Source organism: Lynx rufus, unplaced genomic scaffold (assembly GCF_022079265.1).
Source record: "Lynx rufus isolate CCGP_SWC_20201006 ecotype Redwood Valley unplaced genomic scaffold, mLynRuf1.p SCAF_9, whole genome shotgun sequence".
Lineage (NCBI taxonomy): Eukaryota > Metazoa > Chordata > Mammalia > Carnivora > Felidae > Lynx > Lynx rufus.
The window spans coordinates 22,208,841-22,352,483 of NW_025814897.1; positions in this window are offsets into that span (position 1 = coordinate 22,208,841).

Genomic DNA, 143,643 nt, shown 5'->3' on the forward strand with positions numbered 1-143,643 from the left:
TGAGAGATAAACCTTTGTGTGGTGAGTGACTGAGATTCTGTGGTTGTTTATCCTGCAGCATAACTAGCACAAGCTGATGACTAGAGAGAGGATCACAGAGTAGCTGGAGAGACAGCTTATTTCCAACTGAATCACACGGGGTTGGATGCTTTGCTGGATGGAGACACAGATGATTCAGAAGTAGGCTGAAAGAGGGAACAAGTAACTCTTCAGAGAGGAGGCATCAGGAAGGACTTTCTAGGAGAGGTGATAGCTGAGAAGAGTTTTAGAGGTTGAAGAGAAGTTCACCTTGTTAGGGGCTTGGGAGGTTTGTTTCTTCTAATCAGAGAGACCAGCATGTCCAGACATGAAATATGATATGTTTGAGAATTGCCTGTAATGTCCACAACTGTGGGTCAGGATCGGAGTTCTTAATCTTTGAAGCCTATTGACCACTGGCCACTGTGTCAGGTCTCCATATATCCAAGGGATATATGCAGACACTGACATAAAAATGCTTCATTTATTTTGGTCAGAACTTTGGCCCCAGATTATCATCTGTTGTTATATCATGAGAAGCTACTAAGCTGGACTGTATGTGAGCCATAGAGACTCTTTTTCAAAAATTTAATTTTCATTTTAATCAAAGAATATATATGCATAGTTTGGAAATCAGCAGTTGCCTTGCTTCAGCCTTTCACATTCCCATGTTCCATTCTCCAAGGCAGTCAACCTCAACTCTTACAGCTCGTTTGTCATTTGTATATATTGCCGTGTTTTTAAATAATATGCTTATATTACTATTTCTTGATTTATTAATTTTAGAAATTATATATTTTATACATGTTTTTAAAAACATTTTTAATGTATATATATTTTTGAGAGAGAGAAACAGAGTGCAAGTGGGGTAGGGGCAGAGAAAGAGGGAGACACAGAATCTGAAGCAGTCTCCAGGCTCTGAACCATCAGCACAGAGCCCAAGGCAGGGCTTGAACCCATTAACCATAAGATCATGACATGAACTGAAGTCAGACGCTTAGCCGACTGAGCCACCCACACGCCCCTCGAAATTATATATTGACTCTCTGTCATGGTAGATGAGAACTTAGTTTCCCCCAATGCCATCCCTGCATGTCCCCTTCATTCTATCTCTCCCAACATAAACTTTTTTTTTGTTAAATTGATGTTTAGTGTTTATATACTAGTGATTATGCAAATATTATTTACTCCTGCATCAAGTAGCGCACTGTGATTATGTGTCCTCTTTTGTACAATTCTTTGTTTTTCCTGGAGTTAATAACTGCCTCCTTTTTTATTGATCTGATGTCCAAATGTGCTTATAATTATTTTTTTTCTAATGGTTCAACAACTCTACTACATACCTGGCAATACTATTTTGCATACACTCAAGCTCATCTGTTCAATTTTTCCCCTTACAGTTTTCTCTCTAAGAACCTTTTGTTTCTCTGTTCCAATCTGGATTGGCTGATTTTAGAATTAGAATACTACATAACTATTATTCTGAGGCTTCCCTTTACCATCATTTTGAATATTTCCTTTACTGCCTTCTTATGTTGGAGTCCCTATTTCCTAAATTCTCTGTCTTCTTTATTACATTATCACCTAACTAAATTGCTAACTTCCATTCTCCAATAATTTCTCTTTTTTAAAGATTTTATTTTTAAGTAATCTCTACACCTAATGTGGGGCTGAAACTTACAACCTTGAGATCAAGGGTCACATGTTCTACTGACTGAGCCAGCCTAGAGCCCCTCTCCAATAATTTCTTAAGAATGAGTACTTTAGATGTCATTGTCTTGGGGCTCCTGGGTGGCTCAGTTGGTTAAGCGTCTGACTTCAGCTCAGGTCATGATCTCGCAGTCTGTGAGTTCGAGCCCCGCATTGGGATCTGTGCTGACAGTTCAGAGCCTGGAGCCTGCTTCAGATTCTGTGTCTCCTTCTCTCTCTACCCCTCCCCTGCCCATGCTCTGTCTCTCTCTGTCTCAAAAATAAATAAAAACATTTTTAAAAATTAAAAAAAAAAGAAGTAATTGTCTTGAGTCATTGGCTATCTGGAAATATCTCCACACTACTCTGATGTGTGATTGATAATTTACTTGAATACAGAATTCTAGATTTAAAAATATTTTCTTTCAGAATTTAGAAGGCATTTCTCTGTTGTCTTTTAACACGTAATGCTACTTTTGAAGAAGTTTAATAGTCTTATTCTTGTTTCCTTTACCTGTTTCTTTTTCTCCTTAGAAGATTGTAGGAATTTTTACTTATCCCTCCTGATTTAAAATCAGAATAACTGGCTACCTAAGTTGAGTAGGCAGCATGTCAGTCTCATAAAATCACAATGATGATGGTGGTGGGCTTTGGTAGATATCTTTTTTTCATTCTTTGTGCTGGGATAATTAGATTAATGTATTTTCTTTCTCTCCTATTATTTAAGTCTCTCTTTTTTGTTTCCCTCTTTGGAAGTATTCCTCAACTTTGTCTTCTAAATCTTATGAGTTTTTGAAAAAAACTGTAGTTATATTTTTAATTTCAGAGAGGCTTTTTTCATTTAATTTTTTTTCTTTTTTATTGTAATCCCTTATTGTTTTTTGGATGCAACCTTTCCTATTGGTGTTATTGCCCTTTTTGAATTTTTTTTTTATTCCTCCTTGCAAAATCTCTATCACGTCAGATCTTTTTTTCTGGTTATATCTGTCTCCTTTTATCAAGTTTGAATCTTTCTTTAAGTATCTTCTGATTCTTGACTATTTACATTTAAGAAGGAGGCACTGAAAGTTGATTTTGGAAACTTATTATGTAAATGGTACAGTTTGTTAACTAGTGGACTTTACATAGGGTGATCAAGTGAAAAGTGAATCTTTTGGGGCACGTGGGTGATTCAGTCGGCAAGCGTCCGGCTCCAGCTCAGGTCACAATCTCACAGTTCATGGGTTTGAGCCATTGGGCTCTGTGCTGATGGCTCAGAGCCTTGAGCCTGCTTTGGATTCTGTGTCCCCCTCTTTTTCTGCCCCTCGCCTACTTGCACTCTGTTTCTCTCTCTCAAAAATAAGCATAAAAAAAAAAAAGTAAGTAAGTCTTTTTATTGAAGGAACTTCAAATATCAGTAACTGGAGTTCTCTCTGTAGCTTTTCAGTTGTTCAAAGAATCTTCCAATCCATTGGTTAGTGGTGTGGGGGAGTTGCTAGCAAGGCCAGAGAAAGGGCTAAAGGTCACACAGTTTAGCATGCAGATCTCCCTTAATTCATTCACCCTCCACCATACTTGGTGTTCCCAACTCCAATATTGTTCTTATTCAGTTCCTCCAAAGAAAAGTCTCATTTGCTGGAGGGTAAAGAAATATAGCTTACTGGCTGTGTGGGGAGAGTAGAAACCCCTTTTATAAACAGAGCTCCTACCAATGCCCCCTGTCTATCTGGGTGTCTGGCCTCAGGACCATGGTGCTTAGAGCCTCTGAGGGCTGAACCTTTCAGGGCTCTGCAGAGTGAATCAGTCCCCACTGTAGGCCCTTGGCTTGTGACTTTACTCTTTCTATGGATCCAACACCAATCTTCCCTCTTTGTTTTGTTTAAAAAACTAATTGTGGGGGCTCCTGGGTGGCTCAGTCGTTAAGTAACCTTCTCTTGATCTCAGCCCAGGTCATGATCTCACAGGTCCTGAATTTGAGTCCCATATAAGGCTCTATGCTGACAGTGCAGAGCCTGCTTGGGATTCTCTCCACCCCTCCACCGTCTCAAAATAAATAAATAAACTTTAAAAAAATAAAACAAAAGCTAAAACTAAAACTAATTGTGAAACTCTTTAGCCCACTGTTTTTTTTCTCTGTCATTCTTGTCCTTGGTTGATGCCTTTGTCATTTCTAGAAGTTGAATGGTGACCCACAGGCTTCTGTGGGGTGATAGCCACTAAGCTATAGAAGAATATGGGTGGGTGACTGGGTGTCATTTTGGGTCTCACAGCTCCCTGGGCTCTCCTCAGTTTCCCTTGTAGGCTCCTCAGCTTTGTGTTGTTCCTTAAATATTGGTGTTCCTCAGGCTTCTGCCCCACAAAGACCCATCCTGTTAGCATAAGCTGAAGATTAGGGGCAGGTCCAAGGTCAGTTCTGTGGCCCCCTTTCTCTGAGCCCACATCCTAGTTTTGGCTCCTGAACTAGAGAGGAGGAAGCAGGGAAGACAGAGAAGGCAGGGCCAGCCTCTGCCAACTGCTCGAGAACCCTGGGCCTCACTTCATCTCAATGCCTGTCTGGCCTTCAAATGGTTTCCCTGACCCCAAACAGACTCCTAGTCTGGCCCAATTATACCAGCCTCGTGGGAAGGCAGAGATGTAGAGAACACCCCCTTTTCCTGGTCCACTTCTGTCACTCATTCCAAAATGAAGCAGGCACCTCTGCTCAGATCTTCTTCTAGAAGTTGGAATTATACTTATGAGTAAAGCAGACTGGATCCTACCTGGATCTTATAATCTAGTCCCAGGAAAGATAACAACAATAACGGCAAAAGAAACATACTGCACTGCATAGTACAGATGTCCTGTTGGGTCACTGCTGAGCTCTTGTTCCTTAGGCCTGGAACTGGAGGGGTAGAGGAGGTCATGGATGCAGCAGGGAACTTTTGAATAGATGGCTAATGCACATGATGCTATTTCATGCCTCCATGTCATTTTACACATGTGGTTTCCACCTACATTGACTTTCATCTCTTGTCATTTTGGCCAATTCTACTTGTTCTACTTGTTATTCTATTTGTTCAGTAATCCCTTCCTCTGCAAAGTCTTCCTGACCCACCCACCCCACATTAGCCACACACTCCTCTCTACCCCTCCCTCCCTTGTATAATCAACAGCTTCCTGAGTTGGATACTGCTTCCGGAGCTAAAGGCACAAGACGAGTGAAACTCGGGGCAGTGTGTGGGAACATGCCAACTTGGGTTGAGTGCTGGCTCTCCCACATACTATCTTTGGCCTTGAGCAAGTGAATTAACCTTTCTAAGCCTCAATCTTCCTATCTGTAAAATGAGGATAATAAGATATGCCATGAAGTGTTATGGTGGATATAAAATGACTATAAAGTGCCTATTGGGAGCCTATAATTAGCACTTAAATATTGGTTCCTTCCCTTTCTCCTTTCAAGGAGCTTCCAGTCTAATGAGAGAATGACAGGCAAATCAGTAAGTGCAGCGATTTGTCATAGGTGCTGTGATAATGGACACTGAATTACATGCCACTGATTTATGAGACTGCCCCTCTGTCTCTCCCACTAGACTAGGAGCTCCTTGAGAGCAGGGCCACATGATTCTGTGCCCCCTGCTACCCAGCTCGATGTCTGATACACAGTAGCTGCTCCATTCAAGTTTCGGTAAATGAAATGGGAATGACTCCTCCCTCTATCTGATCCTGGTTTGATGCTGGTTAGAGCAATGCCCAGCATTGCCTTTTTTTTTTAACCCCCCCCTCACCCCCCACGCTGCTGTTCCTAGCTCAAAGAAGGGAAAATTATAGTTTCTCAGCCATCTGGGGTGAAAAATCTATCTTCACTAGAGACTAATTTTTCCAAACGTCATCAGAGTGTGGGACATGAGCATACCCCACCCCTCTTGAGTAGTGGAATGAGTGAACACCGAAACGAGGACTCATCCAGTGCCCTCCTGTGGGACCAGCCTCTCTCAGGCCCCTTCTCTCTGAGCATGCAGACAGGCAGACCTCCACCAGCTTATCCATCCTCTTCAAATGAGTCTGTCTCCCAAGAACCAAACATTTTCTCTCCCTGGCCCTGACTTGAAATGAAACGACTTAGCCCACAGACAGTTTTATGGTCCCTCGCTTTCCATTCCTCTTGCTGAGCCCTCACGCTGGTTAGAGCCCAGCCCAGGCTCTGATTTATACAGCTCTCCCAGGCCCCTGTTGGATTCGGAGTCTGGAACAATAAGACAAGGCTATCCATCACCCCTCTGCTCAGATCTCCCTGGACTCATTGGGAAGGAAGGAGGGGTGGGTGGCAGTGAAGACAGCCTCAGGGGTCCTGCCCAGAGAGCATTTGTCACGTTGATCGAAAGTGCAGGGCGGGAGTAGGGTGGGGGAGTGGAGGCTTTTTATCTCGCCCAAGCCTACCCTGTAGACAACAGGGATAAAGTAGAGCAGGGACAGGGGTGAGAACACACATGCGGGAGGAATGTAATGGAATTTGGCTCGGAAGTCTGATGGGGACCACGGATGCCACCCCCACCTGCTCCAACTCCTGAGCGCAGTAACCACTGGTCCAGCTATGTTTGGTCACCACCAGGTTCTCCTCTCTGTGCCACATTGTGCCCCAGCACCTGGCACAGTGCCTAGCGTGTAGTAGGCATGCAGAAAAGATATGTTTGCTGATCGACTAAGCCTCCCTCTCCTCCTTACTCACTTACCAGATCTCAGGGTCAAGGGCTATTCAAAGAAATCTTTACACACGTATGCATGCTGTCTCTGTGCTTCTGTGATGTGTGGATGTGCATCCTGCATGAACATCTGTACGTGTATGCTGCACACATGTTCACATGAGTCCGTGTATGAGTAAGAACTTTCTGAGAGTCTGGGTTCTGAAATTCTAGAGTGGGTGACCCAAAGAAAACTGTGGCTTTGGCTTCTGTGAAACACTTAATTATTATTATTATTATTATTTGATATAATTTATTGTCAAATTGGTTTCCATACAACACCCGGTGCTCATCCCAATAAGTGCTCTTACTCCTGGGACTGGAAGAGGTGCCACTCTGTCAGGAGAGAAGGGAATGAATGGGTTGGGTAACCTCCCTAAAGGCTTTCTGGGCTTTCTGATCCCTGGTCAGCCAAAGAAGAAAGGGAGCTATTACATAGTTATCATCCGTAAACAACTTGAAATAGTTCTTGGTCTCAGGAACCCTACCCTTTGGACTTGGGGATCACTTCCTAGGAAACAAATTGTGATGGGGCTAGGAGCCAGAGGTTTGAGGATGGTGACTCCCTCTGCTCCTATCTATGCGGAGGAAAGGCTACAAAGCCTTAGGGCAGTGTGCAAAGATCCTAGGGAGAGCATTTTGGTTATCAGCAAATTAGAGGCTTTGTTCAGAGCCAGGAAAAGAAAATCCGACGACTAAATCTAGGAGCTGATGAAAAGAGAATTCAAGGGCTATGGTGCTGTGGCACTGTGGCACGCCATTGTGGCTTTGTAGTGTCGCCATTGTGGCTTTGTAGTGTCTTTTGATTTTAGTGCTACTAAAGCAATAACATGTAATGGCCTGAGCATTGCTGCCTCCCAGTGCCTGGGAAGTTAGATGACCTGAGGAGAAGCCAAGGGTGGCTAATGAGTCATTAAGAGTCTTTATCAAATTAGGATTATAATCCATCTCAACATGCAGAGGAAAATGTTTCAAATTATCTACTTTCTTAATTGCAACTCAAAGATTTGGCAGGAAATTATCATGAGAGATAACGTCTGGAAATTGACGGATTGTGCTGATGTGTATCTAAGCTTCCATAACTGTAATAGCTGGAGAATTCATCCACACATACTTACACTGATACTTGTACTCATAAATACTTCTGCTGTACATATTGGTTCAGACAGACAGACACACACACACACACACACTCACACACACACACCATTATGTCTGTGTGCAGTGGATCAAGCCATCAGCATTCACACAGGCTGAGGTTCCTACCAAATGCTTGGAGATATAAGAAAATCATTTAATCCTTGCCTTTGAGAAGTTCAGAATCATGTTGGGGAGCTAATGTATACATATTTGAAATTTAAGAACATGTACAAAGCAGCATTCAAGTGTATGCTACAATAGTGGAAATGTGAGCCCACAAATCCAGAAGGATGTAGGACATGTGTGTCTAAATTAAGTAGAGTTTCTGGAATGGTTGAGTTTTGACTTGAGTGTTGACATTCCCACTGTGCATTACGAGAGCAGCCAATGGGGATCCAGGCAGAAGACATGCTGAGTCTGTCAAGAGCACCTGTGGCCAAGAAGTGACACAGCATGTTTGCAAAGTCTCCAGGGAAGGGTGGGGCTGGATGACAAACCCTGGTTTGGTTAGACAATGCAAGCGGACTCTTCACTTGCCCCATTAAGTCAGGAAAGATTTGAGGTTGACCTATCCTTCCCCTCCTGCCCGGTCTCAGTTTCTCTGCCTATAGAACAGTGTGATCTGAAGACAGAGTTAGGTTTTCCTACATCTCCCTTGGCTGCTGAAAACCTGAGATCTCTGAGTTCAGGGATTGTGCTTTACTCCTCTTTATAGCCCGAGGACCTAGCATGGGCCTGGCCAGCCTAGATGCTGGATGGGAGTCCACCTCCTGGTACATTTCTTAAAGGCTGTCAGTGTATGCACAGTGAATGAGTGAACCAGTGAATGAATGGGTGAATGAGAGCCTGAACGGTGATGCTTATGAGGAAGCAGTGCAGCATAGTGGTTCCAGGTATGGGTTGTGGAGGCAGCCTGCCTGAGTCCACACACCTGTCACTTGGTGACGAGTTACTCCCTTTATCTAAGCCCCATGGGGATGCCATGGGAATGTGATTAGGCAGTGCATGTTGAGCACTTAGCTTAGAGTGTGGCACTGAGCAAATCATCAATATATATTAGCTATTATTATTGTTGGTGCTTTGTTTTATCATTCCTTGCTAAGCGAACCATGCTTCCCGTGCTGGGTAAGTTGGGTATCTTGTTCCTTCATTTGATCACTCTTTCTCACCCCCCCCCCCCGTCCCGCATCGTGGTAAGACAGGACTGGCCTCTGCAGGCGATGTGGCCTCACCCCTTTCCAGTGCTGTTACTTGGTCCTCTGAGCCCTGCAGTCTGGCTGCTGTAGGTCCAGCTGCCAGAATAGAGTTGGGAACTTGGCCATGCAAAATCCTCAGCTCAGGGAAGCTTAGAGATTGGGTGCAGCATCAGAGGCAACAAATGCTGGTTGGGTTCATCCCTGGAGACAGGGAGATGGTCCAGTGCATAAGCAGAAGGACACAGGGCAGTTCCATGAGAGGAGGTGACGGTGAAGTGGTAAGAATGCAAATAGAGCCAAGGGAGAGCACGGTCATGGTCACAGCAGGGGCAACAGGTGTGAAGGTGATGAGGTAGCTGAAGGAGATGGGGATGAGGGGTCGGTACAGGTCTTCAAGGGGCAGTCTTTGTTTTGAAGAGAGTAGACATTTCAAGACTCCATGTAACTCTGCGGGTGGAGGAGGGGTGGTCCTAGCAACTTCAAGGGTCTGAGGGAGGAGCCACTGAATGTCCTGCTGGCCTTCCCCCACTCCAGCCCCCCTCAGCTGGTCCTGTGTGGTGCTGGTGGGAAGCAGAGTAGATTGGAGAGCTGGTGAGCCAGATGATACGTGATAAATGGTAAAGGTTTCAGCATCCAAACATAGTTTATACCGAGACAAAAACGAAGCCCAGAGGAGAGACTTCAATAACAATAGAATACAAGTCACAGAGTAATTTAAAAATTTTTGGCAGTCCCATTAAAATGGTAAAAGAAACAGGTGAAAATATCTTTAATAGCCTATTTTAATTCGATAAATCCAAACTAATCGATTCAATACATATAAAATGATTATTAATGAAATATTTTACATTTTTCATACGAAGTCTTCTAAATCCATGATTATACTTGTGGCACATCTCAATTTGGACCATTTGGACCATTGGAACATTTCAAGTACTCAGAAGCTACTTGTGGCTAGTGGCCACTGTGGGGGGGGGCGGACAGCAAAGGTTTATACCTTCCTTTCTCAAAGTTTTGTGGCCAAACTCTTGGGATGCCATTTCCCACAAGTGGCTCTTTTTAGAACTCATAGCATTTTACAATCTAAATATTCTCTTTCTCAGTTCTGTCAAACTGGCTGTGATACTGCCCATCCCTTGCTAGAAACTGGAAAGAGCTGCAGAATCACTTACAACTCTTCTCTTTCCTTTCCTGCTTCCCACGGAGCCTCTCATCTGGAGTTAGGGCTGGATAGCTTGAGACAGAGGGACAGAGATAGAGACGGACAGACAGACACACAGGGAGAAAGAGTTGGGGGGGCAGTGCCTGAAGAAACTTCCCATATGTACATCACTACCATAAGAAAGGTGGGGTTTCTGGAATGGCTTTAGGGACTATATTGTTCCTATATTAGAGAAGCCAGTTAGAGACATGACCCAATTAATTGCCTATTGTGTGCCCAGAGGACAGGTTGCATCCCTCATGCTCCAGAGGGTGGGAGTGAAATGGGGGAGTGGAGAGGCTTTTCCAGGGTCAGAAAAGTGAATCAGATATGGGCAAGGAGCCTAGACATCCCAACTTCCACCTCACAGCAGAATGCAGGAGCCCCACCTTTTGGGAGACATGTAGTGTCTGCATTTGCACATTGTACAGGTCCCCCAGCCCATCTCTAAGGGGTGTGCCCCCATGCATTTAATCAGGAGCAGAATCTTCTTGGCTTGGCCCTAGCCCCCCCGCCCCCAGTACCCCAGTCCCACCTGGTTCCAGGGTTAGGAAGGAGGCCTTACGAGAAGAGTAAGCACCCCTTCCTCCCTTTCTTTGCTCCCATTATCTGTGTTTACAGCCCTCGGAGCCTGTCACAGTATACTCAGTAAACAATATCTGCCTTCCTCAGGCCAATTAAATAAGCACTATAATAAAGGCACAGGCAAGTGCAGTGGAGGCCCTGGGTAAGGGCTATTAAATCTAATGGCTCCATTTGTTAGAGAGCCTCCCATGTGCCGGGGACTGTGCTGAGCTCTGCCTTCATTATTTTATCTAATCTCCATGGGCTCATGAGCTGGATACTGTTATCATCCTCATTTCACAAAGGCAGAAGCTGAGACTCGGACGATGTCCGTGACTTCCCAGATACGTGGCTGTTTCCTGATAGGGTGAAGATTCAAGCCAGGGCCATTTTGACTCCAAAGCTGCTGTTCTTTCCTGGGGGAGCCAAGGAAGTTTTGAAAAGAGGTGGTATTTCAGCTAACTCTCAACATCAGATGGGATTTTGGTGGGTAGGGAAAGGGGGAAGTAAAATTCAAGGCTGAGGGAAGAGTGTGAGCAGGTGCAGGGAGGGCCAAGAGGGCACTGGCTGTCTTGCCATCCATGAGCCCCCGGGCTGGCCAAAATGGAAGTGCCCAAACCTCTCAATTGCAGTGGGTTTTTTCTTTTTAATTAATAAGCTTTAGAGCAGTTTTTGGTTCACAGCAAAATTGAGCAGAGTACAGGATTTCTCACGTACTCCCTGTCCACCCCCCCAACCCCACCCACCATGTACAGCCTCCCCCATTAGCAACATCCCCCACCTGTATGGAATATTTGTTATAATTGATGAACCTGTATTGACACATCACTACCCATAGTTCATGTGGGTTCACTCTTGGAGCTGTACATCCTGTGGGTTTGGACAAATGTATGACATGTATCCACCATTATAGCATCATATAGAGTACTTGACTGAGCTAAAAATCCTCTGTGCTCTGCCTGTTTATCCCCACCTCCACCCCCAACCAACCCTGGCAACCACTGATCCTTTACGATCCCCATAGTTTTGCCTTTTATGGAATGCCACATAGCTGGAATCCTATATTATGTGGCCTTTTCAGATTGGCTTCTTTCACTGAGTGATACGCATTTAAAGTTCCACCATGTTTTCTCACGGCTTGATAGCTTATTTCCTTTATAGTGCTGAATAATATTCTATTGTCTGGACGTACCACAGTTTATTTATCCATTCACCTACCGAAGGACATCTTGGTTGTTTCCAAGATTTGGTAATTATGAATGAAGATGCTGTAAACATCTGCGTGCAGGTTTTTGTGTGGACGTAAGTTTTAAATTCATTTGAGTAAATACTAAGTGTCATTGCTGGATCATATGATAAGAGTGTGTTAAGTTTGGTAAGAAACTTACAGCATGTTCCAAAGTAGCTATATTGTCCTGTATTCCCACCAGCAGTGAAGGAGAGTTCCTGCTGCTCTACATCCTTGCCAACATTTGGTGTTGTCAGCGTTTTGGATTTTGGCCATTCTAATAGGTGTTAAGGATACCTTATTGTTTTAATTTACAATTCCCTAATGACAAATGATGTTGAGCCTCTTTTCATATGCTTACTTGCCATCTGTATATCTGTGCATCTGTTGTCTGTTCAGATCTTTTGCCCGTTTTTCATCTGGGTTGTTTGTTCACTTAATGTCGAATTTTAAGAGTTCTTTATATTTTGGGGGTAACAGGCCTTTATCAGATGTGTCTCTTGCAAATACTTTCTCCCATTCTGTGGCTTGTCTTTTCATTCTCTTCATGCAGCAGCTTTTAAAATATAGATTCCTAGGCCCTTATCCAGATCAACTGGCTCCAGGATTGGAAACCAGGAACCCAGAACTATAGAGAAGTTCCACAAAGATTCTTATGCAGGAAGTCCACGGGCCAGCACTGAGAACCATTGAAGGTGGTGATGGGGAGATGTAGGCAGGAATACAGGAGATTAGCCTGAAAAGTAGATCACAGCCAGATGAGGAGGTGGAACTTGAGTGCCATGCTAAGGAATGTGGCATTCAAGTCTCTACTTTTGATTATAAGGTCCAATAAACATTTTAGGCTAAATATTAGAGGCAGTGGTTTCTTGAGGGGAAACCAGGGTATGATCCAACCTTTGTTTTAGGAAGAACACCCTGGTGATAGTATATAGGAAGTGTTAGGGATGTTGGTGACATTAGGCCAATTAGGAAATCATCAAAATATTTGTATTCCAGGTGACTGGAATTCGCATTCCAGGTGATAAGGCCCTCAACTGGGATGGGGAAATGATGGAGAAAGAAGTTCCATTCAAGTCAACTCAGCAAGTAGTTCTTTAATATGTTTTGTGGACTAAGCACCGTACCAAGGTTCTAAGGATTCTAAGATGAAATAGGTATTGTCCCCAATCTCAAAGAACTCAAAGAAAAGAATTAAGTTGAGAATAGAGGGAACTGGTGTATGGACAGTGTTGTGGACTGAATTGTGTCTCCCCCTAAATTCACATGTTGATGCTCTAACTCCCAATGTGACTATAATTGGAGATAGGGGCTTTAAGGAGGTAATGAAAGTTAAAGGAAGTCATAAGGGTGGGTCTCTAATGCAATACAAATGGTGCACTTAGAAGAGAAAGACACCAGACATTGCTATCCCTCTGGTGCACACAGAGGAAAGGCCATGTAAGGACAAAGCAAGAAGGTGCCATCTGCAAGCCAGGAAGAGAGATCTCACCAGGAACCAATCCTGCTGGCACCTTGATCTTGGACTTCCAGTCTCCAGAAGTGCGAGAAAGTAGCTATCTGTTGTTTGGGCCACCTGCTCTGTAGCACTTTGTTATGGCAGCCTGAGCAGACTAACACAGACAAGTTTAAGTTTTATTCATGGGCTGATATTGACAGGACTCAGTTAGGCCATTGACGATACATGTCTACAGCTCAGAGGAGACAACGTGGGCCAGTATGAACTGCTTATCCTAAAGACAAATCACGTGCACACAGAGTGAGCAAAGGGCCCAGAACCAAGCCGTAGGAACTGCCAACATTTAAGAGTGATGACTAGGATTGGTAGGAACTCCTGTTTGGTCCTAATGCTGCTGTGTTGGTGACTTACATGACGTGTGCCTCTCTCCATCCTCCTTTTCATCCTCAGGAGGATTATGGGGGAGAGAGTGCACAGTATGTGAAATGAATTCTACAGACTTAGTTTTCACTCTGTCCCATCTCTACTCACTGACAGAGCCAACATTTAGATGTGGAACGCCTGGAATTTGACATATTGTTGATTTATTTGTTCTTTAAGTATTTACTGGCTTGTGTCATCTGTTGAATTCTTGTATGATTATTGTTTCCTGTTTTATGTACTGGTGCTTTGCCTGCTTCAACTGGAATGAACGCTCCTCGAGGACAGGGGCTGTGACTGGAACTTCTTTGCTTCTGCTCTTTATCCTTAGCCCTGGCACACAGCCGAGCTTCCGGTGGGCGAAGGACAAATATTTGCTTTGAATGATTGTGGGAAGGATGGTTACATTTAGGTAATCATTTTTTAAGCTTTTGCAAATTACAAATGTAGTTAAAGTGAGATACATTTATTTTAAATTACAACGTTCAGTTTAAAGCATCCAAAGGGTATTAGTAGAAATCACGGTATTTTTAAAAAGACTCCAAAAATTAACAGCTCATGGCAATGGATCTCCTGTTTTAAGAAAGAGTTGGGTGCAGAACTAGATTTCAGAAAATGAGGGGTGTGACAAGTGTGAATCAGTGATGCATGGCTGTTGCCTGCAGTACTATTTATGGCTCACTGACACCTCTCTGATGGGGTTAAGTATTTACATTCAGCCTGATTCTCCCCTCTGACTCCGCAAGCTTTGGCAACTCACTGTGAGCCCTGAGAAAGAGAGAAAACCCTCCCTCCAGGGGTCCCGGACAGGGGCAAATGGATCTCCCCTCCCCCTCCTGTGTCTGAAGAGGGCTTCCCTCTGAGAGTTTATGGCAGCCTGACCTCCAGCCTCTGGGTTGGAGAATCCGGCCGCTTCTGTACTACATAAAAAGGGCAAGTGCATTCATTATTATTATATTATTATACAATGTATAATATATAATAGCGATTATGCTGTCAGCAGCCAGAGTCTCTGACCACAGATCAGAGGCTGGGGTGACATAAATCCACCTAGTGAAGTCTTTGGAGGTTCTACGTGAAGGTGAGAGGATTCAACTCCATCTATAAAGGGGGCTCTCAGTGAAGACTGTCTTCCACAAGCAACTTTGGAGGTTGAATTTGAGGGGTACCGGGACGATCTGGACAAACAGTATTTAGTGTATCGGGGATGTGGCGCAGAAAAGGTCTCAACTGCCCCTTCGGAGCCATGGAATGCTAATAGCTCTCCTCCTTGCCCCTGATGGAGGCAAATGAGGAGTGGCCCAGAGGCCTGGAAAGAGGGAAGGGGCAGCCTTCAACTTCTTGGGTCAGATTCCTTACTGCAAACCTGGCCTGCTTGGGTTTCACTTTCTGCTTTCCTTGCTTCCATCAGTGTCTTTGTCTAGGCTTTATCCAGGCCCCCTGCCTGCTCTGGGGTCAGAGGATCAATCCCTGCCTGACTGGCTGAAATGGCTCCTCTATGGGGAGGGAGGAGCAAATTTCAGGGGGGAAGGGGTTCTCCTTTCCCTTTATGCAAAGGGCCATGTGCTGCACTGTAGAAGCAAGCGAGCCTGCATCTGTAGGTGGCTGGGTGCCCACCCCTGGCCCTTAGTGGCCCGGTAATCTTTGTGGAATGAAAAAAGCACACGTATGAGGCCGGGTGCTCGCACTGGCCTTCTCAGAAGGCGCCAATGTGTATTTTCTCCCTGCAGCCACCGTAGCAGGTCCAGACTCAAACAGCCCAGCTGGTCTCTCCCTTTATATTACACCACCCGACCCCCAGAACTCTGGGACTTTTTAGAATGAAAATAGCAGTGGCTTAGAATAGGTTTGCCTGGCATTTGCAAAGAGGTGATTTAGTGACAAAGCCTCTACACCCTTTTATCTCTCCCTCTGCCCCACCCCGTTACAGTCTCCCCCTCGGTGAGCCAAACGCCCCGGGAAGCCCACAGCAGAAAAAGCTCTTGAGAATAGGAATAACTAACCAGAGTGTCATCTGAGCACCTTTTCTGGGGCCAGGGTAATGAGAATTATTCAAATGCAATCATAAAAATGAGGCCATCAGGCAGGCACGGGGTGGGAGTGGTGGGGGGGAGGGGAGGAGTGGTGGTGGAGGGAAGGATTCCTCGCCAGCTTTAAGTTTCAAGACTTCGGGGGAGTTCTCTCGGGGTGCACGGAAAATTTCCCCTCCTCTCCATCCCTTGAGCCCAGGAAGCCGTGCAAGGCGGCCTCTGTGGCCCCCCTCTGTGGGGGCGGGGGCGGTGTCGCCAGTCGCGAGGGGGTCCGCCGCGTCCCTCGCTCAACGGCGGGCTCGCCGTCCTCGGCTTCCTCTCCGGCGCCTTTCTGCCTCCCGCCAGCAGGAGCGGGCCCGCGCCGACGTCTCAGAAAAGCCTCCAGTAGAGGGAGACACTCCAGCTGCGGCTCGGACTTGGAAGCGCCGGGCCGGGAGTGGGTGGGGGCGAGGGGGGTGGGGAGAGAGGGGGAGTGGGGCGAGGGGAGGTGTGTGGAGGGGGGGGGGGCTCCGGGGGGCGGGTCCCTGTGCCGCTGACGTCCCGAGCAGTGCTGGGAAGTATAGGCTGTGTTGTCACGCCGGTGTCAGTCTGATGAAGATTGGCATCAGGTAAGCTGTCATTCATTTCCATGTCAGAGACGCTTTTGCAGGCGGCGGCGGCGCGGCGGCGGCGGCTGCTGCTGCTGCGGGCGGCTGCCTCAGAGCGCGTGTGTTTTATTCCAGTCCCCAAGCCAGAGTATTATTCATTGCGACAGGGCAAGGAGGAGAGAGGGAGAGAGGGAGGCAGCAGGGAGGAGAGAGAGGGAGGCAGCAGGGAGGAGGGAGGCAGGGAGCAGAGAGGGACGGCGGGAGCGTGCAGAGAGAAGCTGGGGAAGCGCCGGGAGAGCGCGGAGCGAAGCAGCGCGAGTGGCGCCGAGGCCGGGGAAGGAGGCGGCCAGAGCCGCGCGGCCCGCCCGAGCCCCGGCCCGGCCCGCGCGCAGCCCCGCCGCCGCCGCCGCCGCCGTCGCCGCCGCGCCGCCGCCTCGCCCCGCTCGGGCCCGTGGCCGGGCGCGCATTGTCCGCGGGTGCGAGGAGCGGGGCTGCGGACCCGGACGGCCGCGGGCCCGAGACACCGGAGCGGGCGGGAGGGGAGCCGTGCGCCGGGAGAGCCTGGGGGCCCGAGAGTAGGGACCGGCGCGCGGGCCGGAGCCCCGGTGCAGGCAGCTCGGGGCTGAGCGCTCAGCGGGCGAGGCTGGGGACGGCGGGCCCGCTCCACGTTCGTCTGCTCCCGGCTTCGGGCGCCCTTCGGGCCGGCGCTTGCTCGGCGCCACCGGCCTGGAGCTGCCTCGGGGCGGCTACGAGCGGGAGCAGCCCCAGTCTCGGGCCGGGTGACCGGAGTCAAGGAGCCGCGGCCGCGTCCCGGCCGGCCTGGGGAGCCAGGGCGAGTGGGTTTTGCAGGCGGATCAGTGGGGACAGCGGAACGCGAGCTGTGGGTCAGGGCAGCCGGTCTCCCAGGGTCCGCGCTCGGGGACACTCGCCCTGGGAGGGGCGATTTGTAGGGTAACTGGCTTTCGGCGGATTGTTGGAAGTCTTTGGCGAGGTCGGGGAGGCGTAGGGGCCCATGGCGAGGTTTGGGAATAGGGAGCCCCCCTAGCCTGAGAACTAGGACACGAGTTCCTAAAAGGGGGGACGGAAAGCGCCCCAGAGCAGAGAGCTGAGGGGGATGGGGCAGGGTCCCGTGTCTGCCGCGCAAACTTTGCGTTTCCTTCGGGTTGGGTGAGCGGGGCTCTCCTGACTCACGAACCCGAGGAAGAAACGAGCGAAGCGGGCGGTCCTTTCCCCGGGGCTCTGGGCGAGAGTCCGAGGTTCCCGCGCGGTGGGGACACGGGCTAGGAACGGCAGAGGGGCGGGGGGTGGCTGGTGGTGGTGCAGCAGCCCTGAATTAAGGCTGAGCTTCAGGGCCACGCTAGAGTTTGGGTTGTAGGATTCAGGCTGTTTTCAGAAGCGGGACTGAAGGGCTGCTGAGTAGCTTAGGGATCGAATCTTCACCTCGGTCAAAGCAGGGGGCTGGAGGTAGGAATTGGGGGCCTGGGGTTACATCTGAGGCTGGACTCGGCGGAACGGGTGGCGTTTTTAGTATTTTGCCATGGGATCGCGGCTTTTTACTGGGATTGAGGCTATTGGAATTTGGGGAGGGTCGTGCCAGAGGGTCCCCACGCTCCGTGGGTGGAAAAACGTTTAGGCAGGCGATGAAAGTAGTTGATCCGAGCCACGGCAGGCGAGACCCGAATTTCTGCTGTTTCTCCCCAAAAGCGGCTCTGGAGCAGAGGACTTGAGGCGCGTAGACCCCGGTCCTAGGAGAAAGATTCCGGGAAGCGGACAGATCGAAGGGACGTTCTGGGTGAAGCGATAGGGCAGCCTCGCAGGGCTCGGAGCGGATCCGAGGACTGACCCTGGCGGCTCCTCAGGCTCTCGAAGCCACTTGGGGGCCGCGGGCGCAGCGCGGCGGGCGGGTGCGGGTGGCCCCGAGGGACCGCGGCCTGCGCCGGGGGCGCTAGCTGCGAGGTGCCGCATCGCGCCCGGGGAGTCCCGGCTGCGGCCGAGTGCAGGGCGGGCTCGAAGTCTGGCGTCCTTGCCGGAGCGCGGCCGGCTCAGTGTGCTCTTCCCTCAGGCCCGGCCGGAAAGCCGACAAGCCGGGCCGCCAGTGTGATGTTCAGCCTGGGAAACGGGGGCGCTCTGGGTCTTCTACCCTCACCCCACTTGTCCCAGGACTTCTCCAGCGTGTTGACTTTTAGGATTTCAAGGCTCTTCAACTGGTGGAAGCCAAAGGCTTCACATTTTAGGCAGATTTAGGCGACCCTCCTGTCCCCAAAGATGAGAAAATGATGGTGTTCACACACAAGATATAACGCAAAGCCCTAGTCCCTAGCCCTCTCGCTTACCCAGCCATTCCGGCCTTCCAGAGGCCTCAGGGCCTTAGGGAAAGAGAAGGGGGGGGGTCTCCTGTCTGGACTCGTGATCTCCCACTCGAGAGGCACCCCCCAACCCCACCCTCACCCCTATGGCTCAAGCCTAGCTTGAGCTGTGGGAGAGAAGTCCTGCCCAGGGAGGGAGGTTATCCCTTTGGCCAACTAGGGTAGAAAAGTGTGTAAAGGGGTTGTCAGGAATATTTGAAATTTCCTTTTTGTAATCTTGAGCCCATGGTCCCACTTTCCACACCCCTGGCTCCGGTAGCCACACGGCGCTTCTGGGACGTGGAAGACGCGGGACCCACGAGTGGCTGCGGCGGCCTAGGGCCTCACGACTGCCCCGGGGGGCAAAGCTCCAAGGCTGTTTTCTTGCAGGCTTGGAATTCGTGAGCTCTCCCGCCGGGAGCCGGAGGGCGGGAGGGAGCCGTGACCCCACGGAGACTCCCCAGTCACCGCCTCCCCTTTGTGAGCGCGAAAGGCATGAAAGCCCAGAGAAAGAGAAGCTGCTCAGAATAAGGGGCAGGGGGTTACTGGAGGGAGATGGGCCCGGCCACTGCTCACAGTAAAATGCCTCGTGCAAATTGCACTGAAGTGTACCCAACTTGAGACTGGCTGTTTTATGATCCTTTCTGGGAGTTTACTGCTCCATGCTTTTAAGTCTATAGATTGCTTTAAGTTAATGAAAGTGCTGCTTTCAAAAGGGGCTTTTATTGTGCGGCAGTGGCAAGTCGAGTCCCTCCCCTTTACTCTTCCAAAATGGGCCTGTTTAAAACGAGAGAGCCTCCTGGAGTTCCCACATGGACAGAGCTTGGGGAACGACGCCATGCAACAAGGGGGACTAATAAAAAACCAATGTCCAAGTAATTCAGAAAGATGAGTTTACCTCTTTTCCAGGCCAGTGTCATCTGTGCGTCCTGATATTGCCTTTTGGACTCTCACGGAGTCTGACTTTAAATGCCGCTTTGGTGCCTCCCCCTTACACCCTGTCTCACACTGCTTTATGTAGGCCTGACCCTGTTCAATTAAACCCAAACTGGATTTCAGGATTTCGACTGGCTGCCAATTCAGAGGGTAACTAAAATATTTACTTGGGCCCTGGGGGAGGGACTTTGCCTTGCATTTAGTAAGATAGATGTGTTAGAATGTCAGGTAGTGAGGCTGGGAACCTTCAGGAGAAACACGGAAGGGCTATTTTTCAGCGCTTTTTTCCTTTTTCAATCTATTTGGCACAAAAGGTGAGATGACAAGGTTTTTGACTAGGTCCTAACACAGAAACTGCAGTGGGGCTGGGCTGTGGCTTTGACCGCATGTCATAACCATTTAAACTGTGGTTAGTTGTTCAAAGCTCAAAGCTTCTCCAAGCTGGGTTTCATTAACTCTACACCAGTTGCCTGGAAGTTCAGTAGCAATAAATTGTATAAACACATTTGAAGTAAGTTAGTGATGAAATAGGGAGAATTACTGTCTTGTGAGTGGAGAATCCTGAATTCATGGAGTTTTAACTTAACTGGAAACATACCTCCTCTCCCTTGGCCTTGATGTTTATGGGTGCACCGGAGTGTGTGTTAAATTTCTTTCTGCCATGTCCATCTTCAACCTGGGACTGTAACTCATTAGGGACCAAGGCATGCCTAGAAAGCAAAAAGGCTGGGTTTTAAAGGGGTCTCTATTAGCCTGGTTTAGAAAGCAAACCAAACCCATCAACCTGACTTCCTTACCCTGCGTGAACGCACTATGCAACATAAACAGCAGCAGAGCAGGCCAAATTAGATTTTTAAATGTTAGCGGCTTAATAATACCGTGTTGTTAGCAATTGAATTTGTTTTTATTAAAGAAACTACCTATAAAATTTATAGGCTTCCAACATGTTGCAAGATTTCCTTGCTCTTTATTTAGCGTCCCCCCTCCCTGAAATTCTACCTCCGATTTCAGACTTTTGTTCCTGATTTATTTAATTTAAAGCACATTTTCTAAATTAGTTCGAGGAAGGTGAGAAATGCTGTTATAAGTTTTCCTTTTTCCTCTGCTGCGTGGCACAAGGACTGTGATGCTGTAAGATATATATAAATGTGCGATGCAATTGCTGGAGGGTGACGGCATGTGAAGCCAAGTGTCTGGATCAAACAAAATGCAGATGAGAGTATGGAGAGGGCGAAGTGATGCCACAGAGGAAAAGCAGAGGAAGTTATATGGAAAATGAAATCATCACGAGCCACCGTTAGCCTTGGTTCTGGCCAACACACCATGCTTTGTATAAAACACTTCACATGTGATCTGTGACTTATTGAAGATCGAATTATATTGAGAAGGAGAATTTAGAGGGAGTCGCTGCCCTGGCTGGGTTCCGGCCAGGCTGCATGGCCAGGCTTGTTGCGATGGGGATCTGCTAATTTAATTAAATCTAATACCTGGTGGGAAAGGGAGGAAGGAGATGATCAAGGTTGGCAGGTCAGCATGCTGAGTTAGTGTTTAAGCTGGAATTCGGGGGCCTAGCAGTCTTCTGCCCTGTTACTGTCTGGCTCCATGACTCCGGTGGGTCCCCTGGCTTCTGGATCTCGGTTTCCGCATCTGTAAAGCGGAATGTATGGCACGAATTCCTCATTAGGCTACGAGGGGTGAATCCGGCATGACTCCTGCCCTGGTGCGCTCTAAATAATAAAGGAAAAGGAGAGAAGTTTCTGAGCAGCAGAGTCACTTTCTTCCCCGCGATTTCTTTCCCTGCCTGGCTCCAGAGCCTTTCCTCACAACAGGTTCTGAGACTTGGGCGAAGGGGCTGAACGCCTGCCTTTCTTTACGTCCTAGAATTTGAAAGCCCCACTGTGATTCTAACATCCACCTGCACTTTATCAGGAGGGGCAGTTAAGTTGAGGGAACCAGCATGCTTCTCCCCAACAGGGCTACCTTGGAAGAGCTTTCAAGCATCAGATGAGCACAGAATCTGACTTATCAGAAATTCAGTCCCTTCTCTTTGTGCCAGCGGAAAGAAGAGGCCTGAGCCCGGACTGGTGTGTGACATCTGGTCGGCCTGGGGGGGATGGGCGCTGGTCCGGAGCTAGCCACAGCTTGAACCTCACTTAGCAGGCTCCATGCTGGCAGATCAAAGCAGATTCTGGGCCAGAAAGCCCAAGAAGTTACACCCAGCACTTATACAAAGCTGTATCCGCACTTCGAGTGTCGTCCTTTTCCCATGCCTGATATTTCAATGCTAGCTAGCTCTGATACTGGAGACGTGGCTCCAGTGGAATGCTTGCCTTTAATTCTCTCTCGTCCATGGGGACTTCCTGGGGTAATTTTTTCCTCTACATATCCTTCTCCAGCAGCCTTGAGCAACATCTTAGTCTCCGTTCTGATTGGGAGTGAGAACGGGGAGACACAGGATGGGGGTAGAAGAGGCAACAATTTTGCTAAGAGAACACATACGAGTTGGAAGGCACGGGCCTTTTACCAGAGCTCAAGCTTTTTCTCCTTCAAGATCCCCCAGAAGTATGGGAGAAGCAAGCCCTCGGGCAGCTCGGGAAGAGCTCCCTGCAAACGTGTTGTCTTCATGGGGATCTGCTGTTTGGCTTGGATGCCTCACCGCAGGCCCTGCCTGACCGGGTTTCTAATTACAAGAAGGCCGTTTCTGCTAAGACCTATCTCACTAAAAACACATCCCTGTGTGTAATAAGAAACCCTAAACCAGGCAGGATATTTTAAAACTGAAGCAATGAAGATTAGATTAAGTCTCCACCAAACAGCTTCGTTCTCGTATTATTTTTGGCTGGAATGTGGAGAAAAGCAGCTGGCCCTGGGGCCCAGAGCAGACTCTTTTGAGGGTTCGGATGGGGCCAGAGTGGGTGGTGTAACTGCTAGTTTCTCTGTTTAATAGGAATGTGGCCAGTTTCAGTATAGCTCAGTCAAGGCAGTGGGGATACCCAGTGGGGGATGAGGGAGCCCCGGGGTTGGGGAGAGAGGCGAGATCCACATGGGCCACAGAGTGGCCCCAGAATCAGCAGATCACAGAGCACCGAGAACGCTTTTAAATCCCCCACCTCATTAGGATCTCAGTCTTTTGTGTGCAGTTTATGCGTCCACTCCCAGTCCTAGGAAACCCACCCATCCTCCACGTGGCCTTTGGAGGAACTTTTATACACTGGGTACTTTTCTGGCTGGAGAGAGGGAACAAATAGTTGTCCAAGATTCCTGGAAATGGAGCCTAGGAGCCTGACATCACAAGCCCTTTTTCTGTCCTTCTGGGGAGAGGCAGCATGGTATTCATTCATTCCTTTGTTCCTTCATTCAGCACATATTTACGGGGTATCTCCCATGTGTATGCCTGGTGCAGTTCTAGGCACTGAGAATACAGGCAGCAAAAACAGACGGGACAAAACCACATAACCACGGAGTCCCTGTCCTCTGGGAGCTTGTCAGCTCTGAAATGGTGCAGAGTATGGGCTTAGCCTCAGATAAAGCCGCACTGAGAGTCTCACTCTACTAGTTTCTAGTTGTAAGAATTTAGACAAGTTGCTTAACACTTTCAATCTAGCTCTTCCACCTGTAAAGTGAGAAAGAAAAGTAATAAGCTCCAAGAATTGTGGAGAGAGCATTTGTAAAGTACCTGGCAGTGTGTGGCACACAGCAGAGGCTCGATCAGGTTCCTTTTCCTCCCCTTGTTACTCTGGACTGGAGATCCAGTTGGCGAATTACCCAGCTTCCCCCAGTCCCCTTCCTTTTGCTTCCCCAGGACATGGCCTGGGGCCTTTCACAGGTCACTGGCACCATCAACAAGTATTAAACAAACAACCAGTCGCCCTGTGGCCTGGTGCTGCCTGCTGCACAAGGACCCCAGTGAAGGCTCCTTAAGGCTCCTTAAGCAAAGGAGGCAACAGTGGGATGGGATGCTGCCAAGCGGAGGTGAGCTCTCTGCAGTGTCCGTGCAAGGGTGAGGGTGAGCGCTGGCCAAGCCGGGCTGGAGGAGGAGGGGTGCGACTTGAGACTCTCCAGGTCACAGGTCTCATAGGGATTGCTGGGGGACAACCTGAGCTAGAGTGAGGAGTTGGGCCCCTTCTGAGGATGTCTGGGGGTCAAGTGGGCCACCACTGTCCCAGGAGTACCTCCCAGGCCTCCCTGTGGTGGGGACTGAGGGGGTTCCGAGAGGACTTTTCCTGGTGACTTCTCAGGCTAATGACTCAGTGCATGAAGCGAACCGACTAATTCCATTCCTGACTACAACATAACTCTCTTACCCACCATCCCCGCCTTTCCTGAGCCAAGAGAGCAGACATTATAGGCCCACACCTGGGCCTCTCAGGGCCCATGAAGCTGGCCCCATAGCAGAGTGGTGTGGATGGTGGAGAGAACAGCAGTTTGACCCGGGAGTCAGAGGATGGTGGATTCTGCTCTAGACTCGGCCACCAACTGGACTGTGTGCCCTTTAACAAGTGGCTGGCCTCTGGGTGTCATTTCCCCACTTATCCAATGGGGAGCTTGAACTTGCTCCCCAAGGCTCCCCTTCAGCCCAAAGTTCCAGGACTCTCTGTTGCCTCCTGGCTGGACTGCTTCATGACGAGGCAATCCATGAAACCACTGCTTCTGCCACCAAGCAAGCATCGGGACACCGCACAGCCGCAAAGGCACCCACTGGGAAGGCTTGGCCCCTGGGTTGCCCTGGCGTTGTAGGGTCTCAAGACAGTAGGGGGGGGGGTTGGCTTTGAGCTTCCTGACGGCCTTCCTGGGGGCAGGTGGATGTGTCCTAGCAATAGTGTTTGCCTCCACGAAGGCAGTATTGTGAGTCTGAAGACTTACTAACCTCTTCGTCATCTTTTTTTTTTTTCAAAAAAGTTATTTTTTTAATATAATTTATTGTCAGATTGGCTTCCATATAACGCCCAGTGCTCATCCCAACAAGTGCCCTTCTCACTGCCCATCACCCACTTTCGCCTCTCCTCCACCCCCATCCACCCTCAGTTTGTTCTCTGTATTTAAAAGTCTCTTATGGTTTGCGTCCCTCCCTCTCTGTTTGTAACTTTTTTTCCGCCTTCCCTTCCCCCATGGAAGTTTCTCAAGATCCACATATGAGTGAAAACATATGGTATCTGTCTCCCTCTGACTGACTTATTTCACTTAGCATAATACCCTCCAGTTCCATCCATGTTGCTGCAAATGGCAGGATTTCATTCTTTCTCATTGCCAAGTAGTATTCCATTGTATATATAAACCACATCTTCTTTATCCATTCATCCGTTGATGGACATTTAGGCTCTTTCTGTAATTTACTAGCCTCTTCATCAAAAGCGACATTTACTGCTTTTGTTGAGACATTGCGGTGTTGAGAGAAGGCACATGAGCTTTGGCATCAGATTCTGGGTTCTGATCCTGGTTCTACTACTACTGAGCTGTGTGTCCTTGGGCACATCACTTAAGCTCTTTGAGCCTCAGTTTTCTTGGAGATATAGTTAGGATAATAATGGTACAGAGCACGTAGGAGTGTTATGGAAACTCTAGAACAGAATATCTAAGAGTGCTAGGCACATGGTAAGCTCATGGTGCATATTAATTTTCTTTTCTAATAAAGCCCATCCTTGGACACTCTCTCATTTAATCCTCTCCACTTTCTGAAGCAGGTGAAATGGGTATTGTTATGTCATTTTATAGATGAGAGAGGATGGTACTCAGAAAGTGGCTGCAGGGGCAAGTTCGGGACCGGACGGTGGATATCTCCGCCTGTTCACATTCAATAGGGTAGCCCAGCTCTACCTTTTACAACAACAGCCCTTTCTTTAGTCTTTTGGAGACAAAGCAAGCACCTTGCTGAGCTCTGAGCACTGCTTGGCCCCGAGCTCTACCTATTCTTCTCCTGAGAATCTCTTTAAAGGAACCAGCAGAACCCATCTTCTCTGTCACCCATACCTTTGCTTGGCAAACTGGAGACAGCCACCAGCTGTTATGGAAACCAACACCTAGAAGAAGATCTGTATTTCTCCTTCCACAAGCCTTCAGTGACAGGTGGGGCTGGGCTGGCCAGGCCGTAAGCCACCCCACACCACCCACCCCACCCACGATGGGAGGAGGCTGGGGCGAGGCGAATGGAGGCTCACACCCATGGGCCTCTGACTTGTGATCCTGACAGACACCAAAGGACATTGAGCCCATCCGTGGTAGTCCTGCTAACTCTGATTAGATGTGGGGTGGGCACAGTCTCCCTGATTCCAGGGTAGCACAGTGGGTCTGCGGTAGAACGGAGGGGAGTGAGCCCCACCCCCCAGAGGTTCCTCTGTCTTCCCTCTGGCAGCCCGCTGGCACTGAGTACTACTCTATCCCCAGATCTGTGTTAAGCCTTGGGAGTACAGGATTGTTCCTGCTGTTTCTCAGGTGAGACTGTGCTTGTGTGGACTGTGAGCTCTAGTTCCAGGTCAGAGGCAGAGAGAAGCCTAGAGAGGCCCCTGTGTGTGCCCAGGGCCCCGTGGTGACAGGTGCTTGTTCTCACTCCTGAGCTCTCCCTGGTGATTCATCTGTCCATCAACAAGCATGGCTTGAGCCCACTATTTCATGAATGCCCAGCAGTGTGCTGCATTGGACTCAAGGCCTTTTTCTCTAGGAGTTATATGATCTTCTTTTCTTTTTAAAAATTTTTTTTAACATTTATTCATTTTTGAGAGAGAGAGAGAGACAGAGAGAGACAGAGAGAGACAGAGCATGAGTGGGGAAGGGGCAGAGAGAGAGGGAGACACAGACTCCGAAGCAGGCTCCAGACTCTGAGCTGTCAGCACAGAGCCCGACATGGGGCTCGAACTCACAGACCGCGAGATCATGACCTGAGCCAAAGTTGGACTCCCAACCGACTGGGCCACCCAGGCGCCCCGAGGAGCTATACGATCTTACTGCAGAGCCCAGACAGATGCATGTCAAACTGAAGACAAGCTGTGTGACTTCTGACATGTCTCTTAACTTCTTTGGCTCTTAGCATCCTCATTTTACACAATGAGAAAGTTAGCTGAAATTGTCTTTGAGGCCTCTTCTGGACCTACTATTCTATGACCCTATGGGCTATAAATGCTACAATGTGTGGTCTGGACCCCTGAGCACCACATGCCTGGAGAAGGTGATGGGACACCAAGGGACATTTAGCCCATTATTGGTAGGACCTTTCTAACTCTGATTAGGTGAGGGGGATGGAAAGATATAGATAGAACCACAGTTGAGCCTCACCTATTTGGATGCAGGGGTTGGGAGAGCTTCTGCTGGTGGTCTGTCTGAGTTCTCAAGTCTCCAGGGGGACCACAGGGACAGAAATCAAGCAGGGGAGCCCAGTGATACGGGAGCTCAAATCTGCTGCTCTCCTGAGGCCTGTACAAGTGGTGGTCTTGTCCCACTGCCATGATGAGAGCCCCTTTCCCAGCTCTGGGAGAAGAGAGCCAGACTCACAGGGGGGCAGTAGTCCCCTGAGGCACTCCTCACTTGTGTTTGATCTGGAGGAAAGCCAAGGAGCTTGATGGGATTCCCCCAGCCTTCCCTGGAGGCTGTTCCGAGGGAAAGTGACTTGTTCCTTACACTGGCATACGCTCTCATTGGGAAGACACCCCAATTCATTAGAGCCTCTTAGTGGCAATGAGATGGGGACTGCTACCTCCTGCTGACTTCCAGATTGCTAGGAAGGCCCCTTTCCAAGCCGGACATCTGGTCTCCTGGAATACTTTTCAAAGTCTATTCCATTGGCTTTGGAAGGGGAAATGGAAGGAGAACTTCATTCCCAGGCTGTGCTCGATGGAGTGCTGTTGGCTGCTGGCACAGGAGAAGGGAACTTCCCTGGCATGCTTCTTGCACAGAGTTGTGGTGCCTTATCCCTGTGTGAGCACAGTGGAACTGGACTCTTCTGGGGAGGAAGGAGATGGGCTGCCACAGCTAGCTTGTAGATCAAGGGAAGAGAAGGATTTGTCCCGATCCCTGTGATTTCTGGGTAGCTGTGCAAGGCCGCACACTGGAGGCTCCTTCGCTGTGTACTGGGAGCTCTCACCTCTTTATTTTATCTGGACGTCACCAGGGACCTGAGAAAGAAAGTGAGGCTCCGAGCAGATAAGAGAGAGAATTCACTCAGCATCACAGAGCTGGTTCTGGGTCATTCTGGATCTGCAGGTCTAGAATTCTAGCCCAGCATGCTGCCTACTCTAGGGAGTTGCATGTTTCAGGGGAAGTGGCTGGATTCCTTGCGGCTTTCCTTCTCCGTCTCCCTCCTGCCCCAGCCCCCCTGCTCCAGTGCACGCATAGCTCAGCATGAGATCTAGGGCTCCAGCCTGGACGGGTCATGGGCAGTGCGACTGTAGTGTGGCAAGAAGGCTGACTGAGGCAGGACAGTGCAGGACAAGCCAAAGGCTGGGTTTAAGCCTTGACTCAGCCATGGTTACTGTGTGACCTTAAAAGCTGGCCCCATTTTCCTCATCAGTAAAGTGGTGGTGATAATGCATCCTGTCAGGGCTGGGGACCAAATGAGTTAATGCATGTGGATGTGTTATGCACGTTATATAAACATAAATGAAAGCACCCACACGGTTCCTCACATGTGATATGTGGGGGAGAAAAGTGGTTGGCAAAGATTTTGTATTTCTTATTAGTTTAAAGTGGAGCATTCACTCAAACACACAGCTCCTCTCATACAGAGTGATAACAACTGTGCTTAAGTAACGAAAAGCTGGCAGGATGGCCTTCCATGACCACCCCGTGGCTAGGGGATGAATGGTTCCCTCTGGGTGGCTTTCCAGGCTCTGGCAGAGAGTTGCCAGACCTGAATTCGTACCTACTGTGTGTCGTTGGGTTCTTCTCACTTATGCCTTCCCATCTAACCCGGTGCAGCGGCCGTCTAGTGCCTGGTGTGTGTGTGTGTGTGTTGGGGGGGGAGGGGTTTGACCTCTGCCAGGTCCCATCAGCCACCAGGTCTTCATCTGATAGATTTTTATTGAGCACCTTCTGTGTGTCAGACCCCACAGAGGTCCTGTGGATACGACTGTGAACCAGATGGATGGCTTCCTACCAGTAGAGTTCACAGTCCCTGGGGGGATGGGCATTCAAGTTCTGTAGGTAATTACTGAAACTTATAAAAACCATAGAGGGATGCTGGGGTGGGCTCAGTCGGTTAAGTGTCTGACTTTGGCTCAGGTCATGATCTCATGGTTCATGGGTTCGAGCCCCACATCAGGCTCCATGTTGACAGTGTGAAGCATACTTAGGATTCTCTCTCCGCCCCCCCCTCTGCCCCTCCCCTGCTTGTGCTTTCTCTCTCTCTCAAAATAAATAAACTTAAAAAAATTTTTTTTAAGCCGTAGAGAAGTCCAGGAAGCCACAAGAACATAAATAGGGAGTGTAACTTACTGTCAGGGTCTTGGAGGGCATTCTTGTGTTTTGTTCCTCACATGAGGCCCTTTCTAGGTGAAGAGATGGCCAACCTCTCCATCCCTGGGAACTCATTTTCCATCCCTAGCAAGGGCAGAATAAGGCGAGAGGAAGACAATGGGCACCAGAAAAGCCCTGCCAGGGAGTTTTGCTCCCATCTGAGTTTCCTGTCCAGCTGCTTCCCAGAGCAGAGTTGATGTGATTCTCACAGCACTCTCCCCCAGCCCCAACCTGCCATGATGCTCCTTAAGGGCATAGCATTCAGGAGAAGCCTTTAGAAAAAGCAGACATACCTTCCCTATTCTTCTTGAAGCCCTAGTATCTGGGAATACCTGTTGATGTTCATGTTGATGTCTTACCTGAATCTGATTTCTGGAAAGTCCTCGTGGGTAGCATCTGTGAGCTGGGGAGGAAAGGCTTACCCTTGTTTGTCAGCACTAGCTGGGTAGATTGTATTTATTGGAAGATCTGGTCCCCTTCCTCTACATGGGATGGAGTCAACTTCTTAACATTGCTTTTTTGGTGCATTAGTAAAAAGTCATGCCATCCTTTCAGAAATGCTGGGGACAACTGGCGACAATTTTGCAGTCTTATATTTTGGGTGGGGGGGGGGAGTGAGGAGAGGGAGGAGGGGGTGGCCAGAGAGATGAATGGACTCAAGTTGCTAGGGCTGTAAATCCAGTTGCATAAATATGAAGAGGAAAAATGCATTCCAGGGAATAGCTGATGGTTCGGAGTGGATCCTTGGGCAAGGTTTAGTCATCCCCGGGGGCTGCCAAAGGGTATCTGCCCCAGGGTTGGACAGGTAGTGGTTAAAGCCCAGCTTTTGCTACTTGCTGGATGTGTGATCTTGGGCAGTTTTCTAACCTCTTTGAGCCTTAGTTTCTCCCCTTTTGTGAAATGGGGATGACAATGGCTCTTTGCAGGGGATTAACCGAGATAACACAGCAAAGAGCCTGGTCTAGCCCCTGGCCTCTAGAAGGTGCTCAGTACATGTGAGTTCCTTTCTTGTCACTTCCTTCTCTCTCCCTCAGTGCTGGACATTGAGGAGACCAAAGTACCCTTTTAGGAAACAGGAGGAAGCGGGGTGCAGGAAGACCGTGGGCCTCTCTGGGGAGCACAGCTAGAATGGCCATCTGAGGACACCACAGGCTGGAAACATTGATATCAGAGCCTGGCGAGATGTCCCTGAAGGCCGGGGAAGCACGTTCTAGGTCTTCCGGAAGAACCCAGATAGCATAGGTGATCTCAAGGAGGGCTGTGAAGCAGAAGGTCTTTGAAATAGGGAACTGGAAGGATGGACGAAGTAAAGAAGGGAGGGAGGAACTAAACACTTATGAAATGTCTGCTATGTGCTTGGTGTTGAGCTGACTAGCACCCATTGTTTAATTTTTACAGAATTAGAAGCATAGAATCTTAAGTCATGAAATCTCCGAACTGGAAAGGGCATCTACTCTGGGTCTGGATTTTTTTTTTTTTTAATTTTTTTTTTCAACATTTATTTTTTTGGGACAGAGAGAGACAGAGCATGAACGGGGGAGGGGCAGAGAGAGAGGGAGACACAGAATCGGAAACAGGCTCCAGGCTCTGAGCCATCAGCCCAGAGCCCGACGCGGGGCTCGAACTCACGGACCGCGAGATCGTGACCTGGCTGAAGTCGGACGCTTAACCGACTGCGCCACCCAGGCGCCCCTGCGTCTGTATTTTATACACAGAAAATTGAAACTCAGAGAGGGGCAGAAACTTGCCTGAGGTCACACAGAAAATCAGTGGCAGAGCTGCCTTTGAAACTGCCCAGGCCAGGACAGTTGGAGCAGAGCAGAAAGAGCACAGACCTTGGAATCAGAAAGACTAGGCTTGACTACAGACATCTTTACAGAAGCTTATTTCCTGAGCCTCAGTTCTCTTAGCCATCAGATAGAATAGTAATCCTCAACCCTAGTGGTGGCCATGACAGTGAGGTGAGCTATAACCAATGTAAAGGGGCCTGTGTAGTATCAGGGGCTCTGCTGGCTCAGATCCTTTCTCTTCCAGCCTGGGCCCCTTTCCCAATAGCTTATGGTTCTGGCCACACCCAGAGGGCCCTCTAAAGAGCCCTGAGCTTGTCCCACTTTGTGCCCCCAGGAGGTTCAATAAACAGAAGGCCTGGGACATCAGTTATTCTTCAAGTGTTTATTGGGTACCTCGAGTGTGTACCAGGCACTGTTTTGGTTCCTGGAATAGAAAACTGAGCAAAAACAGACTCAGCCTCTATCCTGATAGAGTTTACAATTAGATGGAGTTAAGCAGTCTTAAAAAAAAAAAATCATACAAATAAACATGAGAATACAAGTGTAATTAGAGCTTTGAGGGGAAGAACATGAAACCCTGAGAGCATTTAACAGGAGGAGTTTGTTTAGAGAGAGTAGGAAAGTGTCTGTCTGAGAAGTGATGTTTGAGCTGAGGCCTGAAGGGACAGTAGGACATCAATGAAGAAAGATGTAAGGGAAGAGTGTCCCAGGGTGGTGGTGGGGTAACAGTAGGTGTAAAGGCCCTGGGGAGAGAAGAAGAGATTGAGAGATGGTAAGGGGGGCTGGGGCAGAGGGACAGGGTCAGGTGTGATCACAGAGCAACACCTTGGGAGGGTTGGGAAGGGATACAAAGAGTCTAACTCTGGAGCAGGTTGCAGCTTCAGGAGAGGTGGGAGAACCCAGTCTGAGATTCTGGAATGGAGACCAGGTTTAAGTTTGGCCATAGGCCTGGAGAGAGAAACATATCTCCAGGCCTCAGTTTTTCTGTCCCAAATGAAAGTAATAAAAATAAAATCATGGATAAGGTACTTGGCCTTCATCATGCAAATGTCAAATTCATTTATGTTAAAGCTTCAATGATTTGGATTCATAGTTGAATAAAAGCCAAAGTCCTTACCGTGGCTGAATCTCCACCTCCCCAATTCAACTCCTGTCACTGTCTTCCCCACTCATCTACTCTAGCCACACTGACCCCAGACTTCCCTGTGGTGACTGGAACAAGTCAGGCAGGCTTCTACCTCAGGACATTTACACTTGTTCCCACTGCCTGGAACACTCTTTCCCCACATATCTGCCTGACTTGCTCCCTTGGTTTTTCACTCTGATATCTGGTTTCCACTCTGATATCATCGTCTCAGTGAGGCCCTTCCTGAGAACCCTATATAAAATGAAATAAATCCCTTCTCTCCTATCCCTGGCTCTCCCTACCCTCTTATTTTTCTCCATTATTGATCAGATTTTGTCTCTTTTTTTTTTTTTTCACTCTCCTAATCCAGGGGAGTTGTTTCATATAATGAGAGCCCAGTCGGTATTTGGGGAAGGAATGATTGAATGAGGAAAACTAGTTGCTTGTGAAATGAATTGGTAGGTTCATACAAGGGTGCTTTTTCCCTTCCTCTGAAATGGAGACACGGGGTGTCAGAATTGGAAGGAACTAAGTAACTGGTCTTTGAACAACCGTCTCATTTAACAACTGAGGAAACAAGCCCAGAGAGGTTAAGGGGCTTATGAAAGGTCACACAGTACAGAGCTAGGATGGGAACTTAGGTCTCTGGGATTCACTCTAGAATCTCTACAAAATTTTGGTTTTTCTTCATGACATAGCTCATGGGGGAGGAGGGGTTTGTTCTGTGGATCCCTAACTTCTAGGGGGTGTCATGTCCAGAGGGCTCTGGCTTCCTTGAATTCTCTTCCTGGGGTCTCATTCCAAGATCTCTGTTGCTTCTGCTCATCTCACCATGAGGCACTTTGGGGCCATCCTGGGGGTATTTGTAAGGACAGCCACTGGCCACTGACAGGCAGACATATTTCTTTCCCCAGCTCTAGGAAGTAAAAGGAAGGAGCTGTCAGTCTCTGTAAAGGTCAATCCACAGGAAATGATTTTACAGGTCTTATTTGGTGGGAATCTGCCTAACATGGAGAATAATGCAAAGAAGTATCAGTTTTTGGTCCTGCATTCCACGACCTTCTAGTCTAGCAAGGGTGACAATACTTTATTAACATTGATATTATTATTAAAATAATAATAAGGCAAACACTTATTGAACACTGACTATGTACTAGGCATTGTTATAAGCACCTGATGCCTTGTAACTAATTTAATTCTCACAAAGACTCTTTGAACTGGGTGCCCTACATCTTTCACATTTTAGTAATCTGAGGCACAGAGAGGTTAAGCCACCTGTTTCAAGTTACCCAGCTAATATGTGGGAGAGCCAGGATTTGAACCCAGGCAGCCTCCCACCAGTGTTCCTCTTCTTATTCATTAAGTTAAATAATAGATAGTACAAGGTAAGAATGCAAGACACATCATGAAGAGGTGGGTGTGGGGTCAGGGGAGGAGGCTTCGCCGCAGGCTGAAGTAGTCCTTAATTACTATGGCTTCCTGGAGGAGATGCTGCCTGAATTAGAAGAGGTATATTTGGGTAGCTGGAGAAGGGCTTTGCCCTTTGGGTTTCCACTTTCATGTGGAAGAGAACAATGGTTAGGAGTGTCCGGTGAATGGAAGGAGTGTCGCGGGGTGAGTCCCCTTCTCCCTTGGCACGTGCATATATACGCTTGGAGAGGACAGACGTGAGTGAGGTTCTCTACCAGCTGCCCAATGAGGGCTGGGAGGAGGCCTGGCACAGCCTGACCTCTCTCCCCATGGGAACCGTTCCCCATGGGCTTGTGTTGTGGGTATTCTTCCTAGATTCCTGGTAAGGAGGGTCCTGAGCAAGACTCTCAGGATCCAGGCTTCTGAAATGTTTGGGGGACCCCTGAGAAGATCGTCTAAATGGTCTCCAAAATGGTGGCTGTTCTAGCTATAAAATGGGCCAGCAATCCCCTCGTATGGGTTGTTGTGAGCATTTGATGAAGGCAATGCCTCAAAAGAATCTGGCCCAATTGGCTTCAGTTACCAAGTACCTGATCTCTTCTATCCACTCCCGTCAAGCCCCAGCTCAGCCCAGACTGGCTTCTCTTGGCCTTAGCCTGGAACTGGGATGCAGAGAGGAAAGGAGGTTCCTCTGTATGACCTGGCCTTTTGGGGCTGCACTGGAGAACAGGCCTAAAGCTGTTCTCCTACTCAGAGTAGGAGTCATTGATAATTTCTCTCAATTACGTTTGCATCCTGAAAATGTATTTGCCTTCTTTGGAACCACAAAACACAAGGAAGCCTCAGTTATAGGATGACCAACCATCTCAGTTTGCCCAGGACTGTTTCAGTTTTAGTGTAAAAGTCTCATGTCCAGGGGAACCCCAGTCCTGGGCAACCCGGGGAAAGTGGTCACCCTCTGAGTCAGTTGGGAGGGAGAGGATGGGTACAGCTGAGACTCCCGTACCCACTAAAGGCTGCCCCACTGCACCCTCCATTTAGTTTCTGAATCTCCCAGTGGCAGACATAAATCAATGGATGGCTTCAGACAGACCAGAATTCAAATCCCACATCTGCTGTGTATCAGCTTGATTTTGGCCAAGTCGCAGGGTCCTCCTTGGTAAAAATGGGAACTGTAATAATTACCTTATGGTGCTGTGTTGGGACTCACATGGCCTAATGCACGGAGCAGCTGACATGTGATAGGTGTTCCGTATAACAGGCTAAACTATCTGAGCCTTTACTTTTATTCCCAGTCTTGGGGATGGGATAATAAGAAGTAACTGCTTCCTTTCACTAAGAGAGCCTGAGCCGGGGTAAGACCTCCCCAGCCTTCCCAAGTCATCTGCACCTGGCCTGCTCCATGGCAGTGTTCTGTCCTGGCCGCAGGCCCTGAGAGGGGCCTGTACAGGACCCTTGGGGGTGTTGTGGGGAGACAGATGGAGACAGGTGACCTGCTGTTGTCCCTGTTCTTGAGCCTGGGCTGATGGCCTGAGTCCAGGGCACTTTTGATGTGTCTCTTCCTCTTTCCCTGACTCATTTGACTTTCTGGAAAAAAAGAAGGCCCACTCAAATCAATAAAACTTGCAGGAGGACATTGGGGAGCCTCTAGTCTAATTTGGTCTCTTCTCGGATGAAGGCGTAGAGGCTGGGGTGGTCATAACTCATCTGAGATTTGACCGATGGTTAGCACCCAGAGGGCTTCCTGGCTGAATAGGCTGGGGAATCCTTGCAGCTCTAAGGGACGTGGGACATGAAGGCAGCAGGCAACACGTTGGTTTTCTGACAGTGGATTGTCTGCTTTGTGGGTTACTGGTGACACAGCTGGCCAGCCACCCTCTGCCATTGCAGCCTACTCCCGGGCCTCCTTTGTCTTAGTGGAGGGAGAGCTGTGCTTATGGGGCATTGACTCTTTTTTTTTTTTTTTTTTAATTAGTTTTTTTTTTTTTTTTTACATTTACTCTTTGTAATGGTCAAGTGAAACTAAGAGGATAGACACCATTTCCAAAGACATTCCAAAGTTCACAAAAAGAGGTGTTTCCTTCAGATTAACTATTTTCCTGATTAGCCACAGTAGCTGACCTTAATGGGCAGGGGGCATCAGCAGATTTCATTCATTCAATGAATGGAGTGTTCATTAAGTGCCAGTATGGGCAGGGAATAGTTTCATCCAGAGCAGAGTGTATGAATGGGCTATTACTTTGAGCTGAATGTGTTCTGTTTCCTGTGGGGTTTTCCTCTGTTGCCTGTGGACCCTCCATTTGCCTCAAATATATTTTCAATTTATTTAGTACCCACTGTGTGCCAGCCTCCATGGAGGAAGACAAAAGATGGTAAGATTTGGTCTCTCCATGAAGGAGCTTACAGTTTGAGTGAGGGACATAAGCGTGAAAACATGGAAAATTAGATTATTTTGGAGGAGTGACATAGCAGTGCACAAGAGTGGTTCATGGCAACGGTTGTTACAGGTCAGGAGGATTCATTACCAGATGAGAGATACTATTAAGAGTGAGGCTCTCAGAGGAAGGAGAGATCAAGTGGGCTGTGGGGATTGGAAGAGACCTCATGGAAGAGGTGGGTGTGTCAAACCCTTGATGGCAGGCTTGGAGTGTGGGTATGTATGACTGTCCCCATTTTCTGGCAAAGGCCCAAGCCACACAGATGACTGAGTTTGGATCAGAACTCATGTCCATCTGCATCTAAACTTTTTCCATTAGAAATCCTGTCTCCCATGAGCCAGGCCTCGAAGACTGGGTAGGATTGAATTGAGCAGAGAGAGGGAAGCCATAAGCAAGGGTGTGTGTGTGTAGGAAGACAAAAAGCAAAGACCCCAGGGCACGGATCCAGCCAGCACGGAGGGAGGAAAGGCTCCCGGTGGAGTAGAAACCTGGGCCTCTGGAACTTCGCATGTGCTGACTGCTCTTCCCTGCTTTCTCCTCAGAACCTCTCCTCCCCACACTCAGGAGCAACTGATTGCCTTCACTGGCCTTGAGTTGGACGCTGCATAGGCTGGCATCTTCCAAGGAGTCTTTCTAAATCCCTAGTCATCATAGTCATGATAACAACACCATCTCACACCCGTATGATGCTTTTCCATCTACACAGTACCCCCACTTGAAACCTGAAACAAACCACAAAGAAAGACATCCTAATGGTTGAGCACAGGCCAGGGCTCCCGGCCAATTCTGCTTAGACTTCAGAAGACAGGCCAAGTACAAGTTCCTCAGGCAGTTTACTCACTGTGAATCTTTGTGTGTGCACAGTACCTGACACATAATAGGTGCTCAATAAACGTTTGTAAAGTGGTTGCGCTTTAGGGGAGTCCCCCACTCCATTTGTGGGTACCTGATTCCAGCACCCCTGCAGAAACCAAGCAGCAGCCCTGGTCCTTCCTTCCTGGAGATTGTTCAGTGTCCTCTGTGCCCAGCGGCCTCATACCTTGGTCTGAGTAGACTCTGTTGCCAAGCCTTTGTGCATTTATAACTACTGAGTTCAAGGTTGAAAGAGATCTGGGCTTTTTCCTTTGGTTAGGCTCTTTGGCTTCAATTTAATTTTCTATGAGAAATTAAACATATCATGTATGTGATAAAATTTGTCATTTTAACCATTTTAAGTATACAATTCAGTGACATTAATTACACACACACACACACACACACACATAAAATTATATAAGATACATAAGAATTGCATTCCTTTTCATGGCTGAATAATAGTCCATTGTATATGTATACCACATTCTGTTTATCTGTTCCTCTGTTGATGGACACCTGGGTTATTTGGGGGAAAGAATAGTCTCTTTAACAACTATTGGGAATAATACTGCCATAAATACTGGCACAAGTATCTGTTTGAGTCCCTATTTGCAGTTTTTTTGGTTATATATCTAAGAATTGCTGGGTCATATGGTAATTCAATGTTTAACTCTCTGAGGAATTATCAAACTGTTTTCCACAGTAGCCACACCATTTTAAGTTCCAACCAACAAAGCACACAGGTTCCAATTTCTCCACATCCTTGCTAGCGTGTACCATTTTCTGTTTTGGTTTTTGTTTGCTTGTGGCCAATCCAGTAGGTAGAAAGTGGTATCTCAGTGTGGTTTTGATTTGCCTTTCCCTAATGACTAATGATACAACTTTTCATGTGCCTATTGGCCGTTTGTATATTTCCTTAGAGAAGTGTCTGTTCAAGTGCTCTGCTCATTTTTAAATTGATTTGTCTTTCTGTTGTTGAGTTTTAGGAGTTCTTTACATATCCTGCATATTACACCCTTATCAGACACATGATTTGCAAATATATTCTACCATTTTGTAGGTTGTCTTTTCATTTTGTTGATGATGTTCTTTTATGGACAAAATTTTGAAGCATTTAATTAATACCAATTTATGTGTTTTTCTTTTGTGACTTACAGTTTTCATGACATATCTAAGAATCATTGCCATATCCAAGGTTTTATCCCTGTGTTTTTTTTAAAGCTTTATGGTTTTAGCTATTATATTTAGGTTGTGATACTTTTGAATTAACTTTTGTATGTGGTGTGAATCAAGGGTCAAACTTCATTCTTTTGCCCATGGAAATCTAGTTCTCCCAGCACCCTTTGTTAAAGAGACTATTCTTTCCCTCATTGAACAGACTTGGCCCTCTGTTAAAATTAACCATACATGTACAGGGTTATTTCTGGACTCTTGATTCTGTATCATTGGTCTATATGATAGTCCTTATACCAGTAGCACATTGTTTTGATTCCTATAGACTTGTGGTAAATTTTGAACTTTGGAGGTATGAGATTTCCAATTGTGCTTCTTTTTTTTAAGGATTGTTTTTGGATATTCAGGGCCTTTTGCAATTCCATATGAATTTGAGGAAAAGGCTGTTGGAATTTTCATAGGATTAGCTTTGGGTGGCATAGGCCTCTTAATAATGTTAAGTCTTTCTATCCATGAACATGGAAAGTCTTTACTTTTTTTAGGTCTTCTTTAATTTCTTTCAGCAACATTTTTCAGTTTTCAGTCTACGAGTCTTTCACCTTTTTGATTATATATATTCCTAGCATTTTTTCTTTTAGATGCTATTTCTTTTTTTTTAAGTTTGTTTATTTATTTTTGAGAGAGAGAGAGAGAGAGCATGAGCAGGGGAGGGGCAGAGAGAGAGGGAGAGAGAATAAATCCCAAGCAGCTTCCACACTGTCAGCACAGAGCCCCACTCTGGGCTCAACCTCATGAACTGTGAGATCATCCCTTGAGCCGAAATCAAGAGTAGGATACCTAACCGACTGAGCCACTCAGATGCTATTTCTTCATGTCCTTTTCAGGTTGTTTATTGCTGCTGTATAGAAATACAACTGATTTTTGCATGTGACCATGTACCCCCCACCCAACTTTGCTGAACTTGTTTATTAGTTCTAGCAGCTTTCTTGTAAATTCTTTGGGATTTTCTATATATAGGATCATGTCATTTACAATTAGAAATTGTTTTACTTCTTCCTTCTAATGTGGATACTTTCCATTTCTTTTTCTTGGGTAATTTCTTTGACTAGAACTTCCAGTCGATGCTGAATAGCAGTGGTAAAAGTGGGCATCATGTCTTATTCCTGACCTTAGGGAGAAAGCTTTAAGCCTTTCATCATTGTGCGTGACGTTAGCTATCTGCTGCCCTTTTGAAGATGGGCCACTCCTAGGGCCCTGGGTTGGGTGAGGATGGGGGCAACCATCTGCTTTATTACCCAACAAATAGATTTCTCCTGAAGGAGAATGTCTTAGTCCGCTTGGGCTGCTGTAACAAATTACTGTGGAGTAGGTAGCCTATAAACAGCATAAACTTATTTCTCACAGCTCTGGAGATGGGGAACTCCAAGATCAAGGTGCAGGCAAATTCAGTGTCTGTTGAGGGACCACATCCTGGTTTACAGACAGTCAACTTCCTGCTAGAATCTCACACGGCAGAAGGGGCAAGGGAGCTCTCTGGTCTCTTTTATGATGGCACTAATCCCATTCGTGAGGGCTACACCTTCATGACCTAATCTCCTCCCAAAGGCCCGGCCTCCTGATACCATCACATTGGGGATTAGGGTTTCAACATGTGGATTTTGGGGACACACATTCAGTCTATAACAGAGCATCATATTTGGGGTCATGCTGAGAGAAAATACCCGCTAATTACAAAATATCAACTTCATGTCAGCACTAGCCACACTGTTAAAATGTCAGCCGATCTAAAACCCAAACATTTGTTAAGTTCCTACTAGGTGGCACACACTTTTATTACTTCATTTAATCTTGCAACAGCCTTTTGGAGACAGGCTCTCTATTATTACCACTCCCATTTTAGAGGTAAGAACATGAATGATAAAGGGGCGAGGTGGTTCATACAGCTGGTAGGTGTTCCGAGGACGTATGATAGAGTGGTAAGTTTCCTGATTTGTAGACTGGCTTCTTGTTTTCTGTCCAGTAATTCTCAAGGGGAGGCAGTGAGCACTACTCTTTTTCTGTGTGGTGTATCAGAACCTCCCTGTGGGTTGCAGGGCTGGGGAAGGCTTTCTCAAAGATACCGCCACCCCTCAGCCTATTCTGATAACTTATTCAGGGGTGCCCTGCCCCCAGTAGGGACCCACTGCCACAAGGATCCCCTGTGATGGTCAGGACCTTGCCGCAACCCACAGGTGTGTGCAGTGGACAAAAGGTTGAGAGCTGCTGCAAACCACAGCATCTTCTTTCCTCTGTGATGTTGGTGCTGCTAAATCAGCGAGAGAGACTTGTGGAGTTGCTGCCCTGAGAAGGTTCCAGGAGGGAGGTCTCTCTGAGGATTGATAGCAAATTCTCTGTAGCTCAAGGAGAAACGCTGGGCCAGGCAACCTTGCCTTACCCCAAAGCCCTGTGCTGTTAACAGCAGTAATCGACACTCTTGGGGAGATTAGCTTTATCAAGTAACTGCAGCCCCAGGTACCTGGATAATTCATAGCCGATGTTTAGTTTCTGCCTCAAATTTCTGGGTCAATGGAGCTCTGTAAGATCCTATTATGGACAGTGTTACAGGACCTAACCAGTGGGCCTGTAGGTCTGCCGCAGAAGTGCAGGAATGAGCCACGGAACAGAGTCCTGATTACAGGGAACTACGTCTGTAGGAAAGTTCTAGGTGTTCTGAGTCCTGGTGCTGGGCGCTAATCCTCAGCTTGGAATAAGACACAGCAGAAGTTGCTGTTGATGTTCTGACCAGGACTCCTGCCTACAAGAGTCCAAATCAGCCCAGGGTTGGGGAAGGCTGCATTTTTGCTCTCTTGATGTTTTAGCTTGAATTTCCTCTTTCTTCTGGCCTCATTTTCTGCATTTTAGCTGGGAAGAGAGGCATAGTTGAATTGAATTGCCTGCTCCTTGTCTCCTGCTTGGAGGAGGATTTGCTGAGAGTCCCCTTCGAGGGCTGGCCACTTCAGTGCCTATTTATGTTTTCAGCACACATTAGAATCGTCAGTTCACAAGATATCCCTGGGCTGCAGATGGCCATGGGGACAAACCTCCCAAGAGGTGGGTCTATCGAAACTCTAAAAACATACATGGCGACAAACAAAACCAGAGGAGAAAGGGTAGCCCTGCCTCTTCTTACCCCAACAATCAGCCCTCTTTGAATGAAATTCAGCGGGTCTTTACTGTCTCAGTTCAGTCTAGCAAACGTCTGTGTGATGATTCAGGTAAGACGCAGCTCTTGTCTGCGAAGAATTCAAGCTCGGCCCATCCCTCAGTTGCAAGGAACTCCTTTCATCCCTGATTTCTCTATGGCTCTATGCCCCTTCCTTCCACCAACCTTCCCCCTCCCCCTGTCATCACTCCTATTTTTTCCTGTCCCGCAGGCTTGAAACCTTGGTGTCCACCTCACCTTTCCCTCTGCTCTGGAGAGAAACTATACCTCCCAGTTTGCCCAGGACAGTCCTGGTTTAAGTCTGCTGTCCCCATGCAATTGTAATGACTCCTTTTCCCTCTCAAAAGTGTCCAAGTTTGGGCAGTAAATGAGTGATCCATCAGTCTATAACCTTTCAGAGACCAAGGCTGTCCTATCCTTCTCCACACCTGGCATGTCGCTGCCTGGTCACTGCCACCACCCCGGTCCGGACACTGACACCTCCTGCCTGGATTACTGCAACTGCCTTCTCCCCGGCTTCCTTACTTCCCATGCCTCACACTTGCCACCCATTCAGCAAATCATTGCCTGATGAATTCGCTCGAAACACAGTACTGTGCTGCTCACTTCATTGGTTCCTTGCTGCCTACAGGATGCAACTCAAACATCTTAGTCTGGCGCTTGAAACCCTTTGCCGTCCAGCCTCTGCTTTTGTCTACACAAATCTCCAAATCCCACACGTGCGTGTGTCCTTCCGGCCCAGCTACAATTCCCGCCTCTTAAGCACAGCGTTCTGAGACCAGCCCACCACTTAGCACCCTATCCTCCTCTGAACTCCTCGGCCTAGAGCAATTATTGCCTGCACAATCCATTTGGCGTCTAATCATGTACTGCCTCATGACTTTTCATGTATTGCTGTCTTGAGCTAGAGCTGAAGGTATTTGCTATAATTTCACTTTTTATTCTCAAATGCCTCTCTCCTCAATGAAATTGTGGGTTCCCGAGGACAGGGGCTATATCTATGCCTCATCCTTCTTTCTATTCCTTATGGCACCAAGTGCCTAGTGGGTGTAACATAAATACTTCTCAGAAAACCTCAACTGGTATTCATTTAGGAATGCTAGGCCTGGAAAGACCCTCATAATCATGTAGTTCAAACTCTTACTTTATAGATGAACCAAAAAAATGAAGACAAGAGAGGTCAGAAACTTGCTCAGGGAGACCAGCTAATGCAAATGGCAGGGCCGGACCTCAAATGCAAATCTTATCAAGGAGGTCCAGAATACTTTCCCCATCACCAGGCTACCTACCTCCTGTGTGTTCCTTTTATTTTGTGAATGGATCACAACCATTGTCAAGTTCAAGTAGGGGTTTAGAAAGCAGAGGGAAAGAAGGCAAGCAAACCAGGATGGCCTGGCCTCAGCAAAGTCCCGGACATGGAAACTCTCTTGGCATCATCTCGGAGAGGTGGGGGAGACAGCAGTTAGGCCAAGATAGTTCCTCTGTAACAGAGTCGTGCGGAGGGGTGGGTCAGGGAAGACCTCCAGTCCCGTGATTGGGGTTGTAAGATTTCTGTCACAGCCGAGCCACCTGCCCACACCTCAAATCAGTGTCTCATCTCTCTACCCACTGTTCAGAAGTTATGGTGTGTGCACGTGTGTGAGCGTGCATGTGTGTTTGTGTGTGTATGGCACGCAGGAGGTTTGGGGAGTGGGGAACAGCTCAGGGGGGCCAGAAGAAGACATGGGGAAGTGCCTGCTTGGTGACAGCTGGGTCACATTTACTTTGGGTGGTAAAGAAACCTGATCTCAGTGGCTCTGAAAAGGGTATTGAAAAGTGCCACCGGTAATGCTGTTATATATAGCTTTCAACTTTAATAAGGTGTTGCAAAAACTATGAAAATACATATAACTAAAAACACATTTCACTGGAAGCTTGATCTTGAATCCCTTTCTACTGCTCCTGTGTGGTGCTTCATGCTGTCAACAGAGCTGTTAAAACACAATGGAAAGTGGGTAATTGTGCATTATATGGCTTTTGTTTTCCGTTATGAAATATTGACATCCGGAAAGAATGTGGGATTATTGAGGTGGAGGGCACCGGGGAAGAGACGTGAGACAGAAGGCCAGGGGATGAGGACGGTGGGTGGGAGAGGAGGAATCTGGCGCTTCTGTTCAGCGGGTCTCTCCGGGTCTTTTCTAGTCACACACCTGGGCAAAGCTCACTGGCATGAAGAGGCTCTGGGTTGATAATCAGGGTTAGCAGAGGACTCTGGGGTCCTGACATGATGTGCAAGGCAAGAGCAGGGGCTACGACTGAAGAATGTGTCTGAGGCAGTCTGGGGAGATAAGTCAGGAAGGAGGCGCTGGAATTGTTTCACCGTGCCAGTGTCCATGCCCATGTGCTGCTGGAGATTTGTAAATGATGTCCTTTCACCTGATGCCAGAAGCCTGGCAGGGGCTGCGTATGGAGAAGGTGGAGACTTGTAAGGATGCCCTCGGCCTAGGGGACACTTGTTCCTCCCGCAAGTAACAATAGCCATAAAAGTATAATATTGACTCTTTATTGAGTGCTGTGTGGCAGGTGCTCCACAGACATCTCTTTACTTGATTCTGACAACAGTCCCACTTTCTGGATGGAACTGAGGCCAGGTTGGAGAACTCTCTGCCGTCGCTCCCAATTGTCCAGGCCTCCCAGTTTCCAAGGGCCACGGGGAGAGAAGGACACTGGGGAAGCACAGAGGAAGCCACAGCCAGCTGGTGTTGTTTGTTTGGGAGGAAGGAGTCAGCCCTGGCTGGCAGGGGAAGGAGCTGTGAGTGGTCAGTGGGTTGTGGGTTGTTCTGAGAGGCGAGCATTGCCCTGCGATACCTTGGTGGCAGCCCTGCCCCAGGGGAGCCTCAGTGGCACCGGGGTCATCTAGGACTGTCCGCTGTCTCCATACAGGTAACCCACTTGCTGCGGTGGGGCCTTCGGGGTAACTTCTCCGGGCGTTGCGTCATCTCAGGGCCTGCCGTTGGGTTTGAGGGACGACCTGTCTCTCTAGATAGATTACATTTGGTTTGCTCAGAAGGCATTTATGGCTTTATAAAGCTCTTAAATTGGCTCTTTTCCCCCCTCAAAACATTTCTTCAAGCTTACAAGGCCAGTTTTAGAATAGCAATTACCAGCTCCAATATCCCCCAGCAAACTCACGCTGTGCTGTTGTATATAAACTGCTTGGGACATTTGTAATGCTGCCACACAGCGTATGTGCACCGCAGAAAGCCCCTGTCTATACCCGGGAATGCTGCGGAGGCCCTTCCTCAGCTCTAATTTATGGGCCACATAAAACTCTGTGAAGTTGCCCTGCATCTTTCTGAGGCAAAGTTGAGGTTTTTTACTGTTTCAAGCTGCTAATTTTTACCATTTAAGGCCAGCCTTCTGCCCGTGCCAGTGTGCATGTGTGCATACAAGTTGGCCACTTTAATTTATGTGCCTCTTTCTCTCCCTGTGATGCTCGTAACTTATAAATGTGTACATAGTATACAGCCAGTTCTTCCTTCTTGTGAGAGGTTTGGCTGCTTTGTCCTGGGCTGTGATACCCCGGACACCCCTCCCCAAACGCCATTCAGTCCCGGGGGTTGCGGAGGGGTGGGGAAGCCTGGTGCAGAGACTGACACCGACCTGAGAACAGGAACTGGCAGGAATCTACCCAGCAAACCTGGCCCAGTGTCCTTGCCTGTGAGACGGGGGGCTTAATGAGGGCAGCACTGTGGGGTGTTAAGAGGAGGAAGTTCAGAGCAAGGGATGAGGATTTAAGGCTGCAATGAAGAACATTCCTGATGTGCTACCTTGGGCAAACCTGTAACCTTTCTGAGCCTCAGTTTCCTCATTTGCAGGATGGGGGTAGGATTATAAATTTCTCACCAGGGTGTTGTGAGTATCAGGCATGCTAATGACCATGAGCCCTTCATAAGCAAAGGCAATAACTGAGCGCTGGCTGGTAGCTATTCCAAGCCCTAAACTGCTGGCAGGGCCCCCAGGGAGGGGGACAGCCAAGAGCAATGTGATGTCTCAGGGCTTTCCAAAGTCAAGTAGAAGTGCCTCTGGATGTGCCTCCCTGGGCTCCACTGAGCCCAGAGCGGAGGGCCGCTGGGTAATGCAGGGCAGGAGGTGGGAGCTCTGCACACTCAGCTCCTCCTTTCCCTCCAGGGTCCTCTGACCCCTTGATAAGAGCACCTTGACCCCTTGGCCCCCCTCTTTCCCACCCCCAGGCTCCCACCCTTCACCTTTCTTGGGAGCAGTAATCCTCCCCTGGTCTTTGTGGATGCTTCACATCAGGAGGCAACACGGGCAGGTTCTTCGAGCAGTCTCCTGAGAAGACTGTTATTCAATAGGTTGTAGGGGTCTAGAGGCAGGGAGGTACCTGTCCTCACAGGAGGGTCCCTACTGTACAGCAGGGGAACTCGGCCCTCTTGTCCCCCCCCCCCCCCCCCCCCGCTGCCCAGCAACCTCTCTGGGTTGGGATTATACTGGCTGATAGAATGGGGATGTTCAGCTCCTCCTCGGGGTTTTGGTGGGTGCCAAATCAGAGGACCCCCAAATCCCACTCTTCCTTCAATGTCCCCCGAGGCCTCATTCCTCCTCCTAAGTGCTTCTGCTACAGTGCTCCCACTTGGATATTTTACTAATGAATGCAAACTCCGTGAGTTTAAAACAGGTTAATTCAACACATTTTTAGTGAAGGGAAAGATGCTGTCACCTACTGACCATCTCCTATATGCCAGGCAGTGGGCAAGGTGCTTTCTATGCCCCAGATCATTTATAAACTCTACTGGTAATAATAGCTAAAATACATTCAGCAAGCATTTACTACATGTTAGGCATTGTTCTGAGCTTTTCCTGTGAATTTAATCCCCAGCACTCATGTGAGATTGATACTATTGCTATCCTCTTTTATATTATAAATGACAAAACTGAAGCACAGAGAGGTTAAGAAACTTGCCCAAGGTCACACAGCTAGTAATTTGGGAAGATGGGATTAGCACCCAGAGAGTCTGGTTCTGAGCCTAAACTCTTAGCCACCGCACAAGAAATATTGCTATATTGCTTCATCAAGAAAGATGCTTATTTTTACCCCCTCTCATAGGTGTAAAAATTGATTTTCAGAGAGTTTGAATAACTTCGTCATTAATACAGAACTAGGAAGAGGCAGAGCCAGAATTTGAACCTGGGTTGGTCTGGCTCCAAAGCCTATGGTCTTTCTGCTGTCCCCCTCCTCCACCCTTACTGGTTTAAGGCACAGATTCAAGACACATGTCTTCCTACCCTCAAGTCATAATATTATAAGCACATAAGCAATAGTGTAAGATTGACGTTTTTATTTTTTATTTATTTTTTTATTTTTTTTTTAATTTTTTTTTTCAACGTTTATTTATTTTTGGGACAGAGAGAGACAGAGCATGAACGGGGGAGGGGCAGAGAGAGAGGGAGACACAGAATCGGAAACAGGCTCCAGGCTCTGAGCCATCAGCCCAGAGCCTGACGCGGGGCTCGAATTCACGGACCGCGAGATCGTGACCTGGCTGAAGTCGGACGCTTAACCGACTGCGCCACCCCGGCGCCCCAAGATTGACGTTTTTAAAGAAGGTGAGGACGGTTTGGAGCTGGGAGGGATGGGAAGCAGGAGGAAAGGGAGGGACTTTACAGAGGTGGCATGGCGATGGGAGAGTGGGAGAGGTCCAGGTTAGGGTAGAGGAAACAGAAAAGAGGATAGAAAAGAGAATGGGTCTAAGAGCTGTTCTGAAGGGCCGATGGAACCCAGTGATTGACCAGATATTGGAAGTCCACCTTAGGGTGGAATCTACAGCCTGAACACTCAGTGGATTGACGTCCTGTTCATAAAAATGAGAGCAATGTTCTTGTAGGACAGGAGTTCCATTTTTAATTTTTTTATGTTATTTATTTTGAGGAGGGGAGAGGCAGAGAGAGAGGGAGAGAGAGAGTCCCAAGCAGACTCTGCACTTGTCAGCACAGAGCCCGACACAGGGCTCGAACCCACGAACTGTGAGATCACGCTCTGAGCTGAAATCAAGAGTCAGATGCTCAACTGGCTGAGCCACCCACGTGCCCCAAGAGTCCCATTTTTAAAATGCACAGAGGCACACTTCATTGACGGTGTCCCAGACTAGAATCCCTAGGACATAAAGACTCCATGTTAAGAACCTTAGCTCCGTTTGGGCCTCATCCTGGCCGAGAGCATCCAGACTCTACCACCACTTGGATGGACCACTGGCTCTGGTTGGGAAGCTGGAGAACAGGCATTCGGAGTGCCTCAGCTCTATCTCGGGGTATTGGGTATTGGGCATGAGGATTCGTTCCACAATCCCTGGAGGGGGGTACTTTTCCCTTTCAAGGCAAGTACCTGGAAACAGTGTGGATGGGATTTCCTCCTCAGTCTCTGAGCCAACAGGAGGGAGGGCTTGTGTATGCCTGTGTATACCCTAAACTTGGCCTGGAGGTATGTTCCTTTCATTCATTCATTCATTCATTCGTTCCGCTGCCTGCTGAGTGTGCGTGCTGAGTGGGCACCAGGGGCTGGGCTGGTTACCTCCTTGCCCCCTGAGGACAGTGGCTCAGAAAAGGGCCTGAAGTAGGGCCTGAGCTGAGAAGACCCTCTTCTGTCCCCACACAGCAGACCCCTGGGCTCTCCCCACACCCTCACCAAGTGTTGTGTACTGCCCTCACTGAGAAGCTCCAGTCTGTACTTTGCTAGCCAGGCCCTTAGGGGACAAGGGTAGAAGGGTGGCTGTCAGGGAGGGTGCTGGTGTTCAGAGGTGGAGCAGGAAGAAGAAAGCCATGGGGCAGTGAAGTCAAACCTGGGTTTTGATGGCCCTGCTGTGATTTCTCCTGTGACTTTGGGCAAGCCATCTCTCCTCTCGGGGCCCGAATTCCTCCCTCAACAGAACAAAGGAGTTGGATCTGATCACGTCTATCCATGTTAATTTCCCATGACTCTAAGTGATGGTATAGAGCCACTGCTGATCACTGGGAAGGATACAAGATGGCCCTGTCCCCAAGCAGGGGCCCCTGTGCTGCAGTACTTAGAGAAAAGGCCCTTCTTTGTATTAGTGCTACATAGACATGAAGAAGGTACTTCCCGGAAAACACGGGCCTTTGCCCTGTTGTATAAGAATATGGTAGCCACTACTATGTGCTTGTTTAAATTTAAACTAAATAAAATGAGATCACATTAAAAACTCAGTCCCTCAGGCTCACTAGCCATGTTTCAAGTGTTCAGTCACCATATGTCCATCGCTGCAGAAGATTCTACTGGACAGCGCTATGGTGGAAGTGAGCCCCCGTCAGGCTCCCCATTTCTCTGGGGGAGATAGAGACCTTGCTTCATTGGGAAAGGCAGGTGTTTGGAGGAGTTCAGTAGTAACACCTGAGGAAACCTTGGTCTTTGTGTAATTCATTACATCTGAGATGGGAGGGAAATGAAATTTCTCGATTCACTATAGCCTCTTTGACCTTCAGAGTCATTTAGTTACTGCCCAGGCTCTGAGGGTAGGTGAACAGCAAACCCAGAGGTTGTTCCTGGTGCCCTGTGACTGCCTGCATGGATCCTTCCTGCCTGCCCACCAGGTCCTGGAAGGCACCCAGATCCCTGAGTGGGGATCTCTCTTTCAGAACCACCATTTGACTGGGGCCCAAGAGCAAATTTCTTCTTCTCTACCTCTGCCTGAGGGAGAAGCCCCAGTCTAGCCTTCCTTAGTCCTCAGCTTCCCTCAAGAGTCCAACAAGTCCTTAGGCTGGGGGAGTTCTCATGCTCAAGACTTCTTTCACACCCAGCGCAGAGCCCAACACAGGGCTTGATCTCACGACCCTGAGATCAAGACCTGAGCTGAGATCAAGAAGTGGGATGCTCAACCGACTGAGCCACCCAGGTGCCCATAATGCTAGGGACTTCTTCATAATAAATAACTCCACATCAGAGCCCCTTCCTGCCCAAAGCAGGATAGAAAGACCCAGGCCAAGGCTGTGATGGGGGCCACAGTCGGGGTGAACCAGGGAGTCACTGGGAGAGCGCACATCCCCAGGGGTTCTGAGGTGCCATACACTTGGAGTCCTTGGGAGAGCTAGGGGTGCCTGTGCACACAGAGCTGGAAAGGGGTGGCAATGATCTCAGGGTGGGTCATCCTCACCCCCACTGTGTGCTGCCCTGCACACAGACTCACCGCGGCCGTCTCCGTGGGCCACACCACGGCCACAGAGTACAGATTGGAGGCCCTGGGAAACCTGGCTGTTCCCTCTCTACAAAGCACATTAGCGGCTTGTTCCTTGGCCTTGCAGGACCAATGGAGGGCCCTCCAGAAAAGCAGCTGGCTCTTTGTTTAGACCTCAGAGACAGGCCCTTGGGTGGAGAGAAGTTTGGGAGAGACTGAGCTTTCCTGCCTGTGTCTGCCAGCCTCATGGTCAGGCTTAGGTGCCCATCTTCTTGAAGCTGGCTGGCAGTGGCTCTCAAGGCTACTGGCCAGAAAAGAGATAAGCAGAGAGATGAGTTGTGTCAGGGGCCCAGAGTGGAGTCCCCATAAGGAAGAGGTCACCTGTGCCACCATAATTTCTATAGCAGTGCTCTCTTCAAAGAGGACCAAGAATTTGGTGTCTGGAGGCCTATTTGCTCCCATCAGCTTTTTTGCTAGACAGGCCAGAAAGGCAAAGGTGGGGGTGGGGAGGATATGACACCACACACCATCAACCGGCCCTTTCGACCTTGGGTTCCCTCTTTGTTTGGCAGCACCCAAGGTGTAAGAAGGATGGGGAAGTGGCAGGGGAGAAGCCATGCTGATTCAAAGGGGCACAGGCACCCCAATGTTTATAGCAGTGCTATCAACAATAGCCAAATTATGGAAAGAGCCCAGATATCCATTAGGATGAATGGATAAAGAAAATGTGGTATATATATACAACGGAATATTACTTGGCAATCAAAAGGACTGAAATCTTGCCATTTGCAACAACGTGGATGGAACTAGAGTGTATTATGCTAAGTGAAATAAGTCAGGCAGAGAAAGACAAATATATGATTTCACTCATCTGTGGAATTTAAGAAACACAACAAATGAACATAGGGGAAAGGAAGGAAAAAGAAGATAAAAACAGAGAGGGAGGCAAACCATAAAAGAGTCTTAAATGTAGAGAACAAACTGTAGTTGCTGGAGGGGAGGTGGGTGGGGGGATGGGCTAGATGGGGGATGGGCATTAAGGAGGGCACTTGTTGGGATGAGCACTGGGTGTTAATGTAAGTGATGAATGACTGGGTTCTACTCCTGAAACCGATACTCCACTGTATGTTAACTTACTTGAATTTAAGTAAATAAATTTAAAATAAACAATGACGACAAACAACCTAACAACCCTCTTTTGGGCTCACCATCAATACACTCAGTCTTGCCCATAGTAGTCTGGTAATTTTAGTGCCCAGGTAAATTTTACTTGAGTACAGGTGAATTTGGGGGATGGGCTTCACTGTTGAGCAAATTCATCAGTGAAGGTCCATTTATCTCATCTCTTCTTCCTTTGAGTTTCTTTGATCTGTAACAGGCCGGCTGTCAGATGACCTTTAGTGCTAACTGTGTGGATCTGATTTCTGGGCTCCTCAGACTCATCCCCCCCCCATTTTCCCCCCTCCTCCCCTGCACTTTTCTGTTGTCCTCGAGGACTCAGTGTCTCTTTCTCCTCCTCCTCCCTCCCTCTTCTTTCCTTTCTTTCTCCTTCTCGCTGGTGGTTGTCAAAGTCCCCATCCCCACCCCATGCCCTGGGCCATCTCTCAGCTGCCCAGCCTAGCCCTGCTGGCCTTCATGACTCACCCATGCATTTCCAAGCAACCTCCCAGGCTTCCAGTCCACTCTACAGAAGCTGACCGGCCTCCGGCTGGGGGAATGCAGGCTGCTCCCACCTTTGTCCTGATACTCCCTTCTCCTTGCAGAACATTCCTTTGTTCTCACCTTCACTTGGGTCCAGGTGCCCCTGCCACCCCCACACACTCATTCAGTACACGTGGAATTTATTACCCACCCAAAAGAAACCAAATCAGCAAGTTAAGTAAGTTATTGCCAAAGAAAACAATGTGGTGTATTTCACTATCCCAGATCACTGATCTGGGGGCTCCTTGGCTCTTTAAGATTTCCTCTCCTTGCTGCTCTTATGTTCTAGATAAAACAGGAGCAACATCCACTCCTAGAGGGAACCCTGGGCGGCCTGAGCTGCAGCCCAGTTCTAGCACCCATTGCCGTGAGAGCTCAAGCAGGTGGCTTAGCCCCTGTGGCTCAGTCTTCCCATCTATGAAATGGTGACACAGCCCCTCAGGGCTGTATATGAGCAGTGCACCACCTTTATTGCCAGTCAGTGCACAGTGTCAGATCATGGCTGCTGGTCTCGCTGTCTCCCAGATGGCAACTGAGGCAGGGCCAGAGGGTCCCACTGCTGAGGCATTTTGCTCTCCACTGTCACAGTCATTAGTCACATGAGGAAATAAGGCAAAGGGATGAGCAGAGATGCTCTTCCAAGGTTTGGAGGCAGGGGAGGGAACAGAAAGGACCAGACTGACTCAATCTCTTTCGCTTCTCAACTTAGTCTGTGCCTCCCACCAAAGAGCCGTGGGTTCACCAAGCTGCTTGTCCAAAAACCAGGTATCATCCTTGACTTTGATCTTTTCCTTATGGCCACATAGCCCAATCATGTGTCCTGTCACTTCCACCTAGTACATAAGGTAAGTCTTGGCCCGACCACTTCTCTTCGGTCCCCATGCCGTGCCCTTGGCCCAGACCTCTGCTGTTGCTTGTCTGGCCCACTGCAGTACCTCCAGCTGGTTTCCCGCCCCCCCTCATGCCCCCATCTCTTTTCTACCCTAAAATCAGAGCCTGTGTTTCATAGCCTGTGTTGTCCTTCATCAAGACTGTCACAGTTTGTAGTCACATTATTTATTTGTGCGATTAGAGTTTAATATCTGACTTGCCCATCAGACATGGTCCAGGAGGTCAAGAACAGTGTCTGGGTTGATGGTCGCTGTGTCCTTAGTGCCCTTGGTATATAACTGTTGAGCAGTTGAATGAATGGATGGCCAGGCAGGCACCTGTCTCCTTGTTGTGTCTTCCAAAGGGACGCGTGCCCTGCTAGAGCATTGGACACCACACATCTAGGGACTCAGTAAAGCTTTGCCAAGTGAATTGGGGTCTCTGAAGTACAGGCCCTGACCAGGCTCATTTAATCCAGGCCACTGGCCTGGATTCAACCTGGGGTCCCCTCTGTGCCATCATCCCTCACTCTGTCTCCTTCTTTGTGGCCTCTCAGGCCTTGGTTTCCATGAGCACTTTCTGAGCTGAGAGATTAGGTTGGGGTAAACTCAGATTGCTGCTTGATCATGTCCCGGCTACCCCCCAGGAGGAAGCCAGGGTCTTCTTTGTCACTTCCTAGTTAGGTTTGGGAGATGGGGGAGGCATGCCGGGGGCATTTCCATTGGTCTGATGAACTCTTGAGAACAAACCTCAGTACCCCTTTGGAGCTATACCCAGTGCAGCTAAAATCCTTCTCAGATACTGTTTTCTTCCTCAGGAAAAAAAAAAAAAAAAAAATGCAGTCTCTCCTGCTGTCCCCACTCCCCCACCAACCCTGACTCCATACGAAGTTCTGGAGACTCCCTGAAAATTAGGGAAATGTCCAAAGAAGACAGGGCAAAGCCTTGGAGAGAAAGAGACAGTACAAGGACTCAGGTCAGGGTGGCTTGAGCAGTCATCCGTGGTGCTGTGTGGCTTGCCTATCTGGGTCCCTCTCTGAGCTGTAGTTTCCACCTGTGGTGAGGGAGCTGTGGTACCTGTGTGGCTGCGAAGCTAAAGAACATCTGAGAGATTCACTGGAAGAGGAAGTATGACAGCTGGAAAATGGTTATTTTTCATCTTATCCATCAGGAGAGCCCCAGACCTAGCCCCCTTCCCTCTCTCCCATTGTTAATGGCCCAGTGAATGAAATTCCTCCCTTGAAGGTTTTCTTCCAGAGCTTTCTCTTGGGCATGGTTGGCTCCCTTTTAGTTTCTCTCCTGCCATGTAGGCATTTTCCGCCAAGAGCCAGGCTAGCGCGGCTTTAGTTCCAGATTGGGGAAGAGTATGTGTTTGGCGGGTGGTGGGCTCAGCTGGGAGGCTGGGGGTCGTGAGCTGCCTTGTGGCTGCTCCGTGGGGTCTGGCGGAGCCCCAGCCCCTGGCTGTGACATACAGCCCCCTTCATGAAACCAGACAGAATTAAGCCTTTTGTTTCCTGTTTGCTAGGCCGGCTTAAAGAAAACACAGAGGGTCCCTGCGGCTGGGGCTCCCAACAAGACGGCCTTTGTATTCATTTAATTAATCAGTTAGCTGAGGGGAAGGAGAGGAGGGAAGTTCATGTTATAAATACATGTTTTTCTTTGGCTTTTTTTCCCCCAAAAGACAGGGCCTGAATGGCATCCCCGAGAGAGCCCCCCATCTCACCCCAGACATGCAGGGGGCCAGGGGCCTGCCAGGCTGCAGCTGTGACATTTCCCGCCCCCACTCCCTCAAGGGGCATTAGGCCTCATCTCTCTGGGTCCTGGGGAAATGTTAAATGCCAGTGGGAAGTGGGGGAGGTTAGCCACTAGGCTCTGAACCCCGTTTCCGCGCTTCTCACCTCTCCTCTCAGACCTCAAACCCCGCACCCTCCTACATTCTTCATGGATAAAGCATAAAACACCTGCACTGCCACACGGAGAAGTGTCTGTCCCCAAAGAGGCTTGGGCACGTTGCAGGTGCACCATGGGGGAGAAGTCCTCGCCTAGGTATACAGCGGGCTTGAAGCTCCCCGCTTCTTGCCCCCCTACCCCACCACTCTCAAGGGAGGGTTGGGGCCTGCACTCACCAGACTGTTCGGGCAGACGGAGCACTCAGTCACTCCCAGGGAACACCCTCCAGTGCCCTCCTTCCTTACTCTTTGGTTTGGGCCTTCTGAAGTGCAGGGGGAAGGGAAAACAAAATAGGGCTCTTGGACACACACCTTCAACCCACCTCCATCCCCATCGAGTGGGTTGTTTCTTTAAAGCTCCCTTCAATGATACTATTTAAACAAATTCCTTTTCTTTTCATTTTACAGATGGGCAACTTCACTCACTGCTCTCTCACCCCCACCCCCAGCTGCCAGGTGTTTTTAAAGTTTTTAAAACCTTTCATGATGAGGTAAAATAGTTGCAATCCCTAAATACATGGACCTCCTAATGGAATTTCGTGGTGGTAAATTTTTCCTTGCGAGCTCTTCGCTGCAAGTCTTATCCTCAAGGCTCTGGTATCTGGTAACCGTGACTGTAGGCCTTCTGGACACACTGCCCAGCAAATTCCCAGCTGCAGCTCAGAGGCGGAGGGTCCAGGACTCGGACCTCAAGTCTGGTCTCTAAACATTTATCTTATCTCGTCAGGCCATCAGGCCAGTTTCCAGCCAGGGTGCTGCCATGACAGGTGCCACGAGGCCCTGTTTCCTTGTCACACCTCTTCCATGCTTCCTTGGCCCTTCAGTGAAACCAGGAGACAGCAGAAGCCAGAAGGGCAGAGCCTGTAAAATGTCCTGAGAGGACAGGATGGCAAGGCCTTGGTTTTCTGTCTCCCCCAGCAGTGGATATCCTTCCGCTCACAACCACTGAGAGAGGACTACAGTTTCAAGCCACAAACCCAAATGCCCTCATTTGAGGGCTTTTTTTTTTTTTTAAATCACAAACAAGCCAGGCTGAGCTCCGAGTGGGGTGGTCTTTCATTAGCTAACTAGCAAAATGCCTGGAGTCTGGCATGACTTGAGTCAGCAAACTGTTCAATTTAACTTATTGTGTGGCTGACTGAGGTATGTGTCCATGTGTGCGCATGTTCCCTGAAGCAATGAATAAAACTCAGGACGCCAGAATTTCTGTGTCATCTCCAGGGTAATCTTGTGTCAGCCCTTTTTCCCAAGCTTCATTTCCCTAAGCCTTTATTCCCCAAATGCACCACCTCACCATCGAAGTAAGGAGAAGTACAACCCACTTGGGTTCCTCTGCCCAGAGGATGGGTCATAGGTTCAGGAAAGAGAAAAAAAAAATTCATGCTGCCCTTGCCTTGGGGCTCCTGGAACTGCCTTTTACTGGAGATCCATGAATTGAGGGTAGGCAGGGAGAGAGGTCAGACCCTGCAGAGTAAATCTCATTTTCACAGTTGTTTGAATCATAGAGACTCTGAGGCGGGAAAGAATTTGGGTGATCAGGTGGACAGGGGTAAAGCAAAGACCTGCTCCTTTCCCAGAAGAGGAAGTTCAGTTCATAATATGTCAGCGGGCGGGCTTTGCAGCAGTGGGGGCTGGGACTGGTTTTGGTCCCCAAGATGCAGCCAGCACGGCTGGCAGTTGGATCTCCAAAGAAAGGGCCACTAAAGCCATGTTTTTCAAACATTAATGTGTAAACCAGTCTTCTGGGCATCTTGTTAAAATGCAGATTCTAAATCAGTAGGTCTGAGTGCGGCTGAGAATCTGCATTTAACCAGCTCCCAGCTGATGTTGATGCCGCTGGTCCGTGGAGCACACTATGAGTAGCACGGGGCTAATGGACGTATCAGTGCTGTGCTTGCTAAGTAAAACGTTGCTGACCTGTGGTCCAGTCAGAGGGTGACCAGCCATCCCAGTTTGCCTGGAAATTTCCGTTTTATCAATGAAAGTTCCCAGGATGATTGACTACCCTGCTTCTAGACCTGCTTTCTAGACACGCACCCTGTCAGATTGCCCCCATTTAGAATGTGAATTAGCCCCATTTCTGGCTGGAGGGGGCCCTATGCAACACAGTGAGGCTTGCCTTCCAGTAAACCTCCTTGGGGTCTCCCACTGTTCTTCTCTGCACTCTGCTAATGGCTTTTCTTTATTTGTGATACTCTCCGCGACTCCTCCAGGCCTGGCTGAAGCTCCCTCTTTTCTGGAGCCTCTTCCTGCTCTGAGCTCTGGGGTCCACCCATGCTTAGTAGAGGCTCTCGTGTGACTGCTACTGTAGAGAATAATGGGAGCCACGTGAATATGCCACGTCTTGAACATAAAGAACCTGTCTCTGAAACCAGGCCGCAAACTAGGATGGGGACTGTGTCTGATCTTCCTTTGAGTGCTCACAGCGCCTTGCACATAGTGGCTGTTAATTCTTGGAAAGTTGGGGCTTGTCCTGTGTGCTACCATATTCCCAGAACTCAGCCATAGTGCCTGGCACAGAATCTGTACTTGCAGTATATGTTTATTACATGTTCATTGCGCGTTGCTCCTAGAAAGAAGATCCTCAATGCATGTTCTCACCGTGGATCCTTTTGGAGGTCTGGGTTCCGGGCACTTATTTTTGTATCCATTCTGCTTGGCATGTTATAGGGCTGGTAAAGCCGAATACTTTTCACTGTTGAAATGAAAGCATGTTGGCCACGGGGTTGCTTCCGGAGAGGACTAGGGGGTGAGCCCTTGTGAAAGGCATGCCTGAACCCCAGGCTCTGAGGTGGGTAGTCTCTCTTCCACCACCTGGCCCGCAGGAGTTCCAATGGTTCTTAGATCAGCAGAGGGACAATTAATGCAGTATGGGCTTTGGTGTCCAGCAAGCTAGAATGGCAGCTTCTTGATGGAGGGCAGGGAGTGATATTTTTGGTTCTTATGCATCCTTTGTGACTCCTTTGTTTCTGCATACAGAATTTTAATTCTGTGTTTTATTACATCCAAGTACAAATCCATTTCAAAGCCAGCAGGTGAGTCTCTGGCTTGTGGAGGAGGGGAGAGGGGCGCTGCAAACTGAGACTGGGTGATGCTCCTTTGAGTCCTAAATACTTTGCCTCTCCAAGCAGCTCCTACTGTAAAGTCAAGATCTCTTCCCTGTTCTCCCATTGCCTGCCCTACACCAAACGTGTGCTGTCGCCTAACCTCAGCTCCCTTAGATTGCACTACATTACATTAACATGCGTTTATTGGACACTTAAGATGTATAAGCCCTTTAGGAATAAAAAAATACAAGTGAAACCTAGCTTCTAACTTGCAGCCTCAAGGAGTTTATCCTCTAATTGGGAAAGTGGTCTGTGCAAAGAAAAGTTACAATACAAGAGTTAAATAATAATGAAGATTACAATGCAGGAGAGGTCACCAAAAAAAAAAAAAAAAAAAGGACAGGATTAATTAATTACTAAATGAGTGGCACAGATTCTATGTGCTGAGGGAATTCTGGGAAGAAAGAGACAGCTGTGCACTGGGGTGCTGTGCTCTGGAATGACTGGGGCCAGTGCCTTGGTTGAGGTGGGACGGAGTACTGTGGGGACGGCAGAGTTCAGTTCAGCTCAGCACTTAGGGGGCAACTGCCCCGTTCCAGGTGCTGTGCTGTGTACTCTGCAGATGCAGAGACAAATAAGACAGAGTCTCCACCCTTGAGAAGTATATAATCTAGAGGGGGAACTGAATAGGAAACTTAAGGGCAGGGGGCTGTGGGGGCACCATTAGAGGGACACACCTCAGGTTGATGGCTTTCAGGGAGGTTGGGAGAAACCAGACTTTGTGACATCTAAGCTGACTTGAGTAGAAAATAGTCCAAAATATGGCTAAATGTTGGGGAAGAGAGTGTTAAGCAAGAGATCATCTTGCACAAAGGCATGCGTGCATGAACCAGCATGGTGTGTATTTGCAAAGTAAGCAGTTCAGGACTTGTGGAGCATAAGGCATGGTCTGTGGAGTAGCAGGAGGTGAGTGGGGGAGCAAGAATGGCCAGGTTATGGAGAACCTTCTGTGTCATCTGTGGAGCTTAGAGTTTTCGTGCAGCCAACGGGGAGCCCTTGCAGAGGCAGTACGAAATAGTAGCTAAGAAGCAGATTCTGGAGCCAGAAGCCCTGCTCTGCCACTTGCTACCTATGTGAATTTGGGTGAATGACTTAATCTCTCAGTGCCTCAATTTCTTAATCTGTAAAAAGGGTGTAAAAGTAGTCCTTACCTTGTTGTGAGGACTGAGTGAGTTAATCAGCTTGAAGTGCTAAGAGCAGTCTTAGAACAAAGAGAGTGCTCAATAAATTGTAGCTATTGTTAGCCTTAAGGGATTTTAGGCTGGCGAGTGCCTTGGACAGATTTGCATTTTAGCAGGATCAGGCTGGCAGTACTGAGAAGGTGGATTAATGTGGGTAAGACCAGTGGGAGACCTATTGCAGCCCTCTAGGCAAGCGGTGATGAATGCTGGGCTGAAGCAGTGGTGCTGTGGATGGAGGCAAGGGGCCAGATTCAAGAACTTTGAAAGGGTGCTTTCCATGGAGACTTCCAGGTTTGTACCTTATGTCCTGGGTGGACGGTGGTTCCAGCAACTGCATCAGGAAAAACAGGAGAAGGAATAGGTCTTCTGGGGGGTGGGTTTATTCCTCCCTCCCTTCCTTCCTTCCTTCCTTCCTTCCTTCCTTCCTTCCTTCCTTCCTTCCTTCTTCCCTCTATCCCTCCCTCCCTCCTTCCTTCCTCCCTCCTTTCCTTCCTTTCTTCTTTCTTTCCTCCCTTCCTTCCTCCCTTCCAACACACTGATTTCCAATATGTACGGGGCACTTATTTGGAGATGTCTGTCAGGAAACTGAATATACACTGGAGGACATGGCTGGAGATAGGGATTAGCCCATGGATGGCAGTCAAAGCCATGAAAGTGAATGAGATCACCCAGAGAGAGGGTGCAGAAGGAGAAGAGAGTAGGCAAAGAGAATCCAGAGGAACACAACATTCAAGATAAAAGATGGTGATAGAAAAACCACAGACAAGCTACAGAGAGGAGGAGAGTGAGAAGAATCTGGAAAGGGTGACATCACCAAATTAGAAGACTAAAAAGTTTTGTGATGGAGAGTGAGACCACAGCATCAGATGCAGCAACAATGGCAAATCCAGCAAGAAAAGGACTAGCAAGTATTCACCGACTTTGTTGATGTGAGAGCCGTTGACACCCAGGTGTGCAGACGAGGGTGGAAGATTGGAGAGGAGTGAGGAGTGCATGGGAGGTGAGGAAGTAGTGAGATCACATGTGGATGAGGTGTGGCTGACCGTTAACCTGGCTTTGCCACAGGACTCTTGGATGGAGCAGGAGATGAGCTGGTTGCCTACAATCATCAAGCAAATCCTACCTGAGACCCTTGGATTAGAAACCACTGGAGAGACTTAATTTAGTCATTTATTATTTTTTTTATTCAGCAAGTATTTATTGCATAATTACTGTGGATTTAAAAGTATGCTAAATGTCATTCAGTAATGAACAAGTCTATTAGAAGAGTTAGGACAAAGATATAAATAGTTATAACACAAAGATGATAAGTATCATAGATGTTATACTGTGAGTTGGATTAGGAAATATATTTCCCCCTGGGGTTGCCAAGAAATACTTCATGGAAAGATGACTTTTGAGCTGGGCTTGACAGAGGAGTGGGGTTCTAATGGGCAGCAGTGGAAGAGAGGCATTTCAGTAGATAGATGGGATGTGCGAAGGCCCTGAGGTAGGTTACGTATGGAGCATAGTCAGGGAACAAGAAATCTTCTAATTAACTAAAACTGTAGGGTCAACCCAAAGTAGATTGTAAGTTAAGACTGAAAACAGGTTGGAGCCCTGGTGTGAATGCTTTCCATGCCAGGCTTTGGATTTGCACTTTGTTCTATAGGCTGCAAGGAGCCTTGCATTGCAGTTTTGTTTTTTTTTTTTTAATGTCTATTTATTCTCAAGGAGGTGAGGGGCAAGAGAGAGAGAGAGAGAGAAGGAGAGAGAGAGATTCCCAAGCAGGCTCTGTGCTGTAGGCCCAGAGCCTGACACAGGGCTTGATCTCATGAACCATGAGATCACAACCTGAGCCAAACAGGTTTTTTATATAAGGAGTAAAAACAGAAGACTTTGCCTTATAGGGGAGTTTTGCTGACTCTAATGTGTAACATAGATCAGAGCAGAGAGGAGCAAGTTTGGAGACTACTGTAATTGTCTGGGGATAAAAAGTCATGAAGGAACTAAGATGCAGGTCAGTCCTGGGTAAGGCGGAAGTGAACAAGAGAGATTATGTGGGAGTTGGACCAGTAGGACTGAAATTGCCCCTGTGGGGATGTGCTGGGGTAGGTTAGCTGAGGGGTTGAAGTCAAAGCTGGAGGGGGCAGGGTTTGGGTGGTGGCAAGGGAGAAATCAACAAGAATTCCAAGATTTCTACAGCTTGGTGATTCTATAGATCGGAAGAGACATGATACCATTAACAGCAATAGTAAAGACGAGAAAATGAGCCTGTGTGAGGGAGGGAGAAGGGACAAGTGTCACACTCTGAGTTGAGGAGGATTGTGATGAGAAATGGCCATTGCACGGGACGGGTGGGGGACGGGGGGTGGGGGAAGAGCCCTCTCGGCCACCTTCAGTGCAGCGTCACTGGAACTGTGGGTCAGCAGCCAGGTTTCAGGGGGTCGGGAGAGAAGAGGAAATGACAGCTGTGAGCACACATTAATCTTTCAAAAGTTTAGCAGTGGAAGGAAAGAGAGAGATGGGAGGGATATCATTCTTGAGGGTTAAGACAATAATTTGAAGGTTAAATAATTCTTACGTTCATATTACGATTTAAGAAATACGTCAAGTCCATCCTCTTGCTACTCTTCACAGTATTTAAGGGAATCAGGCAGGGGCTGTTACACCCACTTTACAGATGAAGGCACTGAGTCTCTGGAGGACACAGTGCCAGTTAGTGTCATGGGTGGAGTTCTGCCTTCTGGGGAGTGCTTTCTACCGCACTGTCGTGCCTGTGGGTCTGGGGAGAGTTTGTGTGTTTGCAGGTCGAGTAGGGTAGCCTGAGTGGAGGGAGAGACCGAAGATACACAAATACACGGCCCCAATTGATGGGCACTGTGGGATGGAGGGTCAGAGCCCAGGTGGGGACAGCCTAGGATAGGAAGAGGGGACTCTGCTTTTGAGGCAGGAGAAAAGGAGAGGGAGGTTACAGATACAGCATGTTGAGGAGGAGAGGAAGGACATTAGGTACAAAGCCAGGACACTGAAGATACCCGGATGAAAAATTTGAAGCAACAGGCCCACAGCACGGGAGTAAGCGGGGCCGGACTGGAGGGTGGAAGAGGAGGACAGGGGGGCTGTTGTCCGTGGCTGTGGGCTGCGAGATGCAGGTCAGAACCACCTGGGTTATGAAGGAACAGATGAACAAAGGGCCCCTTACTAAGACCCTGAAAGTAGAAATCTTGAAGGTGGGAGGGAGCGTGTCCTATGCAACCCCTACACCTCACCCTTTACCCCCACCCTCACCTTTACTTGGTCTCCACTGATATTCGAGGCTGCGATTGCTCTCATCTAGTCCTGGCCCCAGGAGAAGAATCGACCAGCCCCTCCCCCAGAGTCAAAGTGGTTCAGGATGGAGGCTGGCCCTCACTGGAGGTGAAGCAAGGTGGTGGAGGTGGGGCCTGGGGGGGACGGACCCTGGCTGGGTCTTCCCTCTGGAGGCGGGAGAATGAACAGAAGTGGTAAATGTTCTGCCAGAGCCTGGCCCGAGAATAGAGAGACAGCTTCTAGTACAGAAAGGGAACCCCGCAGAGATGACCTATCTTTCTGAATCTGTGCCTTTGATCTGGGAATCTGGGAGGGTCTCTCTCATGGGCCCTGTGTTACCTCTTGGTCACTTGCTGGCAGTCCTGAATTCTGCCTTTCCTGCCCAACCTTGCTGACTGGAATTCCAGGAATCTGCCCTCTTTGCTTTCAGGAGGTCATCTCGTCCTGGTGGTTGCAGTCCTTAAGGGAAGGAGTCCGTGCTGTTCTTGTTCTGAGGTGAAGTGCATGCAGGGAAAAGGAGAGCCGTGACACCTCACGGGTCCCTGCCTCTCCCTTCGTGCCAGTGTGGGCTCCAGCCTGTGTGTGGCGATTCAGATGCAGGTGCGGCACTGGGGGGCACACAGCCATGCGGCACAGACACGGACGGACCCTTGTATCCCTGCCAGCGGGACCTGTGAAGGATACGCTTTTTCTGAGGAAATCCCATGCTCTCTGGCCACAGTGTTCAGGGTCTCTGTGATCCTGAAGGCGATCAACTGTTCCGGGTCACCTGAGACTGAGGGATTTCCTGGGATACGGGATTTTCAGTGTGGAAGTCGGGAAAGTCTCAGGGAAACCGGGACCAGTTGGCCACCCTAACTCTCCCCACTTCTACTTTGGGAAGAGTGCAGAGTTCATGGATTTTCTTCTGGGATGACGCACCATACACACGTGTGAAAGGATAAACTGCAACAGGAGCCACCACGTTACATAGAAGTGGCTCTGGGATCTGCAGGCCCAGGTTGAAATTCCCTCTCTCACTTCCTAGATGCGCAAGTTTCGGTGAATTATATTTCTCAGACTCAGTTTTTGTATCTGTAAAATGGAGGTAATAATGTTAATCTCACAGGATTAAATTTGAGGATTAAAGGAGGCAATTGTCGTCAGTCATGTCCCTAGCATGGTATAAGGCACTTGTAAGAGAAGTCAATAAACATGAGTTCTCTCCGACTCCTCCCTGCCTGTCTTTCTTGCATTGGAATGATACCCATTCTACAGGTGGGGAGGGTAAGGCTGATGAACAGGAATAGGTGACTCGGGGTCAAAATGACAGAATCAGAAATCGGCAACAGATCCCTAGCTCTTGACTACCATCTTCCTACTGTGGGGTAGACAATGCTTTCTTTATCTGGAATGTTCCCTGGATGAGGGAGAAGGAACCATTTTATTTACTTACTTATCTGTCTCTCCATCCATCCGTCCATCCATCCATCCATCCATTCAACAAATATTCGTTGAGTAGGTACTATGCATCAGGTCCTGTTCTAGGTGCTGGAGATTCGATTGTCAACAAAACATACATTTTCTGCCCTCATGCAGCTTACATGCTGGTAGAGAAGACACATAATAAACATCTCTCTAATACAATGCGAAGTAGTAATAACTGCTCTGAAGGGGAAATAAAGAAGGTGAAGATGGTCGAGGGTGGCTGGGGCATGGGCATCATTCCGTGGGGTGGCTAGGCAAGGGAAGGGTCCTTTGAGGAGGTGACTTTCGAGCTGAGGCCTGAAAAAATGTAGTCTGGGCCTTGTGAGCCTGACTTCCCCTCCTTCTGGAGCTCCCTGCTCAGGCCCAGCTGCCCCAGGGTGGAGTCAGCTGCGGAGGAGAAACAGTCGGTCTCTGGACTGGGGCTGCAGTGCTAGGTAGGAGCGCAGCTGTTTTTATCAGCTGTCTGTCCCCAGTGCTGACCCCTTTGCTGGTCTGAGCTTTTGGGATGGAGGAGGGACCCAAGTTGGAAAATCAGTTACTGAGGGTCAGACTGCAGATGAAAAGGGTATGAATGGGCTGTGTTGCTCCACTTGGGGACACTACATTTGGGGACAAGTCACAGTGCATTTGGTTTCCTACATGGCTCTATTTCTTTGGCATTGCCTTTTCCTTTAAGAAAAAAAAAATAACACCTCTGTTTGGACTGCATGCTAAATGATTTATGAACATTATTCTTCTCTGTTAGTTCTACCTGTAGAAACTCCAGCCCTCACAATCCTTTTCATGTTGATTAAGTATATTGGAAAGCAAAAAGAGACTGTCTGCAGTCGCTTCACAGTACAGACTAGCGGCTTCCCTGGACTCAGGAGGGATTCCTCATCTTCCCTTTGCAAGAGTCCCTTTGCAGCTGGTTAAGCAGGAGATCAGTCCAGAAACATGTAGTCAGTCTTGTGTGTGCCCGAGGAGGCAGAGGGGTGGCGTTCTTTCTGGAGCTGGTAATTATGGATTTGAGATCCTGGAATCTCCGAATGGAATGTTCAGGAGTCAGCATTGTAGGCCAGGTGTGATTGCACCTGACTTGGCCCTGACAGGTTGACGCTGGTTGGGAGGAGAGGAAGGTGCTCTCTCTTTTTTTTTAATGTTTATTTTTTCGGGGGGGGGGGGGTGGAGGGAGACAGAGCACGAGTGGGGGAGGGGCAGAGAGAGAGGGAGACACAGAATCTGAAAACAGGCTCCAGGCTCTGAGCTGTCGGCACAGAGCCCAACACGGGGCTTGAACTCACAAACCATGAGATCATGACCTGAGCCGACGTCGGACACTTCACTGACTGAGCCACCCAGGTGCCCCAGGAAGCTGCTCTTAAAGGGTCTGTCAGAGCTTAGTGTTGTCAAGGGACCCCATTGAATAGGGTGGGGAGAGAGAAGAAAGGTCACAGCCCAACTCTGTGTATTCCTAGGTTAATGGAAGGTGCCCATGGAGAGGCAACATGATCCATGGAGCCAGCTCCTCCCAAGAGGGAGGGCCTCTTGGCTGGTTCTATAGTTAGGACAGGACCAATGCCCTTCCCTAGTTCCTCCCCACCCCTTGTTTCTTACTGTGTGATTGAGAACTTGGGCACACACTATGTGGGTAGGTGGGTCAATAAGGGTCTGACCTCAGCACTCACTTTGACTTGGAAAGTAAACTTCTGTAGATGCTGTTTCTACTACGTCTTCAGTCTCTCGCAGCCTGGTCTGGCCCAGGGCCACCTTCTGCTGGTCTTCAGCTTTCCCTGAACTCCTGAGTTGCCGCAGAAATTGTGTGACGCTGTCTTGTTTTCTCTGCCACCTTGCCTGACAGACATCCCTCTGAGCTGCCTTCAAGCTTCTGGACTTTCAAATCCAGACTCTAAAGGTTTATTTAGAACCCTCCATCTTCAAAAAGTCATCATCCTTTCTGGCTTCCCTTTGCATATGAGCCCCCAAATCCTTCATATCTGTTACCCCTCCCTGCCCCAGTCAGGGTGGAATTTCTTTGGACATGCCTGTGCCAGTCATGATGAGGCTTGGCCTCGTCTTTCTTGCTTACCTGATGAGTGACATTGGAAAAGTCACTTTGTATCCCTGACTTGTGACTCCTTCATTTATTAAATGGGAATGAGACCATTTGAGAAACAAATGAGGTGGTAGTTTTGAAAAATGCGTTGCAAATTGTCTTAATTGTCTCCTCATGACAAAAGTTCACATAGGCACTTAAAAATGTAAACATTAAAAATCTTCCCATCTAGCTACAGTCTGGGGCAAGGGTGAGAGGGTGTATGCAGAGGAAGACCCAGACCGTTTGTACGGAAACCTAAAGAGAAATACCGATGGTGCCACCATGACCTCAGGCCTCACAGAGGGAGAGTCCAGTTTCTCCTACAGGCTGGCCACCCTGCTTGGCTTTTTGGGTCTGTTGTCTGTTCCTTACACCATCCTTGATGGTGTCATCCCCATCTGAACAGAGGACGGAAACGAGACCCAAAGAGATTAAGTTGCCCAAGGTCATCAAGTTGGCAAGTTGTAGGGCTGAGAATCAGAATGAGCTCTGCCTGACCCTAATGTCCATGGCCGTGACAGCACATAAGAGGGCCCACCTCCTGAAGGGAGGCTTCGAGGACAGCTGGACCTCCGTCGGGGGCCTCGCCTTGCTGCCACCTCCAAATCCCACTGGACTCTTGAACCTGTAATTCTACCGTTAGCAATTTATCCCCCAGAGCTGAGCATTTACTCTTTGGATTCTCTTTTGCCCTCCCTCTCCCCCTCTCTCCCTCTCTCTTGAATGCACACACCGGGGAGACTTGCCCACGAAGCGTGGATTAATGTTAGCCCCTCTCTTTCTGGCTAAGAGAGACAGTCAGAGTAAAATCTCTAAATTGTGGACCTGGGAGGGCAGCTGATCCTGAAAAGGGCAAAAGGAAAGCCTTGTCTGTCTACAACAGATTTTATCCCCTTCCGAGTTGTGCTTGGGCTGGCCCTGCCTCTGTGCTAGCCGAGCCAAGCCCTGGGGACAGCCTGGGAGATGTGGGTCCTGCCGTGTGAGCCTCAGTTAACAGCCTCTCCGTTGTGGAACACAACCTCTGCCCGAGGGATCCAGGGAGGTAGTTAGGCACCCTCTTCCCCTTGCCAGTTCTCAGAGACACGTGCACGCAGGGCCCCCGTCCCTCGCCCTTTGATGTGGAGGGCTCATCCCAGTGAAGCCTCTTGTCCACTCCAAGAGCCCCTTTCTCTCCAGAATGGCTCAAAGGGCCTTTTGAGTGGGGGAGTGGGGGAGCAGGCAGCCTGCTGGCCTGGGAGGGGAGATAAAGGCGTGAGATCCCCCAAGGGCTCAGAGGGTCAGGGGCTGTGTATCTGGTGACTTCTGAATGCGAGTTCCAACAAAGAGAAATCTGTGGCGGGAGAGCCTCAGCGAAGGAAATAAAATCTCCATGAAAACAAACTTTTGTTGGAAGCTTTCTCCTCTTGTTTTGGCAGCGTGACCAAGTCCTGGAAGGGGAAGGCCATGTCTTCCGGAGCAGTTGGCTCTCAGACTGTCCAAATATCAGCTTGCTACCAGGGGACTCTTTTTCTCGCACCAGGAAGACGAGGGTTGGGAGCGAGTGCAGTAGTAATTGGTTTTCTAACCAAGGCTAGGACGAGTGAAAGAAAAGCTAGGGGGCAGCGCAGAGAGCTGTGGCCATGGTTAGGGCTTTGGTGGACACATGACTGTGAATGATGCTGCTCTGTGACTTGGGCAGACCCTGGGCCCCTCTGGGCCTCATTTTTCTCACCTGTACAATGGACATAACTTACCCAAGGTCTTTCAGTTCGGAAACCAGGGTGTGAGCCAGGATGTAAACTTGTGTTTTCCAGTACCTTGTGACTCACGAAAACCAGAGGATGGAGGTGAAAGGCTCTTTGCAGGCACCACAATACCACAGGAAGGTTGGACAATTATCATAATGCACATTATATGTGTGTATACCTATGTTTCTTCTTCTTTCTCCCCAGTCCTAGGCAGTCATACACCATGCTCAGTTGTTTGGTTTCTGCATCTTGTTTTGCAAAGAAGCAAAGGAGGGACTTTCCAGTTAGTCTTTGCTGCTAACTTGAATTGGTCAACTGTGTTTGGGGACACTGGGGGCTCCCAAGTTTTAGGGAACTGAGAGAATAAGGGTTTCCCCAGCCGCTGAGATGTTTTTATGTTAAGTAAGTATAAGGCTATGGTTGTTTATCTCTGGAGTCCAGGGAGAGGGTAAGAATTTGTACTGCATCCAGGCCCCATAAGATTCTTTTTTTGACTCCATAAGAGTCTTCTTTTGTCCTGCTAAAATCCTCTGTGGCGGCTGCCATCCAGCAGAGTTCAGAGGACTTCGGAGGGGCAGGTAGCCAGGGGGGATTAGGCAGGGATGGGGAGTGAGATGTGGTTTCAATTCTGCCTGTTCCCAGCAGGCGGCCATGACCCCACGGTGGGCCCCGTCCCTCTTCACCCATAGACGGCACCAGATGGAAGGAAAGGGAGGAAGAGAGAGAAACCCGGGACAGGGCTGGTGGAGGGTGAATCCTGATGGGTGCTGAGGCGGCCTGAGGAGCCTGGGAGCCAAGCCCGCTTCCTCTCCTTTCCCCTCCCTTTCCCACCCCTTCCCCAGCCGGAGGCCCAGGCTGCTGCTATGGATTGCTGGGTGGGGAAGGTGTGTGCGTCTCCCCTATGCTCTGAACATCTCGGAAAGCTGAGAGAGCTCTCTCTTTGATTGGGCGTCCGTGGTGTGTCCAGATGTGGGAAGGTCTGTCCAGGGAAGCCTGGCTGGATTAGAGAAGGCACCTCCGCCCTCCCCTTCCCCCTGTGCTGTCCCCTTAGGCAGCCTGGCCGGGTCAGTCCTGGTCTAATAACAACAGCGCCAGGAACACCGATGTCACCTGGCCGGTTGGAACTGCCTGCAACAGTTAATAGGCGAAGTCTCCCACTGCTGACTGCACATGGAGCTCACATGGGGGCACGTCTAGGCTTGATGCAGCCAGCGTGTGAGTGTGTTTGGAAGTGGGGGGGAGGCCGGTGTGTGCAAGCTGTCCTCCCCTCCCCCACACGCACACACGCGTACCCGTGTACATGCGTGCATGCACACGGAGCCATACACGTCACACATACACATGCACACACATGCGCGTGCACACACACAGAGCCAGACACACATGGAACACCGTCACACAGTTATACACACGCAAACACACACAGAGCCCTACACACAATCACAGGCACATGCGTATACTCACACAGAGTCATGGATACACGCACACATAGTCAAAGCTCCCCCCTCCCGCCCACCGCCTCCAGGGTCATGCTAGGGATATGAGCGAAATCTTTTCTAGGAGCTTCTCTCTTCACTCTCCTATTCCGCCCCTGTCATCACCCCTGAACCTCCCTCTTCCCTCTCCCTTCCCTGGTCACCTCCTCCAGTTTTATCAGCAGGAACACAAGTCCACGATGTGTCAGGCCAGCCTCATTCCATGTGGTCTGGAGGTAACACGAAGCAGTAAACAGAGCTCAGGGATGGGAGCCAGAGCCGAGTGGAGACCCCGACTCCTCCACTTAATTGGGTTCATGATGTGGACTCACCGGGCGAGTCGTTTAACCTCTGTCAGCCTCACTCTCTGCTCCTCTCTAGAAGTGGACTGAAAGTACTTCCTTGCAGGGCTGCCGTGACGCATGTGCATGGGGACAGGTGCACGCCGTGTAGCACAGGCTGGCACGCAGGAACCGCTTGCTGGATGCCAGCCCTCTCCCTTCCCTGTTGTTCCCATTAGTATAGTTCTGCCGTGTGGTCGCCATATTGGTGTCTGACCTATAAAGGAGGCCTGCCTTAGCCAAGTGTTTGGGGTGTGCTCTGTGTGGACTTTGTGTCCTTCTTCTAGGGGCTTGTTTCAGCTCAAAGAGAGGAAATAACATGGCTGTCATTTACTGGTCATCGTCTCTGAGACAATCACACTCTTCTCAACAACCTGCTCAGCCCTTTTACCTGAATAAGAAGGCTGAGGCACAGAGGGCTTCAGTAATTTCTCTGAGTTCACACAGCTGGTTAAGTGGCTGTGAACACACTTCCTAACCCTGGCTTTCTGTTGCAGTAGGTGATTTACTACAGCATCGGGGACACTGGCAGGGAGCCCATGCTTGGGCAAATGGCACTGTTTAATCTGGTGACTTAATAGGTCATCTGCTTCTTCTTAGAGCAAGCCCATTTGGATGGGACATTTCTTCCAGCTTCTCTATAGAGTGACACAGACGTGGGTGGCAAGGCCTTGGTTCCGAGGACTTGGGCTGGGAGAAGTCTGAGGGGGTGTCTGTGGGGACACAAGATGAGTATGGGGAGCTCCATTCAGGTTTGCAAACACTGCACATGTGTATCTACCACACACTGGGTCTCAAGCTAGGCATCAGGGCTGGAGAAATGAGCAAGCTATTGCCCCTGCTTCCAAGGAACTCATAAAGAAGTGGGAGGGTAGGGGCCCAGGCATGCAAAAAAGATGTATAGACAATGAGGTTAATGCAACCAGGGAGGAAAGCACTGGATGGGGTGGGAGTGGGGATGGGGACTTGGTCTGAAAGTTGCCTGGAGGAGATGATGGTGGAACAGACTGTCCTGGGAACAATACAGGAGAAGGAGGGAAAGAGCCTTCCCTCCAGGGAGCAGGGACAGGGTGAGCAACAACATGGAAGTGTGAAACGGTGAGAGCAAGGAGGGGGTTGGGCATGGCTAGACTGAGTGCTAAGGCTCTTGGATTATATTTTGCAGGTGATGGGGAGCTATGGAATGTATTGAAATGGGGGAGTGGTGTTGTCAGATTTATATTCTAGAACTTGGCCTCAGCACCAGTGGGGATGGATTGGAAGGGACCAGACTTTCACAAGCACATTCAAAATATGTTTCAGTTAGAACGCCTTTGCCTGCCAGTAGCAGCAAATCCAACCCAAAGTGGCTTAAACAGTGAGAATTTTTTTTTTTTAACATATTATGAAGCCCAGAACCAGGAGTGCTTGAGGGCTGGAAAAATTTGGTGGCTCAATGACATCAGCAAGCACTCAGATTCTTTCTCTGTCATCCTCTGGATATCAGCTCTGTTTTCAGACTAGCTTTCCTCTGGGTCATACAGTGATGGTAGCAGTTCCATGCATCACACCAATGTCTAGGCAATGAAAAACAGTAAAGCAAGTCATTTGAAAACTGAGGGGTGAGGGAGGTCGTGGCAAATGGGATTGTGAATGCTCCAGGCCTGTTGGAATTCACATTAAAAAATTTTTTTAAAGCACAGGCAAAATATTTTAAGCAAAGTCAAGAGACAAATGAAAAACTGAGAAAAACAATTGCAACTCGCATCACAAGGCTATTCTCCATAATATACAAAGAGTTCCTAAAAATCAACAATGACAAAATACAGCCCAATAGAAAAAAATGGGCAAAGAATTTGAACAGAGTATTCACAGAAAAGAAAATACAAATGGCTCTTACCATAGGAAAGATGTTCAATCTTACACATAAAAAGAAATGCAAATTAAAACTATCCTGAGACAACATTATCCATTCATCTTTTAAATGGGCAAAAATCCAAAAAGTCTATCACACTGTATTGGCAAAGCTCTGGGGAAACAGGCTGTCTTATTGTGTAAATCAGTACAACCCTTTATAGGACAGTTTGGCAATATCTATCAAAATTATAAATCCTGTGCCTTTTGACCCACCAATTTCTTTTTTTTTTTTTCTGTACACAATTTGTTCTTTTTTTTTTTTTATATATGAAATTTATTGACAAATTGGTTTCCATACAACACCCAGTGCTCATCCCAAAAGGTGCCCTCCTCAATACCCATCACCCACCCTCCCCTCCCTCCCACCCCCCGTCAACCCTCAGTTTGTTCTCAGTTTTTAACAGTCTCTTATGCTTTGGCTCTCTCCCACTCTAACCTCTTTTCTTTTTTTTTTTTTTTTTCCTTCCCCTCCCCCGTGGGTTCCTGTTAAGTTTCTCAGGATCCACATAAGAGTGAAACCATATGGTATCTGTCTTTCTCTGTATGGCTTATTTCACTTAGCATTACACTCTCCAGTTCCATCCACGTTGCTACAAAAGGCCATATTTCATTTTTTCTCATTGCCACATAGTATTCCATTGTGTATATATACCACAATTTCTTTATCCATTCATCAGTTGATGGACATTTAGGCTCTTTCCATAATTTGGCTATTGTTGAGAGTGCTGCTATGAACATTGGGGTACAAGTGCCCCTATGCATCAGTACTCCTGTATCCCTTGGATAAATTCCTAGCAGTGCTATTGCTGACCCACCAATTTCATACTCGGGAATTGATCCTGAAGACATACTTGATCATATGTGAAATAACATACATGAAAGTTTATCCTCTGTGACATTATTTGTAATAGCAAAAGATTGGAAAGAATCCAAACAGCCATCAGTTGGGGTTAGTTAAATTATGTAATATTCTGACAATGGAATACTACACATTTTTTTTTTAAGTTTATTTATTGTGAGGGAAAGAGAGACTGAGTGCAAGCAGGGGAGGGGCAGAGAGAGAGAGGGGAGAGAGCATCCCAAGCAGGCTCAGCACTACCAGTGCAAAGCCCAATCAGTTTTCAAATTCAGTGGCTCAATGACATCATGAGCGAACCATGAGATCATGACCTGAGCCGAAGTCAAGAGGTAGACATAAGCGACTGAGCCACCCAGGCGCCCTGGAATACTACACATTTAAAAAGAGAAAAGAGGGGCACCTGGGTGGTTCATTCAGTTAAGTGTTCGACTTTGGCTTAGGTGGTGATCTCACAGTTCATGAGTTCAAGCCCTGCATCAGGCTGTCTGTTATCAGTGCAGAGCCCGCTTCAGATCCTGTGTCTCCCTCTCTCTCTGGCCCTCCTCCCCTCTCAAAATAAATAAACATTTAAAAATAATTAAAAAAAAAAAAAGAGGAAGGAGAGGGGTGCCTGGCTAGCTCAGTTGGTAGAGCATGCAACACTTGATCTTGGGGTTGGGAGTTCAAGCCCCACACTGGGAGTAGAGCTTACTTAAAAAATAAAATAGGGTGCCTGGGTGGCTCATTGGTTTAAGTGTCTGACTTTTGATTTCAGCTCAGGTCATGACCTCACAGTCATAAGATCAAGCCCATGTCAGGCTCTTCCCTGGGCATAGAGTCTGCTTAGGATCCTCTCCCTCTCCGTTTGTCCCTCCTCCACTCACTCTCTCAAAATTAATTAATTAATTACAAATAAATAAATAAATAAATAAATAAATAAATAAATAAAAAGAGGAATGAGTACTCTGTCTTTGTACTGATATGGAAAGATCTCCAAAAATATTTTAAGGGTAAAAAGAAAAAATCCACCAAGGTGCAGAAAAGTGTGCATAAAAGGGGGATACCAAGAATCTATATTTGTGTTCACTTGGATAAGTGGGGGACAGGAATGGAGGGAGATATTTCATATACCTTTTGATTTTTGAACCATGTTATGTATTACCTTTTTAATTTTTTTATGTTTATTTATTTTTGAGAGAGACAGAGTGCAAGCAGGGGAGGAACAGAGAGAAAGGGAGACACAGAATCGGAAGCAGGCTCCTGGCTCTGAGCGGTCAGCACAGAGCCCAACGTGGGGCTTAAACCCACAAACCGTGAGATCGTGACCTGAGCCAAAAGCAGACGCTTAACCGACTGAGCCACCCAGGCACCCTACACATTACCTTTTTAAAGACAAAACAAAACAAAGGAACACCAGGAGCACCATGCAAATCCCACAAAACATCTAGAAAGAGCTGCTGATTTGCATCCTTGGGCTCTGAATTATACAGTGGCGGTGGAGATGGAAAGGGATAGATTTGAGAAATATTTTTTTATAGCGTTCATTTATTTTTGAAAGAGAGAGTGAGAGAGGGTGAGCATGGGAGGGGCAGAGAGAAAGGGAGACAGATTATCCCAAGCAATCTCCACACTGTCAGGGGAGAGCCTGATGTGGGGCCTAAACTCACAAACCATGAGATCATAGCTTGAACTGAAATCAAGAGTTGGACGCTTAACCAACTGAGCCATCCAGGCACCCTGATTTGAGAAGTGTTTTTTAAGAGTAAAATCCCCCTGGTTGGGTGTGGGAGTGAGAGAGAAGCAGAGGCAGAATCCAAGGTGGCCCCCAGATGGGGGTAGCTGGTGGAATATGGCATCGTTCTGAGATGAGAAGACTGGAAAGAAGCATGTTGGGGAATCAAGGAAGTGTGGAGAATCATTTCACCTCTGAACACAGACACTCAGTCCCTGGGACCCTTCCTGGTCCTACTTCTCCATCCATCCACAGGCCATATTTCTGGCGACAGATTTCTAGTTTACTGGTGATGTTCCCTCATACCAGACACAGGGTATGAATCCCAAGATAGGGTGGGGTCTATAGGCGGCTCTGGGCAACATCCTGAGCATCAAGTCTTCCAGGGAGAAGAGGCTAATGTCTGGAGCAGTAGGGAGGAGGCCCAGTGAGTGGGCATGGCAACCGAAATCCCACATTCCCTGCTGGGTCAGTGTGTCCTAGAGAAAGGGCAGGTCTCTGTGTTCCATTTCCCATCTCCGTTCTAATTCTCTTTGGCTCACCATCTGCTGCTGCTGGAGAGGAGTCTGGGGCTATGAGCCTGGCGCATCCCAGGAGACAACAGCCCGTTCTCCCAGGATTGATGTCTACCCAGGGGCACCGTGGTACTGATGGCAGTGGGAGAGGTACTGCCAGAGGAAGGGAACTCTAGGCAAAATGAGCATGTTTGATGTGACGTTCACGTGAGAAGTGCAGTGGGATGGGATGTGTTTGGGGTGCATCTACCCATTTGCTGACAATAGCAGTCCGCTCAGCTGTGGGCCCTCCTACAAGCCCGTCTGGGGAGTTGGGGGCCAGAATGAAAAACGGACTGAATAGCCAATGGCAGCCACGCTGTTTGGTGTTAGAGGCATTATGAACTGGTATGTGAAATATGGCCACACTCTTGGTTTTAGTTGGAGCTGGAAAGGATTAGAAGACAATTAATAAATCATTTAGTGCCTTGAGTTTAAGTAACTTATTATTATGGGCTGCATATATTTATTACGCTTCACTGAGCAACATTGGCAAATTTCCTTCAAATGTCACACAATTTGTATGCAATTTGTTTCAGAAGGGTTTTTTTTTTTTTAATGCATATATAAATTATTAACCTGAATTCTTCAGGACAGATTGCCAGAATCCTAGCCCCTCCCCCACCATCCCTTATGAGTCTCATAAAGACTTTCCCCAAAATGATGACGGTGCCCTGTTCCCCCCAGCCCGCCAGCTGAGGGGCTGGGAGAGGAGGCAGAGTGGCTTGCTGTCTCCTTGATCTGCGATGGGGCAGAGACCTAAATCCTGCCTTCCAAAGCTTTAGGGAAAAGGAGAGAAATCAGGCTGACAGGCTAGATCTGTCCTTAAGTAGGACTAGGGTCCTATTGACTCCGGAGCTGGAAGCATTTCAGACACTGACGGTTCCACACTGTTCATTTCATCACTGGACTGGACAATCTGGTCCACACTTTTTCAGGCCTGATTCTGTGGTGTCTTCATGTTTTTCTTGGTGGAGCGGTTTAAAGTTTTGATACGATGACATTTTTAATTGACTCCTGAATTATGACAGCCCCTCCCCCGGAAAGATTCTCATGTGAGTAGCTAGGGATTGGGTCAAAGGACAATCTGACTGGCTTGCCCCTCCCCTTTCCAGGTGCCTTTTCTAACATCTGTACAGTGTGCATCTATCGAGCACCTCGTGTGCAATAAATAGATGCTCTTGATGTGCATGTGTGCATGTGTGCGTGTGTGTGTGTGTGTGTGTTGTTATTAAACAAGGTCCCTGCCTTCCTCTTGCTTTATGCCCCAGTGTCCACAGGAGTCAATGCCTATTGAGCAAATGAATGAACGCAGGCAGCTTCTGAACAAGCTTCAAAACAACTTACAGGAAGCGTGGAAGCATCACGAGGGAGACTCATTTGGGATTTTCCAGATAGCCAAAGCTTTACTTCTTCACATCCTCTGAGGATGTTTTCGGCATCACCAGTGGGCATCCTCCCTATCTTCCTAAGTAAATGATCCTGAACACGGCTGAACCTGATGTGATGACTCACTAGGTTGCCCCTCAGTGCTCTCCTCGGTCAACCCTCCATTCCCTCCTCGCACCTCCTCTTTTATTGCCTCTGTCAGCGCAGGTCTAAGATGCCAGATGCCTGGTCCTGTTAGAAGCATGTACGAAATCAGTCAGAAGAAGCTCTGAGTAAGAGTCTGGGAGTTTCCCTTACAAGTAAGGTTCATAAACTTTAGTGGGAAGATTTTGTGACACGTACTTCGACTGCTCAGAGATTTTTAAAAAATTGTTTTCTTTCTCTAAAATTGTTGAGTTTATGAGCTTACCGACTAGCTTACTCACATGCTAGTGAGGGAGGCTTTTCTCGTCCTGGAAACTACGGCCTGTCTGCTAAGACGCTGTGAGGAGAGTGGTCGGGTTAGTAAAAGCATTTTATCTGCGGGTTTGCTTTCAAGAGGGTCACAGGGAAAGTTCTCTGACTCCGTTATTTTAAGCCACCAGAAGGCAATTGAACTATGAGAGGGGCCTCTTGTTTACTGGGGATTTTGCCCATCAGTCTTGAGAAAGCATCTGCTGTGGCCTGGCTCACCAGCTCCGTCACCCCCTTTGCCCCTGGAGAGTGCTAGCTCTTCCCTCTGCCAGAAACACAGCTGCTTTCATGTCTCCCCCTTGAGGGGTGGCCCGGCCTACCTTTCTGCAGCCCGACAGAGGGCCCTCTGAGCAAGTCCTGCCTGGAGACGGCCTTCACGGTCCTCTCCGCGTATGGGGAGAGTTGCCTACGCCAGCCTTTGCCACCCGTCAGCTCTTTGGCTGGCAGGTGCCAGGTGGAGACAGTCAGTTGCTCAGGAGAGAGATTGTTCTGGGTAGTTACTGCTAGCAAGGGATCCCATTTCATCTACCTGCCATCAGAGTAATCTGTCCTCTGCTGGAGGCACCTCAGAGGAGCAATGAGCAGGTGAGGCACGGCAGATGGCAGTGCAGCCGGGTGACTCTGGGCTGGAGAGGGAAGCGGCCAGCCTGGGCTCTGGAGGCCGCTGGGGCATGTGCAGTGAACTCAGGACTCCTCCCCCGCCCTCCCCTGTTTATGGTGATATTCGGCCTCCTTTAGGAAACGCACAGTTTTCCTACTCCGTTTGTTCTCAGATTGGTGTTATACCCTGGAGCCAAATTAGTGGCTAAGAACAATTGGAAACAAATGCTCTTTCGGTGTCCCCCTGCTGCGATCTGGGGATCCAGGTGGGGACACCAGCCGAGTGGTTGCCTTTTCCACTGAGCCACCCCTCCGCAGAGAATCAGCATCCCAGAACCATTCAGCACAGCCAAATTCCCTCATAATCAGCCTGTGCTGTGCACATCTGCCTAACCTCAGTTAAACAAGCTGGAGCCCTGTTAAGTTATTTATGAAACAATATTCAGGACCAGCCCCCCGAGGCGAGTTAGGAAGTAATGAATGGAAGTGCTGTTTGGAGAGGCCTGCTCACCAGGGCCTGTGGCTGGCCTGCTGGAGTGCGTGGCTTTCTTCCCCCGGGAGAGACGCGCAGACAGTCTTCTTTCGATGGCTGCCATGGTGGGCACTCTTTTCTGACATGTAGGTGTCTGTTGGCTTGGCTTGGACTCTACGGTGAATATTCCTACTGCCTCCAGGACTGGCCTGAGGGGAAGTGGCTGACCCTCCATCTTGCCATTGTCTGGATGTACCTGCCTGAAGTGGGGAGACCCTCATCTGTGGCCCCTACTTAACATGCTGGATGACACCTACCCCCTCAAGCAACCGGTGTCTGTTTCTCCCTTTAGACTATGGACTCCTTGAGGGGAGAGGGATAGATTTGTTGCTCGTTATTGATCTCCAACCTAGCAAAGGGTCTGACACTCAAAACACATTCTGTAAACGAATGAAGGGAGCTACTGGCTGGCTTTCAATCCTGGACTGGTGTGGATAAGTGTCACCCCTCTCTTAATCCATTTCTGCAGACATGAAATCAGGAGGATGGAATGGATAATGTCTAAGGTTCCATCCAGGTGCAACCGTGCGCAGTTCTGACAACCGGCCCTCCCACTGCCTCTGGGCCGGCTCCTTCCGGATAGGCGCTCCCCATTGTGGCTGAGGTCCCCTCTGCCCTGGTGACGCTAGCTTAGTCATTCCACAGGTTTCCAGTCTGCATCTGGCTCTCTGGTGGCCAGTCTGCCTGTGCTGTTTTCCCCTGACGCATCCATCCTCAGTCTGTCACTTTTCTCAGGCACACAATTGAAAGTTCCCTCCCAAGTAAAGCCAGACACAAAATGAGAGCTTCTTGGCCCAAAGAGATGCGTTTGTTCTGCCCTAGGCTGTCCCTCCTGGGTAGGCTGCATATATGCTTCCTTCTGGCCTGGACCCCTCTCCACAAGGGGAATTGAGGGCTCCTCATTTCTAACCAGAGGAGGGTCAGCCCATAGCACATCACGTCCCTTTATCATGCCCCCTTTATGCCTGCTGCAGAACTACTCTCCCTTCCTTCCTTCCTTCCTTCCTTCCTTCCTTCCTTCCTTCCTTCCTTCCCTTCTTTTTAATGTTTTTAATTCATTTTTGAGAGACAGAGAGACAGAGCATGAACGGGGGTGGGGCAGAGAGAGGGAGACACAGAATTAGAGCTACTCTTTCTTTCTGCAACACTCCAACAATAACGATCATCATAGTTACTTGCATGAGAGAAATAATTTTAACTTTTCAGAATATATAATTATTTCGCTTCGTTTTTACAATATCTCTGTGTTGCGGGCAAAGCAGGAATAAACATTTTGATTTACTTGAGGCCTAAGTATTTACTGGTGTCCAGTTCAAGATTTCTGGGAAGCTTAGAACTTTCTAGCTTAATGTGAGCCTAGTGAATATCTCTTCCACCAATTCTTAACCTTCCTGGGGACACGGACAGCCTTGAAATCTTGGTAAAAATGTATAAATCCCTCCATAGAAAAATGTACACACAAATGCCATTCTGGATAAATCGCAAGGGGTTTGTGGACCTCTAAAAATGTAAGATTCCTCTTGCCCTGTTCTAGACACTCAGTTCAGTAGATGAAGAAACTGAGGCCCAGACAAGGTCAAAGACCCCATAAGGTCAAAGGGGCACAAAGATAGGACTGTCTCCTGGGCCCTAAGATGCTTTCCAACACACCAAGCTGCCCACGGCTGCATCGGGTGAAGGGCCCAAAACCCCTCATCATGTTCTCAGCTTCTTATTCCCTTTCCCTTTTAGATCTCTTGCAGTGGATTCGTGGGACTGTCTTTCATCTCAAGCTAGAGAGTGGCCCAACTCTCTACCAGTTGCTTCCTACTTCCCACCAGTTTAAAAACATTTTTTTTCTTTTCTTTTTTACCCTAAATTGTGTCTCATTTATCCAGTACCGGCACTCTGGAATCGCCTTGGCTCAGACGTTTCCACAGGAAAGTTGCCTTTCCTGTCAGCAGACTGGCCTGGGAGCTTCTGTCCCTTTCTGCCTGGCAGCCTCCCCTCTACGTTCTCTCCCCTGGGCCTCAGAGACGGGGTTCCCTGCTCTCTCTGTCCGCCCTGGGCTCCCTTAGCCTCACCTTGGCTGTCAGCTGCTTCTCCTCCTGCCCTTTAACATCCCGGGCTCTTTTTTTTTTTCTGAGAAGTTAGTGGTGGTGTGTATTTTTTTTAATTGTGATAGGGGCGCCTGGGTGGTCCAGTTGGTTAAGCGCCTGACTTGAGCTCAGGTCGTGATCTCATGGCTCGTGAGTTCGAGCCCTGCATCAGGCTCTCTACTGTCAGCACAGAGCCTGCTTCAGATCCTCTGTCCCTGTCTCTCTCTGCCCCTCCTCCCCCACTTAAGTGGGTGCTATCTCTCTCTCTCCCCCCTCAATAAATAAACGTTGAAAATAATAAAATAAAATTGTGGTAAAATGCGTATCACATAAAATTTACCATCTTAACCACTTTTAAGTGCATAGTTCAGTGGCATTAAGTACTTTCATAGTCTTGTGCAATCATCACCACCATCTATGCACAGAACACTTTTTATCTTACAAAACTACAACCTGGTATCTGTTAAACCCTAACCCTGCCTCTCCCTTCCCTCCCGGCCTCTTGCAGCTACTATTCTACCCTCCATCGCTACAGATATGACTCCTCTGGGTACCTGACATGAGTAGAATCAGACAGTTTTTGTCCTTTGGTGACTGGATTGCTTCACTTAGCGTCGTATCGCTCCAGGTTTATCCACGTGGCTTTCCTTTGAAGGCTCAGTGATATGTCAGTATCCATATAATGCTTCTGTTCCTCCATTCATCTGTCCATGGACACTATGGTTGCTCCCACCTTCTGGCTCTTATGAGTAATGCTGCTAAGAACAGGGGTGTGCAAACATCTGGGTCCCCCCTTTCAGTTCTTTTGGGTGGAGGCATGTTTTTGAGGTGTCTTAATTATCCTCCACTCTCCCACCAGCCTATTTTTATTTTATTCTTAAATTAACACCTTTTTAAAGTTTATTTATTTATTTTTAAGAGAGAGAGAGAGAGGCAAGGGCAGAGATTGAGGGGGACAGGATCCGAAGCAGGTTCTGTGCTGACAGCAGAAAGCCTGACACGGGGCTTGAACTCATGAACTGTGAGATCATGACCTGAGTCAAAGGCGGATGCTTAACAGACTGAGCCACCCAGGCGCCCCTTAAACTAACATCTTTTGAATGCAACCACTGGCTTCACCAGGTCTGTGGCATGTGCCTCAAAGGACGCTTTCCCAGAGAGGTTCAGAGGCTCTTTCCTGTCCTCTCTCTCTAAAATGTCCCCGTCCCCTCCCCAGTCACTTCTGCTCCCTTGTCATGCTGCATTCTTCTTCCTAGTGCTTATCACCACTGGACTATATATGTGTGTATAAGTAGTTTGTTTCCTCCGTTAGCATGTGAGCTCCATGAAAGCAGAGACTTTTCTGTCTTCTTCATTGTTTTGTATCTTTGATGTCAGGCACAGTGCAGGTACACATGCCTAAGACATAATTTTTAAGTTATTAACTTGAATGATTGAATGAATGAATAAATAACCAAGGCACTATTCCTACCTGTAAAGATCTTACAGTCTGATAGACAGATAGACGCATTAAAATCGTTGTACCGTGGGGCATGGGAGGGTAAGGGGGTTCCTGGGTGCCTCCGTTGGTTGAGTGTCTGACTCTTGATTTCTGTTCAGGTCATGATCTCACAGTTGTGGGGTCCAGCCCCATGTCAGGCACATCTCTGAGCATGGAGCCTGCTTAGGATTCTATCTCCTTCTGCCCCTCCCCCACTTATGAGTGCTCTCACCTTCTCTCTGTCTCTCAAGATAAATAAACAAACAAACAAATAAATAAATAAATAGGGGCACCTGTGTGGCTCAGTTGGTTCAGCACCTGGCTCTTGATTTTGGCTGCGGTCATGATTTCACGGTTCATGATTCTCTCTCTCCCTCTCTCTCTACCCCCACCCCCCTCCGCTATCTCCTTCAAAATAAATAAATAAACTTTAATAAATAAATAACAAAAAATAAAAATAAATAGATGAAATGGTTGTATGGCAAAATATAGGGGCTCTGAGGGGTGTGTAGGGAGCCCTGGCCATGGCTCTCAGACCGCCCTGGAGAGGTGGCCCAGGAAGTCCCTCCATGTACTCGGCAGATTTTCCCCTCTGATAGAAAGGCCCCAATTGTCGAGCAGCTATAAACTCGTTTTCCCACCAGTCTCCCCACCACCTCATGACATGATACTATTATCATCAGTCTCTGGGCAAAGAAATCAAGATGGAGTGAGATTAAGGAAATTGCCAAGGCTGTGAAGCTAGTGAGTGAGGCAGGTTTGGAATCTGACTTCTCTTTTTTTTTCTTCTTTTGTCAAATATTTGTCTCTTCCTTTATTAAGTTTCTTCGCAAAAATTACAGAAGTGATGGTGCTCCCTGCACCGGCAACAAGGCTAAGATGTGCTAAAAACGGTGTGCCTTCATCCCTGTCTTTCCAGTGCCCCATCCGCACCAGTGTGAACACCCTGGGCCACCCCTTCCACGCTGCCTCCGTGCTCACACAAACACATACAAAGGGATCAACTCGTCCTAGAGTTTTCTCTGTTTTTATAAACTTGGAATCACTCCACACACATCCTCTGCTACTTACTTTTCTTATTGTGAACGTTATGGCCATTTTGCCTAGCAAAAGGTGTCAGTCGAACTCATTCTTTTTAATGCCCTCATGTATTTACAGTATGGTTGTACCAGGAGTTATCCAGCCATTCCCCTATTGGTGGACATCCACGTTGCTTTAGACTTTTCCCCACGATAGATGCTGCCACATTATCCCTGTGCACCTGCCACTTTTTCCCTGTAGGATACATTCTCAAATTGGGGCTGCTTGGTCAGTCAGTGTATTCTCAATGACAGTAGATTCCATATACTATTTTCCCAAAAGATAGTAGTGACCCAATGTCATGCTTTTAACCAGTACATCTTCTAGGCCTGACCGTCCCCACCCTTCTTCCTTTCCTGCTTTTCCTCAGAGCCCAGTACCCTCAAACTCATCCCAGCCACTTCCATCCCAGGACTCTCCAGGAAGGTGGGAGGGACACCTCTTCCTCCTCTCACCTGTGACTGCACATGGGTCTGGGCATTGCTTGGTCCTCTCCTTTGGCCAGTGAAGACTGGTGGTCAGGAAACCTGGATTGTAGTTCTAATTCTGTTTGACCTTGGGCAAGCCACTTAACTTTTCTGTACGTTGGTTTCTTCATTCATAACTTGAAGGAGGTGGGGCTAGATGATCTGTAAAGCCCTCCCTCTCTCCAGATGACCTTCCCAGTTTGACACACCCACGGAGCTGGCTCTCCCAAGTGGAGCACTGGGGGTCTGTCTGCTCTCTGGGTGCCAGGGAGTGGGTGGGTGCTGAAGACAACCCGGAAGAGCCTTTCTGCTGCTAACTTCCCTCAAAAGACTTTCCTGCAGGCTTGACTGCTTGTTCTGCCAGGAAGTGGTGGGTAGGCTGGGGATTCTGGAGCCAGACTGAGATAGAGCTGGGTTAGAACCCAACGCAGCCGTATTTCAGCTGCATGACCTTGGGCGGCTTGCCTCACCTCTCTGCGCCTTGACTTCCGAATCCGTTAAATGAGCAAGATAAAATGGCCTCAGTATTCTAGAGCAGGCTCTAATACAACATTCTGCGATGATGGAAACGTACTCCATGTGAACCTTCCAGTACAATAGCCACCAGATACGTGTGGCTGTCGAGCTCTTGAAATGTGGCCGGTGAGGCTGAACCCTGAATTTTAAATTTTATTTCATTTTAATCAATTAGGATTTGAATTTAAAAAGCCACACGTGGCCGGCAGCTACCTTGTTAGACTGCGCAGCCAGCGATAGAAGATGAACATTGGATCCAGTAATACAGTATATAGAAAGTGCTTAGCTGGCCCAGTGTCTGGCACATAGTAAGCACTCAATAAATGTTTGCTATTATTAGGTATTATGTGTCTTGCTTTCCGGCCCACCACGCCTCATGGCTCTCAATGACACCCCATACCGGCTGTCCCAGAGTCACCTGGGGGAAGGAGGGAGAGAGGGAAGGTGTTGCTGTGGTGGTGCCTGTCAGTAATGAGCCTTGCACTAAATGTTTCTGGTCTGCTACTTTCCCTGGAGGGTCATGTGAGCCAGAGTGGTATGTGGCCTGCTTTGCAAGTGATTAACATGGTGTAAGCAATCTGCATAGAGAGAAAAAAACCCTCCGTTGGTATTCCATTATTCTATTAGAGTTTCAGAGCCGGGATTAAGTGGACATGATTTCTTCCTATGGGCCATTAATTTTGTTTTATTGCTGGTCTGATGGCCATTACCCTTTTTTGCCAATGCATTCCCCCATTAGGTTTGTACAATTAACAAAATATGTGCTGTTAGGGCTTTGATAGGAACAGTGGGATGGAAATAAAGGGAGGGGGTACGGCCGCTCCTGAGCCGGGGTGGGGAGAGGCTGGACCCAGGGGTGGGGCCTCAGGAATAAAGCGGGCGGGGCTTCTTCAGCACCTGCCTTGTAGCCGTTGGCATTCCAGGAGAACCGCCCTAGGACCTTTGCCGTCTGTCTCCAGGCTAGGAGTGGCGTTGCCCAGGTGGGAGGGAAGGACACTCAGGCAGACCTGTCTGGTAGTGCTGATATTTTCCTGAATCCTGTCATCCACCCTCCCGCTGGCACCACACAGCTGAGAACATAATGAGCCACCCACCCCTGTGCTGTCACTTTGAACCCGAACCTCTTCAGAGGCAGAATAAGTCAGCCTCTAGGTGTCTGACCCTGTGACGGGAGAGACTTCCAGGGTGACATCTGCCTTCCCTCAGGGGAAACAGGAGGACCCGTGCGTGATTGAAAGGGGGGTGACTCGGGTGCCTGGGTGGCTCAGTCAGTTAAGCATCTGACTCTTGATTTCGGCCCAGGTCATGGTCTCACTGTTCGTGAGTTCGAGCCCCGTGTCAGGCTCTGCACGGAGCCTGCTTGAGATTCTCCCCCTCTCTGTCCCTCCTCTGCTCACACTCTGTCTTTCTCAAAAGTAAATAATAAATAAAAAACTAGGGGCACCTGGGTGGCGCAGTCGGTTAAGCGTCTGACTTCAGCCAGGTCACGATCTCACGGTCCGTGAGTTCGAGCCCCGCGTCGGGCTCTGGGCTGATGGCTCAGAGCCTGGAGCCTGTTTCCGATTCTGTGTCTCCCTCTCTCTCTGCCCCTCCCCCGTTCATGCTCTGTCTCTCTCTGTCCCAAAAATAAATAAACGTTGAAAAAAAAAATTTAAAAAAAAAAAAAAAACTATGAAAGGAGGTGGCCAATACTCAGCATCATCTAGTGATTGCCATGTGGAAATGCAGGACTGGCATTGTTAGGTCATCTGACCTTTGGAGAAAAGTTAGAAATACAGATGGTTAAAATTTGAAATTTCCCACTTTTGAGATGTTGGCGGAATTTATAAAAATTCCAGACAGGCAAGAGTCCATGGAGGGACTGCCAGTTGGCAACGCCTGTCAGACAATGAGGCGTCATGGAAGGGTTTTAAGGAGGAGTGGCCACGATCAAATTTGTGTTCCAGAAAGATGCCAGGCTGAGGGGAGGTGGTACACGGGCAAAAATGGGGTGAGGCTGGAGGCCGGGAGACCAATTAGGGCCCTGAAGAGAGAGAAGGCCTAAGGCAGGTCGACGACAATGCCGTGGGGAGAAGGGCAGTGAGACTCCTGACGGAGAATCAGCAATCCTCCGAGGATATCCACGGGGCCGGGAGGCTGCCCTGTGAGCAGGTCCTGTAGCTCCTGAGGGTTTGCCTCTGTAGAGGGCCCCGCCACCCTGGAAGCCCCCACTGCACTCCCATCGGATGCAGACAGGTCATGAGGGCCTCCGGGTCCTTCTCCTATGTATGAAAGTCGTTAGGATTAGCCCACCAGTGTCAGCATTCCTTAGAGGGGTTTATATGTGAACCTGTACTTACAGGTATGGGCCCAAGATTAGAGGCCCGGGGAGCATGACCCAGGGAGCTCTTCCATTCCCTCTGCAACAGGGTGACCAGCACTACCCGTGGCCCAAGGGGCCGAAGACAGGTGTGGCATTAGCATTGGCTCTTACCAGGCTTCAAGAAAGGCTGCACCTTCAGTGAGGGCTGATGGTGGGCGGGGGGGGGGGGGGGGGGTTGCATCTCAGAGCCAAGTATTTAGTGCCAGGTAATTTTATCCATTTTCAGCTACCTAGTTATTGTGTGATTTAGAGCCTGCTGGTCAGAGCCTACGGGGCTGTCACTGACAACCTCATTCAACAAGTGTAAATAAATAATTGGAAGCTCTTGCCGGGTGATGGGGGAGCAGAGGTGGAACAGAGAGGGTGATGGGGGGAGCACAGGTGGAACAGAGAGAAGCCTCGGCAGTGAGGTGGGGAGACACGGGACACGCCATCTGGATGGATGGGTGGTCCTTCAAGGGTTTCCTTTGGAATGGTCTCTTCACGTTTTATCTTTCTTGGAAGTTTTGCTCTTATGCCTGCGGATGGGCTTTCAGAGAAGAAGAGCATCCAGAGAGACTCTCGGTGCCCCAGAATGGGTTGTCATAATTTGTCCTCATCCCAAAAGGTCTGGCTGGGGCAAGACCTGAAAAGCTTGTCATGGGCAGTGGGATAAATGCAGAAGGCCTCAGTCTTCTTGATTTGCCTCTTGTTCTCCTTTTCCATTCAGTTGCTGCCTGCCTTAGCTCAGAACACATAAAAACAACAAAAATCCTCATTTATTAGTATGTTCCAGGCAGCTCTAGGTGCATCATCTCATTTAAAGATGCTACTATTGGGGCCCCTGGGTGGCTCCGTCGGCTAAGCGTCCGACTTCGGCTCAGGTCATGATCTCACAGTTTGTGAGTTCGAGCCCCATATCAGGCTCTGTGCTGACAGCTCAGAGCCTGAAGCCTGCTTTGGATTCTGTGTCTCCCTTTCTCTCTGCCCATCCCCCCGCCTCTCGCTCTCTTAAAAACTAAATAAACATTAAAAAAAATTTTTTACAGATGCTACTATTAACCCCCTACCTTTTAAACAGGAGAAAATTGAGGTTTATAGAGATTAAGGTTAGGTTAACGATGGACCTAGGTTTGAATCCAGAACTATCTGGTTCCCACATCTTTACTCTTAACCAGGGTGATATACTGAGGTGCCTTAGCATGAGACTTAGAGCCCTCCCTGGCAGGTTAGTCTGGGCAACCTCACAGGTATATAGATATCAGATGGAATTTTGGTTTAAGGATTATCTAGTAGTCTAACCATATCATTTTGCCTATGGGGAAACTGAGGCACGGAGGGGGTAAAGTTTCTTGTCCAAGATCGCGCAGTAAGTTGATGACACAGTGAGGGCGTGAACCCGTGTCTGGTGAACACCCCAGGCCTAGTGTTAGACTCATGTTCTATGTGTTCTCTGTGTTAGACTCATGCCCTTGCTAAGCCCTAAGTTCATCTCTCTCCAGCCTTCCAGCTTTCCTGGGCATGCTCCACGGGTGCCACTCAGCTCTCCTGGAGCATGTGCTACCTCCTGCAGGAAGCTTTGTTCTGTCCCTCTTCTACCTCATTCCCAGACAAACATTCAACAACTCGTTCCTCATTAACCACTTCACAAGTTTCCTCATATTTATAAATGTGAGTGGTCAGTCTCATTTATAGTTCCATTTTATTTTCATGGTGAACAAGACAGGCCTGAGTTTAAATTCTGGTCCTATTATTGCACGGCTGCTTGTCTGAAGGCTTTTGACATGAACCCTTGCCTGCCAGGACCACACACTGCTGGCTCTGGAAGGCTCTAAAATACATGGCGCATAGGTGGTTCCCCAGCATGTGTCCGGGATCAGTGCCAATTAAAGTAGACTTTTCCACGGATCACGAGTGAAAACTAAGGACAGCATGGAGAGGTCACATATTAACACGTGTGTGCACACATGTGTGTGTGCGTGCATGTGTGAGAGAGAGCAGACAGACAAAGAGAGAGAGGCAGAAAGAGAGGGAGAGGGAATACATTCCATGATGCTGTATTTATTCAATTCAGAGAATGGTCCTGTTACTCCCCTTACTTTGGGGGTTGAGTTACTTTATGAAATGATGATAAATGAAGACAGTATCAATGTTTTATCAATATAGAAGTTTGTCAACCCTATCAGACTCCTAATTTTTTTTTAACCTTTCATAGATGGGTGAAGCCATGTCTGGGAGACCATGGTTGAAGCACCTTCTCACCCAGTGCAGATTCTCCTTCCAGGGTTGGGGAGCTCACTACCTTCTGAGGAAGCCTAGCTCATTTTTGGATGGTTCTCATTGCTAGAGGCTTCTTTCTTATATCGAACTGAAGGTTGACTTCCTCTAACATCGACCAGTTAGTCCTAATCTTATTGTCTAGTGTAACACAGTCCTTCTTTCCATACAATTTCTTCAAATATTTAGGGGACCACCATGTGGGAGAAGGACGTGTAATCTTACGGACAAAGCCCTGTGTCCTAAGGGACACAGCTTCCTAGGAATGAAAACAGTGACAACAAAATAGCAATGACAATAGCTAACATTCAGCGAGTGCCTATTTTGTGTGAGTCACTGTCCCAAGCACTTTGCAGGATACAAAATCATTCAGTCCTCACACTAACCTCAGAGGTAGAACCCTTATTAACCCCGTTTTACAGATGGAAAACTGAGGCACAGAGAAGTTAAGTAACCTGTCCATCCCACTAGTAAGTGGTGGAGCCAGGATGGAAAACTGTGCAGGCTGGTTCCAGAGCTTGAGCTTTTAACGGCTAAACTTTTAACCCGAGCTTTAGCCACTGGACATCTTCGCTCACCTCCCCTCTTCACTGTCAAAGATATTGAAATGGAGGCGGGGGTGGGGGGGGTGCCTGGGTGGCTCAGTCTCGGTTAAGCGTCCAACTTCGGCTCAGGTCATGATCTCACGGTTTGTGAATTCAAGCCCCGTGTTGGGCTCTGTGCTGATAGCTCAGAGCCTGGAGCCTGCTTCGGATTCTGTGTCTCCCCGCTCTCTACCCCTCCCCCCCCCCGAAAAAATAAATAAAAACATTAAAAACAAAAAAACAAAAAAAGAAATTGGTTTTTGTATTGAGCCCAAATCAGCCTGTCCTCAAAGCAAGTGGCTTATCCAATTCGGCAAACCACCTCACCCATCCCAGGCCTCAGTTTCCCTGGTCTGATTACAGTTCAGTCCCACAATCAAGGGAGTGGGTTGAGAGAAAAACACAGAAGGGACTGGTGGGATAATTTGCATGCCCTCTGCACCCTTCCCTCGCTCTTGGCCTAGCTTGTCTTTCCTCTTCAGACTCCTCAGTATTCTAGAGAGTCAGCCAGTAGACATCCTTTAAAAGAGTCATGGGCTGGGGAGCCTGGGTGGCTCAGTTGGTTAAGCGTCCGACTTCGGCTAAGGTCATGATCTCGCAGTTCGTGAATTCAAGCCCCATGTCGGGCTCTGTGCTGACAGATCAGAGCCTGGAGCCCGCTTCAGATTCTGTGTCTCCCCCTCTCTCTCTGCCCCTCCCCTGCTTGCAGTCTGCCTCTCTCTTTCTCTCAAAAATAAATAAACATTAAAAAAAATTTTTAATTTAAAAAATACATTAAATGGGATGTCAAAACTGCATCTTAAATTAATATGGATTGATAAGTCAAGAGTGAGGGGACGGTTCATCCCTCCGTTGGACACTATATGGGAATGCAACTTAAGATCACATGTAATGGATTTCAAAGCAACACCACACTCTGGGGTCATCCTGAGCTTCTGTTAAATTCAAATAACCCACATCTTTTTTTTTTTTTTTTTTTTAACCAGGTTACCCTGTTTGGTGTTTTTGCGACTGACTTTTGAATGTGAGAGTGGGATTTGGTGAATATATCCTTGTCAAATCTTTTTCTACAATTCTGTAAAAAATAAAAATGGATTTGCATGTGGACATAAGATGTAATAATTTGATGGGTCAGAGTGATGGGATGGTGGGCCATATTCCTTTATCTTCAAAGTTACCTCATTTATGGCTGTCGTGATGTTATTGTGCAAGAAACAAAAACTGGTAGAGGAAAACTTGGACTTTGTAGTTTTGGCGCCTTCTTTCAGCTTGTTAAAAGCTTTCTAACACTTTTGAATCCACCTCTCCAGTAGAGGCTATCCTTCCCAGCTTTACAGCATATGTAAATGGGAAGTCTGCCATATCTTCTTCTCAGGTGCTGGCGTCTCAACACACAATCCCAGAGGGCAGGGATAAAACACCACTGCATGCAATTCCATCTAGAGACTTCTTACACTGAGTTCACACATGCTCAGTAGCAGCATGGCAGTTGTTCAAAAGAACGTAAGCTGGAGCCCACTGCCAACCGCTGCCCATCCATGGCTGGTCCCAAGGTGCTGGTTGTAGATTCTGTTTGGAATGAACAGGGTCTACCAATGAACATTTCAACAGACATACACAGAGAACTACGGTGGGCACTTGGCGAGGTTCTGGGGCTATAAAGATGCATAAGACGTGGTCCTTGTCTCAGAGGTACCTCCTTGAGCCATTCATCTTGGTCACGCAGATGTTAGTAGACAGCCCCAGAGGAAGTACGGACACCATCCTGAACAAGAGGGACATTTTCTTTTCATGAGCACATCACGCTATGGCCCACGCCCAAATCTTCTGTCTGAAATTCCACCACTTCCAAGAAGCCTCTCTGTCTTAATTAAAGGGAAAATATTATTAGAGGGGTCGGGGCAAGGGGGTTCCTCTTCTTCGTGTCATTTCCTTGATGAAAAACTTTCAATGGCTCTCTACCAGCTCCTACCCCCAGCCTGGCCTCTTGGCCTGACACTCAGAGCCTTAGATGCTCTGGCCGCATCTGGCTTATTCAGTGTTGGTCTCTCCTGGTTGCTTTCAGGCAAAACAGCCTCTGCCTTGTCCCAGGGCACTCCCATGCTGCCCCCCTCTCATCCATGCCTGGATTGCTCCCTTTCCACGAATGCCCTCTTGCTCCCTTCTGCTGGCCAAATCTCGCCAATCTCCAAGGCCCCATGCAAGTTCTCCCTACGCCCAAATACTTCTTGAGCACCTCAGCTCTCGCCAACTTCATTTCTCTGTGGAGAGAGAATTATAGTCCCTACCACACAGCTCAGCACTACTGTGCATATAGCCTTGTCTTGCACAATATCTGGTGATGTTCCATATGGGTAATCTTATTTCCCGAATGACGTGGCAGCATTTTTATAGCAGGACCCATCCGTGGGATTTTATTCCTGCTGCACCTAGCCAGCGTCGATCACGGAGCAGACACTCATAAGCATGTGCTGGGTTTTTCTTGTTGTTGTTGCTCTATTTCCAGAAAGAGAATTAAAAGCAGTCACATTTTTTTATCTTTCCAGTCCTTCCCTCATCATTCTTCTCCATCTAGCCCAACTGCACTCTTCACCTTTCCTTGAAATTTCTCTCTTCCATCCAGACTTTCCATAATCCTGCCATAAACAACAACCTGGGCTTTGTGGTTTGCTAGTTTTTCACAGCCTTCCCCATGTAGGTTGCAAGCTTTCACAGGGGCCGTTCAGCTCTGTCCCTCTGCATGGGGTCTCCCTTCAGACGGGAGGCATCAGTAAATGATTATTGCCTTGGTCAGCTCAGGGCTCTCAACAGCCATGAGCCTGTTTTTCTCCGGGATTCCTATAGGGAAGGGGATGAAACTCGCAAGGAATTGAGGCAGCAAGCAGGTAAGGAGGGAGTGATCCTCTCTCTCTGTCCTGGTTAGCTGTCTAAACAATGATCATTTTGCACCAAGAGTGCCTGGATCGGGAAGTTTTCTCACTCAGGACTGTGGGAATAGAGCTGTAGTCCTGTGCTGCTCCTGAGCCAGAACGACTCCTGAGTTTACCCTCATCCCACGTTGGCTCTCACTCAGAGCTCTCACTCAGCAGAATCATACACATCTATAAAAAACATTTTCTTTTATTGACAGGTGAAGTCTGGAGCAGGATTCTGAGGCTTTCTGTCCTCCATGCCGCTCACCAGAAAAGGGACTGTGAACTGTAAGTAACTTTGATTGGTGTTTCCAGGCTGACTCAATAAGGTTACGGGTTAAAGACCAGCCCTGAACCTAATCTTTAACAGTCATGCAATTGTGCAAGAGAAATCCTCAACAATGAGCTAGTCAGAATGTAAAATACAGTGGACTGCTAATTAGATTAGGTCTGAATGTGACAAAGAAGCCCTGTAATATGACATCCTATTTAATTAGACTTTATTGATTGTGCATTAAGGTGGACCTGATATGTTATGTGTGTCATGAGTGTTGGAGAGGGAAGCTCTTGAGTTTGCAAGGCCAACCCAGACCCCAGCCATTGTCATCTGTGGGCTAAGCTGGGGAGTCAGGGAAAGCCCACACTGGCTTTGACACCCAGTTGATTTCTAGGGCGGCGTGAGGGAGGGGAAGGGGGACACTGCTGGTGGCAATGATAACACCACCTTAAGCTCACGTGCTCATTTTGGCTCTCCCGCTTGGCAAAAGTCTACCCACCTGCAGGACCCAGCCTAAGTCGAGCCTGCTCCACGAACCCTTCTTTAGTCCAGCTAGAAGTGATTTCTCCCTCTCCTGAAGTTCTTCTGTGCTCACATGGCAACCTCCCCCCTGACCGGCATCTTCCTGCGCGCCCCCCCAGCCAGGCTGTGAGCTCCTGGAGAGCAATCTGGGATTCCGGGGTCTCCGTGTTCCCACTGCACCCTCAACCTGGTCTCTGCTCAGCAGATGTTAGCCAGAAGACTGGGTCGCCCGGGCTATGTAGTTTCCCCACCCCGCTTCTGGGGCTACCGGAGGCTGGGCTGCTGCCGCGCCTTTGATAGTACATTGGCTTCCAACCAGTCCATGGAATTATAAATGATTAACCGTTATCAGCGCACATCTTCACCTCTGTGTAAAAATAGATTGACTGTAATGAGTATTTGAATAAATCATAAGAATGGCCGCCATGCGATCGTCTAACATCCTGCCGATGGCTGCCCGGTGAGTGAGCAGGGCGCCGGCCCTCCCGCCTAATGGCCTGCGATTCAGTGCTGGTCGCCTCTGTGATTGACGGGCTGCGGCTCCCAGGGCACCTCCTCCACAGCCCAGGCTCTGGAGTGGTCGGATCCCTGGGCCCCAGTGGGAGGGGGGAAGGTGGGGGGGGGGCAGGGAAGGGTGCCTCCCTCCATCCTGTTCCGGGAAAGCCTACCTGGGAGATGCAGCCGGGGGCTGGGGGAGCCAGCGTAGATAGACCTTGGTGAGAATCTTGTCTCCTCGCACTGGAGGTTAAAGGGGCCTCATAAGTCAAGTCAAGTATGAGAGAAGCAAGCTGAGCGTGAACCTTAATGAGAGTGGAGAGTGGGGGAAAAGATGTGCATGTTCCCTCCCTGTGGCCGAGGGCCCCCCACACGTGTCCAGGGGAAGCCCCCTCACTTAGGAACACGCTCTTGGACCTGCACTGAGAGATAAGAGCATGAGGACCCTGCCTTTTGGAAGGAAGGCGGGGGGGGGGGGGGGTGGGCTCAGAGGGCCTGGGGCCACTTGAGGAGGGAATAGTCTGAGTGAAGACCTGTGAAGGCTGGATTTGAGAGGGAAGCAGCAAACATCCTGTTTCATTCCAGCGGTGTTCCAGTTACTGTGGCTGTGTAACAAGCCACCCCAAAAGTTAGTGTCTTAACAGTGTTTTTTATGTGCATATTCTGTGAGCCAGGAATTCAAACAGGGCACAATAGGGACAGTTTGTCTCTGTTCCGCTGGGTCTGGGATCTCAGCTGAGGCAGGTGAAAAGCTGGGTGCTGGAATCAACTGAAGGCTCATTCACTTATAATTCGGGGGGCTAATACTAGCGGTTGGCTGGGCCTGTCGGCCAGGCCCATGTGACTGCTCCAGGTGGCTTGGGCTCCTTCTCAGCATGGCGGCTGAATGCCAGGAAGGGAGCACCCTGAATGAGAACAAGAGCCGGGTGGGAGCTGCATTGCCAAAGTCAAGCAGCATTACTTCCACCATGTTCTCTTGGGTGGGGCAGTTACACAGGCCTGCCTCAATTCAAAGAAGGGAACATAGACATCCCTGCCATCATGACTCGAAGGATGAGTGTCAACAGCACATGAAAGGAGGAGATAGGGATGGGATATATGCTGTTGCAACCATCTTTGGAGAGCACAATCTACCACGACTGGTACCTGGCAAGTCTGACATAGTATAGCCTCACAATTTCCACAGACAGGCTGAAGAAACCCCCATCCTTGGGCATCAAACTGTCCCTCATGTCACGGAATGTCTGGGTTTAAAGCCCCTCCCCCCGAGAGGCCAGGCTAGGCTTCCTCCCAAAGCGGGACCCCCCATAGACATGCTGGAGTTCGGAGTTCCTGCAGCTGGCGGAAGCTTCCATATTAGTGTCCATTTCCGCAAAAGTAGTCCAGTTTGCAACTCACAGCTTGAGGTGCCAGGTATGGTGGGACACTTAGATCTGTGACCAAGGATTTCTCAAGCCTACAGCCTTCATTCAAGGCTCCCCACACCCCCAACTCAATGGCCTTCCAAGCTGGGGGAGGTTTCAGCCAAAGATCAGGACTTAAGAGGCTACTGGGGCTCTGTAGAGGACTGGGGAAATCTGGGCAGCCTTTCCTATCTGATCCCCGTGTCCTCTCTTTTTCCTGCCCTTCTGCCACACACTATAACCTGTGCCATTAAGGGACCAGACCCCCTTTCCTTTGTCATTTTACTGACATGGATGCAGCTGAATTTTGGAAGAGAATCTGAGTGCCTGGATGCCTTGTTGTGACTTAAGAGGATAGAAACAAAACTCAAGCAACAGAAGAGTGGAAACAACCAATTCATTTCTCCAAAGGGCTGAGATATGAGAATGGCTAATGCTGAAAGGGTGGGAACAGGGAGGAGAGGGATACGGGGGCTTGGTTTTGATAAAAAGGTGCTGGAGTTGGGAAATGTAGGTCAGGAAACTAAAGTTTAATTTGGACAAGTGAAGGAACTGATAAAAACGTAAAGATCATTTGTATTTTCAAGGCTCCAACTTGGAGGTGGGGGGATTGGATCTGAAGCCCCAAAATGAGTTTAGATCCTGGCTTAGCACCTTTGTGACCCAGGCATATCTGCTTGGGCTTCAGAGCCCTCATGTCCAGAATGGAGATGGGATTGTCTACGCTTCCCAGGTCTGCTGTGGGGACTGGAGGGAAGCCAGCATGTGAAAGCACTAAAGCCATTCTTGGCACACAATAGCTACTCAAAAAACGGTTCAGTCATTTCATCCACCCAGTAAATAAATAAAAAGTGGGGTTGGAAAGATTGTCCCTCTCCATTGCTCCTGACAGGGATGGTCAAGAATCTCTCCTTTAACTGTATCCTCCATAAAAGTTCACTCATAAACTATTGATATTTTAATAATACACATTAGCATCTTGCCCTTTGACAAATGAATATTGAATGAGCAATAAAGAGGCAAAAGAGTAACCAGATGTAGGGCTGGCTGCAGGGAAGCTGGGATCTTATGTAGTTGTCAGAGGGAATATGCCCCTTTCCAGGCACCTTGTGACTCATCTCTCTCCCCAGTGACCCCTAGGAAACAGCTTTGTAAAGAGCGCTCAGATTCTAGCCCCGCCCAGTGTGAGCAGGATTTCTCCTACCATTTCTTTCACTTGGCTGGAGGGGACTTGGGAGAAGAGAGGAAAAGTCATTAAAGAGCTGCTAAAGGCATGGATGTTTTGTCCACGTGTGAAACACCTTAGATCTCTCCATTACCTCTGCTAAAGGTGCCGACCTCTTCCTGATTCGAGATCTCCCGCTCCACAAATTGAAAAGTCTAGAGACAGTGCACCCACCCCCAATCAGGTGATGAGCTTAAGAAATGTAGCCGGGACACAGGGGTGCCAGAGCACCTGGCGTGGGGGTCCCAAACAGACTGAGTTCAGCCACTGGCCCTTGACGAAATTCAAAGGCAGGGAGAAGAGCGGTGGTGACATAAGAAAGGCATTTATTTCAGCGAGGCCAACACCAGGAAGACAGTGGCCCAGCATCTCAAAGACCAGCTCCACAATGCTGAAAATAAGAACACAAGGAAAATGTGGGACAAAGGTCGGTGGGTACACGCAGGTGGGCGGTAAAGGTCAGGTCCATCACTGTCTTGGGGTCAATCACAGGAGTCTTGCTGGTGTCAGGACAGTTGTTCTTGCTTGAGGGGGTAGTTTTGGTTCCCATCACGGGATGCTTTGTGCACAGGGTCGTTTGAGTTAAGAGATGAGCTGGAAAGAACTTAATCAGTTAGGAAGTACAGACTGAGATCGAAATGGAGGTAGCTGAAGTCCTCTTTCAGAAATAACTCACACTAGTTCTACCCGCCTCTCGCCCTTTCTCCTCCAAATCTTGATTGGGGCAGTTGCAAAGGCCTATGGGGGGGGGGGTGTTAAGGTTTATAAGACAGAATTCCCTGCCTCTTGCAGCTCCTGTGCCCAGCCCCACTGCCATAGCCTCCAGTATCTCGTGGCCTCCATCTGGGCTGGGAGTCCTTGAGTGTGCAGAGAACAGTGACAGGGGCTCTTCGTTGGTCCGGCTTAATTGGTGTGATTTAATGGCGTTTCTGGCGGATTCAGATTTATACGGCTTTCTGAGCTGCAAATCTGCTTTCTAAATGTAGAATTTTTGTGGAGTGGTAAAAAATAATGGCTGTTCTGTGATTCCTGCCTCCCGAGCTAGGAGATTGCAATTTACATTATGCAAATAGACATTATGCAATCAAGGCACTTTAGCAGGAATCTGGCGGCAGAGCGGCCGCTGATGAGATGCCGAGGTCTGCAGCCCCAACTGAGGGGCTCTGCAAGAGCGGAGATGAAGTGGGGAGCGGGTGGAGCCGGCGGGAGGAGGCAGAGTCTGTTCCGGCTGGCCCAAGGAGGCAAAGTGGAGCCTGCCCAGAGATGAATGCATCCGGGGAGCTGCCAAAGCGACTCTCTCAATTAATGGCTTTGTTTAATCATACCCCCTGTCCAGAGGAGTATTGTCTTACGGATAATTTCGTTTGCCTAACGAGATTTTGCTAATTAAATCTCCTTTCAGTTGGTGTGACTATGCCTGCAGGAGAGGGGGCTATTTGGAGTCTTCTCCATAAACCTTTCTGGAGAGGAGCTGAGAAGGAGGGGAGGGAAGGAAGGGAGGGGAGAGAAGAGGAAGAAGGGGAGGGAGAGACTTCCTGCTGTGAGCAGGACTGGAGAAGCTTTGAGGGTTTGGGAGCTACAAGCTGGCTGCCGCCACCCACCCGGCCTTTCTGTCCTGTTGGGTAGAAGCGCAGACTCATAAATCTTTGTTCCACCCGAGGGATTTCCCCCTTTTTTTCTTCCTCTCTGGCTCCTGTCACCTCTGCTGTTATCCCTTCTCAAGTTCTTCCCAAATCCCCAGGAGATCGCGAGGGATTTCCAAGTAGTGCGTGGTGGTGGTGGTGGCAGTGGTGGTAGAGAGATGGTGGCCATGTGGGAACCCTCCCCTTGCTCTTGCCGTTAGCCAGCCAGTCTGGCTCTTCAGAGAGGAGAAATCGCTCCCAAATTGACCATTTCTCCAGGGATAATTGCGTCAATCAAAGAGGAGAATACCTCATCAAATTCATTTATCATCAGAGTCGGCCAAGGATAACCTCCTATATATGGAGGAGCCTAGTGCTGCGCCTGAATAGTGGGAGCCTAATTAATACTGTTGTATCTGGCCAGTCACGCCTGTGCCCTGCAATCCCCAGTGGTGCTTTGCTGACCGTAGCCTACTTGGCCTGATTTACCGTGGGCTTCACAGCTCAACCCTGTCTACTTTTCCAGTTTCATCTCCTACCCCCCATGCTGTTCCTTCTTCCCTGTTACTTACAGACACTCAGACACATGGGCACATTCCTACTCCTGATACCCTAAATACACCTAGTTGCTCAGTTCCTCTCAGATACTCTGTATAACTTCACACCTCAGTGCCTTTGCACTTGCCATTTCCTCTCTCTGGAATCTCCTTGACCTGGTAACCCCTGTTCCTCTTGCAATACCCAGCTCACATATCTCCTCTATGACTATCTCCTTATGGAGCTTCCCCCAGCTTTTGTGAAATACTGCTGCACTCCTTCTTTTCATCTATGTCATTATAGGACCTTAAATATAGTTATTTGTCTGTCTATCCAAGTTAAGGACTGAATCTTATTCTTCTCCTATCCCAGTACCTAGAACAAGGCCTGACCATAACAGGCACCCTACAAGGTTGGTTGAATGAAAAAAGGAATGAATGCACCTAGGAGAAGAGGGTGGGGTGATGGAGAGGTACTCCCTGGTAAGTCCTTGAAGCCCCAGGATGTACAATGGCAGTAGGAAGTCAGGAGACTGATTTCTGTTGAGATTCTGCAGAGTTGCCTGTCCATTACCTTTACTTCCTGGGTGGGGAGGCACTACCTCTGTGGGCTAGCTCACGCACTACGTGTGTCAGCACCTCCTGTCACACATCCTCATATAGATCCTGTGAGGTGGGGATTGGTTTTGCTGAGGGAACCGAGACTAATATATCCACATCAGGAAGCAAAGCAGTGGTCAGCTGTCACTGGGCCCACTGGCTGGGTCCCAACAGGATCTACCTCTAGGCAGGTAAAAGCTATGCTTTCCAGTGTCTCTCCCCATTTATCCATCCATCCATCCATCCATCCATCCATCCATCCTTCCATCCTTCCATCCATCCATCTTTCCATCCATCCTTCCATCCATCCATATATCCATTCATCCACCCAGGCATGCATGCATCCATCCATCCACCCATCCATCCTTCCATCCATCCATATACCCATTCATCCACCCTTGCATGCATCCATCCATCTTTCCATCCATTCATCTACCCATGCATGCATCCATCCGTCAATCCATCCACCCTAGAAGTGTATCACATCCTTGCTGCCCATGACACCAGGGCTCACACAGTGCTGGAACGCCTGTATGTCTGTGTGGTGTGCTATAGGGTGGGGAGAAACTTAGACCCCACGGGGCAGCCTCTCCCTGGATCTGGACTGTTACCCAACTAGCGGTGGGGATGTCAGGTGTGGAGGAGTCTGCATTCCATGCTGGGGAGCATGGGGATGGTCCAAGAGAAATGGCTCCTATCTTCACGTGTGATAAGGGTATGTGTATGTTACATGTGCATGTGCAGGCTGCAGGTGAGTGAGCATGTGTGTGCATGTGAGTGAGTGAGACAGTGTTTGTAGAGAGCGGCTTTGTGCTTGTCTTGGTTCCTGAGTTTCAGTGCTTTGCTTTTTGCCCTGGTGTTTTCCTATTGGTCCAGATACATCTGTCAGGGTGCTTCTCTGCAGCTAGGCTTTTATTCATCTTAATATGCCCACCGTGCTCTCGATGCTCTGAGTCTGAAGTATTTCTTGGTACATAATAGGTGTTCAACCAGTGCTCCGGGATGCACTGAATGGTTGAATGGCTGAATGATTGAATGAGTGCACAAGTATGCACTCTGGTGTTAGTTAGACCTGACTTTGAGCCTTAGTACTGTTATTTGTGTTGCTGAGACCTTGGGATCAATTTTCTCATCCAGAAAGTGAGAATACTGAAACTACCTATTCTATCTTTCTCAAAGGGCTGTTGGTAGAGGATCGTAAGAGGTCTGTGAAAGTGGTTTATAAACTATGGAGCACTATGCAAGTATAAGAGGTTGTTATTATAATGGTTATTACACTTGAAGTGATCATTGTGTCTGAAAATTAGGGATTCTGTTTTCAAGAATATAAAACCATCCTGGCCTGATTTGAACTCTGAGATTTACAGAGCAATCATTATAGGAACTGATTCCAGGTTTGCCCAGCTGTGGGAACTCTCAAGGGGCTGGGGTGGGAGGCAGGGGCTGGTGAAAACTGTCCATCTTCACTTCATGCCACCCGTCTCCCAAGTGGACCCACACAAAGGTCTCTCCTGAGTCTCTGAAATTGCCTAGACTTCTATGCCTCATTATCTTTGCAAATGCTGTTCCCTCTGGCAGGAATGCTTGTCTCCTTTTCTCCACCCTCTTCTGACCCTCTCATGCCGCCAAGTTGCCGCACTGTCCCCAGGCTCCCAGGCTACCAAGTCTGCCTCTCTGAAGGCATTTATCACAGTGTCCCTGGGACTGTTAATATCTGCCTCCCTGGCTTCAGCTTGCACTTCTAGGACAGAGGAGGGCTTCTTCCCTGCAGCCCCAGAGCTAAGGGGATGGATGGCTAGACGGTGAAAGGTGAAGGGGAGGGTTGGGATTTGGTAGATGCCCAGGATTTGAGCTTTTTTTTTTTTTTAAATTTTTTTAATTTTTAGAGAGGAGAGAGCACAAGCAGGGGAGACAGGCAAAGGGGGGGGGAGAGAGAGAGAGAGAGAGAGAGAGAGAGAGAGAGAGAGAGAGAATCTTACACAGGCTTCATGTTCAGCGTGGAGCCCGATGCAGGGCTCTATCTCACAACCCTGGGATCATAACCTGAGCCAAAATCAAGGGTCAGACACTTAACCGACTGAGTCACCCAGGTGCCCCAGGCTTTTGAAGCCCCAAGTCTGTAGGGGAAGATGAGGAAGAAGCATCAGAGAAATGAGCACTGCCTTGCAAATAACCCCCAAATTTCTGAAAGCTATTTTCCACCCACTTTCATGCCCCAGATGTTGAATAGGCTGATCTTCCATGGGGTTTCTGGGCCTGGGGACATCAGTCCTGTACAGGTGAGTGACTGACCATCAGCCAGGTGGGAGGTGAGGCCTCCAGGTTAGAGCTGAGGCCTCAGGACCCGGAGGCACCTGCCTGTTGCTGACCCCTACAGGTGAGCAGTTACCCACATGGGGAGGCAGGTGCTGCCTACCTCCTTCCTCAACCCTTCCAGATTCTTTCTCTTGGTGGAGTCAGCCCCAGCTGGTGGAAAATCTGTTGGAAGCCCTCCTAGGAACTGGCTCCCTTGCTTCTCTCCCTGTGTTTGGAGGCATCTTGTCTCCACCCTGCTCTGGGCCTCTCCCCCACACTCTCCCACTCCCAGCCGCTCTCCTGGAGCCCCAGGCAGCCGCAGCCAAGTGCCAGGGGGCTGGGAGCGTTTTCATTACCGAATGCACTGAACCTATTTGTGAGTGTTTTGCAAAGTGTTTAATCCAAGGTGTTCCCTCAATTAAATTAGTGCAAACATCTGTGTCCCACATCCACCCCCATTTGCATTCTGTGCCATTTATTACAGCGGGAAATTGGAATGCACCTTAGGAATACTTAGGACCGAATTAGGCTAGGTTGGGGTGGGCGTCTGGGGGTGGGTGTCTGAGGGTGCCTGGGAGGTTGGTCCACAAGGTGGATCCTTCTCCAGGCTGGAGTTTGCGGGCGGAAGAGTGACTTTCTGGCGCAGGAGACTACACGGAGAGAAGCATCAAGGGGCCCAAGACCACCGGTCTTGTGGGGGAGGTTGAGTGAGTTTAATTAATGCCCCTGATCCCCACCTGGGCCTAAGTACCTGCGGAGGCAGGAGGAGTTCACTGCTGTTGTGTTGTAACTTTAAACCCAATTAAAAAAAAAAAAGTGTATCACATTCAAGTGACCCACCTGGGTCTCTCCCTGGGGGAGCCTTTTCCTGCTGGAAGGCTTGTTTTATTGTTGTTGTTGTTTGTTGTTTGTTTTTTTATCATGAAACTGCTCAGCCTTGGTGACTGGCTGAGTGTGGGTGGCCGCTCTCTTCTCCATACCATGTGATTCCCACGATTGTCAAGTACTTCGGGAGTCCTACTGTTCTACTAATGTTGGGGGCATTGAAGAAGAATAGTTTCCGCTGTGTGACAGGTGCTGCATCAGCGCTTCTCACGCATTATCTGTTGTAACCCTCCCCACAACCCTCTGAGACAAGTCCTCTAATAACAGAACAAATGAGGGAGCCGGGCATAATCAGAGAGGTTAAGCAACACACCATTGTCCCACAGCTAGAAAGAGGAGCAGTGAACTCACGTCTGCACGACTCTGAAGACAGTGCTTCCCGCTGTACTCGGACATCTGTCTCAGATGAAGCAGCTGGGATTGACTTTGAATCAGAGACCTTGTCACCTCCTCAGATCTGGCGGCCAGCACGCCCTGGCCAAGCTGTGCAGAGGCGCTGGTTGTTCCCCACCTACCCCAGGTTTCTAGCCCTCTCTGATGGGATGGCATCGCCTGTGGCTCCTGGGTCCTATGATGGGTTGCTCAGCCTGCAGGTGACTCACCTGAGGGAAGAGACTCCTGGCTTTTGTGGGGGTGGGGCAGGGAGCAAAAGGAGAAGCTGGGCGGCGGGGGGGGGGGGGGTGGGTATTGAGGAAGAGGCTCACAGGATGCTCAAGGACCTTAGAGATCCTTGAGCTCAAGCTCCTTAGTTACTGAGTGGGGAAACTGAGCTCAAAAGGAGCTGACAACTTGCCTCAGGCCACTGAGGGTTTGCTGGTAGAAGCTGGAATGGAACCCTGGGCTCCCAACTCCTGGGAGGGGAACTATGTCAGGGCCTGGAGAGGTCCCCAGGATTTCATAGGGCAAGGGCCGGCTTTCTGGATATGTAAAATATAAGTCAAGGCTGGAGCAAGGGACCAGGGTGAGAAGGGGATGGGAGGCTGCTGTGGCTGTGGCTACTAAGGGTCCTTACGAACTGCCCTTAAGAGAGAACCTTCCAGGTCCTAGAGGGCTGCTGGCCATCTACGGCCTGGGCTCTGGGGCAGTTTCTCACCAACTGGGGACATCCTGGGGCCAGCAGGACCCAGGGCTGAAGACCACCAGCTGGTGTCCATCTCTGTCTTCTCTTTGTCTTACCCACTCTGTGGTCTGGGAAGGATCTGGAAGAATAGTGTCCATCCGATTTGAGCTTCCTCTCCCTCTGCCAACCATGTCTTACTTAGTTTCCCCATCTGTTAAAGAGTAATAAAAACCCCATCTTATAGGATCGTTGGGAAAATTACGGGAAATTATAGGCATGCTCGACCCTGCTCCGGAACTTAGAACATTATTGCTAGTTTTCCTTTCTTTTCCATGGCTCCTGTCTACTTTCCCCTCTGAGACCCTGTGGCTGCTCCTGGATGGGTGGAGGGCGGTGCTCTGTCAAGATGATGACAGGCATCCCCTGTCCCAGCTCTTCCTCCTCCCTTTTCACTTCCCTCCCTCGCTCATCAAAAGACTTTAATAAATGCATCTCAGCATGTGGTCCTGCCTGGGGCTTTATAAGAATGAATTGCTTATCTCAGCTCCTACTTCCTAGAGATGACAATTTACCATCTACATACATTTATTAAGCACCGACTGTGTGTGGTACCCAGCTCTAGGCACAGCAGGGTCAGCCTAAGAGTGACTCCCAGGGCTTCTCTCTCCTCCCAGGGCCCCAGCAGTTCCTGCTTTCTTGGATTGGCTGGATCCTATGACCATATGCCTTTACCAGCAGGATTCAGAGTTTCTGTGCTCTCTTGTGCTTCTCGAATTCTACACACGAAGTTCTCTTTGCCTAGAATGCTCTCTATTTCCCTTGCTTACCTGGTTAGAGTGCAGTTTCTTGGTGGTAAGTATGTCTGTGACCACATCCCAGCCAGGGTTTATCATTCTTGAGCTCCTGGTGCACACTGGGCACCTTTCTGTGACTATTTAATCACACTGTACTTTAATTACAGAGATGCCTTTACTTTACTAGAGATGCCTCGCTCTCCGGGGGCTAAGAGTCCAAAGTGTGGCATCCCAGGACTAGCATGGGCTTCAGGAGTCCTCTGTTCTGCCTTGCCTGTAGGCAGCTCATGCTCAGTTTATCCCTCACAGAAGAGAATGCCCATCACTAGACTGGCTTTCTCTCCCATTAGCCTTTGGCACTCAATAAATGCTTGTTTTGTTGGACACACCACTAGCGTGTTTGAAGGGAGGCTGGCATGGCAGCAGGCCTCACGATCTAGTTTCCAGGGTGTTCCGTCAGAGAGCAGTTCTCTTCTACTTGCAGTTCTGGGAAGCATTCTCTTTCCCACCTGGCCTCAGGATATGGGATCTCCAGATGGAACTGAGGATAGGCAGAGAAGAATGACCCCTTTAATTTATTGCCCCTGTGAATTTGTTACAGACATTTCCTTTTCCTGGAAAGTCTGTCTCCTCTTTCTGCATGGCCAAACCCGGCCCATCTTCCCTGGTCCCATGCCACCTCTTCCACCCAAGTCTTAGATCCCTGGCCTGAAGCTACTGACACTGACCAGTGTCCACTTGCATCCTAAGTATTTGCGGAAATACTGTCCTTCTCCATGAACGTGGGTCAGTACAGGGTTCATGGCTGATGCTCTGTAGCCCACACTCTACCTGGCATGGTACCTGGCACATTCTCGATTTATAGTTAGTGTCTGCCAAATGAATGAATGAACAGGACTACTCCTGGTTTCTCTCAGCAGGGGGTGTTGGGGTTCTTCCCTCATCCTCTGCTTTGACTTTTCTGTTCCAGGGTTCTAACAGACCTGGAGGCACATTTGTCACCAGTTACTGGAAACTGGATGCTATGGCCAGCAAGAGAAAAGCAGGTGTTAAATTCTGCTTGGTTTACTAAGCAGACTGGAATTACTTCTCTATGGCAGGCCTGTGGAGTCCCAGGACACTGATATTCTACACGTAAAGTCTCCAAAACAGAATAAGCAAGATAGCCACTGGAATAGGAGAATAAAATATTATAACTTTTTTTATTGGTGTTTTTTTTAATCTCATCCTGTTTAGATTTCCATTTTTTAATGTATGCCGTAAGCATGTCATACATTGGTGGAGCAGTAGGTCTAATACGCACGCGCGCACACACACACACACACACACACACACACATTTTGATATATATCCATATTGAAGGTGTGTTAAAAATTTTTACTGATGTGGTGCCTGGGTCACTCAGTCGGTTAAGCGTCTGACTTCAGCTCAGGTCACAATCTCATGGTTCATGGGTTTGAGCCCCATGTCAAGCCCTGTACTGACAGCACAGAGCGTGCTTCAGATTTTGGTCTTTCTCTCTCTCTTTCTCTCTCTCTCTGCCTCTCACCCCCTTCAAAAATAAATAAATAAACATTCAAAACATTTTTTTACTGATAAACTTGGAAACTTGTGTGAGGACCATGACTTGCATCACTGTCCCACTAAGAGGAGAGACTAATGCATATTTGCTGGTGTCCCTGGACACATGTCCCATCCCCTAGCATGACCTCACATTTACAACCTGAATCTCACTAGATGGCAAATTCCTTAGGAAAAGTAACTTGGGATCCTATTCCCCTATGGATCTCCAGGGCCTGGCACATTGCAGGCATGTTATAGACTTTCAGTGAATTAAGTGCAGTTTGAATTATATTTATTTGAATTGATTGAGACTATGGGAGAATCTCTCAAAATTTTACATTTTGATTTCAGTTTAATGCTCTGCTGTCTACTCCCAGTCAGCATACTGAATATATTTACTAGAGACCCATTATGCTACAAGAAAATAAGTATGTGGCTACTGTGTACCAGGTCCCGAGCTAGGCACCAGGTGACAGATCTGAGGGCCCTGACTTCAATTTACTTACATTGCTTTTTTCTGAAACAGCCAAGTAAGAAATCATAATGTAAATCAGCACTCCCTTGTTCACTGGGGTTATTTTGAAACAAATCCCAGGCCTCATACCATTTCCTCTGCAAATACTCCAGACAGTACTCTGAGCCTTTTAGGGAAAGATGTAGCTATCAACAAGTACAGTTGTGTTCCAGGAGCTGTGCTGGACCCAACAACAGGCACGGCCCCAGCAAGCAGGATGTGGCCACTGCCCCCTGGGGCCAAGCAGAGTGGGGTCAGGAATGATTTTTATATAAATGATGCTTAGCCTGACTCTAAATGCAACTTCTAGGCTCCCGTGTTGAAACTTCAGAACCAGACAGGGGGCCCATCAGATAAGGAGTGAACCTGAGAGGAAGACACACCTATAGAGGGAGACAGCCTTCACGGAAGACAGGCAGAACACTTATGGATCTTATAGTTTGCCTCCCTCGAGTTACGATGAGAAAAGTGCAGCCCAGAAAGCCGAGGCAGAACCAGAGATTGGCAGTGACTGAGTCCGGACTCAGGCCATGCTCCCCGCTCGGCCTCCCTCGGCCTCCTTCCCATGCATGGAGGACCCCGGCCCCACCAGGCTGGGCCTGCCTTTTCCACACACCCGGGTTTCTGTGGCCAGGAGCAGCATCCCGACAGCTCTGGGCTGTGGGCATCCCTCCGCCCTCTAGCAGCTTCCGGAGGGGCCAGCAGCCCCGCGGCCCGGAATCATCTTGGGCTGCATGTGACTTCTTTCTTCCTGTACAAGTTGAGCACTTGCCACCCTGCTGTCTGTTTTTCCTTGCTAAGGTTCAGTTCTAATTATGTTGATTTTCTTCATCCCACCCCCTCCTGGAAGCTTATTAGGTTGAATATTTTTATTTATTATCATTTCGCCCAACTCCTGCCAGCATTTCCAATTACTCTCCCCGCTTCCTTGTAATTGTCTTTCTGTAATGGCTCTGAAACAATTGCGCTAAATGAGGTGTCTCCTGGAAGATGAGAGTCTCACTTCATTAAAGGCTAATGTATTCTCAGCTCCAGCTCTGTGGGGCTAGCTTGGAAGGAAGACATTTAAACAGCTTCTTTTATTTTATAGGGAGCAACTTTTCAGCGACGAAGATGTCTGTGGGGTATATGTGTATGTGTGTGCGTTGCCTGATTTTAATTTAAAGAAAGTTTATGAAATAGTGTAAGTCTCCTTATTGGTGAAACTCTTTTCTCAGATAGCTGAGATTTACGCAGTTGGGGTGCAGGGCTCTGGAGCCGGATGGAAAGGGGCGGCTTATTCAGATGTCCTCCCTGCCTTTCTGCGAGAGCCCCTCCCTGCTTCTCTTGCTTCTCGCCTGCTGGGTCAGCCCCCCCAGCCTCTTCAATGCCTCCATCCTGTATCTCTGCCTCCCGCATTATGTGCTCAGCTTCCACCATGGGGATAACCTCCTGTTATGTAATTTTTTTCAGCTTATGTGTCCTAAGTCATTCATTCATTCATTCATTCATTCATTTGTTGTTTATTCACTTATTTGTTCATTTCTTCTTCACTGAACAAATGTTTATTGCCCGCTATATTCAGGGATTTTCGGGATGGGAAGATACCCTTTTGGAGCTTAGCGCACAGTGAGAGAATAGAGACTGATGACAGGTAAGCAGGTACTTCTAGTACGCTATGTTAAGTGCTATGATCAGGCAAGGGGGGACCACTCTGAGAGCCCCAAGGAGGGCACCTAATAAAATCTTGTGGGGTCAGGGAAGGTTCCTCGAGGGAGGGGGGTGTTGGAGTTGGTACCTGAAGGATGAGGAGTTAGCCAAGAATCCAGGGAGTGGCCGGAAGTTCTCAAAGCTGAGGGAACTTCAGTAGCTAGGGAGGGCTTGGCGGGAGGGGAGAAATGCAGGCTCTCCCATCTGACAGGAGCACTGTGTGGGACAGAGGCTGCTGTGAGAGGTGGGGCTGGAGACCATGGGAGGCCTTGAGTGCCAGGCTACCGAGGGATCTGTGGTATGCAGAAGAGGTTTTTAAGCAGGGGATTGATTTGGCCAGATGTGCGTCTTGGAAAGATCACTCCTGCTTCAGTGTGTAGAATGGATTGGAAGAAGACAGGAGAAAAAGAAAAAAAAAAAAGCAAGGAGGCCTTTGGGGAAGCTATTGCAAGAGACACCAATGCCACACCTGCCGGAAGCGGCAGTGGAGAAAGAGAACGCTGTATAAATTTGTGAGGTGTTACAGGTGGAGAAAGGACAGGCTTGAGTGGGCGTGGTGGTGAGGTCCCCTTTCCTGGCTTGAGCAGTGGGGTAAATGTGTGTGGAGGGGTCCTGGAAACCAGGACGTGACACTACACTCCATGAGGAGGCCACGCGGTTACCCGTGATGTGGGGCTACCGGGCCCAAATCCCAGGAGATGCTGGCAGCTTCGTCACTGTCCCCAGCGACAGCCATGGACCCCCACGCCTTCTCTGGCAGGGCCTGTGGGCTGCGTGTGGGGGTCAGCTCACTCCTTTAAGGGGTCCTGCACAGTCACCTCTGTAGAGCCCTTTAACGCACCTGTATGCACGAAGCTTTGAGCCAAATGGGTCACCTATCGGCTCTGACTTCTGTCCCAGGCAACAGAACTTCTATGAGGCCTTTGAGTATTGCCCAAGCAGCTCCCATGATAAAAAGCTGCCTCTTCTAAAGTGTCTTTCATTTCATCATCAAGAAAGAGTAGGAAGGCCCTTCCTGATATGTTTGGGTTGGAAGTGAAGAATTTAATCTTTCACCATGTGGAGAATCGAGTATATCCAGAAGTGTTTTGGTGCCTCCGAGACATTTTTTTTAGGTCCCTGGAAGCCTGCCAGCAACAGTAGTGGTAATAGTAACAAAAGCAGTAATAATGATTCCTACATTTATCAAGGCCTACTATGTCCGTCTGTCCGAAGCGCTCAGTATCTCTTTTACTCCCTGCAACAGTCCTATCAGGCAGAGGTTATTGTTGGCTCTGTTCCAAAGAGGCGGGCGTGGAGGCTGAAGGAGGTTAAGTCGTCAGGCTACCAGGGCTCCCCAGCCTGTAGTTTCCCTTTCTGAGTCAAGGAAAGAGGGAGTCTGGACGGACCAGAGCCGGTCTGGGGGTAACCCAGTGCCAGGAGAAGTGGCTTGGTTCAGCCCTCCACATGCTGTTTTCCCTACTGCTTTTCACACCTCCTGTTATGTATTACTTTTTTCAGTTTATGCATCCCAAGTCCTTCATTCACTCCTTCACTCCTACGTGTCCTTCAAAGCCCTGTGCAAATGCCACTGACTCCTGGGCGGAGCCAGCACTTCCTTGTGCCCTGCTTCCCAGAATACATACATTTCTCAATTACAGCTGCCGATTTGTAGTTCTTTCTTTGCGCGTCTGTCACCTCAGCTCTACTTTGGTTTTTCCCTAGGAAGGGATCTAGGCTTACTCCTATTTATATTCTTGGTACCCAGCACAGGGCCTGGCACGCAGCAGGTTTTCTATGAATAAATAAATGCTATCAGGGATGCCAGGATGCTTAGGAGGGAGCCTGGGGTGAGAGTAAAGGAGATCCCCTGTCCCCTGTCCATTACGGGAGGGACAAGATGCCCGGAGATGCTCCAGATTGAGCTTGACTCCTCAGGGCGACCCCTGGTAATAAGGGGGCAGCTGTCAGGAACAAAACTCTCCGTCTGCACTCTGGGAAAATGTGGGGCTTGAGGTAAGCGCTCCTCCAGGGTGGGAGGACCAAAGGAAGCAGCCCGACTAGCTGGATGTTTATTCTGATGAGGTGCTTATGTAACACCAGGCTTCCTGGGGCTCCCGGGACTGAAGAGAGCACACCCCAAGGAAACAAACAAACGAAGGCAGCAACCACTTGTGCTATTAGGCAACTGAAGTGAAAAGGTGGACGCATCTGACATCTGCAAAAATTTAGCACCAGGGCGATTGCCAAGCAGCTTTTTACAAAAAATAAAATGCATCTTTAAATATTCAAGTGCAAAAATCAATAGTTCTCCATCTCCCCACATCTCACTCTGATTGTCTTTCCTCCAAGGCTGCGACGACGGGGTGATAGGAGATTCTGCCCTCGGTTGGGGGATGGAGGCGAGGGGCCACCTTTTCAGCAGCTCTCTCCTCAGCCAGAGGAATCAGGGCTGTGGTCTGAGGGCAGTGAGGAAAACAGAGGAAGCTGGGGGTCTTGGTCACTACGTAGCTGCGTGACTTTGGGCAAGTGGCTTACCTTTTCTGAGCCTCAGCTTCTGCATCTGTAAGATGAAAAAAACCATCAACTCTGCCCTGTCCAGCATGGCAGGCTCATCTGAAGATCTGTACCCTGTGTCGGATCATGATCACTTTGTGATACTACCTCTCCTCTAAGTTGGGCAACACAGAATTCTCTGCCCGCTCTGGCCGGCTCTCTCTTCCTCCAGCTCCAGGGTTGCATTGGTGTTCCTGCCTCCGTTTCACTGAGGACACAGTGAATTCCAAGTCTGAGGTCTCCCTGAAGTTTTGGAAACAATAGACAAGGCCTCCTGAGCCCAAGGGAAATGAGAAACTGACCTGTGTGCTGCAGAACAATGGGCAATCTAGGATCCTACAACCGTGCCAGATAGAACATTACTTTGTTCCTTTCATAGACATTTATTGAGGACCTACCGTGTGCCAGGCATGGTGCTAGATCATGACACTATGACAGTGAATACACAGCCCCCGTCCTTTCAGGATTTACAGGCCAGCACATATTTCTAGATGAGTCTCCAGTCTTCTTCCTTTTACAGATGGCTGAGAAAATAACGCCCAGAAGAGGAAGTAACTATCCCGAGGTCACACGGCCAGTTAGCAGACTTGGCAGTATCAAAACCCACCTTGTGACAATGAAACAAGCTAATCCATGCTGAGGACTCAGAGCCATGCCTGGTGCCTACCCCATGGGCACTTTGTGTGTGTTTCCATTAAGTTCCCAGACCCTAGGAGCACTTCTCTTTGTCCCACATCCCCTCATGGGCCAAGTTTCAGCGTCACTCATTCTTGAGGCCCCATGGTTTAGATGAGACCAGGCCACCCCCGAGGTGAGATTGAGAAAGGGAAGATGGCGATGACAGTGAGCCTAGCCCGTTGGCCCCAGAGAGCTTGCCGTGTGCCCAGCACTTTGACCATGTCGCTGAACTAACACTCCCACTACCCTGGAGGAATTGATATTTTAGTGGGGACAAGGGCTGGGCAATGAACCCTACATAAGCCAGATATTTCCAGAATGAGATAGGGGTTGTGGACATCATGTTCAGGGTGGTAGGCCACAGATGAACCAGTTGGGAGGTTAGGGGGTGGTGGAGGTGGGGGTGGAAACTAGGGGGCAGGTTTTGTTCACTTCTAGACACTGCCCTGCTAGGGGCAGGATTTTGGTGAGTCTGCACATCTCTAATGTGCCAGAGTCTCTAAAGCTCAACATCCCAAATAAATGTATCAACACTGAGATTGCCTCTCCCCTCCAGCCCCCAGCCCCCAGTGGCAGTTAAGGGTCCAGTCTAGGACCCTCTGTTTTCTCTAGGTTCCTTTGTCGGTCTCAGTGGCCTCCCTCCATTTCAACTTGGAATCCACCATCTGTGAAATGGGGGAATTTGGCCTGCCCGGGAACCGATTTCCAGAATGACAGGAGTGAAACCTGCAGTCCTGAGGAACCACAGAAAATACTTCATTCCAGGGCAGTGGCTACTGCTGGGGGGCCACAACAGCACCCCTATTTCCTATGCAGGGAAAAACTACCTTTTTCTTCTCCCCAGGCCCCTCAGCAATCTGGGCACCTGTTTGCCTTGACTATTTTGTCTAAGGATTAAAGACTTCTTTTGGATTTATGTGACCCTGTGTCCAGTCATCAGGGGAGGCCTTGAGTGGGTGGCCCCAAGACTGGCACTCTAGGACCCCATTACCAAGGGGCTGGGACCTCCCAGGCCATCTCATGATTAGGGATTAATGGGACTCAGTCTTGCTGCACTTCAGGACTCAACTAAACAAAATCTGGAGCCTTCCTAGGAGGTTAGACAAGGCAAGAATCTGAGCAAACCTAGACTTCGTGGTCCACGGTTTCGATTTCTTATGTTCCTGTGTATGACTGAGACCACAAGAGGTCATCTTGCCCATCCCCCTGTCTCTAGGCAAGACTGTACTTAACCAATGAACCAACCAAACAGATGAAAATCTTCCTTTTCCAGGAATCACCATTCACAAAGAGTAAAGGAGAGCTCCAAAGAGGAAGGAAATGTATTAGTGGCTGGAGTGCTATGTTCCTCGGCAAGTTCAGGATTAGAGGAAGCCAGGCCTTGGAGTGTTGGTGCTGGGTTTCTGGATGTGGGAATCCACTGAATCTATCTCTTCAGACGTTCATCAGAAGCATCCTTAGGGGCACCTGTATGGCTCAGTCAGTTAAGGATCCGACTTTGGTGGAGGTCATAATCTCGTGGTTCGTGAGTTCGAGCCCCACATCAGGGTCTGGGCTGGAGCCTGCTTCAGATTCTGTGTCTTCCTTTCTCTCTGCCCCTCCCCTGCTCTGTCTCTCTCTGTCTCTCAAAAAATGAGTAAACGTTAGAAAAAAAAATTTTTTTAATTAAAAAAAAAAAAAGAAGCATCCTTAAAAGAGACATCTGACTCAGAATAAAGTGTCCTTCCTCTGGGTCTCTTCCCCCACTGCCCTGAACCCTGGCTGGTCACCTCAGGGACAAACCCAGGAACAGCAAAGACATTCTCAACCAGGTTGTACTGTGTGTGTGTGTGTGTGTGTGTGTGTGTGTGTGTGTGTGTGTGTGTATTTGGGGTAGGGCAGAGGAGACCAGGCCAGATTCCATCCAGCAAGTACCCCGGTGCTCCCTAAGCCAGTCCTGGGGCTGACAGACCCCAGGCTCCCCAAGGGGCCTGTCCACTTAGCTCTGAAGATTGCTTGTCCGCTGAGCCTCCCCCACCAGCATCCTGATCCTTGTGCGCAGTCCTCAGAGCCCCCTTTTCGTCCACCAATCCCCTGACTCCGTAGCCCTGGAGAGATGCTTTCCCCCAGGTGGTTGGCCACTTCCTGGCTTCTCAGCAGATAAACCCCGCTGCTCTTCTCAGGCTCAGCTGCCAGAGTGGTTGCAAATTTCTTAGTAATGATCTTCCTTCAGGAGCCGGGGAGAGAGAGGAGTTGCTGCTGCCGCCACTGCCAACATCAAAGCTTTCCATGTGGCTTTGGTAGAATGTTAAGAATTGCGAGATAATTAAGTTGCATTTCTGTGCATTGTTTACTGTTGCTCTCAACCAATCACTATTCCATAGGGGCTAATCTGTGTAAGGTTTTTTTTTTTTCCTTTCCAGTGCCTGTTTGTACCACATTCTTCATTATGCTTCAGTTACAATTTTAATTTTACTATTATTAAATCTTCCCCAAAGCTGTATTATTCTGCGCCTCTGAGCTGGAATTCCTGATTTGGGGACTGTTTGCATCTGGGCCTGTTCACAAATGATTGTTCTTGTTTACAAAAGAACATACATTAAAGCTCAGCACTGGAGGAATCCTGGCTCCCTTCCCACCTCCCTACCCTGACTCACCTGGTTGTAGGAGGTGGGGGAGAGAGGAGACAGGGAGAAGAAGGGATCTGGTAATTCCTGAGATTTTGCTGCTGAAAGAGCATCTTCATGTCCCCGGGTGGCCAAAGGAGTGGACAGGAAGTTGAGGGCACGGGGGCCAGGCAGTGAGCTGGAAGCTTCATTTTCATAGCCCGGAGGATACCAATAGTAAAGGGCTCCATATTTATTGTGGCCAGACAGTGTGGGCTGATGGTTAGAAGCCTGGGTGCTGGAATCAGATCTGGATTAGAAAAAGCCAATTTCTTCACTTACTAGGCATGTGGCATTGGGCAGTTAGGTAACATCTCTCGGCCTCAGTTTTCTTGCTTTAAAAAAGAGGAGGAAGAAGATGCTGTTGCTGCCCCAAAGGTAAGGATAAAAATAGGTAATGTGTTAGAATGGTGCCCTCCAGATGGCAAGGACTTAGTAAAGGGTGGGTGAAGTTGTGTTATCAGTATGATGATCATTCTCTCATCCTGCCTCCTGTCCGTTTTGCTCCCTCTCACCCATCTGAAGCTTGCTTGCTCACTCAGCTTTGCCTATGTCTGCCTCCGGGCTCTGTCACTCCCAAGCCTGTGGAGTGGGATAGGAAGCACTTTGCATATGTTCCCCATGACTGGGGAGTGGTAGGAACCAGTCATCTGCCCTCCCGGGAAGGAAAGAGTGACGGACTCCCGGGGGCCTGAGCTTGCAGGCAGAATGAGACCTTGCCCCAGATGAAGGTGGCCAGCCTTAGGGCTTCGAGAGCTCGGAGTCAGCTGCTGCCTCCCACAGCCCGAGCTGGATGGCTGGTCCCCGTGCGAGCCATGCAGCCAGGCTCTCCAGCTCTCGCGTCCGCCACCCCACCCCGGCACCCCTGCAGTCTCGGCTTCCTCCTGGAGGTGCCCGGCTTCTCTCCTCCTCTGTCACCCCGTTCCCCCATGCCGCCACGCACACACTAAAACCATAACTTTTTTCCCCGTTCCCATTATCTCTAACCCATATACTCCAGGAAGTTTAATTTGTTCTCGGTAGTAATCACCATTAACTAGAAATTGTCTTTCTCTGTGTAAACACGTCATTAGTGAAGCTGGTTTTCTGCAGGGTCCAGATTTCATTTTTATTAAAATGAAACACTTTCAGGCGCCTCACTGTGTCCAAGGAGAGAGAGTATAATTTTAACCCATTGGGTTGGCCACAGATAATTGGGCTGGCATTTGATTGGACGATTAGGGAAATATCTCCTTTGCATGCAGTATAATTTGCATTTTTTTCCCACTTATATGAAGCTAAGTCATGCTTTCGTACACAGGCAGTTTTAATGAGCATTATAAATCCTAATGAATATATTTTCATGTTCATTTTATTGGCTTGTTTTTATTACTAGAGGTCTGAAAAACAGGGCCAGCGAGGGAGCCGCGGAGGAAATGGCAAGGAGAGGAGCCCCGTGGCAGCCTTGCACCCCCTCCCTTCTGCCTCCGCAGGCTGCCAGGGGGTGGGGGGCTCTGGGGAAGGTGGGAGAGGACCCACAGGGGTCATCCAGGTCCAAAGCAGAAGTTGCCTGGGCCTCCAGGGGATGCAGAGGACATGTCCCTCGCCCTGGGGCCAGCCCACCTCCTGCTGCAGCCTGGCCCCCCTCTGCAGCATCAGCCGCAGTGTCAGCAGCAAAGCTGTCAGAGCGCTAAACTACCACTTCTTCGTGGTCTGGAACGGAAGGGACAGTGAAGTACTTCTGCACAGTGTCTGGCACGTGCTAGGAAGGAACTCCACGCAAGGCGATCAAACAGAATCGGGTTGAATTCTCATTCACAAGGAGTTACTGTCATCAGAGCACCGGTTTTCAAACAATGACCCTAATAGGCAATTAACGAGCGCAGGGAGCACGGTTTTCTCCTGCATGATTCCGAAGGTAGGTCCATATCTTAGGACTTCAGAACATCATAATGAATATCAGAGGTTTTGGAGTTCTGCTTCTCTCTCCATTCATTCATGTGTCCACTCATTGAATAAACATGGGTGGGGGGGCACCCTACTGTGTTCTAGGCCCTGAGCCAAGTCACCTATAAAGTGATCCCTAAAATCTCCACCAGCTCCAACATTTAAAAAATTTCAGTAATAAGTGACCAGTGAAGTAACCTTTTTGTTCCAGCCTGTGGCTCTGCTTCTGGATCATTGTCTGTACACCAGGAGTTTGATCTCTTTCTGTCGGGCACCCTAAGACCCTCTGTTATGCCCGGGGCCCTCATGCCTAGGTGCATCAGTGCTCACAGGCACCTGCACAGATGAGGACTTTTGCTCTTGTTTCCACACTGAGCCTGGCCCTGTGGATTCCCCTGCTTGACCCTTTGCCTTTTATTCCAGCTGAAGGGCATCCTTGCAATCTCTTCTTCTCAGGACCCTCGGGAAGACCCACCTTCCCTTGTTTCAGAGGATTGAGTGGCACTTGGCCACGGACTCTGCTATGCGGAGCCAGGCTGAAGGGCTGTCTGGTCTCATGTGTTGTCTATCCACTGACTTCCTTCTGCTCGTTACCATACAACCTGCTCTCTGCTTATGGCTCCAACCCACTCCTCATCCCCCGCCCCTTTCACTTTCTTTTTTTCATTTATTTTATTTTTTTTAATGTTTATTCATTTTTTGAGAGAGAGAGAGAGAGAGACAGACAGACAGACAGACAGAGTGAGAGTGTGGGAGGGGCAGAGAGAGAGGGAGACACAGAATCCGAAGCAGGCTCCAGGCTCTGAGCTGTCAGCACAGAGCCCGACATGGGACTCAAACCCATAGACTGTGAGGTCATGACCTGAGCCGAAGTTGGACACTTAACCAACAGAGCACCCAGGTACCCCTTGTTTTTTTTTGTTGTTGTTTTTTTGTTTTGTTTTGTTTTGTTTTGTTTTTAGTCAGAAAGATGTTTGCTGTTCACAGAGGTTGGGAGCTTTAAGGATGTTTTAGAAGTTACTTCAACTTAAAACTAGTTCAGTGTCCTTTGGTACCATTTCTTCAAAATGGCAGCTCAGTGCTTTGGGGTGACCGTCCCCATGGAAGCCGGCACTCGTGTGGGCTTTTGTTGCTTCCTCCATCACCCCCACTGCCACACATACAGACACAGCTGAACATGTCTTGCTGTGGCCTTGAGGGCAACTTGGGCAACTTTTTGCTTTCCTGCTGTTCAAGAGATATTTACTGACCAACTACCAGGTGCCGGCTTCTGTAAGAAATGGAAAACTAACAGAGTGTCCGTGTTGCATGGTGGGTAGGGTACTGGCCACAACGGAAGGCCTTGGTTCATTCTGGCTTTGTTGCTTTCAAACACATGACTTCAGGTCAGCCTCTCACTTCCCTGGGTTTCTTTCTCCTCATCTGTAACATGGGAATAATAATCCTCACCCATGTCACAGGAGGTAGGGGGGATTTAAATGAGGTAGTGATTGTGGAAACTGTAAATGCTCATTAGTATCGAGGTCAAATGTGCCCAAGTCCCAGAGTGATTCAGACCTTGGGTCCTGGATCATGGCCCATTTCTCATCCTGAAAGAGCTGGCAAGAGGGTAAGAGATGTTTGCCGTCAGGATGGGACTCGGGTATTTGTGTATCTGCCTTTCCCAAAAAGGAGATGGAAGGCAGCTCTGGCTAGAGTTTCACCATTGGCAAGGTTTCATAGGCCCGATTTTATCCTCCTGTGTGCTCGTAGGCCCATCACTGCCAAGCGCGTGCCTGCACTTGGCCTCAAGAAATGGATAGGACTCTCCCGTGGGTGTCTCTTCCCCTGGAGAGTGTAGTGCCTCCAGAACTATTGTATCTGCACGCAGGGTGCTCTGTTGCTGAGCACTAACGTATCTCTGTTTCACATGGTAGGTCAGCCTTGTCTTCCATTAAGACTACAAGCTTCTTCTGGACAGGGGCCCTTGTCCAAGACTTTTTCCACATGCCCTCTCCTTATTACCATACCCACAGTGCTAGGCATATGGTCAACTGCTCAATAAATGCTTCTTTTTTTTTTTTTTTTTTAATATTCAAGTTAGTTAACATACAATGTAGTCCTGGCTTCAGGAGTAGAACCCAGTGATTCATGTCTTACATATGACACCCAGTGCTCATCCCAACAAGTGCCCTCCTTAATGTCCATCACCCATTTAACCTCAATAAATGCTTTTTGATGACCTCACTGGCTGGGGCAGGGCAGGCTCCAGGCAACTCTTGGCCAGTGCTTCTCACCCCCGAGTCAAGGCTAAGTGTCCATAACTGACTAGCTGGTCTTGCTCAGAAAGCAGAGAGGTGGGCCAGAGGACCAGGACATTAGCTTCAATGCTGTCCTTGTTGGATCTGCTCACCTGAGATACCAGATTGCCCTTTAAAAGGTGGTAAGTGCAAAAGCAAGCTGCCGGCCCATTGCAGAGCGAGGTGTTCAGTTAAGGAGTGTAATGATATTGGCTCATTCCCAAGCTCTGCTGGGCAGAGGCTTGTGTCTGTGGAGCAAAGCCTTTGTAAAGAGAGCAACTTCCCAACAGCTCAAGAGGGTGAGAGGGTCCAGAGCAGCCCTCCAGTCACCTGCAACTAACTATTTGAGGGAAATAGTTGGTTTCTCTCAAAACCAACTTTTAAAAAGGGTGTTCATTCGTTAGAAGCAGCGAGATGTAGTTTTAGAGAGAAGAGGGCCACCTACTCACAAGGCATTGACTTGGGCCGCACTTCTAGATGAGCGAGGGCAGCAAAGGAGGAAGCAGGCCCAAGTCACCTTTGAGAGGTGGGGATGAGGGTCAGAGCAAACCCGGTATGAGACCAGCCACACAGGGGGAATGGAAGGCAGCTGGTGTTCTGGCTGCTGTGAGAGATGGTTGGCTGATGTCAGGGCCACCCCAGAGAGAGCCATCTCTCCTCTCTGGCTGGGGGGGTGGGGGATTTGTTTAGAGTCCCTGGTGCAGATTAGCCCGGCCTGAGTCTTGCAGCTTCACACTGCAGAGGGGAGGCAGGTTGGTGTGTTTGCTTTAGGCCACTTGGGGAGCTCAAGGCATTATGGGATGGCAGGAGATGCCTCCCTGAAACTTATTTTAACGCTAGCCGCCACCCCCCCCCCCTTGCCCCTTCTCCACTCCCTCCTCTTTATGAGGAGTCCTCAGCAGGCCTGGCTTTGTTTGTCCACCAATCTCTCCTAGGCCTGTTCTGGGTACCTCCTCACTGAGCTCTCTTTCTCCTCCGACTTTCGCTGCCTGTCCTATCTCTCCAGCTCCCTTTCCTGCTGTTCCCCACTCTTCCCAATTCCCTCTTCATTTCCTCTTCACTTACCCCTCTCTTTGTATAGTTAGTTTTTGGGTGCACCTTTTGTTCATTGATGTCGCCTCACCCTCTAGGGTTGTGTCTGGATGCGACGCTGGGTTAGATGCTTCCTGTCTGCTCAGAGCCCATGACTCCACAGTGAGTGCTCAGTTGGTGAAAGGAAAGCCCAAAGCAAAGCAAAGCTCTGTCACGTCCTGGCTGTGTGACTGGGCACCAGTGACTTCTCTTCTCTGAGCCTCAGTTTCCCCAGAAATGCAATGAGGAGGATGCCCCCTGCTTCATAAAAGACCTCTCTCTGGAGTCAAGCTCGACTCTTCCTCTCGCACCCCCACCCCCTTGCGCCTGGGCAGACTCAACCGCTCCCTTCCTGGCTGGAGCAGGGGGGAAGGCTGTGTGAGGACTGGGGGTGGGGGCAAATGGAGGGGATCTGCTGCCGGGACTAGTTTAGGCAAACAGCAGGGACTGCTGGCGGAGGCTCCAGCCCCCACTTACGCTGTAACAGCTGCAGTCCAGCTGCTGGCATCCCTGCTGGGGGAGCGTGCTAAACCTCTCCGGGGTCAGCACTGTGGTATGTCGGTTTCCATAGCAACCAGCCAACGGGCCACTTTCTCAGAACAATTCCCCTACTCAGCCGGGTTCTGGACTTAGCTCAGCCCAAGGGCATGTGGCTGAGGAGCAAAACAGGAGGGGGAGAGGCTGCCCGAGGGCCAGACTGGGCCCCACAGAAGTGGCTATCTTGAGTCTTAGCACAAAGGGCATGGACCAGAGGACAAGACAAGCCGACTATCTTCCTGTCCTGGCTCCCCCTTGCCCCCTCTGTCTGCTCTCCCCCCTCCCCGCCCCCAACCCCTGCCCATCTACAGACCGCCCAGCTCGGCCTGGTTGGAAGAAGTATCAGGTCTTTGTTTGGATCTGGACAACAGCTGCCTTGGCTGGGCTCAGAGCTGGGAGGAGAAAGTCCCAGAATGATGTATAATGGGAGGGGGAGGGGGCCTCCATCTCTGCACCCTCCATCCAGCTCTTCCAGGCCCATGGGAATCCCATTCGCCCCACCCCCAGTGACCTCAGCAAAGTTAGGGTTATGATAAGTCCTCTCCCCATTTTTAGAGGGTGGGAAAGGTCATCTTTCTCAAGCCCCTTAGGAATAAACTCCCTGAACCTGAACAGGTTGGTGCTGCGCCTGACATTTTCAAAAAGAGAGATGCCTTAGGGGAGAAAATGCGGACTAGGAGCTACCAGGATGGTGGGAGAGGGTTGCCTGGGCCTGGGGGCTAGGTGGGGGCATCACTCCCTGACCTCTCTCCTCTCCCTGGTTGAGCTCCCTGTTCAGCTGCAGAAACTGTGATGGGTGCCAGCTCCTTGGAAAGCAACTCAGGCCACTGTGGACTTGGGGGCCCTGGGGACTTAGCCACTGGACACGAGTTCATTTTCAGAAAGGAGCCATTAGCAAATGGGGAAACTGAGGTCAAAGATAGTGTTTCTGAGTAGGCCTAATAACTGCAGGGTTGGGCATTGGGGCTGGGACTTGGCATCCTGAGTGGTCCTTGCTAAGACTTGGGGAGGCATAGAGTGTTCTCAGGGTGACCTGTCTAGCTGTCTTGCTCCTCTACTCTGTTAAAGGGTTTCTCACTTTCAAGGGGCCTAGTTCTTCATTCCTCTCCCCTCACCCCATTTACTACCCCCACCCTTAAAAGGAGGGGACAGATGTCCTTTCTTCCATGCACCACAGCTGCAGCCGGACAGGACACATTTTCTCTAATCCCTGAAAACAGGTGTGGAGTGATTCTCGGCCCCCTAGGGATGAGGGGCATTCAGGAAAGTGGCCAATTTTAGAAGCTGCCTAGATTCCCATTCTCCTCTGGCCCCATCTGTGAAATGGGAGCGTTGCCTTAGATTAGCACTTCCCAAAGTGGACTCTGCAGCACAGAGGGCTCTGTGGGGGAGAAATGAGTTCCAAAGCCAAGCAAGTTTGGGTAAAGCTGCACGAACACCCCCTTTTAAAGAGTCACAGGACTCATTACAATTTTAAAGATTTTAAGAAGTCCAGCACTAGGGGCTGGCTCAGTCGGTTAAGCTTCCTACTTCCAGATAAGGTCATGATCTCACGGGTTCGTGGATTTAAGCCCTGCGTGGGGCTCTGTGCTGACAGCTCAGAGCCTGGAGCCTTCTTCGGATTCTGTGTCTCTCTCTCTCTCCCTGCCCCTCCCCCACTTGTGTGCACACATACACGCACGCACGCTCTCTCAAAAATAAATAAATAAACAAAAAAAGAAAGTCCAGCACTAAAGAAAACTCAGTTTAACCCAGAGCTTCCTCAACATCTGTGACCACGGCACCCTTGTTTCAAATCCTAGAAACAAACCCACCCTGGCCAACACCATCCTCTACAAGAAGTTGCAAGGTTTTTCCCTAAGTTCCTCATGAGCATCCCAGCACCACAGATGGCCCACTAACAAGTTTCCCCTTGTCTCTCTGCTCTTGCAGGGAGGGACCCCCAACACTGGTTTCTGCCCTCCCGCCCTCGTCCACCACCTCATTGTGCCTGGCCGCTCAGCTTTGCTCAGATTACCTCCATTCCAGATGGGGACACTGGAGTCTGGGGCAGGGAGAGGCCTTGCCCTAGACCTTCGCAGAGTCAGGGCAGAGGTGGAGAGGCAGTACAGGGTTGTCTCAGGTTTCTCCAGGAAGGGAAGCCCCCAGGCTTCACCACCCTCCACCCCAACTGCCCCCTGGATGTCTGTGGGTCATCTGTGGTTTTGCTGCTTCAAAAAGCAAGGCAATGCTTCTGGAACAAAGGGAGGAGAAAATTCTGGCTGCCAAGTGTCTACAGAGAAGACCCTGCATGGGGAAGCTAAAAAAAGGAAAAGTGCCCCTCTCCTCTCCACTATCCAAACTGTCAAAAATAACACCTCACATTCTCCAGCCTTTAAACTTTCCGAAGGCCTTGCGTGTACATGACCTCATCTGCCCATCAGGAGACAGCTGTGGTGTGGCAGAGCGTGTGTGGGCTCCGGAGCAGAACTCCAGGGCTCCAGCCCAGCTCCATAACTGGCCGGGCCTCTGCCCACAGGCAGGCCACTTCAGTCCTCTGCCCCACTGTCCCCTATGTCAGGAGGGAGGAACAGTTCCTTTCTCACAGGGTTCTTGTGAGAATGGAGTAACGTTATCAATGTGATAATGGCCGGCATGCACGAGAGGCTCAGTGAGCACTAGCTTAAGAGAATGAAACCCCCACTAGGTAAGATTTTTCTTATTTGGGGAAGGAGCAAACGGTGGCTCAAAGTAAGTGACTTGTCCAAGGTCACACGGCTGGCTGGTCCCCTGACCTGCTATTCTTTACTTTCCCACTTTGCCTCATCTCGGGAAAATGCCTCTCAGGTGGGCACATGTCTCGCTGTTTTTTGAGGGCTTTTAGCAACTGTGATTCCCTTTGCCCTTGACCCTTTCTCTTTTTCCCAGGCAAGTAGGATGCTCGCCAGAGAGAGAAGGCAAGGCAGGCCTGCTGTTTTGGAGGGGTGGGGTCGGGGGTGGAGAGGTGGGAGGTGTTATTAGTTCCTCTGAAAACAGCTTTTTAAAAACAAAAGTAGTTTTGGGGCATCTGGGTGGCTTGGTCGGTTGAGCATCCAACTCTTAATCTCAGTTCAGGTCACGACCTCATGGGTTCATGGGATTGAGCCCTGCATCCGCCCCAGAGCCTGCTTGGGATTCTCTCTCTCTCCCTCTCTCTCTGCCTCTCTCTCTCTCTTTCTCAAAATAAATAAATAAACATTAATAAAAATAAAATAAAAGTAGCTTTATGAATTAAGATGATCTCTTTTTTTTTTTTTTTTTTTTTTTTTTGCCAAGAGCTCCTCCCATTAAGAAAGGGAGAGTTTTTTCCCCTTCCTTCCTCTGTCCTGGCTGCCCAGACCCTAGACCCTGCTGTCAGGTGTCTTTCATCCCCTCCTTCCCCTTACAGCAGCAAAACCAATCTATACACGGGATCTGGGGGTCAGTAGAGGCCTCTGTGCTTTCTTCCTAATCTTGACCCAGGTTTTAAATCATTTTATTTAGCAGAGGAAAATGAGGGTAGACTAGGAGGAAATGAGAAAAACAAGAACGCCTATAATGTGCTACGCACTGTGCTAGGATCTTAGGAGTGTTGCTCTTGCAAACATCAGGTCTCTCTTTTGATTTTTATTAGGTGAGAGAGAGGTTGGTGAGAGCCCTTGGAAGAAAAGGGTTCATTCTTGCAAGGTGTCCGCACTGTGATTGCCATCACTGTGTCTGTTACTGTCATCAGCCACAGCACGGACCCTGATCAGCATATTCATTTGGCGAAATCACCTTCTTTCCTTCTATCTCCCCTTCCATCATCTGAAAATTTCACAACCAGGGAAATTGGGAAGGGTGGGCAGATTTGTTGATGCAGCTCAAGCAACTGGTCTACCAAACGGATCTCCCCATTCTTGGGTGCGTGCTCCTGTCCCCACGCGGCTCTAACTCTGAGCCTGAATTGTGCTCTCTGTGCAGAGAATAGGAGGATGTGCTTGTCCTGGAGGCTCAGCAGGAGAGTAGCTGTCTCTGAAGCTGGTCCTTTTGAGCTCATCCAGTCATGCCCTCTACCTGGCCGGGGGCTTCAATTTCCTTGCCCTTTCAGGAGGAGGCTGTGTGAATTATGGGAGAGAGAGGAAGAAGGAACCGCTCAGAGGGATTCCGCTCTCCAGACATTAAGCTGGGATGATTTCTAGCTCTGCTCATCTCATTTGAAGGGCTGGCCCTGCTCCAGCAGGTATCTGGGAGTAAAAACAACAAACAACCCCAAACATCTCTCAGCGCCAGATCCCCACCACAGGCGCGATTTCCTGCTCAGCTTTCTGATGGTGGGTGCGTGTGTGCTTGTGCTTGTGTGTGTGTGTGTGTGTGTGTGTGTGTGTGTTTTCTCTGCTGATTTACAGGCGCTTTGTGGATCAGTAGACGCAAGAGGAGCAGTGGGGCTGGGGGCAGGGAATTGTCTCTAAGCAGAGGCCTGATTAGAACAAGGAGCTAATCAGCACTATTTATGAAGGTATTTTGCACAGGAATCTGTGGTAAGTGATGGAAGTGGGGGCAGGGGGGTGCATACTATGAGAGAAGAAGGGAGAAAACACCACATCCGTGTCTGACAATCTAAAGCCCGGAGGGTCAGAGGAATGCTCAGACTTTGAGACAACTTTATCAACAACTTTCCTCTGAGGGTCTCCGGCCTGACAGTCACTGAGAGTCTCAGAAGGAAAACAGGAACGAGGACACAGCAGACCCACCAGCTGAGCAGAGTGTGGTCGCTCTTGCCACATTGCTGTCATCCTGAAAATATAAGCCCACTAGGCAGACCGGCCACTCAGAAATCAGGGAAGAGCATTAAAAAACATCTCTCAGCTCAGTTTTCCTTTTCCTTCTATGTCCCATATTTGGGAACCATGTACTGGAGAAGCTGTATCATTAACAGTGGGAAGAATTTTAATTTAGACTAGGGAGACCTTGGACTTGTCACGTGACCTTTCAGAACCTGGGTTTCCTGTGTATAAAATGAAGGCTGATAATAGCACCTTTGTCACTGAGTAGAACGGTAGGGTCAGCTGTGATGTGGGAAAGTGCTTTTTAAAGGAATGCAGGTGGATATTTTGTTCTTGTCATGAGGGGAGTTTGCTCACCACCTTAATGCTAGGTTTGGGACTGGGGCTGAAGCTTGGAAGTTATGTCCTAGCGTTACTCTCTCAACTGTGGTCCTCAAGATGTTATTTCTTCCTTGCATTCAAATTAATTCTGGTTTGCAGAATTTAAAGTTGCATTATTTAAAGAGTATAAAGGTGATCTGTTAGGCCTTTGACTAAAAGCTCCTGGAGGGCAGGGGAGCCTAGAACTTCATGTGACAAGAATCTCTTGTTTCGAGGAGAAATCAGTCCAGCAGTAATATCTCTTTTATGCCCACAAGATCTGGACTTGGGCAAGTACTTTAAACCCACAGCTTGGCTGCATAATCTCTGAGAATTCTGTGGCCCTCTTGGGGCCAGCTGAGGAGGCCAGGAAGTGGCTTTGGTCCCATCAGTCATGCTGGCGCCAGAAACCCAACACAGTGGCTTCCTGGAGTGGAGTTGGGGGAGATGTCTAGGGCGGGGGGGAGACGGGTGGCACCGTGGTTGGGGATGGGTGCCACTCTTCTCATGCCCCCTTTGTCCCCGCGGGCTGCCAGAGGTGGTCCTGGAACGGTGACCATAAAGTGCCTCACGGGAGGAGAAGGATGAAAGAGATGGGGATTCTTGTAAATTTTTAATCTGAAAAATAAAGAAAGTGTGAATTAGAATTAATGCAGGTATTAAATATTTAAACTTTCTGTACTCACTTTCATTTTTAACATATTCCACCCTCAAAAGCCTCGATAACGTTTGTCAGATGTGTTCTCAAGATGTCCCTCTCTCTCCACCTCCTCCCAGCCCCAGCCCCAAAGTTAGACCACAGGTATTCATCATCTTGATGGAAATTTTCATTTTATTTCTCCTACAGGAACCGTCTGATCTCTCTCTTTATATTTATGCTTTCTCTATATGGCAGTGTAAATAATTAATGCCATTATAAACACATCCTATGCAAAATATTTATTAGAAAAAATAACTCTTTAATTTGGCATGTCATTTAATTCCATTTTGTAATCATAGCGCATGGGCTACAATTAACGCCAGAGCTGGGGAATCCAGCCTGTCTGCTCACACTTGCAGAGGGGTGACAAAGTCTCCCAGATCAAAGCCCGCTTGGCCCCTTGGCCATTTGCTACTTGTGTGCATTTGGTTGATGGAGGCAGGGAATGTCCACCCTCCAGTGTGGTGCTGGGAGTGAGTCTGGAAATGAGATAGGAGACTCACTTCTTTCTTCAGAAGATTGGGGGGTCAGGGTATTCTAGGTCTTTTCAAGTGCCTTTGGTCACATGCATTCAAAAGGATGCTGGGACCTTAGTTGTAGGCCATTTTTACATTTTGCAGTGTGGGGAGAGGGGCATGGTGGTGTTCCTTGAAGTTTGGGTGAGTTCCCACATAGGATTAGCTTGGGGAATAGTAATAAATAGTTCCTAGAGATTGGGCTTCTTGCATGGTTTCATTTAACAAATATTTATGGAGTGCTTCACGTCAGTGCTGGGCATCATTGTTGGCCCTAGAAATACACAGTAAACAAGACCGGCAATGGAGATGAGACTGTCAACAATTCCTGAAGATTCTGCCATTGCCTCTGCTCATTCCCTGTTCCCATTAAACAATCTTTCCGGCTATCTTCAGGAATCTATCCACCAGAGAAGAACCTCTCCCAGGGTTCAAGGACTCATGGCTAGTATTTGAATAACTCCGTGTTCCTGGATTTATCGATTCCTGTGGGTTTATTTATCACTGCTTTGCAAATAAGACTGTAGCTAGCACCGGCCTGCTGTCTCTGGGATTCTGAAAGCCAAATACATGACCTGAACATTCTCTTTCTTATTCTGGACTCCAGGTGTGGCTCCCCCTCTGCAGTTAGGTGAGTGGCTCTCTTTGGAGACTGGAGACTGCTGACCCTCCCGTGACATACTTCTCCATGCATGATCTCAAGGACCCAGACTTTGGGCTGAAGCTCTGGGGATTTTAATTTCAGTTTTCATGTAGCATTTGTTAGCCTTTTTCCCTATTGACTATCTATTCTAATTGTCCCATGCCTGGCATTGTTCGCTGTGTGTGTCCCCAGACTAAAAGTCTCCTATATGCTTGCGGCCCAGACTCTCGTTAATTGGTTCAAGGAGTGGAGAGTAACGAGGGGACAACTGATGCCCTGGAAAAAAATCTTTGTTTTGTAGTTAGCCATTTGCCACTCTTTGTCTGGAAGGCCAGTGTGGCCTCCCAGCCTTAATTTCATTGAGGAAAAAATTAAAACAGGTGGCATCCAGCTTCCAGCCCACCTTCCCAGAAGAGCTCTTCTGATGCTCTCTGTATTTCATGTCTTCCAAAATAGGATGGCAGGAAGAAGCATGGAAATCATAACCCACCCCGCTCTCCTCCCCACACATGTGCCCCTGGATGTGGGTCTATGACAGGACTGGGCTATTCAGGGAGGGTGACATCCGACTTGAGAGGCCCTGTGTAAGGGGTTCTCCAGACTGTCAGGAGCTCTCGGTTGGCTGAGAGCAAAGAGGCTGAGTCTTGGTTGCCGTGGGGGCGAAACAGAAGATTCTACAGGGATAACCCCTGGTGATTTGATTTCTATGTTGTTTACAGGGAGCTCATGATCTTGTTAGGGATTTGGAAGAAGGAAGTTTGAATGACTTCATTTTTCTATTCTACCTACCATTCTCTCCTCCCCATTGCAGGGGCCACAGGACTTCTGCCCTCAGACTGGGTCCTACCCAGGCTCTATGCTATATTCTGGCTTTCTTTGGAGGGAAGATTTTCAGGGACTCTGGGTTCTGCAAGTCCAACTTGGCCCTTTGCCCCGCTTTTAGAAAATGGGCTTTTGCCTTTATGTCCTATCAGAGAGACTCATGGGCTCCAGTACTGAATGCTGCCTAGATGTGTGTTCCGTGTTCTTCTGCCTGGAATTGACCTCTCATCATTTGCACTGGGGTAGCTTCCCAGCCCCTACCTCCATCCCATGTCAGAACACATACATGGTTCAGCTTCAGCCCCACTTCTGTTTTCATGCATTCGTTCATTCATTCATTCATTCATTCAGTATTTACCAGACGTTCTATCTTAGGGCGCTTTGCTGAGCACTTGGTTTTCAGAGGAGGCTCAGTTCCTGCCCCCGAGAAGGTTCTGGCTTCAGTTGTTCTTAGTCCTTCAATGTCTGTCCTCTCGTGAAAAGAGCAATAAGCAACTTGATGACTTATTCAAGAAAAAAAATCCTTCAAGCCCCATAAAGAAGCATCTCCTCTGTGGGCCCTGCTCTAGTTCATGGCCCAGAGCCTGTTCCAGCTCCATGCAGCCTGTAGAATCCAAAGTGAGGGGACTCTGACAGGAGCCGTTGAGGGGCCCGCCATGCTGATGAGGAAGCCACTGCTGTCCATGTCCCATGATGGATGTGCCACTGGCTTTCTCAATCCTGTTAATAAAACCTGCTCTTGTTTTACCGATGTCTTTGCCTGGAGTGGCGGTACCACAGGCCATAAGCACGACAGTGACAAACCTAGAGAACACAACAAGCCCAGAGCCACGCAAGGCCTTTTATTAAACCCGACACATATCCAATATCCCAGGCCTCTTGCCTAGTGTCCTAGAACATTTGGAACAAATTCCGTGGAGGCTTGGAGGAAAAGGGGGGATGAGGGCCAGCGGCAGTGGTGCCACTGGGTCTCAGAGAGCACGGGGGTGTGAGAAGAGCAGGCCAGGTGTTGTTCCGTAAGTCTGTCTCAGTGTGCCTGATTCTGGATCCTTCATGATTGGTCTGCTGATAGAATGTCTGCCTCTGGGGGCTCCTGGGTGGCTCTGTCCATTAAGCATCTGACTTCAGCTCAGGTCATGATCTCACAGTTCATGGGTTCGAGCCCCACATCGGGCTCTGTGCTGACAGCTCAGAGCCTGGAGCCTGCTTCGGATTCTGTCTCTCTCTCTCTCTCTCTCTCTCCCTCCCCACTTGTGCGCTCTCTCTCTCTCTCTCTCTCTCTCTCTCAACTTAAAAAAAAAAAAGTTATTCTTCTGGATGAAGAATAACTGGCATTTACAAAGACCATCACCACATAGGGAGCCCTTGCTCACACATTACCTTCTGTAGTGTTCACATCAGCCCCAAGACAGATTCTGTTGTCCCGGTTTTGTACTTGAGATGGCAGAGACAGGAGTTTTGAGTGACTTGCCACGGTCACGTGACTAACATATGGGATAACCAAGCCTCAGTCGAGGTCATCTGATTTCATACCCATGTTCCTTTGATGGCCCGCACCCTTCTGTTCCGTCCCCTCCATCATGTAGAGGATTCAGGCCTTGCTCTGCTCTGAGGTCGGGGTTAAAGAGATGCCTCTCAGGAGTCGATCTTGTCTGGTAATGGGTCACAGGGACAATTCTCCAGCTCCCTCCTGTAGGAGCAGCCTTCTTGTTTATGCCATTCTCCCTTCTTTGTCGTTCCACGACCTCAGCGTTTGTTCCTGGTGTGTCTGGAACGACAGCAGCTAAGCAATGCTTTCCTGAGGCTGTTTGCCAGAGGTGACTTCTCTGCCTGCCTCGTGCTCCTTGCTTCTGCAGGGAGATGGTGGGGTGGGGGTGGGGGATGAAAGCACCTGTGAGATGCTCTCTCTCTGGCCTGGCTGCAGTGCAGGGAGGGGGTCCTGTCAGGGAGGCAGGGCCCAGAGCCCTACAAGTCATTAGGCCATCACTCAAGAGCCTGATGCAAGCCGGCCTGATGCATCACTCATGGATTTGAGGAAACCTGCAGCCTGTTTGCCTAAAAGCATGCCCCACTCCCCGAAGCCCAGGATGAGAGGCCGAGCGTGAGGCTGGGAGCCAGTGGCTGTGCTAGTCAGGAAGGCAGCCGATAAGATGAGCAAATTCCCCAGGTGAGGCTCAGAGGTCACGGATGCATATTTGCCTTTGCAGCCCACGTTGCTTCCCACCACTTGAAATTCTTCTAAAAACCCAGAGGAGCAGCTGAAAATATCCCAGGTAATATGAAAATGAATAACAGCTCAGCAAACAGAGCCCAGCTTCTGAGCAAACAGCCGAGAAGGCAGCCAGCCTGGGCGAAATGAGAAAAGGAGAGAATGCAAAAGGAGGGAGGGCAAGTAAGAGTTGGAGAGGGAGGGGGGGGTGGTGTGGGGCAGGAGGAAGCCAGTTCAGGGTCTCAGCCACCACTCTGTTTGGCATTCAGTTGCCCTCTGCCCTGGACACTCCCTTTGGGCCACTCTCCTCCCTAAGGGGTGAGGAAAAACGGTGCAGAGACAACGTTTCTCAGCTTTGGCCGAGATGAAGAGACGTTCTGGTGTAAAAATGCCTCATAGTCTGTGTCTTATCCAGTCCTTTTCTATGTGGAAGGGAATTGGGGAATGAGGATGGGAGGATAGGTGGGCAGTGTGCCTTCCTGAGTTAGGAGGCCTGAGGTCCAGATCCAGCTGTCACTATGTGACCTTATGGGCTTTCACGTGCTATAGTTTCCTGATTAGCAAAATGAGAAGGTGGGGGGGATCCTTTTAGCTCTAACATTCTCTGGGGTTCTCCCCCATAATCACGAAGATTTAAATAAGTGCTTAGCTGCTTGTTGAGGTGTATGATTCAAGACTGTGTGGGTGTGGCTAACCCTTGAGTTTATCCTCAAAGACACCCCATGTGACATGGACAGTCATGTGAATGGGAAGCAGCAGATTAAGAATCTTCTTCGATATTCTGAGTAAGACTGGGGAGTGGCCAAGTGAGAAGGTAGCATTACCCTGGTTCTGGGGCCAGAGGGTGGAACTGGAGGACCTAATATCTATGACAATTCTCACGTATTGAATGCTCACTCCATGTCCAGAGCTGTGCCGGACACTTTGCATTTGCCATCTCATTTACCTTTATACTAATCCCTTAAACTAAGTGTTATTATTATCCTCACTTTACGGATGAGACTCCCAGAACTAGTTACTTGCCCGTGGTCACATAATCCAGGTCTTACCCAGGTCCGAATGATGCAGGGGTCCACACTCTTAACCACTGTGCCACATTGCCCTTCATGATGTTGGGGAGGGAGCAATTAGCCCTCAGAAGGGCGAGGGATGTTTAGCAGCAGTAGACTAGGTATCCTGGCTCCCAAACGGGGTCATAATCCCTCACAAGAGCACAGAAGCCATGCCGTGCGGGACTCTGTCACCTCTGCCGTGCTGGCCCCATGCACTGGAGATCCGCCAGTTCATGTAGGAGAGCTGTTTGTAAAGCTGTGGTTTTTTTTTTTTTTTTTTAACCGTCTAATAAACTACAAAACAAGCTGTGCAGCAGTCACAGCACCAAGAACACAGACAAGGATGTGCAAACAGGGTGCACAATGGGGACGAAAAGACTAGTCAGCAATGAGAAAGATTGACCGAGGGCTGGGGGCCAAGCCCAGCCCAGGCTAGGCTCTGTGGGCAGTGGCCTTGGGCTACTCTCTGAGTTGCGAAGCTTCCTCCCTAAATATTCTAGGATCCTGGAAGGCTGAAAGATCACCTGCCAGGGATGTAAGAAGAAGCAGAAAATCTTGCTTTAGGTGGAGGGTTAATCCAGGGTGCTAAGAGAATGCCCGCCTCCGAGATGCTCTGTGTCCTACATATTCATTATGTACCGCTCTGAGCCAGGCATGGCTGCAGGTGCAGTCCTGGGCATAAGGGAGACAGCAGCGCCTGTCCTCATGGAGCTCCCATCTCATTCTTATTCCCACACCACCTCCATGCTGGGTCTCAGAGTTCCCTCTGCCCCTCGTGTCTAGCCACAAATTGCTTCCTTCAGGAAGTCAGTCAACAAACATGGAGTTCCTACCATGTTCAGGGCCTTATTGTAAGTGCAAGGAAGAGTGGTGAACAAGACAGAGTCCCTGCCATTAGGGAGTTCCTATTCTAAGTGGGGAGGGAGAGAGTGAATAAACAAGGAAGCACATATGGAAATAAGAAAATGTTAGGTGCTGATGAATGCTGTGAGTAAGATAAGGTAGATGCTGTGGGAGAGTGCCTTGGCTGGTGTTGGGGAAGCCTCTCTGAGGATGGGAGATTTGTTTGTTTGTTTTTTAATGTTTATTTATTTATTTTGAGAGAGAGAGCAGGGGAGAGGTGGGGAGAGGTGGAGAGAGAGAGAGAGAATGAGGATGGGAGATTTGTGTCAAAACTTGGTGGCTGAGGGGCGCCTGGGTGGCTCAGTCGGTTGAGCGTCCGACTTCAGCTCAGGTCACAATCTCACGGTTCGTGAGTTCGAGCCCCGCGTCAGGCTCTGGGCTGATGGCTCAGAGCCTGGAGCCTGCTTCCGATTCTGTGTCTCCCTCTCTCTCTGCCCCTCCCCCATTCATGCTCTGTCTCTCTCTGTCTCAAAAATAAATAAACGTTAAAAAAAATTAAAAAAAAAAAACTTGGTGGCTGAGAAGGTGGCAGCCACATAATGGATGGGAGAGAAGAACATCTCCATTGGAAGGAAAAGTAAGAGCAGAGTCACCGATGGGCCTGACCCCATGCAGCTGGGAATTCGTAGATGAGAGAGGGCACAGAGAGACATGAGATCAGAGAGGCAGATAGAGGCCATTCAAAGGGTCAGGAGGCCATGGACAGGCATTTAGGTCTTACTCCACATGCAGTGGAGAGCCATTGGAAGGCTGTCCATGGAGGAATGAGGAAAGCCAACTCTGCTGTAGAAAGACCCATCTGACTGCTGTGTGGGGTCAGGGAGACTTGGTCTTGGCCATGGACATAGAAGACAGGGGATAGTAGTTGGATTCAGGTGGCTCTAATCCTGTGTACTTTGGGAGTCAGGCCTAAAAGACTTCCTAGTGAACCAGAAGTGGGGGAGGAGAGAATGGGAAGGAATCAAGACCGATTCCTGGGTTTTCAGCAAGTAAGTGGAGAGTGCACTTTTACTTAGATGGGGAAGGCTTGGCAGAAGGGAAGGTGTGGACTTGAGAAGGGAAAGATCCGTTTTGAATATGCTAAGTCTAGGTTGCCTTTTAGACACTGAAATAGAGATGTTGAGCAGACAGCTGAATACAGATGTCTGGGGACCTGGTAGAAGATGCAGCTGGAGATGTCAATCTGAGAGACCAGAGTGTGAAGGAAAGTACTTAAAGCTACAAGACTAGGCAATACCACATAGAGACAGAGCATTCTAGAAGGGAAAAGTACTGAAGACACTTCTCATACCTCATTGGCACACTTTCTCAGTCTCCTTCCAGTATTTGTAGGAAATGCCCACAAAGGAGACTGAGAAAGCATGCCAGTGAGGTATGAGAAAAACCAGGTGAGTGAGGTGTCACAGAACCTGGAGAAGAAAGCTTTTTGGGAAGGAACAATTGGCTAACTGTGCTGACTGCAGATGAGGACAGAGAATCGACCATCCATTTCAGCAAGATGGAGTCATTAATAACATTGCCAGTTGGTCATCAGTGGAGTGGCAGTTGGAATGGGCTTTATTTGATGAGAAGATGATAGAGGTGAGGAAGTGGAGACAGTGAGTATGGACTCCTTTCAACAGATGTCCTGTGAAGGGGAGCTCAAAAAGAGGTAGAAATTGGAGGAGGGGGTGGGGTCAAGGGAGAGTTTATTTAAGAGATATGTTTGGGTGTCAATGGAAATGACCCTATCAAGACGGAGAAAATGATAATGCAAGAAGGAAGAGAAGAGTTGGAAAAAAAAAAGGGCAGAGAATGGGTTCAGAACCCAGGGAAGGTGTTGACCTTGGATAGGGGCCAGGACTCTTTTTCCATTGCACCTGGGGTGGGGTAGTCAGAGTATTTTGGTTCTGATGCAGATACAGTAAAGGACTTGTTGATGGGAAGATGAGGTAGTTCTCATCTTATATAGAAATCTGTTTTCTTTGTGAAATATACAGCAAGGTCATCAGCTGAGAATGGGCTAGGGAAGGGAGTGTTGGAGATTTGAGGAGAGAAAAGGAAGTGGGATAGTTTCCCCAGAGACTGGGAAATTGAATTTTCTGAGGAAGTGTAGTAGGTTTCTCTGACAGTGTCAAGTGAGATTTGTGGTCATGTTATGTACCCAGTCTAAGTCAGCAAATTTGTGTCATTTTTCTCAGCAACGTTCAGCTGCTGTGGTGCAGGCCGCTAGTAAATGGATAGGATACCAGAGTTCTGTTAGACTGGTACAGGGGAAGGAGAGCTAGGCATTCAGGGTATTGGCAAGGGAGTAGTTCAAGTGTTGGATTGGGGAATCAGAGCTGGGTAAGGAAGGAAGTAGACACGCAGGGAGTGATAGGAATGGATATCAACCCCCCCAAAAAGTGGATTTTAATGGAATGAAAGTCTTGATGAGGTTGAAGAATTGATGGGGTGGAGCATCAGGGTTAGCTAGCTCTAAAGAGGGCGGTGATGGTCAGAAAGTGGGATGTTAGAAATCTACATTTAGTAGGTGATTCAGTGATTGGGGTGATTAGAGCAAAAGCTCATCGGGGCTAGAAGGTCAAGGAACTAAGAGGCCAGGGTATCAGATGGATCATCTTCATGGATGTTGAAGTCTCCAATGATGATGGCAGGAGTAATAGTGAAGGAGTCAGAAATCCAGATGCTGAAGCCATCCATGAGTTCTGGGGAATGACCAGGAAATTGGTAGAAAGATAGAATTATGTATGTAGGAGGGGTCAAGAGATCTGATGATAAGCTCTTCAAATAAGCTTGGGTTTTTGAAAGAAAAAAGAGACAGTTTAGATGAGGAGCAAGGTAGGCAAATACTCCCCTCCTGTTCTGAAGTACATTAGATGTGGGAGACAGATCTGCCTCTGTTGGAAAGGGCTTCTAAGGGAACATGTCCTCAGGGGGAAGCTGGGTTTCACTTAAAGCAAGAACATGAAGGAGACAGTCAGAGAGGACCAAGATTTCCAGATGGCACACTCAAATGATGTGGGAAGGAAGAGAGGGAGAGGTTGGGGGATGGGGTGGACACAGGAGCATGCAGTTGAATGTCTATACGGTGACGCATGATCAGGTAAGCTTAGGTTTCTGATGGCACCTCAGGTAAATGGGAAACGGAGGCATGATGGGATTAGTCCTGAATGTCATAGCCATCCGCAGTTGAGGACATTAACATGGTTCGGTCTGGCTCATGATAGAGATGTTGGGGCTCCAGTTGAAGACGTGAGGAGAGGCTCTGAGTTACTGGAGTTGGTACGATGTAGTGGCTAATTTAGCCCTCTAATCTAGCTGTTCACATATGGGAATGTAATAATAGAATCATATCCCAAAGAATATCAAAGTAGGAAAAGCATTTTAGATATCTCCAATCAACTCTTTTACTTTTCAGATAAATAATTTGTCCAAGGTCATCAAGCTATTAAGTGGAATTAGAGCTTACTGGGACTAGAGGTATGTGTATAGTGTGTATATGCCGCTTGTCTAGGGCTGAGGCAGAAGGAGCAGGAGCCTCCTGGCTGCCTCTGGGACAGCACTTCGTCTTGCTGTGCTGTTCTTGTCTTGGGGTCACCATGTTTGCCCCAAACAGGAACATGTACCTCGCTTGCAAGATCACTGGAAACCAGAGAGCTTGGACTAGGGTCTCCATCCTTGTCACTCTCTGTGGTTGGTTGCCCTAGCTTACCCTACCTTAGGATCTCCATCTGTGATTGTATGTGGCAAAAAGTAGTTGGAGTGGCCTGTGAACTGCAGTGGGCAAGGCTATACCCAGACCTCTCAGGACTGGGCCGCGGCATGTCCTGGAGCTGGCTCCTGTCTGACCAAATGAGTGAAACATTTACTGAGCATCTACCCTGTGCCCGGCCACTTCCATGAAGCTCAAAGTCTGCTTGAGGAGAGCAGACTTGCACACGGAGACTTGTGGGCTTAGTGCTAAAAAGACCCCTGAGAGGCCTTTGCATTCAATGGCCTCGCATTTCAGATGAGGAAATGCCACGGGAGCCTCTTCACATTTTGGTCCAAAGCTATGTCACCAAGTCACCAGTGTGTGCTACATTTTCATTCAACGTGCGGTGTCTGCCCTGTGGCCCAGCCTCTGAGGGACTGCCTGGTAGGCCCTGTCCATCTCTTTCCTGCAGAACACCCTGAGTCCTGTTCCCCTCCCCCCAAGCCAGGCAGGAGCCAAGTGGGTGGTGGTGTCTGGGGGTCCTTTCGCCCTCAGGAGAGGGGGCCAGTGAACTGCCCCGATGAGCTGACTGCTGCCTTTCAGCCCGTCTCTCCTTTCAGCCTGCGCAAGTGTTAAATACGGCATCAAATTAAGCAAAATTAAATACATTTCCATGCAGCATTTTTCTCTTGACTGAATCAAACAATGCGGTTGCCATAGGAACAGCCTTTTCTGAAAAGGTCACCTGCAAGAAACTGTGTTTTAGGTACAACTCAAGGAGATTATGGGGGATTAACTCATTTTATACATATATATTAAATATATATATATATATTTCTTTAAAGGGGCTGTTATGAAGGAATAATATCCAACTGAGCTGGAAGATACCCACAGAAAAAAATTTAAGTCCCTGATAAAGGTTTTTTTTTCTTTCCCCTTTTTTTTTTTTTTTTTTTTTTTTAACCAGCATGCAGTGGGGGTGATATCTGAAATGGCGACTCTGTGTTTTTACTTGGCTTTAATTAAACCTCAGTCGGGGCTGAGAAATGTGGTGAAGCGAGATAATTGCACTATTCCCAGTACAGTTTTTAAACTCCGGCTTTGATATGCACCTCGTGACAGCCTGAACCTGCACCCAGGCTCCTGGGGCTGCTTGAAGCTCAGCTTATAACCACCCCTCTTAACCTGCAGGCATCTGGGGACCAGCATTCCGGATCTTGAATGGGAAATTAGGGCTGGGGGAGGAGGGGCCCAGGCCATCTGCACAGAGGCAAGGAGAGGCCGTGTCTCCCCTAAAAAGTTCCTCTCTGGCATTCTGGAGTTCCCTGTCAGACTTTAGTATCCTAAATGTCAGAGGAGGACAGGTACCAGCCACCCTAACTCAGAAAGAGAATAGGATGGTCTTCTCTAGCTTTATCCCGTAATTCAGAGAGTAACTAAACTATCCCGAGGAAATCCTAACTGGATGTGAGTTAAAATTGCCATCTGGTAGAGCCCTCTGTGAGTGTCCCAGGCAATATGAGGGGCAATACGTGTGTCTCCTCAGTCCTCTTTCTAAAGGGCTGGCTGGGGTTCTTCCAAGGTTTAGGCTTCATGTCTGATACACTCACACAGCTCTGCATCACCCCTGAGGGTTCCACATGGGCCGCCCAGCCCATTTGTGATGGCACAGGCATGGCAAGGTTCTGGCTGTCCCTGGTGCCAGGGAGATGGACGTTCTTCAGTTCTAAATGGTGCAAGGATTGTGCCTGGCCCCTTCCCTCCTGCCCACTGAGTCCTGCTTGCTTTCCAGGAGGGCAGACTGTGGGCCGTCTGTCTTAGGCCAGAAGGCTGAGCATCCCCAAGCAGAGGGTTAAGACAGATGGGAAAACCGGACACTGGAGATCTGAGTAACTGTACTGGCTTCCTGGGCACCAGCTAGACAGATTTTTCTGGAATCAGGTGCTGCTCATACTCTAGAGATCATTCAGAACTAGCTGGTCCAGGCAGACAAGCCCAGCTCTCGCATCGAGGTCACATGGGACTCAGTGTCCTCTGGAGCGCGGGCTACCTGCTGGGGCCATGTCTCTCCCGAGGGCCTGTGAGAGTTGGTGGCCAGCACCAGCTTAGAACTACCTCAGGAGGAAAGGGATTGAAAGCCTGGGGTATATGCATGTGATACGGTCAGATACGATCCTAGCAATGTATAGAACAAGCCCAAATTACACAAATCCTCTTGGAAAATGTTCCTTCGAAGCCTTCCCCATGGCTGACCTGCCATCACACAGAACCTCTTTCCCTGTCTCTATTTATCAGGCTGCTGTGCCTGAGATTTTCTTGTGTTTGTCCCCAGTCCCTTCTGTTAATTTACGCCAGTGCCAGACACGGTAGGCTTGAGTAAGACCTTGCAAAAGTAAGTAAGAGTAAGAAAAAGTAAGCGTGAGAACTTGCAAAATAGGCAGATCCGGGTTTTAATTCTGACTGGCCACTTAGCAGTTGAATGCCTCTCTTTCCTTATCTGTCAAATGGGAAAAATAATAGCCACTGTCTTAAATAATAGGTCCCTATAGGGCTTTGCTGAAGATTAAATGAGATGGCCTGAGGGAAAGTATCTGGATAACTTGGGTGCTCAATGGATGTTTGTTGAATGTTTCAGGAACATGACTTACGTAGAGAACAAACCATGTGTCTCCTTTCCTGTAAAATCCGACTTACCAGCCTAGGGACTACTGCAGAGATTAAAGAAGGAACAGCAATTTCTCGCTCTAATCCCCTAATACAATCACTGGCGGTTTTCTTGAACTCTTAAGAAAAGCAAATCTACACTTATCCAGGGAAGAAGTTTATTTTTAGAGCAATGCAGCCCTCTGAACTCACACGTACCCTTCAGACAAGATTCCTGAGTGCCCGACCAATCTGGAAAGAACCAGAAAAAGACCATTGCCTGGAGTAGAGAGGGCTGGCTTTTGGGTTACCCAAATCCACCTCATTTCCCCATTTAGGACAAAGTGGAGCTAACAGCAGTTAGCAGAACGGCGCTGTTGCCGCAGCCGCTCCATGGGTGGTTTGGCCTCATTCTTTTTCCTGTCTTGGGTCCCACTGTTCAGCTTCTCAGATGAAGACAGTCTCCCAAGTATCCTCAGAAACAGTTGGCAAGGAGGGGCATCCAAACCGGGGGCTGTTAGCGCACGAGCTTTAGAGTCAGACCAGATCGGGTTTGAAACCTGCCTCTGCCAGTCTTGAAGCTGTGTGACCTTGGACCAGTTACTTCCCACTCAGCACCTCCATTCCTTTATCTGCAAATACACTGGGATACACTGTTTATGTCACAGTGTTGTTGCCAGGTTTAAGTGAGATGGTACTTGTGAAGTGCTCACGACGGTGGCCAGCACACAGAAGTCTGTCAACACGTGGCATACCGGAATCCCCTGGAGGGCTTGTTAAAGCACAGACTGCTGGGCCTACCTCCAGAGTCTCTGATTCAGTACGGCTGAGATGGGGCCTAAGGATTTCCATTTCTGACTCGTTCCCAGATAATGCTGCTAGGCAAGGACCACACTTTGAAAAGCCCTGGTCTGGGGCGCCTGGGTGGCTCAGTCGGTTAAGCGTCCGACTTCGGCTCAGGTCATGATCTCACGGTCCGTGAGTTCGAGCCCCGTGTCGGGCTCTGTGCTGACAGCTCAGAGCCTGGAGCCTGCTTCAGATTCTGTGTCTCCCTCTCTCTCTGACCCTCCCCCGTTCATGCTCTGTCTCTCTCTGTCTCAAAAATAAATAAACATTTTAAAAAAAATGAAAAGGGGCGCCTGGGTGGCGCAGTCGGTTAAGCGTCCGACTTCAGCCAGGTCACGATCTCGCGGTCCGGGAGTTCGAGCCCCGCGTCAGGCTCTGGGCTGATGGCTCAGAGCCTGGAGCCTGTTTCCGATTCTGTGTCTCCCTCTCTCTCTGCCCCTCCCCCGTTCATGCTCTGTCTCTCTCTGTCCCAAAAATAAATAAACGTTGAAAAAAAAAAAAAAATGAAAAGCCCTGGTCTGTCTAAACCAAAGTGAGGGCAATATTTGACCATAATCCATTAAATTTGCACCTTAGTAGGTATCCAGCCTAGTTTACAAAGGCTTCCAAGTGGGTTTGGAGGACTAAATTATCTGGACCAGTCAGTGCTGTCCATTAGAACTTTCTGCAGTGATGAAAATGTTCTGTATCTGTACTGTCCAGTTCGGTAGCCACCAGCCACATGAACACTTGCGGTATGGCTGGTAAAAGTAGGGACTACATTTTCCATTTAAATTTAAACAACTTGTGGCTGATGACTACCACATTAACTGCTGCAGACTAGAGCCTCATAGACAGAGCTTAGTGAAGGCATGTCTGTTAACCAGGAAAATATATGGCTAGGTAGATGACATGTCAAGAACTGGGACTGGGCTCGGGGCATCTGGGTGGCTCAGCTAGTTAAGTGTCTGACTTCGGCTCAGGTCATGGTCTCCCAGTTCATGAGTTTGAGCCCCGTGTCAGGCTCTGTACTGTTAATGCGGAGCCTGCTTCCAATCCTCTGTCTCCCTCTCTCTCTGCCCCTCCCCCGCTCATGTTCATGTTTCCTCTCTCTCTCTCTCTCTCAAAAATAAATAAACATTAAAACAAATTTTTTTAACCAAGACTAGGCTTAAGACACAACATTACAGTCACCTGCTACTTCAATGAGTTCCCTCCACCTAAGGACCTTCTCTGGAGACTTTAGGAGTCAAGTAATGAAGCCCCCTCCCCCTCCCCGCCTTCCCTCATGTACCTGAATATCTAGGTATACTGCTTTCTGGAGGAAGTAAGAACAATCGAGATATATGAAGTGTAGGGTTTGACACCCAAGTAGGATAAATACGATGGACCTCTTAGGGACAATAGTAGAGCAGCGATTGCCAGAGCCATGACCTGTATGTTTCAGGGATAGAAAACAGTAAAGATATTTTCTGGAAAGAAGTAGGACTTAGAAGGCAGTATGATTTGTTCCTGGTTAGAAGACAGAAAAACAGAAGGGGCAGCTTAAAAGGAAAACATTCTGTGACCCAGGGCCTGACACCTAGTAGCAGCGTGCAAGCGTGGACCTTCTCGTGGTGGTGGAGAGTGGGAAAGACGAGGATGATGTTTGTGGCTTAGGATGAAGAGATGCTGCTTTGAGCCAGTTCTGTGAGTGGGAAAGCAGGAAAGTGTTACTATTCAAAAGTCACCCTGATGATGTTTGCCCTAACATCTCTCATCTCCTGCTGTGTCTACTCTGCCTGGGAAGGTACTATAACGTGGCATTTGAGATCGGTTCTGAGAGTCTCAAAGATCTGATTCAGAGCTCGCTCTGCAACTTACAAGCCGTAGGCAAATTACATAACTTGTCTCAGCCTTGGTGTCTCCATCTGTAAGTGAAAATAACAGTGGCACACACCTATAGGGTTGTTTTGAGAATTGAATGAGATCATGGGTATCAGGTGCTTTGCACGGTGCCTGGCACAGGGCAGGTGCATTTGAGATGGCAGCTTTTATTATGTTACAGGTACCACTGACTTTGCTTCTCGGCAGTGGGTTACTCCGTGGGCTGTCCCGTAAGGGCAGGATGCTGGGCAGACTCTGGGAGTCCTTCCCCAAGTGTGTTGATGGGGGAGGGGGTGCCTTAGCCTGGATTTCTTCCCTGGGTAGAGGTGACCTCTCAGCCTGCAGCCCCCCGGGGGTGAGTCTTTACAACAACCATGATGGATTGTGCTGTGTGTGAGCGCCAAGACACATGCAATAGCATCACCCGAAAACCAACTTAAGCCTGGCCTGATTTAGTACAGAGAAAATGACAGCTGCTGTGCTCGGCTGGCTTCCACCCAGCAGAAGGCTATTTTTTGCAAATAAAATGGTAAGTTGCTAATCAGAAAGATAAATTAAGAAGCATTAAGATAATGATGGTCTAATCACCGTCCACACAGAGAATTGCTAGAGTGAATATCCAGGCTACCGAGTGCTTGAGCACATTTGGTGATTATTTGTATTATGAAGGGGATGATGGATTCCAGGCCTGGAATCAATCTAGCTCAGGAAACCCACAAGACCAGTTTCCTTGGGGAGAGGACACCAGGGACTTCTGGAGGTCATCTGATCCTCCTTCTGCCCCCACCGCCAGATCTGAGCAACCTCCCCCAGTCCATTCTTCATTTATGGCTGTTTCACTGCTGAGGTCCTTCAGCTTCTTTGAGGACACTCCTTGGTCCAGCTTTTCATGTACCCCATCCATGTGCTTCTGCCTGGCGACTAACGGTATTGAGGGATCTACTCTGGTCTGAGTGCAATAAAAGGAGCCACTTCTGGGGGTGAGCTGGCCACCGAGCAGAGAATAGAATCTGGGCTTCTCCTGCTTTTCCAGGCTATTAGGCAGAAATGTCATGCCACAGCATACTAGAGTCTGGAGCAATTAAGGCCATGAAGACTGTTGCTCCCCTCATTCTTCAGCTGGGGACCCCAAGGCCAAGGGAAGGTGATTTGTTCAGTATATCAGAGGCAAAGCCAAAGCTAGAACTCAGGCTTCCAGGTGCTTCTACAGCCCTCTTGCCTTGGAAAGGACCCCGTGCTAGAACAAGAAGTTTCAAAAACCCATCCCAGATTCCCTGAGGATAAGGACATTGAGTGGTGTTGAAAAATGAAACTGTATAAATAAAGAAGGCCCAGTTCAGTGTCTTGACAGTTAAGCCGAGGACTTTAGATTTGATCTAGCACAGGGCAGTGAGTCACTGAACTTCTCTTAAGCTTCAGTGTAGCCTCACCTGGATTCTCATCTGTAAAGTGGGGATAATAAGTGACCTAACTTATAGGTTTGCCATGAGGCTTACATGAAAGGCTGCGGTCAAAATTCTAGGCTTGACGTCATTACTATCACTGTGAGTAAATGCTGCAGTAGCTAGTTTCTAGACAGTGTTGTGCTGGGGCTAGCTAGTTTGCTAAAGCTGTTTGTTAAATTTTCAGGGATTTTTCAAGCCACTGGCAAAACACAGCCATGATTAAAATTAAATTATGTAAACTTAAGTTTAATAAATTATATTAAAAAAAATTTTTTTTAACATTTATTTATTTTTGAGACAGAGAGAGACAGAGGATGAACAGGGGAGGGGCAGAGAGAGAAGGAGACACAGAATCCGGAATAGGCTCCAGGCTCTGAGCGGTCAGCACAGAGCCCGACGCGGGGCTCGAACTCACGGGCCGTGAGATCATGACCTGAGCTGAAGTCGGACGCTTAACCAACCAAGCCACCCAGGCGCCCCAATAAATTATATTTTAAAGCAAAGGTATGGGGAGCTCTTGTTTAATGGGTGCAGAGTTTTTGTTTGGGATGGTAAAAAAAAATTCTGGGAATGAATAGCGGTGATATTTGTACAACAGTGTGAATGTACTTAACACCAGTGAATGGTACGCTTAAAAGTTTTTGGTATTTTTTTTTAGGGGCGCCTGGGTTGCTCAGTGGGTTAAGCATCTGACTTCAGCTCAGGTCGTGATCTCACAGTTTGTGAGTTCAAGCCCCATGTCAGGCTCTGTGCTGACAGCTCAGAGCCTGGAGCCTGCTTCGGATTCTGTGTCTCCCTCTCTCTCCCCTTCCCCCCCCCCAAAATAAACATTAAAAATTTTTTTAAGTTTTTTTTAATTGAGGTATAACTGACATATAACATTATATTAGTTCCAGGTATACAGCATAATGGTTTGACATTTGTATATATTGCAAAATGATCTCCACAATAGGTATAGTTAACATTCATCACCGCACATAGTTATAAATTTTTTTCTTGTTATGAGAATTTTTAAGATTTACTCTCTTAGCAACTTTCAAATATGCAGTACAGTATTATTAACTGTAGCTACCATGCTGTACAGTACATTCCCTAAAAATGTTTAAAGTTGTGGATTTTGTGATGTATATTACCCTAAAATTAAAACAAAGACAAAGGTAATAAATACTCAAAACGTCTGATTCCTAAGTATTTTACTATTATCCATGCCCTTGAGGTTATTCCTGCCTGTTGTAGCTGTGTGGTGGAAATACCGTGTAATGGCTACTCTTCCTCTCTTCCCTCGTTGTAGCTTGGAATTGGCTATTGTGGGCGTGTTATTCCAGAGAGCAGATTGTTAAACATTTACCAGCACACCGCTGGTCCCGGGTGTGCCACGAATGAGGGATGGGGCATGGGGAGGGTCTTGTGAGGATTAATGGGGGACCATAAGACAAGCCCCCAGCTCAGGGCTGGGCATGTAGTACACACTCAGTTAATTCTGGATGTAACTGGGGAGACGTGGAACAGAGGGATGCTGACCAACAGAACTGCGAACAGGGCACCAGTGCTCACAGGCGGCTTTAAAAAAATGCAGGATTGGTGCCCCAAAGAAACGTTAGTGCTTCACAGATTTGAATGCCTGCAAATTTGCTTGTCAATTGAGTTTTCAAAAATCAAGTTGTATCTTAAAGGTGGCTGCTACTGAAAAGTCCCATGGTAAATAATTTTGCCCTGGAAGGAATCCTTTTGAAACATAAGTAATTTCTTCCCCTACACTGAAATTTTGTGTAAAATGGATTTTTGCCCAATTTCTTCAAAGTAAGGTTAACTAGACTTCATGAAAGTATTGTGTCTAAGGTCCTGGTGGGCGCCGACCTACCTCTCTTTCTAGCAGCGGAAGTTCCGGGAGCCCCTCCTCCCCACCGCCCACTGCCCACTACCTGCCCCTGGCCCCTGGGGCTGGCTGGTGTCAGTGTGCCTGGGGCCCTGCTGGGCCTCACAGCCTTGTACCTGGCTGGCCTCTGGCCGAGCACCAGGCCAGGACAGTGTTTTGCAGCACACTCTCCTTCCTCCCCACTTCCCCCTACACAGTTCCTTGTGAATCCAGCCACGGGTTCCCTCTGGGAGGGACATCTGCAGGCGTGGCCCTTGGCCCACTCCCATTCCAGGGGCTGGCGCTACTATTTGGCCAGAGTCTCCCAGTGCTGACTTGGCCAGAATGTGTGGGAAGGATAGCACATGTCAGACAAAGTATGGCCTGTAGGTTCTTGTCCTTTCCTGAGACGGAGGCTGTTACTGATGCTTTTGTCCTGGAAAGCCAGTGCTGCACACGGAGCCTCTCCCCCAGCTCACTTGAGCAAGCAGTTCCGAGCTCCCTGCTGCTCGAGAACTTGCCAGCTGGGGAGACCCTCTTTGTCTCTCTGACCTTTCTGTCCCTCAAACTTTCACTATTAATCATCTTACCACGTTAATCCTCACCGTCACCCCATGAGGTACCTATCTTATTGTCCCGTGTTATAGCTGAGGAAACTGAGGCACAAAGAGGCTCGTTAGCTTGCCCGAGATCTTACAGCTAGTAAGTGGCAGTACTGGGACGCCGTGCTCCGGGGCTGTCTGACCTCAGAGCCCAGGCCAGACCGGAACACTGTTTCATTTAGGGACCAGCCAGTGGCAGAGGGAGAAGCAGATCCCTCTGGGGAGAATTCAGGTGGAGATTCAGCCCAGGCACTCTCCATGCAGGCTACCCACCCACTCCAAGTCCACCAGCCCCACTTAGCCACCCTGGGACCGGTGGGGTGGCTCACAACAAAGACTAATTCTCCCCCCAGTCCTTCCCCTCCCCCTCACATGACTGCAGCCTGGGGAAGGATGTGTGAGCAGCCAAATGCTCTGGGGTCCTTATGGAAACAGAGCCTGACTCTCTACCCTTGTTGGCAAGGCAGAAGGGTCCTCAGGGCCCCACCAGATGGGGCAGTCACTCCCTCTGCACTGTCTCCAAAGCCGAGGAATCTACAGGCAGACAGCAACATGTGGCTTTGGGCTAGTTCCCGGCTGAGTGGGTGGGGGAGGAAAGGGGCTGGAAATTCCTGAAGACTCCGTCTTCTGGGGGAACAAATGAATCTTCTTCCTCCCGGGTCTCCTCGGCAGCTGCTGAGAGCTGCAGAATTTATCGAAGCCCTTCACGCTTTGTGACAGACTGCTAATGAAAGGGAGGCCAAGCTTCTGCAACTGCCTTCTTTGGTTTCTAATTTGCCCGGGATTCTACCCCCAAGAGGGGGCAAGTGACTTGGAAGCCAGGAGGGCCCCACAGAGCCCTGCAGCCTGTCAGCAGGGCTTGGCTTGAAAGGCCCCTGCCGAGGGCCACCCAGGGGGCTGCTCCCAGCTCCAAGTACCTGCCAGGGATGTGAAACATGCCCTGGGATTAATGGGAACCAGATGGGCAGGACAGCCCCTCCACCTGGCCTCCACCAGAGAAATGCTCACATTTCTGGCATTGTGGTGAAGCTGTTCTTAGGATTTCTCTAATACTGTGGGTTTGTTTTTTGTTTTTTGTTTTTTTTTTTTTTTCTCCAGGCCGGATGCCCAGGAACAGAAGCCACAAGTTCCTGGTGCTTTGTATCCAAATAGAAAGATGAGAGAGCTGGGGTGGGGGTGGGGGGTATACTTAAGGTTGCCCAGTGCAATGGTCTCAACCCAGGCTGCTCATTAGAATCACTGGGGGGCTTTTTAAAACTACCTGGGCCTCAGCCCTACCCCAGACCACTACATAAAAACCTCTCAGGAAGGAATCCAGGTGTTGTTTGATTTTAAAAGCTGCCCAGATGTTCTAACGCACTGCCTGGGCTGGGAACCACAGAACTCCTCCTTTAGAGGGGAGGAAAGTGCCCTGTTTGAGGAAGTGACGAGCCCGAGGTCACACAGTCAGGACAGGTCACTCTGCCTCCAACTCCCAGCTGAGAGTGTGCTCTCCGAGGTCTCTTCTGCGTCCCCATGACCCATCAGCCCACAGAGTTTCTGTTGAGAATTGCAGTCTCATTTTTTCT